Here is a 121,896-nt window from a genome sequence, read left to right on the forward strand (position 1 = left end):
TTAAAGTTCTTTATACAGCGTCATATGGGAAAAGACTATGCTCTATAAAATGGGAATTGAATTCAACAATTGTAAGATGGTAAGAAACTATCTACAGGGAAGGATGTGCTGACAACAAAACAATTGGTTGAGAGGGGAGGTTGTCTCAGAGTCCTTCAAGAAACTATAAATTTTCCTTTATGCCTTTGGTGTAAAAAGCAATGTCAGAATGACCCATTAATCAAGAGGACAGCTGGAGTGTCAAGGAGTGGGGTACCTAAAAAGTGTGTCATGTGCACTGTCTGCAATATGTGTATGTCATAAATAATGTGTGGCTTGATATGAAGCTAGAAGTTGCCAGTGATTGTAATGGTGGATCCTCTCCAGTACTGGTGGATACTCACGAGTACTATTGAGACTGCTGGCAGGTTTTAGTGACAGGAGACAGGAGGCAATTCCCTGTTTTTCTGACTGGACATTGAGATGAACCAGATGACCGTGAGGCATGGAGCTCTGGAAATCAGTTAGCATTCAGCAGTGCCAAGCATAAGATTTTTTGCCATAGGCTGGGGTTTCCTTAGTTTGATGAGGAGCAGAAGAAAGAACGAGTCAATCATTAACAGGAGGACCAAGAACCACACCTATGATATCACTATGAAAGAAAAATGTGGCCCTAAATGTATATGGAGGCAAAATTATTTCCCTATCCAGCAGAAACACAGACTTCAGTATACAACACTTTTTATGAAACCACCTCTGTAATACCATATAGTCCCAGTCATGCATGAAAACACATATTGAAACAGGTGTGGATTGCTAGGATGGATGAGGCTAAGACAATTTGATTTGTATACCCTAGAGAAAGGAGGTTGAAAGCAGATGTAAATGCTATCAGTAAAACCTAACAGGGAACTTCAATGCCAATAATGATAGAAATTACTTAAACTGCAAGACAAGACCAGTATAAGATCAGCAAAAGCTGTAAAATAATCATATATTAAGCTAAAAATAAACTATTTTATAGGGGAACTAAAATATTTTTTCTCTAAAAAATAGAGAAGCTATATCCTGACTCTGGCCCCAAATCTGTAATAACTAATTGCAATATGCACTTCTTAGTGACTCAGAAAGTCCATTGTAGTCCAATACTTTTGTGTTCTTCCTAATAAATTGGCATCCTAGCCTCATATGTACTAAGAAAAAAAATATAACTGAACTCAGTATGTTATAAAGCTGGCAAATTAGATTAGGTATGCTGCCAAACTGAGGCCTTCCGCAGGCCAAATTAATATGGACAGAATTGATTTTTCTTATGTGGTACAGTATATGTAAGTGAAACATGTAATACATAAAGTTGGTTTTCTGCATTTCATGCCAAAAATTTTTCTGAAGTTAGGACATGCAGGTTCAATTATATAATCATTAATATTTCAGATTGACTAACTTCATTCAGAATTGCTTTAAGACGGCCACCTAAATTCATTTAAAAAAAAAAAATCCACCATACATTGATTCAACATGATCAGGACTCTGTGAAGCTACAGTGGTAGGCTGTGCTAGGATGAATTTTCAATTTTTTAATTTAAGTTTGAATAGTTTGAATAAATACATTTAAAATGTATTTCTATAGCATCCATATGGTAATAAATAATTTGCAAAAAGAAAAATCATGAAGCAAATGAAATCCACAGCACTTTAGATGAAACCACATGAGTTCATGCTGTATTCTGAACTAAAATTTGTGTTAAAGGACAATTATATCCAGAAGTTGAAATGTGGAAAAAGTTAAGTATTTTGTAATAAGGGATTATTCCCGGAAACAATTATGCTACTTTGGTGTCCTACTCATTTAAACAGCTTCACTCCTCTTTCAGCGGTCTCCTTTTGTTTATTTATAGCTCATTCATTTATTAATATTCTTTTCCACCAACCCCAAAGACATCTTCCCTATAGAGTCACAGGAGCGTACAATGCAAGAATAGGACAGACTGAAGATGGCAAAGTATATGTTTTCCAAGAATAAAAGTTCATTTGTTGCAAATGTTTCGCTATTCAACAAAAGCCAAAAGGAATTGCTAGCAAGCTCCTTAGGAGGCCTCACTCCTACAAATAAACACATGGGATGAAAACGAACCCATGAACAAGGGTTCATTCGAGAACTGAAGAGCATGCTGTCGTGTTTTGTGCACATGCAGGTGTCCAGCAAGAGATGACAGCTACTGGAGGGCACCGTACCTTACTGGTTTTGTAGTGTTTATGGAGCATATGGCAGCATACCTCATTGCTTGTATAGCATTTGTGACAGCAAAGTCTGCAGCTGGGAGAACAGCTACTACCACAGAGGCAAAGACCGTAGACACCTCTGCAAATTTCAGATGAGACTAGAGAGGAAGCAAATAAAACATTCTGGTTTCAAAACTAAGATGTTGCAAACACTTCCATGGATTATATCAGAAAATTGTATTTTTACTACAAAGGATGCAAAGGATGTTTAATGACTCTAAAATCTTAAGAGGATTAATCCATAAAGTGAATCTTACTGTAAGGCGGCTTTGATCTTTATATGCTTTTTAAAGGTAGAGATTTTTTTCTTACCTTTTACTAAATTTAATTGGAAGAAGTATGTCAGCAGAATCCTGCTGGCTTAACTGCTATTTAGTTCTGTCGGTCTTTCTTATTGAGCAGAGTTCTGTTTTTGCCATGTAAAAGGACACCAACATTATCCTAGTGAAACACCCCACCAGCAAATGTGAAGACACTGTACACTCCACAAAGGGTTAATGCAACCAATTAACCCTGTAAATTAGAGAGGCCGGTGAGAACAATCCTCTAGAAAGAATTCCCTTCTGAACTCTCTGCCAAGAAGCCCCAAGAAAAGACAAGCTAAAGTTTACATTTACTTTATTCCCATGGGTATTTTGGGTGTAAAGTAAAACCTAGCACCCGCAGAAGTGGCATGTTTGAACTGGATACTGAGAAGTCATCCCCATTCAGAGCAGGGAGAGGAGTCTTCTGGCTTAGATGCTCTTACAGAAATCTAATCAAAGCCACTCAGACCTGTGCTCAAATCTGTATTTCAGATTGCCCCCAGTTTGAAGGATCTCAGATTCATTTTGTTAAATGAGGCTTAGTCAAACAATTCCAGGATCTAAATGCCCATGGCTTTAATCCTCTTTGAACCTTCAACCTGTTCCATGATATTGGGCCTAACTTTTAACTTTCTTACACCTCACTCGGCTCAGCTGGAAAACTGGGTAAGAAGCACGGCTGCACTGAAAACCAGATGCTCCATCCAAGCCAAGCTCTGCTGAAAAATAAGGGAGCATACACTCTCCTTGAAGCAATCACTGCAGTCAATAAAATGTGTGGTGGGGGAATGCAAATATAATACCTCACAGAATATAAATAATAGATTATGATTTTCTGTTAAAAAAAAAAAAGGAAGAAACAACACAAACAGGACACATTTAGAAATACTAGCTAGGACAAAGTCAGCACGTAAGTCTGGATTCTGCAGATGTGCACACACGTATATATAGCTTTACTCACAGGAGGTATTTTGAATTCAGCAGGATGAGTTGTATGCAGGAATAAAAATATATATATAAATAAGGCTAGATACATATATTTCCATAAAGTGTGTTTTCCATGCACATTTGAGTGCATTGTGAATTTCATATCAGATTTATTCCATCTTTCCCAGCTGACAGATTCACCAAGCAGTGAAGGATCAATGGCAAGAGGTTAAATTGCATTGCATCTCTCTGTAGCATTCAAGGCACAAGCTAATGTTCCTATGCACATCACTCTTTCTCACTGAGTTTAAATCACTCAACTTTTTTTTTTCTGCTTATTTCATCTCCACATAGGTTTGTGCATCCTTGGCACAGAGATCATTTTCACACACATCAAGGAAGTCTCTGAGGTTTCAAATAAACAGACTCTTCTTAGTGTAGTCTATATTTTACCCAGGTCCACAGAAAAAGCAAAGCCAAATAAAGATTAGGTTTTAAGGGAGTCTGTAAATCCAGGGAAGCATTATTTGCTTTGGTTATACTTTTTTTTTTTCTTCTTTTTTTTTTTTTTTCCAAAAAGATGGCAAATCAAGACAGGATACTACTTTTTAATCATCACAGAGTATGGAAATACTGAAACAAGAAAGAGTAACAGTTTTTAATTTGTAAGATATTTTTTTCAGTTGCTTCAGGAAGTCTCTGCAGGAAAGAACTGAGCAAACATAAAAATTGCATGTTCGTTCTGCAAGAGTTAAATGTCCCCTCAAGTCTTGCATTTCGCAGCTAATATTTCAATGCTGGCCTCATTACCATTCTTTACTTCCATTAAAACTTAAAGATTACTTACAAGTTTCATTAAAAAGGAAAGGAAGAGGAGAGGAGAGGAGAGGAGAGGAGAGGAGAGGAGAGGAGAGGAGAGGAGAGGAGAGGAGAGGAGAGGAGAGGAGAGGAGAGGGGAGGGGAGGGGAGGGGAGGGGAGGGGAGGGGAGGGGAGGGGAAGGGAAGGGAAGGGAAGGGAAGGGAAGGGAAGGGAAGGGAAGGGAAGGGAAGGGAAGGGAAGGGAAGGGAAGGGAAGGGAAGGGAAGGGAAGGGAAGGGAAGGGAAGGGAAGGGAAGGGAAGGGAAGGGAAGGGAAGGGAAGGGAAGGGAAGGGAAGGGAAGGGAAGGGAAGGGAAGGGAAGGGAAGGGAAGGGAAGGGAAGGGAAGGGAAGGGAAGGGAAGGGAAGGGAAGGGAAGGGAAGGGAAGGGAAGGGAAGGGAAGGGAAGGGAAGGGAAGCTCAATGAGATGTATTCACAAGTTACACCAGATTCTAGACTTCAGTGTTTAGGTTCTTAACTCCAACAATGTTTTTGCAATTTTTTTTGCAACATTGTTTGCAAAATTATTGCCCTCTCATACCTTATCTAGTATCTATGGTGAATCGAGAATAAAAAATGGGAAAGCATGATTTGGTTTACACACATGGGTTGCTTTGCATAATAATATGATTTCCTCTATGTCATCTATAGAGCTTCCTGGTATCAGTGCTTGAAAGGAGCATAGACAAATTTTAATGCTGTAGGACATCCTGTACACAGATACACATACAAGTTGTTAAAAACTCTCCTATGATGTGCTGGGAAGGGTCCATGCAGCTTTTATAGAGGTAAGTCACATCATCATCCTGTTGTAACTCCTGGAAGGTCTCAACAAGTGTGTGGACCAGGGGAGATCTGGTCAGTCTGGATTTTCAAAAGGTCTCTCACTCAAGGCTCTTAAAGAAACTGAGTGTCTGTGTGGGGTAAGTATGATAAGAAAAAGATGTATTCCCATGGAGAACTGTTTCAGAGACAGGAAACATGGGAGGAATAAACCACCCAGCATATCCACCAGCACATCCACGCTCTGTAAAATGGAATGAGACTATTGTGGTTTCAAAGACGTTCAGAGCAAAGATGAGGCTGACAGTGAGGAGCTGCACAAGGATTTCATAAAACTGGCTGAGTGACAGGACAGCAAAGGAAATCCAGTGTAAACAAATGCTCATGGGCCATAAAAATCCTAACTTAACCTGGACTATTACCACGCAGGGACAAGATTTGGGGATTACAACAGATAATTCCATCCACCTGATAGCCATCAAAAAAGGGAATCAAAGGCCAGGAATTATTAGGTAAGGGGTAGACATCAGAGCAGAACATATCGTTATACATCTATATTGTTGTTATACCAATCCCCAGATTGCAGGAGTCTTTGTGCACCTACACGTTGAATACTGAATACATTTTTCATCCCACCATCACAAAATGGGCACAACAAAACTAGAAAAGATATGCAAAACAGCAACAAGGATGACAAAAGGCATGAAGCAACTTCTGTACAAAAGGTAATTTAGAACTCTAGAACTGTTAGTCTCAGAAAAGAGACAAATGATGAAATTACAAGTGGAAAGGAGAATATGATCAAAAAGTTCATTATTTCCAGTATCAGAAATAAAGGCAACAAAAGATTTATCAGGTGGTAGTATCTCAGTAGAGAAAGGGAGGTTATCTTTTAAAGCATCTTATGCTTATATGAGAGAAACATTGTCAGGCAGCATTGTGGATGTCAATTTACATTGTTACGAGACATAACTAGACTGATTCATGGAAGAAAAATCTTTCGTGAGCTGTCAGATGTTAAGACATGCATTGCTGGCTCAGGGAAACCCTGAAGTACAAATCACTGAAGCCTGAGGAGTGCACCAGGAAAGTGTCATCACAAGCTTTCCCACAGGTAGCAGCTAGCATGGAAATTAGACCCCTGAGGTCCTCGTACACCAGGCACAGCTACATGGCTCCTGCCCACGGTGTCCCATGGGTCAGCTTCAGCAGGCAATCCATAATCCTCTGACTGCAACAATCCTCAATACAGGTAAATAGGAAATCGGGGCATGGGAAGGACTGGGACCTGGATGTTGTCCTGTAACAAGACAGGTTGGAGATTGCAATGCCAGAATTTTATTCAGCAAGATCAGTAAGGGGTGTTTTGCTGTCTCTGGTAGAGCACAGCTCTCACACCTTTGGCGGTTTGCTTTATTGTTCTGTGCATCTCTCCACAGTCTTTTTTTCCACAGGATTGTGCTGACAGGAACAAAAATACATTCATTCTGCTGACTTCCCAGAGGAAAGCATGCCCTAAACAAAGTCATTTTCGGCAGCTCTCTGTGTGAACAGGAGATAAGATGGCTCCCCAGAGGACACGTGCGTGTGTCCCCTCAGTAGCTGTCCTTCCCCCCGCTGAGCACAACTTGCTGCAACTGCACACACAACCCCAAGGGCTGTTTTCACTCCACCCACAAGCTGCCAGGAGGTTTTTTAGATTTTCAGCATATTGTTTCCAGGGCAACCATTGATCTCAGATTTCAAACATTGCCAGAGCTGCACATCCCCATGCTATTCTCTCCTCCCCTTGGAAAAAAAAAAAAAAAAAAAAAAAAAAAAAAAAAAAAAAAAACACCTCTGCAAGGCCATTTTTGCCATAAGGAGACACCGTACTGCACACACCAGCGGAGCTCCCACAAGCTGGTTACCTCCTGCCTTGGGGTTCCTCTCGGTTTTGTGTCTTATACAATGCGTCTGCTCCAGGGAGCTATAAAATACTACCAGTCTGAAGTGCCTCGAGGTAATCGAGTCCTTGATTTAGAATTTCTTCTTGTCCTCAAAAAGCCTTACAAATAAGGGGCTAGGCCTCATTCAGGGTATCTAGGTTTTGTGGGGAGGATCCTTCCAGTGTAAGATGTGTACTGTTATTAAACTTCTCTCTGCTGCTTCCCACAACATTACCGGTCTGGAAAGCTAAAGGCTGCAGCGAACAGTCTGGAAGGCAAAGCCTAAATCTATTGCATATGCACTCGAAAGACAAGAGACAGGGACTAAGAACAGTTCCCAGGAGCTTCAGGGCATGGAGAAAAAGCAAGCAGGACAAACCACCGCAGTCATACCATGTGCAGAGGTGTCTGCAACTGCCTGTCTGGACAGGGAGCCCACAGCCCAGGCACAGATTTTTCAGGGAGAGAAAGCAGGGGGTGAGCTGGTGTTTTGACCTCCTGCCAGGCATCCCAGGGGCTCCATGGGCTCCCGCTCCCACTCCCCACCAAGACCAGGGCTGGGTCAACCACACGATTAATCTGCTCCCCGAAAACAGGAGCAGAATGCAGCCCCAAACGGGACTCTTTCAAGAGGTCAGGATGCATGAATTCCCACAGCTCCTCTAGCCCTAGAGAGTTCCCAAAAGATCCTCTTCTGCCACAGAGCTGAGGACTCAAACTCAAGAAGTTCTGCTAATGCAAAATACCTTTCTGAATCCTATCCCAAACACTCCGGAGAGGAGAGACAAAAAGCAGCTTTCTTTATGATTCCCTTTTGAACTAGATGCATTATTTCTGGGTTGTACATTAAAACAGATGTCTCATTGATTTCCCAGTCACAAAGAAATCATTCTTTTCATGCCTTGTGACGAATGTTTCTTCAGATGAACAGTGTTGACTTCAAACAGGATTTTCACCTCATGGAATAACTTTTCCCAAACTGATTTTAAAGTACCTACTAGCAAACCAAAACCAGCCTTGTTGTATTTTTTAGGCAAAGGGTGAGTAGAAAGGCTGTCTTTTCCAAACCGTGAAAAATGTCACTGTCATTTGGAATTTTCGTCCCATTCAGCACTGATCACGATGGAACATAACAGGTGCTTAATTAAGGAGCATTTATTTATCTTTTTTTTTTTTCTTTTTCATCTCATTATCAGCCCTGAAAGAGTGAGCCCCATACACATCTCTGTTTCATTTCAATCACCTCTCTTTTGTAACAGGGGGCAGATTAGTGTGCTTACAACTTTCTTAAACTATTTTTGTAGGGTTTGCTCATTTTGTAATCCCTTGAAACAAACTAAAGGAAAGGTTGGAAATCACAGAAGTATATAAATAATGCTTTGTAGTTCGAAAGGAAAGTGCCCTGAGATGAAGTAAAGGAAAACTGAGGGGGGAGAGGGGAGGAGAGAATGTGATTTTGTGATTTACAGAAGTACAAGAAGGGAAGTATTTGATGTACCATTTCGTTCTTCAGTTTAGAAAGAAGCACAATGGTAGAAAGACTGCCTTGGTCTTTTCTTCTTAATCCTTCACCACACAAGCCCATTGTCCCACTTGAGCTCACTATAAATGCCAAATAAACCTCTCCCATGAGCTACTTAGTTAAACAGAGTCTGGCGGGGGAAAAGCTTGATTACAACTTTAATGTGGCTCTTGATTTAGCTTGCAGTGCCATTCCCTCTGGCAGATCTTTTTTCTCAAGAGATTACATCAATGGTAGAGAAAAGAGCAGCTAATACATCTTACAATGGCATGAAAAGCTACGCACAGCAGTTAACTTTACAGGCTTCTTCAGTCTGACCAGAGCACACCTGATCATCTGTTTCTGAAGAATACGGCTACATTAGCTGCTGTCACCTGTCAGAAAGTATTTTAAGAGGTCTCATACAGTGGGTGAAAAATACACTCACAAAATCACTTTGTTAAATCATCATCAAGCTTGCAAACATCTGTCTCATCAGAAATTTAAGTTGGGAGAATACCCAGGTTTATGATTCAAGGCTAAGGGCAAATGTGAGAATATGAAAGATCGAAGCTTTGTCTCCATGAGGTTCTCTCGCACGGATTGCTCATATTCATCACAGATCTATCTCATGACATGCCTGCTTTAGTTTCTCAGATAATACAATATAATGCACAGCAGAAGCAGCCTTAGGGACTGTAATTTCATATTGTGAACTCTGAAGTTTCTGCTCATATGTGCCACTCTGAGTGCATACTGCTAACCACTGTGTTTACCTACCTGTATATACATAGCTGCAAAAGAAGGATGTTACCAAACAGAATAACAGCATAATAGAAAGGTCAGAACCAAAAGCACCACCACCCCATAAATCTCAAACACCACAGCTCATCCAAAACTTTTACAGGAAAAAATAAATAAAAAATAAAAATAAAAATATAAAAATAAAAATAAAAATAATAAAAGTAATCATCTCAAACATTTAAGCATTTAAAAAACTAGTTCTAGTCTGCAAAAATTCTGTTGGAGTGGAAGCAGTTTTTAAGAGAAAACATCAGTCATGGAAGACAAAGAGATGTTTTATTCCATGACTGATCCTTTAGCAACAAGGGCAGAACATACCTCCTCCTGCTTTGCTCTGTCTTACCAAAAGCCCTCATGGCTTCTAATGGAGTAGCATAGCCCTGTGCCTGCTTTTTATATGCACAAGTATGGTACTCTCGTTCACATGTGGATTAGCTGCAGAATACTTGCAGCCATACATCACGACAACAGGGCCTGTTCTTGCACATACACATGTGGCATATAACATGCACATATGGCATGGCTGCTTATATGCAAATGCATGCATGCAAATATCAGCAGACTCGGAGCTCCAAGAACACAGGCTGCGTTATCCCCCGATCCACCCAAGCAAACCAGCTATTTTAGTCACTGCAGGAGCATGGGTTACATACTCATACAAAAACAAACATGTGGGGTGACATCCTCTCCACATGAAAAGAGGACTCTGTCATCTCCGTGGGTGTCAATTTAGCATAATCCCCACAGAAAAATTTTGCTTGCTTTAAAATACACAGATGTCTTATTTAAGAAGGGCCCATTCATTTCAGGCCCAAAATACATAAACATGCCTTGAGTAATAAGGCAAAAAAGTACTTTTTGCTGATGTGTTGTGGTTTAGGATTTCTGAGGAGGTGAAGTATGGAGCTCAGTTGTTGTTTTCGTTTTCTGAGGGGCTTTTATTATTATTAAGCTTTAATTCAGTTTGGCTCAATCTTTATTTTGTAGGTATGTAAATACAGGCAATCCAGTGCCAATAGCTAGAGCAATAATTCTGGTCAAAATGAAACACAGAGCTCTAGGCTATAAAACTAAGACAAAAATCAAAGCATTTAAATGAAATCTGACATGGTGACTCATTAAATTCAAGACTATCCATGATATTTTATTAAACATCAGTTAAGTGCATCTTTAAACAAGATGAATGCAAGTTCAGGAAATGAAATAGTCATTGCCTAAATATTTAACATGCTAGAGACAAAGGCAACACACCACTGCTGAACCAAATCAGAGGAGCAGCCCCAGCTCGTCCACAGACTTATCTTTAAGAGTAGTCCCTGTCAGCATCTCCAGAGGTAGCAATCTCTTTTCTAGAATAAACTCTAAAACCAGTCTTCAGATAAGATGACTGAACTGAGCGGAGTATTTCCAATGAGGTGACATCACCATGAAGACATCAGAGCGTGCAATTGTTTGACTTCCCGTGTCTTAGCTATTTGACCAATAAGTTTGATTTTAAGTTCTTTTTTTTATATATATACTGAACATAAAGCCTTCACAATGACACCCAAAATACTGTTTATCAGGATACAAAAATCACCATACAATGTAAGAGTCAAAGTCTCAGTCTGCAGTCCTGTTTCCAACAATGTCCAAGTGTTTCAGTGGGCGACCTAAGAGGCCTACAGCAAATACTTGAGATGATCTTCCCTCCTCCTGTGTCAGACATCTTCCTTATCAATGCTGGTTGGCTTCAGTTTAAGGTCTTTTTATGTGATGACAGAGTTCATTCAGAGTTCCACGTGTTCCTTCCAAAGGTACATTACTTTGTAACTTCCCTTGAATTTTATCTGTCATCCACTCGACTCAGTTAAATCCATCTGCCATTCTCCCCAATCACATTAGCTGAAATAATTTTTTGTTATTACTTTGGATTTATTCATCCCTTTTTGCATATCATTAGCAAATATATATGGTAACTTCCATCTCAGGATATGAATTCAGCTCCCTTCTTGTAAATATTACGTTGAGGGTTGACACTCCTATTTTCTCAAGACACATTGTTTCTCACACCATGGCTGTTTAAACCTTTTGTGGATACGTTTTACCAAGATTAATGAGTAATTTAAAATTATCAAACAATTTTCCTTTGTCTTTTATTTTATTATGACCCAACCTAAGTTTACTAATAGATTGCAAAAGCTGTGCCAGTTATATTTGAATATATCATGATATTTTTAATGTTTTATTTCACTTTCAATGCTCTTTTTTAAGCAAGGACAAGAATCACTCAGTCAAGGTGTTGCTGCCCTGTAATTATTAACATCTCCTTTTTGCCCTTTTGAAACATACAGGTCCAACAGAATAACTAAATTAAAACAGTTACATTAAAGCAATAAGAATTTTTAAGCAATGAGGTGTTTAGATACCCAGTTACTGCCTTAAGCATATAGTGTTAAGAAACTGCTTTGTTCCTGTGTACATGTAAACAATTAGGTTTTAGATGAGGGTGTAGCAGAGCTTGTTCAAATATAAGTAGGTCCATTCCTGGCATTTTGAGGACTAACATAATGTATGCTTATCTGCACTACAAACAGCCCTGCTGTTCATCTCACTTCTTAGACATACATACATTGTATGGCAATTCAAAACACATTTTCCCAGCCCACCACATCAAGTCTTCAATCCCCACAGGATTAAAAGTGACTAAAAGAATAGGGAAACCTAAGTAGCTGACAAAATACGTTTGAGTGTGGCCATTTTTCTCAATCTCTCCTGCTTTAACAAGCTAAAAGGAACAGAGCTTATTTTACCATGTATTTCTGGCTATGGCCATACTGTCCTATTGCCAAAAGCTCTGCAAACTGTCTGCAATGGGTGTACAATCTGCTTCTCAGATTTCTCATTACCCAAGGAAAATCAGTAGTCACCATTCAACCAGAAAGGAGAAAACTGATCTTGTGTGGCTCCTTGGTATTAATCTACATTTTGTTGTGAAGCATAAGTGCTCCATCTCTGTAGAAAAGTCACAGGGCTCCCAGTTACTATTGCAAAGCTGATTTCCTTGTTGCCCATACCATGCTCACCTTGGACCATAATGAATATGTCGGAGCTGAGGCACTTGTGTGCCCCTCCATGAAGCCTGTTTTCTGCATCTTTGTGGCTTGAATCACCCAACACATAACCCAACATAACACATAACCCCATATGCTCTGGCCTTCAACAGGTAGCATTCTCCCATGTGTGGTAACATCACTCCATCATGCCTAATCTACTACACAAGAGCTGATTGTGTGGGGCACAGCAAGATCCAAAGAGAAGACCTGAGCCCTCCTTGCTTTATCCAAGAGTATGTACGGCACCAGCATTTTCATAAAGCCTCCCAAAAGTAGTACACCCAACACAGGGTTATGGGTTGGGTATATTAACTGTATAGCTCAACAGTGTTATGCACAGGAGAGCAGCCAGTTCTAGAAGACTAAAAGCAAAACCACAACCCCACTCTAGGGTGAAGAATTCCTTCTTCAAGTTTGAGGTGTTTCTGACAGTCCATCACTCATGCTGCAAAATAATATTCACCTGAGCACAACATGGGATCTCAGCACCATCCAGGATAATTAAAAATAATAATAATAATCTAGAGAGGATGATGTGAATGGCTACTGCACAAGTGATGTGAAACATAATTCAGGGGACATGAGAGAAAAATGGAGCAAAGGCAACTTTTGAGCCTAAGGATTTTTCAGAGGGCAGTGGCAAAATAATTACATTGCTTTGTGAGTTTCTCACAAAGGACACACTGTCTGTTCAAAAAAAGACCTCCACAGCCCCATTAGGATCAGCACAACAACAGGTCTCCATAAGCAGCTAGCTATCAGCCCTACAACCCAGCGGTCATGATCCAGCATTAGACCACCAGCAGTCATGGAAGACATCCCATCACCAGGCCAATAGCTAGGACTATTGGGTTTAGAACATTTCCATCACTTGGGAGTGTGTGTATAGCCCATCAGCTGAATTACACTCACCTATCCCCCAAGGAAGGAGAACACAAACTTGGTGGGCTCTCCTCCCCCTTATCTTCTTCATTCATTGGGCATGATAAATGCCTTCCTATAAGGTACCACATGATATGGCTCTGATATACTGGCCACACAGAAGACAAGGACACAACAAAATCCCAAGTGATCGTTAATTTCCAGTTTTAGCCAGTATTTTCATTCCCAACAGGCCTTCGGCTTAGGGACTTAAAGTGTCTATGTAGCATAGTCTCTAGTACTAGACTCATAGACACAAAATACACCACAGTCCCCAGCTACCCAGCCACACACCAAGCCAACTCTCCAGCTGTGGCAGAGTGGGCTTCTAACACTTCAACCAGGCAAGGGAGGAGTTCGTCCAGAAGGACAAGAGGGAAGAGCACCATCTCACACACAAGTAGAGAATCTGTAGTGACTACACAGAGATGGAGATCAGCTAGGGACATGGTTTAGTGCGTGACATTGGTAGTAGTGTGATGGTTGGACCAGATGATCTTGGAGGTCTTTTCCAGCCTTAATGATTCTGTGATTCTATGGAGGGAACAGGACTGGCAGCAGCAGGAGTACCTGGTAATCCTGGCAGAGGAGCCCAGCCTCAGCTCTCCTGTTCTGGCAGTACTACCTCATCAGCAGATGTTTCTACATGCCCTCCAAGCACTCAGGAAAGCAGCCAGCCAAAAGACCTATCACTATTTTACTTCAGTGACTCCCATATGAAATTCAAATCCCACATTTGCACCAGAAGCAGGCAGAATTAAAAGTGGCGCCTTTATCACCAATGAAATTGTGAAAAGTACAATGTCATCTTCATGCCCAAGGATTCAATATGCAACTTACATTTAAATGAAAACTTTGAAACAGATATTCTAGCTGAATCCGAATGATTTCAAATCTAAATACGTCAAAATTTTCTGAGAAATAACAACACTTAAGCTTTGCCAACTCTCTTCCATCTGAATGTTCCATCTCACCCAAACATATCAACGTTATTCCTCTTTTTTTTTCTTTTTTTTTTTTGGGGGGCGGGGAGAGGGAATGGGGGGGTGGGGGGGAGGGTGGAAACAGACTGAGTCAAATATCCCCAAGCTCTTTGATCTGAACTGTGAAAATAAATTATTTACTGGGTTAGATGATATCTTTGGGCCTTCTAGTAGCATTGTCTGTAAATTTCCTTTAGTTGCGCATAACAGATGGGCAACAGGTTAGTTTTATTTACAGACAGCCAGCATTCATAGAACAACAGAGATGGAGGGGGAACAGCCTGTTTGCTTTGACATGAAGGACATCTCTTGGAAAAAGTTCTGCCAAGAGGTTTAGGGGGACTTAAAGAGGACTTTTTTCTTTAATTGTTTTTCATTATCAGTTTGGACTTAAACATCCATCCCACAGTTCTATTGTTCTCCCCTGGAAATGTTTAATCAGAGTTTAAACATTAACCAAAAAGGAAATAAAACTAAAATTACCTCTAAACTACAGTGAATTATGTCTTGGCAACTCTACCATTTTGACCCTACTATCACTTTGATGAATCCATCTTATTGTGTTTTGTAGTACAGTGCTGGCTTGCACGAGCTGTAACACAGGCTGCCAACTTGTACATGGACAGATTAGTTTGTAAATGCCTATGTTAGCAAAGCCTCTGAGAGCGTATAAACAAAGTCATAGATTGGCTTAAACCAAACTCCCGAATAAAGCCAACATCCAGGCAACAACTCCCAGTCATCAGAGAGAAGTTTGGGAGTGGCTTGAGCCTTGCACCATGTCATAAAGACCAGATTCTCCAAAGCTAATGGGGGAAAAAAATTAGCAGAGAAAGTAATTTCCTTAAGAATGATTGGTTGGGGTATACTATCGGTAGATCTATCATAAGTTGGCCATACTCAATTAATACTAATAATCCACTGTTTATATTAACAATATACTCATCTCACTTGGGAAGACAAGCAGAATTTCAGAAGGTCTTCCTCTAGCCTGCACAAAGAATCAAGCATCCTTGTATGCAATAACCTTTCTGTCAGGTTGTTGCCCAGAAGTCAGTATTAACACTTTCAGCTGCACCCACAAGTAAGGAGCTTGCACTGGAGAAGAACTGGTATATTCTGTCCTGCTCTGGAGCAAAACTGGACCTGTGAGCTGTAACAACAGTTTCATGTACAAAGGAGATCTCAGGTGCTGAGCTATGACTTAGGAAACTCAAAACAAGCTCCCAGCTCTGCCATCGCTCTGCTGGGGGACCTTACCCGTGCCATGCTGACACTCTTCCACTCTCATCGTCTCTGCTTTAGTGTGATGTTTCGCAGTACACCCACATTGGGTCAGGTAGGCAGGAAGACTAATAAAATGATGTCAGGATCTTGATCTAGCAGTAAGCTGCAATTACCATTGGAAAAAGACGCTTTTCTACTGATATCACTTTAGTGTCATCGGAGCTGCCTGAAACACATACTTCATTGTCTTATTGCATAAACATCCTTCTAGGTCACGTCTGCCCTGCTGAACTCTTTCTGTGCCATCAGAGGATGACAGATGTAGCCAAACTGCGTCAGCTCTGCAAACCCACTGTTTCCCGGTTCAACAGCTAACCGAACTGTGTCCACACATCATTGCTAGGGAGCCGGCTCCTTCCCAGAAGGAAAATAGAAGATGTACTGTATCATTGTGGGGCAGCTCCAGCACGCTAAATAGAGTCATATACTATCACTTCATAAGCAAAACCTGCTGCTGAGGGGAAAGAAAGGTTATGTTTGGTTTTGAGGTTTCAAAAGCATTTTTTTTTCTTTCTTTTTTTTTTTTTTCTCTTAACCCAAAGGGATCATAGCCAGAAGTTCCTTCCTGTCTGAAAGAGTTAGGCCTGGGACATTTGTGGCCTGATTCTCTCAGCTATATTGAGTTAAGTCAAACATACCTCCAGTGGGCTGACAGAGCTACTTCGGTGTAAAACCAGGGTGAGGGAGACAAGGATCTGCCCCACACTAATGAAGTCAAAATGGCAGCAGTCATCCAGAGCAGTGTCAGCATTTTCAAACCAAAATGATGTTGATCTTTTAACTGGAACACACAAGATTTTGAAGCTCGTTCAAGTGCCAAAATATTAAATTCTCTTCAGGCATGATTTTATTGTGGTTGATAATATGGGTCTGTAGCCTGTTGAGGCTAAGAAAAATGGCACTGATTTTACCCTTTTTTCTCTGCTTGCCAGTTTTTAACCCAGATGTAAGAAAAGCATAGTTAGAATAAGCATCAACTTTGGGTAAGGAACCCTTGCAGATGCCACAAGGTATGACTTTCTCTAGTGCATTGTGGTACTTGGTGACAGAGGGACTGTTGTGATCATGGCATGAAGACTACAGAAGTCATCCAGCAATTCCTGCAGTGAGACCCGAACCCTTGCATGACTGGGAAGGGGTTTAGACACTGGAAATTCTCTATTTCCCTCAAGAAAGGACGGAACTACCATCTATGATTCTATTATCTGCATTGGGCTTATGTGGCAAGGGTTTGTTGGGGGTCAGAGGAGGGCGGGAGGAGGGCTGCACGAGTGGCCTCTCTGAGCAGAGCCCAGCAGCTGCCCCATGTCAGATCAGAGCCAGCTCCAGCCAGATCCAAAAGGGACCTGCTGCTGGCCAGAGCTGAGCCAGTGAGCAACACTGCTCTGGGTGAGCAGACTGAAGAAAGGGGCAGGGGGGAAACTTCTGGGCAACAGCAGCTGGGAAAGAGGAGTGAGAACCAGCCCTGCAGGCCCCCAGGTCACTGCAGAAGGAGGGCAGGAGGTGCTCCAGGCACACAGCTGCAGTTCCCCTGCGGCCTGTGGAGAGGCCCCTGGTGGAGCAGGCTGTCCCCCTGCAGCCCATGGGTCCCACATGGAGCAGATCTCCACGCTGCAGCCCATGGAGGAGCCCCCAGTGGAGCAGGTGGATGTGGCCTGGAGGAGGCTGCGGCCCATGGAGAGCCCCCGCAGGAGCAGGCCCCAGCCCGGAGCTGCAGCCCATGGAGAGGAGCCCACGCAGGAGTAGGGGGTGTGGGGGGAGCTGCCGCCCACCCGTGGGGGACCCGTGCTGGAGCAGTTTGCTCCTGGGGGATGGACCCCGTGGTACGGAGCCATGTGGGAGCAGTTCTTGAAGAGCTGCTGCCTGTGGGCAGCCCCCGCAGGCTCAGTTCGGGAAGGACGGCATCCCGTGGGAGGGACCCCACGTGGAGCACGGGCAGAGGGTGACCGTGAGGGAGCGGCGGAGACAAAGCATCAGGGACTGACCGCAGCCCCCATTCCACATTCCCCTGCGCTGCCTTGGGGGGAGGAGGTAGAAGAGGGTGGATGGGGGGGAAGTTGTTTTTAGTTTGGTTTTTAGTTCTCACTACTTGAGTCTGTCAGCAATAGTCAACAAATTATATCAATCTCCTTAAATTATATTAATCTCCTTGCCCATGAGGGTGATGTGTGAGCAATATCCCTGTCCTTATCTCAACCCTTGAGCCCTTTTTCATCATATTCTCTCCCTGTCTTCCTTTGAGAAGGGAGAGTAAGAGCACTGTGGTGGAGTTTAGCTAGCTGTAAGTGTGAAACCACCACAACATCATATACCTCAGACCTTTTTCTTTTTAAATCAAATCATCTTTGTAGACTCTACTAAAGAAGTGAGACTCACTGTCTATCATAAAGCAATCTTCTTTCTTTGAAGAAAAACAACTGCAGCCTCCAAGTTTGGTCCCTGAAAAAATTTGTGCCCTGGTACAAATTCAATTTCTAATCCTAGTTAATACAATACAGGTAGACTCTGCCATGGGGGACATGTAAGTTTTCAGCATACAGCGCTCCTTGTCTGCTCAGTCTTTTCTTTGACCTTCGAACTTCACTTGTAATTCTCGACTTAGCTCCTGACCCTTCTGCACAAACTTCTGATTTGACCTTTGATGATTTTCTTCCTTCTAATCCTGACCTGCCTGTATTACTTTGCCTAAACTTTATTTCTACTGCTATTCCAGAATCTGCTCTGAAATTTAGTCCCTGATCTTGTGGTTAAGCCTCCAAAGACCTTCTTGCCCTTCTGGCTGAGTGTACCCTATTTCCCAAATTGTAATTGACTGCAGAACCTACATCCCACCTCCAAGCCTGATGCCAATTTGATTCTTGTTGGGGGTGGGGGGGCTGATTACCCATATCCTACTGCATAACTTTTACCTTCCAGGGAAGATGAACATGGTAGATTAGCCCCTGAGTCATCTTTGAAGACTACCAATATCCAGCCTACATTCATTGCTGAGACACCCTATCCCTTCCACATCAAACATTCTCTCCCTTTTGGAGATACTATTCAGGCTGAAATAGTTTGCATTCCTTTTTACATTTCTGTACTTAAGCATTTGAATACAGGAGAGGCCTCAGACTAGCATGAGATATCCTGGACCCACCCTGCACACTCCAAGTAAAAGATGGCTTTTCCTGTATTTTGTTACAAAGCATGTTTCCCACTCTGGCAGTGGGCATCACCAGCCCAAGGCAGAGCTAGCCATTCAAATCTCCAAGTCTCATGTTACTGTTCCAGTCTCATCCTATTTTTGTGACACTCTATGCAGACAGACACCAAGCAGACACAAGGTCGCTGCCTTTCCCTTCATCTGCCACTCCTGAACCAAAAGTGTCTATTCTCCACCTGAACTACGCCTTCTTGAGCCCTACTGATGAACACAGCTCCCCTGTCCACACCCTGCCTGCATCTGCTAGCTTTTTCCCATTGCATCAGGTAGAAAAAGAGGGATGGTTCCTCAGACCATTTTCTGTCTGTGTGTCGAAGCTCCCTGGAATTCTGGGTGCTACAACATACCCAAACAAAGTAAATTAGACAGCACTGTAAACTGGGGTTGGGACTGGTAGAAAGGCTTTGTCATCTTCCACAACATCAAAGTCAGAATCAGCTCCTAGCCAGGTGAACAAAATCTGCTTTAGCTGCTGTTGGTAAAGCCCTGGCTATTCACAAAAAGTTTCACATACACTTGCTACTCATAAATAGACCTAAATTAATTCTGACTAATATTAGGAATCCAGTAAGTATAAGGCAGATACTGTGCACAGATTCTTCACCAGGTTGCACAACAGTACACCTTCTCAAAGTCACAGGCAACTTTTATTAAGTTTTAGAGCCTGTACTAGATACTTCCTTTAATCTTTTTCTTATACCTGTGAACCAATGCGATCCAGAAAGTTGTTGGCCACTCTAGTAAAGGTACTAGGGCTAAGTAGATGTTTGTGACTCTAACAGCAAGAAGTTATGTGTTTTTCCTCCTTCCTCGTAAAAGATATTCACAGACACTTTTTATTTCTTTTCTGAGGAAATAATCCAATCTGTATGCACTGGCACACTGATGATTCTTTGACTTTCTCCTTCACTTCTCTCCTGTTGGACTGCCCAAGAAACTAAATAGGTGGAGGTTTAGTATTTTATTACTTCTATAGCCTTATTCTGAGATGTTTATGAAGAAGGAAATCGACCTCTTCCTGGATTCCAATGAACTGTCAACTTCCTCTAGCCAGCTTCTTTGTAACACATGAAAGCCTTTCTCAGAGGCAGACTTATTAGCCTTGCTCCAGCTATAAAAGGGGAGTGAAAAGAAAGCAAAGGAGCTGGGTGGGGAGTGTGCCTCAAAATCCTTCCCTTGAACTCTTCCTCATGTTCACCAGAAACAGGTAGGAGCTCAGTGTGTAGCACACGTCTCAGGCTGTGCTCACACTTCTTGGATTTGGGAAGGATTTTAGCAAGGAGAAGGCAGGCAATGTGTCAGAGCTTCCACAAAAGCAAGGGGGCTTAGATATGACCATTCCAGCAGATCAAAGCACCCAGAATAAATTGTGCATTGTTCCCAAAGATATAAACAAGAGATTCTTTAACTTTCACACAAGCCTTTGCAATTCCAGTTCTTCCCTTCACATGTGTATCTGGAAATGCTCTTTGCCAAAATATAAATGCCCCTATTCTCGGTGGCCCAGCAGGAAACCTGGGACATCCATTAACAACTTCAGAGCTTGCCAATACCCTGAAACCTATAACGCTGGGTAAAGCACCTGATCTGACAGTTTCTAGGTTAATAATTTTTTATTTTTTTTTTCCCAATAAACTTGCAGGCAACTATGTACTTTTCTCAACAAGTCTCTGGAGGAGTGTTCTGTCCTCTCTACTGTAAGGAAGGGTTTGATTTCAGTCGTTTTCCAAGCTGGGCTGGGATCACAGCTCAGGCTTGAACTATTGACCCACCTCTCAAATTCTGGGAGGTAAGTTAGAGAAATTCATGCCCCATATCAGATGTCTGATCCAAGTAGTGTTCCTTAATGACTGGGCCAGCTCAGATGTGGGCTCAGGACACCAAGCCACTCACAGCTTGGACAATGGAATAGGTGCTGATCAAGAACACTAAATACACACCGCCTATATGTAATTTTGAGATCTCATCTATGAGAAAAGGACTAGGAAGAGCCTCTCCTGCACAGTCACTTGGCTCAGTGGCCAAGATAATGCATAACTAGGGGTAGATAAAAGAGCTGTTTGGAGCAGAAGTTAGGAGGTTAAAATGGATAACTTCCCTGGGAGGCAGAGAGATATTTGAGGACAAAAATAGCTGAAGATTTTTAAGAAAGAAAAGACAAATATCTGGAGAGACAACCCTGGAGCACAGTGCTACACTTTTGCTAGGACCCAGAGAAGGAGTCATTTATGTCCTTCCTTGGTGGGAAGACAGAATTTTAAATTTTATTATTGGGAAAAGAGAAAAGAGAGAGATTGCAGGAAGGAAGCTGGGTCACCCTACACTACAAGGAAGAAAAGACTTACACGGAAGATCATGAGGAAGGGGAGTGGTGAGCCTGAGGTTAGGACAGCCATCACCAGCAGCTCAAGAAAGCTGCAGAGCTGCAGAGGCAGTGGTGTCAAAGGACGGAATCAGACAAGACAAGTGTGTGCAGGGCAGTGGGCTGATGGTTAGTCCTTTGCCTGAGATAGATTTGATGTTAAGAAGCAGAAGAACTTCATAGCTGCTTAACTCTGAAAGAAGGAAAGATAAAAATACCGAGGAATCACATAACTGTCAGAAACAGCCTTTCCATAGCCAGCGGGAGACAACAACGAGCGAGAAACATTTTGCCTCAGCATTTGTGGAGACGGATCACATTAAAAAATGGACATTTTACATTTATTTTTTTTTTACTGTTTGCTTGCTTGCTTGTTGTTTCTTTTTTTGTTTGTTTGTTTTTGTTTGTTTGTTTGTTGTATGTTTGTTTGTTGTTTGGTTGTTTTTGAGTGATCTTTCTCTGATCACTTCACTGTCCTTTCCCAAGACTGAAGGAGATGCACAAGGGCTTTATGCTGGTCTTGGAACAATGCCAGCAAGGCTGAAGGAAGCTGAGAACAGCTGTGTTGGGTACCCAAATTTCAGTGCAGCCCCAGACCTGGTTTCCTATCCTAGAAAAGCAGGGAAAGAAAAAGGTGGAGGTGTCTACCCACATCAGTATACCTTCCCTGGCACACCAACACAGCAACAGCTAGAACCAAAAACTCTTATGGACATGGCCAGAGCCCATAATGCGATAAATGGTGTGGTAAAAAGGCCTTCTCAGACGCAGCTTTCTCCTTGTCTTCTTCAACTTCTGAATAAGAAATAGGGCATGGGCCTTCTTTATTTCTCTTCTATTTTCACTTCCTGTTTTCACATCTTCCCATCCTACTTTTCCCATATCTTCCTGCTTGTAGCTGTATCAAGCCATTTAATTTCAAGCAGTCAGTGTTGCTAGTTGTATTTTTTTGGTACCAGGCTGTTTACAACAGAAAAAATAAATTCAATACAGAAGGTAGAATTAATCACCTTGGGATTTTTCATATAATAATAGAATATCCTGAGCTGGAAGGGACCCACAAGGATCATTGAGTCCAGCTCCTGGCTCTACACAGGACCACCCAAAAATCAGACCCAATGTCTGAGAGCATTGTCCAAATGCTTCTTGAACTCTGCAGGCTCGTTGCCCTGACCCCTGCCCTGGGGAGCCTGTCCCAGTGCCCGACCACACTCTGGGTGCAGAACCTTTCCCTAACACCCAGCCTGACCCTCCCCTGTCCCAGCCCCATGCCGTTCCCTCGGGTCCTGTCGCTGTTCCCAGAGAGCAGAGCTCAGCGCCTGCCCCTCCGCTCCCCTCGTGAGGGAGCTGCAGGCCGCCATGAGGCCTCCCCTCAGCCTGCTCTGCTCGGGGCTGAACAAACCAAGGGACCTCAGCTGCTCCTCATACATCTTGCCCTCCAGACCGACCCTTCACCATCTTTGTAGCCCTTCTTTGGACACTCTCTAACACTTTTATGTCCTTCTGACATTGTGGTGCTCAACAGTGCACACAGCACTCGAGGTGAGGCTGCACCAGTGCAGAGCAGAGTGGGATAATCCCTTCCCTTGACTCACTAGCAGTGCCATGTCTGATGCATCCCAGGACATGGTCAGCCCTTTCCAGAATCCGGCACTTGCTCTTGTTGAACTTCATATTGTTGGTGATTGCCCAGCTCCTATTTTGTCAAGACCTCTCTGCAAGGCCTCTCTGTTCTTGAGGGATTCAACTGCTCCTTTCCATTCAGTATCATCCACAAACTTATTTAGTATACCTTCAAGTCCTACATTGAAGTCATTTATGAAAACTTTGAAGAAAACTGTCCCTAAAATAGAGCCCTGTGGAACCCTACTAGAGACTGGCAGCCAGCCTGATGTAACCTCATTTACTGTAACCCTTTGAGCTGGACCTGTCAGCCAGTTGTTTGCCCATCACGTTATGTTTAGCTTTATGCTGGACATTCTGTCCTGAAGGATACTGTGAGAAACAGCACTGAAAGCTTTGCCGAAATCCAGAAAGATTACATCAGCTGCCTTCTCTCTTTCAACTACGTGGGTGACCTTGTCATAAGAGGAAATTAAGTTCATTAAACAGTACTTTCCCCTCATGAACCCTTGTTGGCTGTGGCCAATGACCACATTGTCTTTCAGGTGTTTTTCAATAACTCCCAGAATAATCTTCTCCATAATTTTACCAGGCACTGTAGTGAGACTGACAGGCCTGTAATTACCAAGGTCTTCTTTCTTTCCCTTCTTGCAAATTGGAACAACGTTTGCCACCTTCCACTCAGCTGGGACCTCTCCAGATTCCCAAGACCATTGAAAAATAATTGAGAGATGTCTCGTGATTTTTGTTACAGCTGTGGCACTCTGAAGCTGTTACGTGGTTTTACTTCGAAACACACCATTCAGAAAGGCTTCTGTGCACTGCCTTCCCAAGCCTCTCATCCTCCAATCAAACGTAGTAAAACCTGCTGGGTTCAACAGTGTTCATTACATTACAGTTAAAAACTATCCTGCCAATCCACTGGCAATCATGCAGAATCCTACTGGAAAAGTAAAATAAAAGTAAAATAAAATAAAAGTAAAATAAAATAAAATTAAATTAAAGTAAAATAAAATAAAATAATAAAATAAAATAAAAGTAAAATAATAGCACCAGTGCACAGATCTTTCACTTGAAAAAAAAAAAAATCCTACAAATGCATCAGGTGTGGATAGCTGAGAAAGCATGAATCAGTCTCAAAGCAGCTTGAGAGCCTGCCCAGTTTCCACTGCCTGCCTCAGTGCAGCACTTTCCACAGTCTGCACTGAATTTGGGGCCTGATCCATCAGTGCACTGAGCACACGCTCAAAGAAAAGCACAGTTACTGGCCAGTGGCATCAATACACATCTAATCTCTTGTCACAGACAAGGTCTAAAGAGACAGGAGCTCTTCCCTTGCAGGCATGCTAACCACACCAAAGGGCTGGCATGGCTTTCTGGCATGAAGCCATGCCTACTGAAAAGCCCATTTCTCTCTTTGCCCTTGCTTTCCCGTTGCCAGGGTTATTTCAGTCTTGCACTTGTATTTCCTGCATGATCTTGTGCTGACCTTTGACAGGCTCCACACAGTTAATTAGTCTGGCTGTGATTTGTTTCACTTCTAGCAGGGTGTTCATTTGGTCTCATCCATTTCCCCCTCTGCTGCAGGATACAGTTCTTCAAGGGAGATGAATTCTATCTTCAGGCGAAGAGGTCCGGAGGTGGTTTTTTTGTTGTTGTTGGTGGTGGTGGTGGTGGTGGTGGTGGTGTTTGTTTTTTTTTCAGTGACCTAAATTAAACTCCATATTTGCATTGACATAAATGATAGCGGTATTCAGTCCCAGGACTGTTAAGTCCTGTCCAATTCATAGAAAATTATAGCAGCATCCTTTAAAATCTACCTCCATTCATTAAAGTATTTTAATTATATTTATAGTACAATTGCATCTACATAGGTGTAATTCGACTGAATATTAATTATTTAAATTATGCAATTAAATTAATCATGAAAATAAATTGCATGCCTGTACTCAGGGAGTCAGCATAAAAAACTGGAGATGGAGAGGATTTCTTCTCTTTCACCTGCCTGAAAAAAGAACTGAAAAGATACATGTTATTGCTAGAAGAAAGTTCTTGAATTAAAATATCATAGGTCCCTCAAAAGAGAGTAAAGGGCTAGGTAAGAATGATTAATGTGCTTTTACACAAACAATGATACTTTTTATATATCTTTGACCTTCTAAGGTCAAAGGGATTATAGGACTGTTTGAAGTTCAGGAGGAGCTGAGCAAGGAAACAAGAGAGCTTTTCATGGGGTGATGAGAAACTGTGGTTGACATTTCAAGAGCAAAACTCCTATTTTTATTAACTCCTTCTTTCTCAGGTGAAAGGGTTTTGACAGAAGAAAACAAAACAAATATACAGATGTGCAAAAAGTAATCCTATTTCCTCTGCTAACATGCAGAACCGAAGTTGAAGTTCAGCAGAACCAGCATGGTAGTCCATGAGGAAGCAGAAAAGAAAGACCATTGGAGGCAGGTCACTGAAAGCAGGATAGCATGACATTATCAGTGGTTAAATTGACATTGCTCACTGTACTTTTGGAAATTTAGTAGGACAGCTGCTCAGATCCTGCAGCAGTCACAGTATGTTTTTATCTTATATTTTTCTGTTTAAACTTTTGAAGAGTACTTCTTGTACATTTCTGTGCACAGCTCAAAGTGTAAGTGAATATCAGGGCACTTATTTAAGCGTGCAAATAACAACAAATACAATGTGCGTAAACTAGAGAAAGAAGTACAGCAAAAGGTGAACTCTAGGGTAGATTAGGTTAGTTATTCTCAGCGAGTATTTCATTTGCTGAAAAACACTTTACAACAGGCAGGGGAAAGATAGGTTAAATTTAATTAATGGTTTTGGCAGTGAGATCTTTGAAAGATGAAGGACAAGGCAAAGTTTCAATTAATATTTTCAGCATTCTTTTCCTTTCTCATCTCAAATTTTACTTTTTTACTTTAAAATTTTCCAATTACTTTAAAGAGTTTTTAAAAGAATTAAAAATCCCACAAAGGAAACTAAATATTTGACTTTGAGTCAAAAAAAAAGGTTTTGATCAATCTTAATTTATTTTTGTTTTTATAGTATAATTACATATGGGTATGTGGCTTTTAGCATGAATATTAATATTTTGTAAACATATGCAGTTATATCAATCATAAAGCAAATTACGTGTATCTATTCACTCAGCCACAGTGGTAAAGTGTGGAGATGGTCATTTTCTTCTTTGCTATTCTAAAATATACTGAATATCATGTTTTAATGCCACAGGAAAGTCTTAATACTAAGGTCTTGCAAAACAGAAAAAAAAAATCACTTAGGGTCAACATTGTATCAGTAGTTTATTCCAATGTCCTCAATTCAGCTACTAAACTGAAATTCAGTGGAGATCATGCATGGAACTCTGGAGGCAAGGCTTACTTCTCCCTTTTCAGTTTTCTCTAAGTTTTCTGAATTTTTACAGACAAAATGAAACTTTTTCACTTCTCCAAAATTACTTTTCATCTTCTTTCTTGTTCTAACCAAAAATTGGAATGCAAAATCTCATTTCTTTCTCTCTCTCTCTCCCTTTGTTTACCCTCAGGGCATAAATGTTAGTAAATGACTGTTATTAATGCACTTTGCTCGACTTACATTAGACTTTCTGAGCACGAGTTGAGGTTGCCAACAAAAGTTCTCTATCTGTATATAGAAAAATGCATGGGTACAATTTTCTACAAAAACTCAATGAGAGTACTTTCCAAGACTGAACTCTAAAACTGAATTGAAAATAGTCTGCAAGTCTGCACAGTTCAAAATATGAGTAAATTATTTTCATGCAGAGCAATCAACTTGATCTCAGCTTTTTTTCCTTGACTGTGTCAGGAAAACATGGGAAGTTTCCGTAACCATGAAGATGCCATCACAGAGAGGTACAATTCTGGTAAGTCTGTTCAGTCCTAAATGAGGTCTCTCTCAGCAATTCCTCATTGTTAGAGTAGTTTGAAGTGGCTTTTCCTTATATTCGTCTTTAATATTCTTTCTGTAGACACCGAAATGCTGAAAGCAACTTCAGCATAGCTTATTCAGTCAAGGGCTTTAGACAGAGTAGAAAACTGCACGTACAGGATACTATAAAATCTGCAATTTAAAGTCCTTCACTGCCCATAGAGCAGTCTGCTATAGCTCTGCTTGTGTGGAGAGAAATGCCATGCATGGTCTTGATTTCTAGAGCTTTCTGAAAGAAAAGGTTAATTTCATCTCAAAGGCTTCATTCAGATTGCTGTTTACTCTGGACTCACACAGTAAATTCACACATGGACATTTTTTACTTGGTGGAATATCTGCCATGTAATACATGTAGCAAAGGGCAGACTGGTCAAATTCACCAAATCATTTTGGTTTGAGGAAAAGTTTAAAAAGCTAGACACAGGAAAGCATTAGTTGTGGTGTTCTTTTAACTAGTCTTACAGCACTTGGAGATCTTAGGCGGATGTGAGAAAACACCATTTTCCTTCCTCTGCTAGAGGATATGTAACCAACAGCCCTCACCTCCCAGAAGTTCACCCACAATATCAACACTTTTTGTATTCAGGACAGTGAATCCTTTTCAGTCTGCCCTGTTAACTGTTCAAGTCTCATTAGTAATCACAGAATTTAAGAAATCACTAAACTGCAGGTTTTCCACCTTTCAGTTGCACATCCTACCCATTGGGGTAGGGAGTCATATTAATTTGCTGTAGTTGTCTCAGGATCGAAAAATTCTTTGCAGAGTGAAAGAGAACCATAGAATCATAGACCCAACCTTTCCTTAAACACCCCCAGGGACTGTGACCCACCACCTCCCTGGGCAACCTATTCCAATGCCTGACTGCTCTTTCTGAGAAGAAATGTCTCCTCATTTCCAACCTGAACCTCCCCCGGCACAACTTGAGGCCATTCCCCCTAGTCCTATCACTGGTTATCTGTGAGAAGAGGCCGACCCCCCAGCTCCCCATACCTTCCTTTCAGGTAGTTGTAGAGAGCAATGAGATCTCCCCTGAGCCTCCTCTTCCCCAGACTGAACAACCCCAGCTCCCTCAGCCATTCCTCACAGGACTTGTGCTCCAGGCCCTTCACCAGCTTTGTAGCCCTGCTCTGGACACGCTCAAGGGCCTCGATGTCCTTCTTGTACTGAGGGGCCCAAAACTGAACACAGCACTCGAGGTGCGGCCTCACCAGAGCTGAGTAGAGGGGAACGATCACCTCCCTGGTCCTGCTGGCTACACTATTCCTGATACAAGCCAGGATGTCGTTGGCCAAAAAGCTTCAGACAGAAGGGACTGATGGGGCCCCACTAAAGCTTGATAATTTAGTTGTTTACTACAGTGGTGGGAGTTAAATTCACTGCTTTTTGACTCAATAGTTTGATAGAAAGTGCAAAACTTTCAGAAAGAAAAAGAAAGAAACTGTACAGGTCAGAAGGGGTTAAAGGCTGTGCCATGCAAAGGAGGAGCATGTAAACTCTTCCTGCATCTTTACCACTGCTGTGCTTCAGAACAGAGATTTGAGTAAAGGTGGTGCTTTCTGGTCAAATTTTTGTTAAACACTTTTTAAAATGTTCAAGGGAAAGAGATTCAGGAGGAGGCATAGGTTGTCTGCAAGTTGGAATACTCCTCTGGGCTCATGTCTGTGTTCCAATAAATGTTTATACAAAGTTGAAAAGTGACAAAACAGAAGATTTCTCTGGCAATGGGATAAAAGTGTCTGACTCCTCCTTTTCATTTTCCAGTTTTGTGAATCTATCCCTTCATTTGCTTTGCTTTTCTTGCAAATGCTTGGAAAATGAAATGTTTCATTTTGGGTTGAACAGAATGTTTCATTCAACATATAACATAATTTTCTGAGTTTTCATTCTTCCTTGCGGAGAAAAAAAAATGGAAAAAAAGTCTAAATTCATTTTAATCCAAACCAAAATCTTGTTGTTTCGTTTTTTTTTTTAACTTGGTCAAGAGAGGAAAAAAAAAAAAAAAGAACACTGCTTTGCATAGCCTTAATAATTCATTCTATCAATTGCAATTGCTAGGTCTTACTTGCTCAGCAGCTGTAAGCACTCCAGGCTACAAAAACAAATTGCTGCAACAGCGGAAGGTGTGCAAAGCAAGTCTAAGTAAAAGACAGTATGATTTAGTTTCACGAAAAAGGAAAGAAGACAAAGAGAAGAGGAAGAGAAGAGAAGAGGAAGAGAAGAGAGGAGAGGAGAGGAGAGGAGAGGAGAGGAGAGGAGAGGAGAGGAGAGGAGAGGAGAGGAGAGGAGAGGAGAGGAGAGGAGAGGAGAGGAGAGGAGAGGAGAGGAGAGGAGAGAAAATTGTCTGATGCTGTCTGCAAGACAGACAGTCCTATTGACAGCCACAGTTCCTCTGACTTGGAGAAATGTGAAAAGCAAGCAAGCAACTGGTAATTTAGATCTGCTATTCTTTAATATTACTGAAAAGAATTAAAAAAAGAAAAAGAAAAAAGTCCAAACTCCTACATTTCAACACTTCACTACACACAAAACCAGGTAAACCTATGCCAATTCCTCCCAGCGTGTGTGTTGAGACTTGGCTGATGCTGCATTCCACAAATAATTCCTCTTCTTTGTGCCTGCAAGACATTTTGGTGTAGGAATGGGAACACAACCCAATGCTCTCAATTAAAATAATTATTCAAAACTGGCAAACTCTGAGATACTTCTATTGTTTCTTGCTTAAGAGGTGGCATTTAAGCTTTCAGAGATATGGAGAGGAACTTTGTTTATAGATCAAATGCAGTTCTAAGGAAATCCTGCATCTCTCTTGCCTCTTGTAAAGAACAGAAACCCTCTCTAAGGCCTCCTTATAAGGGGACATAATTAATATATACAGATAAGGATCTTATTGCACATTCAGGAAAATGTTCCTAATCAAATATAAACTAGAAGACCATAAATATTGTGCAGTAAAAGGATTAGCCATCACATAAAATTATTATATTGCTTGCACAGAACAATGCACCATCTCCCTTTCTAATGGTTCAGTATTAATTAAACATCTCACCATCATTTCACATGTTCTACGTTAGTTCCTCTATTAACACAGTTTCAAATGAAAATGAGAGAGATTTGACTTTCTCTTTATTTAGACTGAGAAAAACTAGCCTCTTTCTGGATTCATGAGAAGGGCACATATAAACAAATAGTCTTTCGTAATTACAAATAGCTATTAAGTCTCATTTCTAATGCATCACAGTCAACATTAATCAAAGGGCAATGATCATTCTCACAGACTTTGAGATTTCTAAGCTATGCAGTTTTGTGTGTGTGTGTATGCATTATAGCTTTGCTGAGGCAAGTTCTATTCTTTGACTCTAAATATCTCCCCTGTGGCTCAGCCCTTTCCTGTTGCTTTAATGAAAAAGAGAAATAATCCTTGATCACAAAGTTCCCAGGTTTTTCCTCACATTGACAAAGGAGATTGTTAACCTGCTGGCAAGTGTTTTGAACTGTACCAAAGAAATGGGATTCAAGTGAATACTCTCATGAATCAGGAAGGGTTTTTTTAGTCCTCTGTGGAAGTGTTAAGGACACAGCAATAAGAACATATAAGAGAGGCAAGGGCAAACATGCACTAAACGCATCTTTTAGGGCAGTTTCTCAATTTTTTTCCACTCACGAACTCACTTCCCATTGCACTTCCAGGCTCATGACCCCACTTCTGATTGCAAGCCCTACTCCTGCAATCAAGTCCCCATCAGGCCATCTCTTAAGTACTACAACCTCTTGTTTGTACACCAGTGCCCTAAGGATCTCGTAAGAGGTAACTCCATTGTGATTCCCTCAGCACAGTTGCTGCCAGCAAACCACAGAGACCTCAGACTGCTTGTTCATATACTGTATTTGCTCACATCAGAGATGAAGGTATTTCCACCTGATTTTGTCCTGGAATGGTCCTCATAGATGATCTCCAGAGGCCCCTTTCAACCTAAACCATCCTGTGATTCTGTAACTGAACCTCTGTCCTAAAGCTATAGAACTAAGATGTTTAAACCCTCCAAATACACATGGGCCAAGAAGCCCAAATAGTATTCCCTCAGCCAGCCTGTACCCCGGTCACAATTCCTCAGAATCAAGGGGACTTTTCACTGACCACCAGGATCACCATGTAGGATGCCACAGGGCTGAGTGCAGCCACAAACAGGGTGTGAAACCACACCTTGTCATGACTCCTTTGCCATCACATCACCCACAGTTCGCGATGGTTCTTGTGTCACTAGTAGTTGGTAGGGGAAACAAGCCACCTTGGTAAACCTCCCTTCATTTTTAATCCTTCCTCATAAATCAGTTCATCTGATCTTAACTCTCTGGCTGTTCATCTCTGGCTTCCCTCCATTTTACCGTTGAAGTTGGAGAGTTTTCAATCATATGATCTCTTTCAGAACTCTTTAAAAGATAATATACAGCTAATCACAGAAGAACTGTAGACTTTGGTCATGATTTAGTATTGAAACTGACACCTAATCAAACTCACGCATGTGTTCCCTCTCCGTGGTACCTCCTCTTCTGAACAGCCCCAAATCCCACCACATTTCATTTGTCAGTCTGCAGATGCCGCTGTGGATTGGTAGAACCCCAAAAGGATCCACTTCCAGTTCTGTGTGGAATATCCTGACAGGTCTGCTTCAGATACATGTGTGTCTACTAGAGCAACAGAGGGGAAAATGCAAACTAGTCTCTGCTTTAATAAAAAATAGTTCTTTACAGGATGTTGGAACATCTGCCCCGCATGCAACATGGCATCTCCAACTGCAATAATTATATAGGGAACCTTGGATTAAACTGGAACATTCAAATGCATGTTGGTCTTAATGCCACGACTCCCATTCTCTAAGCCTGTCTCTCTGAGTACAGGGTAGATCTTCACACCTATGCACAAAAGCATAGAAGCATGGATTGATTTCCCCCCCTTAACAAAGATGCTTGCAGGAACGCGGGCCAGGAAATACCAGCTTCCATAGGCACTGACGCTGTGGGTGGTTTGAGGCTGGTGCACCCATGCCTCTGGGGGGAACAGATGTTGCCACTGATTCACTTTGCAAGCATGTGAGTCAAAGTCTACATCTGTGACAACTTACAGTAAAGAATTGTGAGCAGCTGCAGAGCAAAAAGCACAGAGTGAAAAGTCAATCAAGATGTAAGGCAAGATACTGCATAAACCCCGAAAACTGACAAATGGAATCCATTTGATTCAAGCTGCAACAAATCTACCTGAATAGAAAAAAAAAAAAAAGAAAAAAAAAAAGAAGAGAGGCAGACAGCAGGTCACTCACTGCCCCATGCATGTTGCACACCAACTGCTCTCTGATGCCTTCTATGCTTCCGTCTGCTTTAAAAAACAGCTGGAAGAGGTCTGCACATTACTGCAGGACTTCAGACAAACACCAGAGCACTGCAGAACCTCTGCACCTTCTTCCCATCCCCACCCTGACCCAGTGAGCCAGCCAGAGGGTTTGGTTAAGTGCTGCCCGTTGCTACTTATACAGTCACAAAAACACACAGGGTGTTCTTCATTACAATGACAGTGTTGATTAAAGGGTGCTGGTCAAATTCCATTTCTACCATTTATTTTGCCCCTTTGAAACAATGCTGACACACTCTCAAAAATATGGAAGATTGCTTTGGATTGATGTGCAAGGTCTCTTTCACACCACAGGCAAGCAGACTTCAGATGACAGTAATGTAATATTGAATTGAAGTTTATATATCAGCTCGTTTGTAAAAGGTGTTGGAGCTCTCCAGGTGAAAAGTATTGTCTACATAAAGAAGTAAAGCTATCTCTGTGCCTACATAACAGAGTAAATACTGTGGGGGGGGGTGGGGAGGAAGGGAAAAAAAAGTCTGTAAATATTTGATCAACTTTCTAAACAAACGTTCCACGTTTTTTGCTCTTTTATGCTTGCTTTTTCTGGCTATTTGTGATAGCAGGTTTTATTAGCTCAACTGTTTGTAGAAGGTAGATACACACAAGGCTTCATATTGAAGGGGAAAAAAAAATGTGCTTTCTCCCCTAATTCTACAAGAAGCAGGGGTATATTACTACACCAGTCAATCACAAAATAGAAGCCACTTCATGAGTCTTAGGTAAACTAAGCTGGTGATGTAAGAACGTTCTCAAACTTACTGGAAATATCGGTACATCAAAAGATAGTTATCTTTATAATCTTCAAGCAACTTAGAATGATGATTAACCTAATTTAGTTAAAGTTGGGGTTTTGGCCAGTCACAACACTCTTCTGGCTGTTACCAAGATGATAATTTTGCAGAGGGAAGAAGTATCTTCAAAATTATGTTCTTTATGAATGTTTTGTCTTTTAAACCTGTGTGGTTCATGGACTTCTTAAATTAAAGAGGAATGATTTGACTACCTGAATAGTTTGTTTCTTGTGTGGGTAGAACTTTGCCTAGTGTATATGCTACATCCAGCAGCCTAGTAGCTACACTCTTGGCAGGGGTTTTACTTTTTTTTTTTTTTTTTTCTTGAATTCCTGTAGCATAAAACTCTTTCTACAGCGTACAGAACATTTCTGTAAATTTGCACTGCATTTAGCGATTGTTTTGATAACTATTACTGCATTTATAAACTGCATTTAGGAAAACCGAACTCTATTTGCTATGAGTGGTTCATTTGTCTGATTTGTTAATGTTCACCTAATTTCTCCCTGTCTCTGTCTTCCTACCTACTTTTTTCACCTTGGTTAACCTAAATTATGTGGGAGACATCTGCTGCTGAATTACTGCCTGTGGGCTCGCAATCATTTCCAAATTATTACTGTACACATCAAACATTGTCCCTAATATGGAAACCTGTCACACCCTCTTCTTAAGATTTTGCAATAATGAAAACTGATCACCGATGGAAATTGATCCCTTCCTGTTTTTTCTGTAAAAACAGCTCTTTGACTTTTCACTGGTGACTACTTAATTTCTTAACAGTTGCTGTCAAAGGTCTTTCCAAGTCTAAATAAATGTTATCAACACATTTTTCTTCATCCTCTGACCACTTTATTGACATACTCAAAGAATTCCAGCAAGCTTCCCCAGGTCAACTTTCCACTGCAAAGACCTATTACGATCTTCCAGATTCATTTTATTTCACTGGTTTAGTTTTTTGCAAGGTCTGAATGTAAGGTTTATGGCTTGAAAATTCCTAAATGATCTCTAAAACAATACAAGAATTCCTATAAAAATGAGAGAAAAATAAAGAACACATTCAAGCAAAACCTTTTCAAATAAAAGTTTGAAAGGAAAATTTGGGTGAATTGCCCTAAAAATGTTTATTTTGATTCTGAATTTTAAAACAATCATACTACCTTGTTTTTCTTAATACAAACTTTTTTTTGGTATTAATGCTGTTCATCCTCATCTAGTCTAGCTTTACAGAGACAGATATGAAATGATGGCTGATTACCCCTCTCAAGTAAGATCCTTAGAGTAGATATTTTAACTTAAATACAGGCTTGGTATCAAGAAGCCATCAGTCAGGAAAACTGAACAGTGAGAACTTTTAAGAAAAGACCAAAATTAGTTACTATTATGCCACTGCATGTGCTTCTCATGTGCCTGCACCTTGAATACTGTGTGCAGTTTTGTTTCTCTGACCTCGGAAAGGATATATTTGAACTGAGAAAGGTTCAGGAAAAGGTCACAAGGATGATCAAAGGTGTGGAACAGCTTCCCAACTAGGAATCACTAAACAGAATAGGCTGGAAATGAAATGACTGAGTGGGGATATGACAGAGGTCCATAAATCACAGGTGTCACGGAGGGAACAAGTTGGGAACAATGAGAACAGTGTCCCTTCCTGGGCAGGAACCGGGGGCATAACGTGAAATGAGAAGGTGGCAGGTTCAAAACAAGGAAAAGGCAGTGGTTCTGCACACAACATGTTATTAAGCTCTGGAGTACTTTGCCCTGGGATGTTGTGGATAACAGCAGTTTCAGAAAGCAGACGGATAAATTCACGAAATAAACATTTGCCACGGACTTCTGCATTTTACAGATGCAACTCCCAGCTCAGGAGATTTTTAAGCCCTGAATTGTTGGCTGGCAGGAGAGCACACCAGGCAAGTACTATGCATTAAGCAATAAGCTCTGTTCTACTCTTGCCTAGGCAGCCACGGCTCCCTAACATTAGAGACAGGACCCTAGGTTAGATGGGTGCCTGGTCTGACCAGCACTGCCATTCTCATGTTCCTATTTTCTATTTTTAATGCTGAAAACTACTTTTACTGTCAGCTTTTTGCTAGTATCTCAACTATTTCATATTCAAGTTACTGGCAAACCCTCTTCTTTTGTCGACAGCAGCTTGTTTTAGTCTCTTTTATTCCAACATTTCTGTCCTTCATCTTCAACTTCCAACCACCATCATCTTTCAACTTCATCTTCACTTCCAACCACCAATAAGGAACCACAATCGTATGGAAGTCAAGGGGAGCTACGCATGCATGATGAGAAACAGTTTCTTCTGTTTGTACTGCAGTGTACAGAAGGTGTTTAAAAAGTGGATAAACTAATCCATAGAATACCTGATTCCCCATGCCTTGGGCACTTAATCAGGCATGTTGGAACAGAACAGACAAAAGATAGGTTGGGCCAGATTAGACCTGTAAGTTTGAAGCAAAAAAGAAATGTGTCAATTAAAAAAAATAATAATTATCCTGTTCTACCGATGTTCTGTATAAATACCCATATGCTATTTCAAGATCTATATTGGATTATCTTGTCCTCCAGGGTACATAAAAGTAATTTAATAAAAAAAAAAATAAAAAAAAAAAAAACACCTTCCTGAAGACAAAATTTCAGAGGTTATGGAGGAAATGGGTAAATATATTTGATTATCAAGATGAACTACAGTATTTTCAAGCTCATCTGACTGTAACTGCAAATTCAGGGCCTCCGCCTTGAACATTTTGTCTTGGTTACTTACATGCAAACATTCCCCTTTTTATAGTTTTTTATTTATTTATTTATATACACTGAAAGCATAAACACTAATGCAGCAACATCCTTTAGGTTTGCTTATTAATATTCAGTCTAAAAAAGGGTCAGTAACACTTATCCTGGATTCATCCCAAATTTCAGATGTTCACCTTCAAAATACTCACAAAATGGGTCTTTTATGCTTTCATGAGATCTTTCATGAAGAATTGGCTCTGCTTGGAAATGAATGGGGCAATGTGGCCTGCTTGACATGAAGAAGTAAATTTTCTGGGTTTCATTCCTGGAACTGTCACCAAGCCATTGTATAATTCAGTCAGTGGGATGGTAAGCATTTTTTCAATTAACGAAGGTTTTCTTCTATCAAAAAATGTGAATTTTGTAAACATAGAGTTTTGATGTTTGTGGGTTTTGAACAATCCCAACTGATTTTTTTGTGTGTTTATTAAAAGTTTTGACATTTGATACTTTAAAAGCAGGAGAAAACCCACAATCCTCTCTCTGTTATCTTTAAGTTTGTGCTGAAAAGAAAGATGTCATAAAAAAAAAGGAAAAACACAATATTTTTGTATTTCTATAAACTCAACAGAGCAAAACTGATGAGAGAACAGAGGTCAAACTTAAATGATGTGGTTTTTTTCCACTTAAATAGGCAAAGGACTGAACGTAAATCTATCTCACTTCACCCACCACGCAGCACCCTACCGCAGAAACTCAGATGAGAGCCCTTCCCCTGGCTCAATGCCCATTTCACCGGGACCTGCCCATGGTCCACCACGCATGGTGCTCTCCATCCCTGGTACCTGCAGGATCCTATGGGGCACCACATCACCCCGAGCATTCTTTACTAATGCTCTTGCTGGTGTAGGCATGCTCTGATCATGCTAAAAAAGTGACCAGATTAAATAGCAGTTGTTTTTCAGGCAAATGAGTTCCCTGCTCAGGGTCACCAGGTGACCAAGCAGCAGTTTGTGCTGGCCAGAAGCTGTGGTGGACCAGCAGCCCCCAGCAGGGCTCTCCATGTGAGTGCCTTGCTTTTTTGGGAGACGGCCCTGCAGGTCAGAGGGACTTCCCACATTCACATCGCTTGCTAGCTTGACTGCAGGCAAAAAAGGCAGTGAGTAAAAGCAAATCCATCCTTCCATGAGAGCACAGCTAATGCTGGCGTCTGTAAACGCTTTGTCTGCATGTGCTAGATGTGCTAGCATGCCGTATGTCAGGAACGGTTATGCTAGAAACTGATGAAATTATGCACAGTGTTATGAGCATCCAGAAAGGAAATAGCAATGTTTACAAATAGAAGAGATGAGATTTCCTCAGAAATAAAATATGTGGGTCTGAGGTCTTACTTCATTCAACATACAAGGTGTATATATTACACTGCTTGGATCCAATACGCTTAATGGAGAAAGGAAAAAAAGCTCAGTCAAAACTGAATTTAGTTGCCTGACATGCAGGGTACATGCATGAAAACGCATGGTGTGCCTCATCTTTGCCTGTACGTGATAATGCTTTCCTACTCCACAAGGTTGTTACAGGAATGTTTTTATCTAAATTAATTTAATACAATGCATTAATACAATGACACTTTCCTACAGCTGCAACAGTGAAATGGATGCATAAGTGGTGCTTGGGGACATGGTTTAGTGGGTAACATTGGTAGTAGGGTGATGGTTGGACCAGATGATCTTGGAGGTCTTTTCCAACCTTAGTGATTCTAGGATTCTAATGGCTATGGTTGTCTTTCCAGCAAGTTCGTTCCACGCACCAGGGCTGTTCACACAGAGCCACGTCCTCCAGACATGGGTATGGATGGCTTCCTATATATAGGGGATTATTCAAGAACATAAGCACATGGAAGAACGGCACCTAAACTTTGTATGTGGAATCTAGCCAGTGCATTAGTACTGCTGGCCACTGATACTCATTATTTATTGGTTCTCCTTTCTTGTTCTTATTCTCTAATAGCCTTATTTATTTCTCACAGGGGTCCACCATTTCATAGAACAGTGTGTCTTTTCTGAAAGAAATCACGTGTTAATTTTTTTTGTTTGTTTGTTTCTTTTCAGTATTGTACCGTTATCTTTAAAATTTTCAAATAAAAGCATGACTGGGAAAAAAAAAAAGACAGTTAAATTACATCCACATGGATACTAATAAGTAGTCTCTAAGGTCTTAGCCAGTTGCCTAACCAAAACACAAAGCATATGGGAAAAAAAGGGGGCCTGAAATTGAAAAGCAGTTATTCTGTAGTTTGATTGTTTAGTCTGCGTGGTTGAAGAGACATGAGGGTAGGGGTAAGAGAGCAGGAGTTGGAAGTCTAGTGCAATTACTTGGATGTGTAATGATGTTAAAGGGCCCCCATCTGCATGTGTAAGCAAATACTCTATACATTTAGGTCTTTGCTCTTCTAAAAATCTTCAATTCATTTTTGATTTTTCTATATCCATACATCTAGAAGGTACAGGACCCGGTCCTCTGGTGTTGCACCCAGCACCATGTGTACCGGACTGAACAGCCTTACTCCTAAAAGCTTCACCAAGAGCTCGGAGCTGCTCAGAGCTTATCATCTCCCCAGGTCCCAAACGTACGGAGCAGTACTTGGTCTGCAAAATGACCTACATGGGGTGGAAATAACTGCGAGAGTCCCTCAGCCTGATTGAGACAGTTTGCAATTCCCTTCCAAGCACCACCATATTTTGCAGATTTTGGTATATTGATGAAAAGACCATTTTTCTCTGTCCTTGTCCCACTCTCAGAACAAGCTTACAAATCTGAGCTACCTTACCTAGGGGGAATCCAGGAAGCACTGAAAAATTATGGCATAGCATGAAATGATCTGATTCCCAGAGGAGAGACAGACCCCCACACACTGCACTGCTTCATCTGTATATTGGACAGCCAGTCCCTATCAACAGCACCAAGAAATTGTGGCAATGACTGTGGTTTGCCATGGTAGATCATCGAGTGATCGTCATGGATGGGTAATATATCTTCCACTCAGTGAGAAACATAACTGAACAAAGTTGTTTCTGTCCAAGAAGCAGCAATGTCTTGTAGACCAAACAGTGCTGTGCATCTCAGAGGGTATCAAGACTTGATTCTAAGACCCAGAATAAGTCGTTTTGATTATTTTTTTAATGTCCGCTAATTTTGGATGCCTTGGATGGAGTCATATTTTTCCCACGTAAGTAATGAAAGGTTTTGTTGTTTTTTTTTTTTGTTTTTTTTTTTCTGATTCCCTGATTCCCTTCTTTAGCCCCAGGCCTCTTCACTAGGTTCATAGAAGGGCATCTTCTGGTAGGTAAGGCAAACCTTTTCTCTTGCCTTTCACAGAAACAGTGAAGAACAAACAACTTCTTGATAAGTCTTTGGAAAACCAAATTTCACCCTAAAGTAGAGACCTAGCTAAGACAGCTCAGAAAATCACAACCTAGTAGGGGGGGAGAAAAAAAAAATACCACAGAGAACACTGTGCAAGCTTAGCAACTGCAATTCAAGAGAAGCATTTGCTTAAGTACAACACATCTTTCAGCTTCAGTTTCTCAATGTATGTGATGAGATTACTTGAGTTGAAATAATTATAAAAACTTATGTGGGCTAACGTTCACTGAACGCAGACACAGGCTGCAAAAATTTCTTACAATGCCAGGGCCTTTCCAAACAGATGTTTTATTTTAGTTTTACAAAACCATGCTGCTTAATCTTGTGACACAATCTACAGTTTAGACATAAAAGGATTTGGCATATATATATATATGTGTGTGTGTATGTGTATGTATATTATATATACAAACACATATATGAACAGACACGTACTTAAGACAATTTAAGCGTTTTAACACTAGCATTCATATGCAGGAGAGAAATAGTAACAGGAGAATATAATATAGTTGTTATGATAAACTGCACCCCACTCTATTTAGAGTTTCTTCAGCTGCAACTGTTTACCAAGTGTCCTTCATCAGCAGATAAATATTTCTTCGTAAAAAGCTTATAAAACTTTTCTTGTTAGCACATCTCTAAGTGTTAACTGTCACCATATCTCTGAGGGTGTTACTTCCCTATATCATTATAATAAAATGGGGTTTGCCTATGAGTGTTTTGGATTGTCTCTGCTCTGCCCAAGTGTCTGAGACTGTTTAGCTGAATTGTAGTTTCTTCGACTTCAGCAGCGAGTGACGGTGCCGTTAATCAAAAGCTTCTGTGATGCAAGGGGTCAGGGCAGAGCAGGGGCTCCTCGGTGCCATGGTCACAGCCCCTCTCTTCACAAGAGAAGAAGGGCCCTGAGCTCCTAAAACCTAATGGTGAGGTATGACAAAAGACTGGAGGTATGAAAGCAGAGGACCAGAACTCCTAAAGTCTGTGTGTTTTAAAACGTAGTCTTTGTCCTTTGACTGAGAAAAAAAAAAAAAAAAAAAAAAAAAAAAAGCCTTTCGTCATTGTTGTAATAGTGGCAATTTGCCCTGAAAGTTAGACTGTGGAAACGTGCCTACATCCCCACTAATATTATTCAAACTTTCTTGAAGGCAAGACGCATTAAATACATTAAATCTTAATACATTAAATCTTAATACATTAAATCTTAGGCCTTTGAAAATGAACACTTAAAGCCAGTTCTGACCCAAAACAGCTCCTACCCAACATCAAGGTGGCATAAAAGTGAGTTAGAGAATCCCAACTGTTCACTTAACATAAAGGATTAAAATGCTCACATCTTTTCTTAAACAATCGTTTTTACAGAAGTTTTTCATTCTGTGTCAAATGTGACCCATTTTAAATGCAGCCCATCACAACTCATGCTTAAGCTTGAACCATTGCCATTTCTATAGCTAAGTGACCACTCTTGGACATGCAAACACCAATGCACTGACAGAGAAAGCTGAGGAGAAGGCTTCCTTTCTGTTGCAAACAAAACCCCCAAGAATATTTCTTTGCTATTCCATCATACAAGGCATGATCAAAAATTTCTGCAACAGCCTCAGGGAACACCTCCTCCTTTACTTTCCTTTTAGTGGGAATAAATCTCCTGCTTTACTTGCAAATTATTTTAGAAGCATTTAATTTGTGGTAGTATAAATTTTTCATGAGCACACCTTTCAAAGTGAGATTCTGAAAAGTTTTGCAAGAAATTTAAGCATGCCTTAAGCCAAGGCCCACAGAAATTAAATGAGATAACCAGCATAATGCTAGTTTATGGCTGAGCTAGTACTGGAACTTGAGAGTCCTGCTTCTTGAATTCTCTGATGTTAGATTGTATTGATTTGGAAAGATACACATCTTGGACTCCCAGAGGAAAGTGCTCCAGACAAAATAAATCACTGCCAGAAGTGGGTGAGATTCCACTGAAGCTATGCCAGGGGTGAGTTGAGCAATTCGTCTTCAAAGAAGTTTGTTGCATCTTATCTCCAGGAAGATATTAATGATATTAATGGCACATTTACGCAATGTAAGTTTCAACATGCAAATTATCTTTATTAAGACATTTCTTTCAGTTGTTTGCACTTGCTTTCAAACAGAACTATAAAGGACTTGTAACTAGCCCTACAACCTATCCCACTTCTGTTGAAACCAAAGGTGAAATTCCCACTGACTGCAATAGGAAGCTACTGAACTATAAACCTGGACAAAACCTGGAACCATGGACTTGGTGTGCTTGGAAATCAAATGAGCAAATAAAAGGATAAATATTTTCATCATGATAATCAGGGCTGGTAAAAAGCAGGCTAATTGCTGTCCTTAATTGAAAGACTTCTGTTCAACTTTGTTCCTGGGATACAAGTTATCCTGCCTATCATCCCGTAAAGCATTCACAGTGATTGCATCTAGGACATTTCACTAGTGAATAAGGAATATATAGCTCCTCAGAGCAAACTTTTGTACTGTCAAGGTGCCCAAAATCAAGTAGAAGCAAGTAGAAGCAAGTAGAAGAAAATCTGGGGATCTCATAAGTAGCTACAGACTCATGTCAGGCAGGAATGAGATGAGTAATAAGTTTGGTAATGGTTGACCGTGAAAACATGTGAACAATCAAATTACACTTCACCGTAGTTTTTGGTTTCCCAATCTTGATGTTGAAGAGAAGAGAGAGACAGTGAGCGGTGGAGCATGTTGCAGGGGGCCCTTTACACCCAGCCACCCCTCCTTCTCTTCCCTCTACTTCTCGGAGGTCTTAGCTCCTAGGCTACCATGGCTGGTGGATCCTGTTGTGGTTGCACCCTCAGAAGATTTAGTAGGCATGCTACTGACTATATTCATAATATACAGGAACAAAAATACAAATACACAATAGCTCCAAAGAGGCACTCTTCTTTTGCACTCAGAGCGAGAAGTTAGTGCCTATCCACTGCTTGGGTCTCTCTGTACTCCCCAAGGGAAAATGAAAATCCACGGGGCATATCTGGCACATAGACCTTAGTTTGACCCAAGGAATTAAGGAATCTATATGAATTTCACCCACTCCTCTTCCTGCCAAACAGCTCCCTTCATTGCAGCCAGTTTGCTCCCGCTTCATACAACTGAGGCTCAGAAGAAAATTCTGCTACCCACTCACATATCAATGCAGAGCCATTGATATGGCCAACGCCCTGATCACATTAGCTTCCTCCAGCTCTGGAAGAGTAAAAGCAAGAGTGAAAAAGCTGCCTGACCCTTGATTCATAATGGAGACAATCTCCACGAAACACTCATTTGAAAATATCTCACAGAGTTTACGACATTTGCATTAGGAGCAGAGAGCTTTGTGTGTAGACTTCTTCACTTAAGAAAATTACTACCAAATGTACTTTTTCTTTCTCTAACATGATGGGGAACAGTTCAGTAATTAAAGAGCACGCTGAAGGGGATATTTTTAGTAACTCGATAGCTTTAAGATCACTGGAGTGAGCCAGGAGTGAAGCCGCACACAAGTGCAGTTACAATTGGAGGATCTGTGATTATTCCCATGGGAAAAACAGTTCCCCAGGCCGCCTGTGCAGGGGGTGTTTATTCGTGTGCGTGTGTTTGACAGAGGAAGAGCAGTGCAGGGGGCAGCATTCCTCACCTTGTCTGTGGGCCACATCTTTGCTCTGTTTTCCTCCTCAAGCATCACACGCATGCACGGCCCCTTATCGCACAAAGCAATGGAGGTGTGAATATGTCTGTTTTGCCAGGTATTTTCTATAATCCCTCACAGCTGCGTGTTCCTTGCTGTTGGGAGGCAAGTGCAAGGGGGCCAGGGCTGGGAGGAGGGCTGGAGAAGATGCTACTGGAGCCCCCAGGGAATGCAGTATCCACGCTCCAGGACACAGGTGGCATGGTTGGGTAGGGGGTAGCTTGCCTGTAGGTGTCCACATTTCAAGCTTTGCTGCAGTGTTGGGGAACCAGTGTTGGGGTCCAGACCAAAAAAAGGGCAGGAACAGAGGTAGAAGGCATTCTCCAGACACAGAGACCATGCAGCTCTTTCTGCACAGTTGCCTATAATATAGACAAAGACAAAAAGTGGGCGCAGCAGCTCTCTGTTACTCCAGAGGGTTACTCACTAGCTATTTTCTGGAGCCTAAATAGCATCAGCCCCAGAAAACAGAGGGATGTCTTACACCACTCCGGCTGTTGTCATCGGCTCTTATACTCCCACCTCTTGTACCAAGTACAGAAACGGAAGACCAAAGAAATCAGCCAGAATTCAGCCAGTCAGTGTCTCTCTTTTCCTTCTTCTCTTCTCTTTTTATTACCTACAACTGTAATTTAGCCCACTGCTTTCCAAGAAGCTGCTGGTAATATTTTCTCAGCAGATAAGCACTTTTCCTGCAAAATCTGGCAGCTCTTAAGTAGCCCAGAGAACACCTTGCAGCTGCAGACAGGCTTGTGAAAGGAGACTGCCATTTAATTCAGGCAGTCAGCAAGCTGGCTGGCTGCTTATGGACTTGAAGAGCATGCACTTGGATAATGCACTATCCAGATGTTTCAAAGATTTTATATATATATATAAAATAGACATTTTAGACATATGTAAGTATTAAATATATTCATATGCCACCCATGCAAGTATGTATATAACATAGGTTTTTACATGAGTAAATAGATGGAAATGATGGAAGGAATTCAAAACTTACTGCAGGTGATTGGGAATACCCTGAGAAAATGTATACACCTCACTTAAAGCCATATTAATGCCTTTATATCTGTGCGTGAACTCCCACTCAAAGTAATACTTCATGCTATATATGCATTGCTTTCAGTCTATGAAGCTATCCTCAGACTTGTACACTTTTTCCACAGCTGGGGAAACGGAGGCCCTGGGAAACCAAGCAGCTCACAAGAGCGTTGCACAACCAGCCAGGGCAGAGGCTTGCCCCTGGCACACCGGCTGCCTAGGCTAGAAATGGTAACTCCCCAAGACTTCTAGTTGCTTACTTTTTTTCCTCCTCCTTATTTTCAAATGACTTGGGAAAACTTGGTTCTGTTTTTTTTTTTCAGAGCCAACCGAGCCCTCAGTGGCTGTGACAACACCTTGACCAAGTCGCAGTCTGACAGTGCATTGAGGTGGTATTCTTTTGCTGAAAGACGCTGCTTAGCCCCACCTTGGGGGAAGAATTTGCAAAACGCACTTGTGCTTCAACATATAAGTGGTTTTCAGAGCCAGGATCCCGAGGATAAAATTCAGCCTAAAACCTGAACAAACTCAGCTTTGTAATGAGCAAAGAAAAAGCACCTGCACATCTTTGAGATAGCTGCAGAATGTGATACCCGTGATGTGAAAACAAGTTTGAAACTGGCTGCAATAATACCACACTGAGAAATAAACAGCCTCAGCGTGAGAATAAGACTGGATGCCTCCTGGTCAAAGGGCCACAAGAAAAACCCAGCGGCTTTGTGAAACGGAGTCGTACTTGAGACTCATCTTTGGCCGTTTGTGTATCTGAGACACATTACAAGAGACTTATCACTAAACACAAACGCTGAACCAAACTGTGAAAGAAAATTTCCCACTTGCTCCCTCAAGGCACCACTCAGGGCCCATGGGAAAAGGAGAAGTAGCTGTGGTGGAAAAGAGCATCATGAACTAGCCATCTGACGGCACTCACATGGAGCCAGCACAGCCACGGAGGAGAGCACGTGACAGGGAAGCAAAGACAGAGTTTCCCACCTTCCTTCTCCTCCTGGGACAAACCTTAGTGCCCAGCTGCTAACAGCCTCCTCCTCTCTGAAGAATGGCTCCCTTTGTAACGGGGCTGCTTGGAGCAGGTTCGATTTCCCACTCCTTCTCTCTCCCATTTGCATTTTCTCTGCTGCTCAAGTGGAAGGAAGGCCATGGGCAGTGCTCTGCATGGGACAAAAATCACATTTCCCAAAGGATCTTTTAATTAACCTGGAGAATCAATGGTCCCAAAGGGACTACAGGAAGAATATAAACTAAGAAAGTAACTCCCAGGTGCTTTATAGGAGCAAGTTGTTATTTGAGAGTCTCATGTAAGCTTGGCAGGCCACATTAATCCATTTTTCAGTTTGGAAATGAACTCTGCTTCTTTACGTAGTTTATAAAAAATTGCCAGAACTTCCATTTTCTCTAAGAAATTAATCAAAATCAAAGTTTAATTTTATTCTGAGAAAATATAAGCTGTACTGAACAACACTCTACTTGTGTTTAAATTTTTCCAGAAGCCTTCTTTTGTTTTCAGAAATGGAAACAGTCACTGCTCCGATCAATTGCACAACTCCTCAGAGCAAGAAGATATATGGAGAGTGTTTTTGCCCACACTGTAACAAATTTTCAATTGGTTGGTTTGGCTGTTGCTTTTTTTTTTTTTTTTCCCTTTAAGAAACAACATCAGAAAGCCGCTGTGAAAACAATGGAGCACATAAACAATGTGTATGAAGGCATTTTTGCCAAGCTGGTTTTCATGGTATTTGAGTGCCATGAATGAGTGAAATCAGCAGTACTGGGAAGGGTGAGGATGGCTGCTAGCGTGTACACGGGATTAAGAAATATCTTCGCTCCCCCTTTTTCTTGCTTCCAGCTTAACACCGCCAGCATACAAGCACTAGCTGTTCCTGCTGGCACTTCCAGCAGCCTTCTCTAGGGCCTGATCCAGCTCTCATTACAGTCAACGGAAAGACCCTACTGGGTTCACTGGGAGCTGGAGCTGGCCCCAAAGCTCTGGTTGCAGGAAGAGCCCTGCAAAATTGCCCGTGCTCGTAGCGAAGTAATTCTAAACGGAGAAGTTGCGCTTTGGCTCTGAGCAATCCAATCACAAGCACGTTTCAAAAGCCAGAAACAAGTGAAGATGTGAAGAGAGGAGCATGTTTTATGGAAAGCCGTTCGCTTTGTTCAAGTGCTTTGCTTCTTTCTTTGTTTCTTTTGTCTGGGATTGCCTGAGCACTGCAGGGTCTGCTCTTCCTGTTCTTTTATACCCTTGTTCCCAACTACTTCTCAAACTACTCTAGGAAAACTGAAAAAAATGCTTCAGATAACCACATTTTTGTGCAAACAGTGATCTCTCAAGCAAGCCTCTTGTAGCAGATGGGGTCTGTGTGGTGTGCATATGCATGTGTGCATGTCTCTGCATGTATCTGAAAAAAAAAAAAAAAAAAAGAGGAAAAAAGCCTGCCTATCTTGACAATGGCCACAAGACCTTTTTTTTCACTGTTTGGTCTATATTTTCCATGCCTGTTCCTAGGTAGCAGACCTTCAGCGTGTGCATTGTGTCTTACAAGACTAAAACAAAAGCATTTCCAAAATACACTTCTCAGAGCAGTTACCTGCCTAAACAGAGAAGAACAATAGAGGACAGACCTCTGAGGCAACCTGCACCGCCTCACAGACCAGTCTCACTCTCAGAGCCACGCTTCGCAGGTGAGCATCACCACAGTTACAGGTCTAAGCAACTAAACCAGACTCAGCATCCCTTAAAATAAGCATGAAATTCCACTGTCCTCAGTGGCTACACTGAAGATCAAGCCTCCAGTGGGGGAAGATGAAACACTCTGCACAACTCTGTGAGCGAAACATCTTGAAAATACTGGCAAAGTCTCTGTCAATTCCTTCTGTTAACAAAGAATGAGAAAATTAAAATAATAATAATTAAAAAAAAAATCAGGTTACAGATCTTATTCTAAAAATATAAAAATGATAGAGGCGGGAACTGAGAAGCTGAAATACCCCACAAACTATAGATTTTTCAGTCCAGTGTGAATGGAGAAACCAAACTGATTGACATTTGTTTTACACTGTAAAACAATTTAACTTCTCCCTCAAATGGCCAAACCCCAAACAATAAGTCATACAGTACGTGTTTCTGTGCATCAGACAGGCTCTAAGCTGGTCTCATGGATTCTAACTTCAGCTGGTCATGTAGCAAAACCACTTTCCAAATCTTCACTTGATTTGACAAATTTGACATGGACAATTCACAAATAGAAATCTGTCAGACTTTTGATTCCTCGTGAATTAGTCACTCCACTCCTTTCCAATGAATCTTTACATCCCACTCCTTTGCCTTATTCAAAAGAACATATTGTCTTTTTAAAAAACATTATTTATCCATTAGCAAATCACAGTTGTGGCACTGCCAAAGCATTACTGAGGCAAAGGGAGCTACCCCATCCCATTCTTCTCCACAGCATAAAGTGTCCCATATGCTCACAGCCTCCATTCTTTCCCATCGTGTCTCTGTTTTAAATGTCTTTCACCACAAGACTGGCATTGGCTGCCAGCCAACAAGCCTGCACCCTAGCTAGACGAGTGCCGTGCTGATACGCCTAGGTCTTTGAAGTGTCACGCAACAAGCCCAACAAGTTAGTTTTCTTCCTATTTTAATACTTTTGCAGAGGGCCCCAGCCCCAAAGTACATTTCCCATCAGGTTATGTTTCAGAACGGCTACTTTCTGTGCAAGACTCTGCTGACTTCCTTTTTAAAACGCTTTCCCTCCCCATGATATTTTTGAGAACATGGCCGAGATGCCTTTGTAAATGATTTTACTTTATATCGACATTAAGCACATACCCTGCCCCAGGAGCCCAAGTTCAGAAAGTCATGGTTGGATTGGTTAATATAATTTTTAATGGGCGTGGATGTGACATGCTGCTTAGATCAAAGTGCGGAGAGCTGTTATTTGTCACCGCTTCCCGTTACAACAACAGTAAATTCAGAACAGGGGCACAGTAATGAAACAAGTAAGACTAAACTGGGCGTATTTTCAAAAAATATCGTGCATCAGTCTGAAAAATCCCACGTCCTTAAAATAATGCGAAATAAAAAAGGCAAGTAAAAGACAAAGTATAGTCTCTGTTGTTTTTGGAAAGTTCTACCGTGTCTGGGTCCACTGGGTATTGATTTCATTTTACTTCATTACCACATCTGAAGCTGCGCTGATAGTAAATCACAAGCGGAGCCTAATTTACAAAGTTGGCCAGTGGAGCAATAAAGTCATTCCCCTTTCTGCTTATGAAAAGCTGTTAGCGATGCTGCTGATGGGGGGGCTCTCACTTCCTAGGGTACGAGCTGTGCACTTTTGGGATAACCGACTTTTTGCAGACAGTTCTCAGTCTCATCTTTTTGCAGATAATTTTGTTGTTTGATTCAAAGATGGCAGAATAGATGGTGTCTACAGCAAAGAAAAAAAAAAAAAAACCTCCCTTGGGATGTTGCTACTTTTATACAATTACACTTCAAAACTTCTAGCCCTTCATTAGTGTTCCCAGTGATGCTGGCTACCCCTTAAACCCTGGGTCTGCATTTCTGTTATCCCCTTCTGACTTGCTGCTTCCTCAGGAGAGGTTGTAGGTTGGACATGTGGAGGGGGCAACAGCAGGAATACGTACCGGGCTCTGAAGGGACACGCACTCACTAACCAGCAGTAGCAGGCTTACATTACTAGAGCCTTCCTACACACTGTGTCTGTACTCTGGCCAAACAAGTGAGACTCTTCCAGCTGGCTGCGTCCCACCAGGCAGGACCCCCTCGCAGCAGTGTGCTGCTCAGGACCAGCCTCGGGGCAGCTCACTTTTTCACCTGCATTGCTTTTCACGCATCTTTGTATCCCACAGGGGAGGCAACGTACCTGAAGTAGGTCAAGGGTCCCCAGGACTCATAAACACAGATGCTTGTACCATATATAAGTGAAGTTTTTTAACTTGCTCATTGGGCCTTACAGAGCCTGCAGGTAACGAAAACCTACTTTGGTGTCTTTGCTCCTGTCAGATTGTTACAAATGGTGAAATTAAGACTTTTGGCCTGGATTAATCTTGATCCCCTCCTAAAAACAGCCAAGTGGAGTACACAAGTCTTCCCAAACAGCTTTTCCAACTACACTGGGTATACAGCATGAATCACTGAATCACAGAATATCCTGAGCTGGAAGGGACCCACAAGGACCATTGAGTCCAGCTCCTGGCTCCACACAGGACCACCCAAAAATCAGGCCACATCTGAGCGGCTTGTCCAAATGCTTCTTGAACTCCAGCAGCTCAATGCTGTGACCACTGCCCTGGGGAGCCTGTCCCAGTGCCCGACCACCCTCTGGGTGCAGACCCTTTCCCTAACACCCAGCCTGACCCTCCCCTGTCCCAGCTCCATGCCGTTCCCTCGGGTCCTGTCGCTGTCCCCAGAGAGCAGAGCTCAGCGCCTGCCCCTCCGCTCCCCTCGTGAGGGAGCTGCAGGCCGCCATGAGGCCTTCCCTCAGCCTGCTCTGCTCTGGGCTGAGCAAACCAAGGGACCTCAGCTGCTCCTTATACATCTTGTCCTCCAGACCCTTCACCATCTTTGTAGCCCTCCTTTGGACACTCTCTAGTAGTTTTATGTCCTTCTGACATTGTGTCACCCAAAACTGCACACAGCACTTGAGGTGAGGCCACACCAGCACAGAGCAGAGTGGGACAATCCCTTCCCTCGACCGGCTAGCAGTGCTGTGCTTGATGCATCCCAGGACATGGTTGGCCCTCCTGGCTGCCAGGGCACACTGCTGGCTCGTGTTCAGCTTGCTGTCAGCCAGAACCCCCAGATCCCTTTCTGTGCGGCTGCTCTCCAGCCCCTCGTCCCCCATTCTGTACATTTGTCCAGGGTTGCCCCATCCCAGGTACAGAATCCGGCACTTGCTCTTGTTGAACTTCATATTGTTGGTGACTGCCCAGCCTCTAATTTGTCAAGATCTCTCTGCAAGGCCTCTCTGCCCCTGAGGGAGTCAACAGCTCCTCCTCATTTAATATCATCTGCAAACTTACTTAGTATACCTTCAAGTCCTACATTGAAGTCATTTATGAAAACATTGAAGAGAACTAAAATGGAGCCCTGTGGAACCCCACTAGAGACTGTCTGCCAGCCTGATGGAACCCCATTTACTATTATCCTTTGATTCACCTCCCTTCACACGCACAGCTGACAAACATCTCTGTGGCAACTAGAAAAATGGGTTGAATCTGAGCAAATAACATTGGGTAAAGGCATTTTTATGGCCGTACCCCGTGTTACTTGTTCATGTTCATGTGCACCTGCTTCTTGAAGGAGGTTGCTCTTTGTGCATCTGTCTCCAGGTCACTGACCGGATATCCAAACACGACTGGTTTGTAGAGACCGCCACCAAGTGCTCTGGAAACCATTCTTTCTGCCCTGAAAAACAGTTGTTTGAAGGAAAAAGTTTAACCCTGAGAATCCAAAGCACCGGAGCTCTAATTCTGACTCACCACTTACTTGTTTCTGTTTCCTCCCTATACAAATAAGGAAGATTAAATTTATTCTTTCTTCTCAAGGGAGTTGGAAGGAGCCATTATTGTTTGTATTTCTTTGTAAGCATGCAGTGTGTAAACACTTTAGCTTAAACTGTTCAAAACTCAGATGTGTTGATTTTCTCCAATTTGTTACACATTCTTTGCCATGGGACCCTATGGCTGAGCCCACGAGTCCAAAGAAAAGCCAGCATACATGATGTCCCTGAGCAGAGGACATTATAAAAGAAAGCCCCGTGCTCAAACCCAGCCCCATGAGTCATTTGCGTGTACAACACTAAGCACACGCATCGAGCGCTTGCACGACCAGGGCCTAAGCCCAGCCTAAAAATCAAAACTACAGACGGGGGCAAAAGGCGTGCAGAGGAGCGCATCCCTAAAGAAGGCAACCTAGGCTCCCACCCTTTGCTTTTAACGCGGAGCCACGCTGCCACACGAAGGTGCGTCCTCACGGCGGGGGTGCAAGGGGCACTGGGGTTGCTGTACCTGCCCACAGCCTCCCCGGGGGCACCTTGCACCCCCCGGCACCGACCCACCCACCCTCCCGGCGGGGGATTTTGGGGTTTAAGGGGGAGAAGGGTGTCCGTCCTCCCCCTCCCTCCGCGGGAAGACCCCTCTGCGGGGTGCCGGGCGGAGCGGGGCCGCCCCCTGCAGCCCTCCCTGGCCGCGCAGTCCCCACCTCCCGCCCCCTCCTCCTCCTCCTCCTCCTCCTCCTCCTTCTCCTCCTCCTCCCGCTGGAAGGGGAAATATGAAGCGGGGCCGCCGCGGCGCTCCGCGGAGAGTTGCCGGCGGCGCGGAGCGGAGCGGGTCGGAGCGGATCGGAGCGGGAGCCCCCGAGCAGCGGGCAGCGGGGGCCGGCAGCCCCGAGGAGAGGGTCCCGCCGGCCGCCTGCCCCCTAGCGCCGGCCATGGGCTGCCCTTCGCGGCGCTGAGCCGCGGGTCCTGGAGCGCAGGGGCGCGGAGCGGAGCGGAGATGTACGGCAGGCTCATGCGGTGCCTGCTCCCAGCCCTGCTGCTGCACGGTGAGTGCGGGGCACCCCGCCGGGGGAAGCCGTCGGGGTGGTGCGGGTGGGAGCCGGCAGAAAGCTGCGGGGACGGGGCTGCTGCCGGGCACCTCCCGTGGGGATGCTGCGGGCTGGAAGCAGCAGCTTTGTCACCGCCGGGGCTTGTGCCCGAGTGGAAGAGAGCCCGGGTGTCTCTGCGGGCAGTTCTGCTCCGACACGCTCTCAGCTTAGCCCTGGGATGAAATTTCTCTGAAGCTGCACAGTAGGCAAAATGTTAGCCCTTGGCATATGGGACTGGAGTGTGCTGCGTTCAGCTTGTACGCTCATACCAAGACAACTTTAGGTGACAACGCATTTGCCCAGAATCCCGGAGTTCATCAAGAGCAACTTCTGCAAAGGAGGCTGTTTAATTCGCTGCTGAGGTATGTCCAACATTTGGCAGCCAGATTTGAAAAGTCCGGGTGAGATCTTGTTGTCAAAGAGTGACTCAACCTACTCAGCTACAGCATCGTTCTGAAGCATGTTCCTAATTCGGGAGTGCTTTGCAGCATCCAGCCGCCTCCTGCTAAATTTCTTAGGACCCTGAACTTACTCGTAAAAAGAGGAATTTAGCTGTTACGATGCAAGCAACCTACATGGATTCAATGTGAGGTCTGTGAGGCGGGGTAAGGGTTTCAAAGCTGTTTCTGGGATTGATTTTATGGAGCAGGGATTGTCTCTCTCTGTGTTTGTACAAGTGCTAAGCACACAGATGGTATTCAATAAATAATAAAGAGCATGGACTTCTGATTGTGTATTTTGTTTTGAGAGACAAAGAGCAAGAGACCTCGTTCCCCAGGAGGGGGTTTTATACCCTTCTCACAGCTCAGCTATGAAATCCAGAGAGTGCATAAACGTGTTTAGTTAAGCCAGACCTGCTGGGACGCCAAAGGTGTTCCTTAAAACTCTGTGAACTGAGACGTAAAAGTGGAAATGGGAGGTTTGAAGTTAGAGGGTAAGGAGAGGAGGTGTAATTACAGGGTTGGACTCCCTGGCTCATCTGCTTGGAATTACAGAGCAGTGCTGAACCCTGGCTGGAGCGGGAAACAAATCAGGGATGATGATCAGATCAAAACAGCAGCTGCCAAAAGAGGATGAAGTAGGAAAATTGTCCATTTTTTCCATATGTAGTTATATTTCACTTAATAACGTACACCTACATTGTCATAGAAAGAAACAGGTCAGTGTGTAAACAGATCACTAATGTAGCAGTGCACAGCTTGGATCTGAGCTTCAAGCATGGGGAAACTACTGCCCTCTTAAAAGCCTGAAAACTCACATTATGAAAACTCACATTATGCATTTGAAGTGCAGCCAGTTGAAATGTGTTTACCCTGTTAGCTTTAACTTGGCCTAGAGCTTTTCTCCGCGTGCCACAGAGTCAACAGGAGCATCCTTCGGTCAGCGGCTAGCCCAAACTGGTAATACATAAGAATAACCAGCAATCCCAGGGGATCGCAGTGCTAAGCCTCTTCACATCACGTGATGTTGTCTTAAACTCTTCTATTGTGCATGGAAAATTAAGGGTTAAAAGTGAGTGAGAGGGTGTGTGTGTATTTAGGGTTTAAAGCTTTATAATGCAAGTCAAAATGTCCAGTAAGACTAAAGCTTACGCCTTCATTATGTTAAGAAATGCCTAATTTAATGTCGCTGAATTACAATTTGGAAAAACTTGTATTCCTTAGTCAAAATAAAACCTGTACAGTGTCAAAAGAGGTTTGCAGCTGGAAGTTGTCCATTATCACTGTTTTCTTTGCTTAGACAAAAAGCCACAGAAGTTTCAGATGTCAGATGCTGAGATCGTTCAGCTCCAAAAAAACTGATTAATAAGAGCCACGTAGTGGGTTCAAAACAAATTTGGCTAATTTCTTTTGTAAATGTAAACTTTTTTTTTTTTTACAAATACAAATGCTAAGAAGAAACTTTAGTGTATATCTGATTATGTTACCGCTGAATTAGAAACCATAACTAAAACAATTTGTTGATAACGTCATAGAAATAGTCCTAATAAAGATGATGAAGGCAGGACTGCTGTGTGTTTCAGAGCAAAACTGTTTATGCTTTCAAAAGTTCTCTGGCAATATTGCTTAAATTAGTTGCAAAGTGTTTAATTTCAAAACCTGTTCAGGAAAACAATAAGTAAATATATAAGGATGTAAATACCCATGTCTGTAAAATGGACAAGAACTGCGCTCCGTGCTAGAGGCATATGAGATCCGTTCCCTCAGTAACATACTTCAGTTGGAAATCTGGAAGACAACGAAGAGGAAAAGAGAGAAAGACACGCCGCTTGCAGTAAGCCTTCTAGAGTTAGCAGGGAGAGCTAGAAAACAGGCTGAGTTTTATTCACGGTTTCATCCGTGTAAATTCGATTTCAACCATCTCCGTGGCTTGGCTGTGGGCTCATGATGTTATGGCGTGGTGGTCATGAGCAGAAGGGGTGATTTTGGCACTCTGTAGCCAGTCTGTAGGAGCCAGGCTGGTAGGTGGTGGAGCCCCAGACTCGCATACAGCACGCTGAAGGCAAATAGGCTCAGCTCTTCGAATCAAGAGTAGGGTTTTATTATCTATGCAGTGCTTTAGGTAGGGCTGGTGGAGGGTGGGATTACCTATAATAAGCTTGTTTAGTGCTGTCTGTACTTGGACAAAAGTCCCATCAGCGTTGAAGGGAGTCCCACCTGAACAAACACCCGTGCTTTGTATGGAGGATGGAGCCGGGCTGTGCAGCCCGCGCGGCAGAGCACTGCAGATGTCTGTGATGGAGACCAGATGTCAGCTTCAAAGGGGGCAAGACCAAACTACTGTCGATATTGAATTGCACTTACGGCCTAGAGCTGCACCCACCGCGCTCCAGCTGCCCCGCGTGGAGGTGGGCTTTAACCCTTTGTGGCTGCAGAAGGAAGCAGTGATCCAACTTAATGGCCAAACCTAACAGAGCTCCTCAGCTCTGCAATTTCTTGGCACTTGGTCCTCTGGTCTCTCCCAAACGGGGCCATGGAGCAAGGGCAGAGCTATAAGATGATGGAGGGTCTAAGCCTGGGCCAGCCAGCCTTGGAGGAGTTTCCTTTTCGCTCTCCCGTTTAAAGCTACTTTATCTGTCTCTAGGATCTTCCACACTGTGCAATGCCTATTTCCCTCTGCGAGGCTACAGGTCTCTTTTGAAGCCGTGCCCGAAAACGCTGCATGCACAAGAAAAGCAGCAGATACCTGAGAAAGGAAATCATTGTCCCATCTGCTTTTATGACTATGAAATTCAGGTTTCCTTTCCCGGCCCCTTTGTTCATGGTAGCTAATTTAGGTCCTGATCCTGTGAGGACTGTTTGAAGTTTTGAGCGCAGGGAAAACACTGGTAAACACAGACAGCAGCTTGGTAACGGGACATTGTATTCTCCGCTGCAATTACACAAGTTTGCACTGCATCTGAAGGCCTGTCATGGGCGTTATCTAGCACGCTCCCACATCAAGAAAGAGCGTAATCCAAATGTGTATTTATTTAATTGTGCAGGGCAACTGCCCAGATAAGGAGAGCTATAAACTTAATCCGGTCAATTATTCTTTATCTGTGGTAAAGTTTTTAAAGTTTCAGACAAGTTCGAACTTGAACAGGGCTTGCTGCAGAAATGCGGCACGAATGTTCAGATGTTTCCGTCGGAGGTGAAGCCATCACGTATTGCGAACTTGGACTGCCGCTCGAGATTGTTTTAGTTTATAACAAAATGGTATTCTGGATTTAAGTTGCTGTAAATGAAAGAAAAGCGGTTCCTACTAAGCAATCCCAAGCTAAATCCAGTTTTGAGTCCTCCTTTCTGGTAACTTTTATTCTCCCGTTCAGCCAAGGGTGAACCTGCCAAAAGCCTAGGAGCTTCGAGCCCACGTTTTGCAGCACTACATTTGGCCACATTTGAAGCCACGGTTTGGATTCCGGTAGAGGTGTTTGTTAATTAAACTGATTAAATCTAAACAGTTTAACATTTAAGATTATTCGAGTTGTACTTTTGCAACCAGGAATAGCTGAGAAGAGAATTTGGCCCAGGTGTATAAGTATGAATTAAAAGATGAGATTTTGTGTTCAAGCACAACAGTACTTACCATTATCTGTGGTGCAATTGTTCGTTATTTGCATACTATTTTTCAGAAAACCGAGCCATTTAGTGTAGCAGCTCACAGTTTTTTTGCAGAAATGTTGGCAGGGAGCTTTTACAGAAAGCTACTCTTGAAACACATTTGGGTAATGGGCTGCCAGCAGTTTGCCCTTTTAAGATTTGTATTTTACTCGCAGCTATGCGCAGAAATCTTTGAAGAACTTGAAAGTAACCTATCTTCCCTTGCAATTATTTTTATCTAGAGTGGTTGTTCCCACATCAGATAGAGGTTTATGGGTGAACCCCGGAGCCTGAACCCTCTTCCTTATCAGCACCTGGTACAGTGCGTGCTGCCAGCTGTGCCTTACTGGCCTGGCAGCTGCGCACAGCTCCGCTTTCCCATTCAGATAGATGTTGGGTCTGCCCCTCTAACGTGTGATTTGTGAGGCCCTGGGAGGGGATTCCAGCTAGAATATGGAGCTGTAGCACCTCCTGTGCTGTCTTCCATGAAAACTTCGATGCCAAAGCTGTATTGTGATCTACACTACTTGGGCTTGATTATGAAAGTGAAGATGGATATCGATGCATCAAAAATGTGTTTTTCTTCATTTTGTTTTTCTAGCTGGTATTTTTGACAAGTTCTGGAATTTTACTTTTCCTTTTGGGCTTGCTCCTTTGAGTAAACAGCCATCACGGGGAGGGAGATAAAATCTTATGGCCTGTGGTCATAGTATAGCTAACGTTAGTGTTAACCAGAGGCTTCACAGAAATATTGCTATTAGCCTTTTGCAAAGAATGGTTTTTATTTGAAGGTTGTCAAGCTTTTGAGTGATAATATGATGGATTTTTTTTTCAATCAAATGCACAAGATTCCTTCATATCACACACACAAAAATAAATAAATAAATAAAAGTAAGTCAGACCTTGAGTCTGAAATACATGACTTGTCATGGAGGTGCTGGTGTCTACCATCTGTCTGTGCTGTAGAGAATAGCAGAGCTGGATCCCTTTGAATGAAAGCAGTGGCTCCAAGTATGTTGCAACTGTGTCTAGGCTCCGAAGTGGGCTTTCAAGAGCCATGAAATTCTTTTGCCAGTTTTGTGAAAGCACTTTTTAACCTTGAGCCTTCCAGCAGCATCCCACTTAACATCGTCAAACGGACCTTTTAAAATGAGTGCTATCAGCCCCTTGAGACTCCGGTTTTGCAGAACACTTCACTGTGCACAGGCAAAAGGAGAGTAGGGGACACTGTGCTGCTTCAGATTACCCTCAGTGTGGAAAAGCACAGGGAGGTGGTGTTCAGCTTAATGCCCCATGCAGGAAGCACATCGCCAGTCTTTGTAGGGGATCTTTAGATGATAGAAGAGAAGTTATGGCACCTTTGTATGGCAGTCATGTATGCAGGCATATGTAGGTGCATACAAAAATGTTGAAATGATTACTCAGTGAGGGCGGAGACTGTGCTAAATTAAGTATTTCCTTGCCCTTGCAACACAAACATTGCAAAGTGTAGTGAGCAAGGTAAGGGTCCCATCACTGCCTTTTAATCTTACACCATAATTCCTATCCTGATAGTCATGTCCAATCTATGTGATGCAAACATCTTCTACATCTTTTCCTCAATCTCTGCAGTGTTCCTTGTGTCCTCATGCCTGTTTTGATCACCTAAATTTGTTCCTATCCTCATTTGTCACAGTTGGAGTTCTGAGCAAATACTCTCTCTTCAGGTATGAATCTCGGTGGCTAATGGTGCAAATCTTCCTTCCATCTGCTGGGTTTGTTGCTTGCAAGTTGCAAGACAGAACTACATCCAGTTGTACATCCAGGGAGAGTTGGGGCACAACTGGCTTTTAAGCAATATCAAAAAGGTGCTGTATAATATCACATAAAGTTCGTCTCCTTTTCAAAAACCCCTTCTTTTCATTATTTCCTCCAGGGAATAATTGGCAATGTATAACATAGTTACTGCATTTTCTCCTTTGATATGCACACCTAAAAGATGGTATCCTCCTGTAAGAGGATTTTTGCTTGGAGAAATTAAATGTTCAATTATGTTAAAAGGGATAAATCATTCATTTTCAAGTGCATCTGTATTCATGAGTCATATGACATGAATTAGGAAAAACATAACTGACCAAAAGCAAATTGCATAACAAATATGCCTTGGAAATAATTACTTGAACCATTTCAAAACCTCCTCTTGATGGCAGATTTCAAGTGCTTAACAAATCAAGTCAGAAATGTAAATTTTCAAAGGCTTTTTGAGTGTGAGATAATTTCTTTGCAGGAGACATCCTGACAGCTGTGTTTCTGTTGAAAGAGTTAGTACCGAAGGCTCCAGCATCGAGCAGGTACCTTGCAGAAGGTGTCTCTGCTGACACAATAGAGGCTCTGCACCCATGAAGAGGAGCTTTCACTCAATTTCAGAATTATGTGCTGAAGTAACGTGGGCTTTTTGAGTGTGTGGAGATGTAGAGGTGGAGAAGGGTATTGGAAGAGCAGGTCTCTGTCACTAGCTGTGATTCATAACAACAAAAATAAGTCTACTCGTAAGTTCACACGGACCTGGCTGAACTTGCTCTTTTGGCAGCGTAAGGGCCTGTAACATCAGCCCCATAGCCACGAGGTTTCAGATAAACCCAATAAGCTCGAGCTTTTGAGGGAGCCGAGTGCTGTTCCAGGTGAGCTGGGCTGCAGACCAGGCACAGCAGAGAACTGTGCAGAGATGCTGGCTTAAGGCCAGGAGACGATATGCATGAAGGACCAAACCGGTCTAGTAAATCCTGCCTCTCAAAAGATCATTTGCTCCAGCAGAGCATCGCCTTGGCGTGGCCATACCACCTCTGAAATGGCACTGCTGTTTCTGGCTGGAGAACAACAGTTGTTTGGTGCTCACGTAAGTGAGACTGATCGGCAATGCAGAAACACCTGAGAAGACTAACTTTCAGAAAGGGAGAGGTATTGACCCTCTGAAAGTCAGGCTCCTTTAAGGGCATCTCCGACGGCATGCTCAAATATCAAAGCATCTCTCATGTTTATTACCCTTTAGAAAGTAAGGCCATAAATTCTCATTCAGATGGAAGAACTGTTTGTAACCTGCAACAAAGCTACCAGTTTTTCTAGTAGACTTTGCGAGGTTGTATTCATTAATCTCATTAAATCTTGAGATCATTCAGTGATGAGTACTGTTTACATTCAAGTATTTATAGTATTGTTTCTGGTCATTCTTTATCTACTGTATAACTTCTTGCCTTTGTTTAGCTTAGGAATTACTCTCTGAAAACAGTTGACATGTATGTATATTTTTGGCAATGACATTTTCCCCGGTATTAGCCCAAGTTTCTTCCAGAAGATGTAGGACCTAGTGAACATAATGAGTCATTGACACTGTTTTCTTTTAGCAATAGGAGATGGCAAAAATTTGAAATGGTGTCTATCTAAATATGAATAATGCTGATTTTCTTGCAAGTTCTTTAGCAATACCATGCACTGTTGGACTGAGCCACAGCCACAAGATTACCCTGAATGACAGACCTCACATTTAGAGGCTGCTCTTCATGCCTAGTCTTTAGATGTCTGGCCTGGGGAACACAGAGTAGGGTCTGCGTTAGGTGGCTCTGTGCTTCATAGGGTGTGCGAGCAGAGGTTGTGCCACACACAACCGGAAGAGCCCCGTTCCTGAGCCAAACCAGGGAAGAGAGCACCAGAAAAGAGGGGGCAAATCCTAGCCCCTGTCCCTGTGAGCATGTGTTACCACGTTTTCCCTCTCCCGAGACAACAATCCAGGCTTCCAGGGCGCAAAAGCAGTCCCTCTAACCCACCCTGTACTCTTTTTTCTAGCGCAGCAGTTCTTAAATTCCTTTTGGCAAAGCAATACGGTTTCCAACCCATTATGTAAGGTTCATGTTTTTCACCTCTTAACCTCTAGATGTGTGTTTTTCTTTTGATCTGTGTTTTCCAACATATCTAAGAGCACTCGATGCCTAAAAGAGTAAAGGCGCATTCCTTCTGAAGCTACGTATTCATTTTGTCCAATTAATATTGTGTAGAAAGATCGTTGGTGGGTTTTGTATGTATACATTACTAGAAACCAAAATTACTGTGTGCTGGAGATAAAATTAGCTTTTGAAATTCCTTTTCCCTTTTCAAATAAAAATAGCAGAATCTGCCTTTAATTGACCACCTCAGTCATCACAGAGGCTTCCTGTGTGCAGAGGCTTTGCTTTTAGTATCTGTTTTCCCTTGGCTTTAAAGAGTAGTCTTTATTTGCAAGTTTATTATAGAAGCATTCAAATTAGAGGTGGGCTGAAACCGCAAAGTTTACATCCGGATCTGGATGCAACCTTCTGAAAGCTCCAAGGTCCAGGTTTTTGATTGTCCTGACCAGAGGCTAGAGAGGTGTCTGTAAAAGTCAGGTTCAGTCACATCTCTGGGTCTAAAAATGCAATACTTTGGCTCAAGCCCCTTTCCCCAGTATGTTTCATAAAGCTAGACTACTTAGTGGATTGTTCATGGACTGATATGAAGGAAGAGCATCCCGTATTTATTTATTTTTCAGATGAGACAAGAAATGTAAGTAGTGCTTTCCTAGGCACATAACAGTGTGAAAAAGTGTCTTTCAATGCAAGATGTTCACAACCTCCTTTATCATGTTGGAGGTGATCTCACCAGGGTCTCTTGATGATTTTTGCTTTTCTATTGCAGGGCTGGGAGAGGGTTCTGCTCTTCTTCATCCGGACAGCAGGTCTCACCCTCGGTCCTTAGAGAAGAGCGCATGGAGGGCTTTCAAGGAGTCGCAGTGTCACCACATGCTGAAACACCTTCACAATGGAGCCCGGATCACTGTGCAAATGCCTCCCAATATTGAGGGACACTGGGTATCCACTGGGTAAGGAAAGATCAAGCAAGATGCCTGAGTAATATGTGTGGAAGAGAAAAGGGGAAGGAAGCAGAGAGGAAGTATGAACATTCCCACTTCTACCAGCAGGGGAAATACTTCCTTTAATATGGTGATGCTCCAAATTCCAGATGCTTTATATATGTTTATGCATAAAAGGAGAAGGAGCTGCGTTATGTACATAGGAATAGCATGCTATAAAGCTGTCTTGATGAATCAATTTGTGGTCTGGATTTTAAACAGCATGCTGTGAAGTATCTTTAAATCTCTTTTCAAATGAGAAAGAGACCATTGAGTTGCCAAAATGAATGCTTATTCAAACATAACATTATACTATCTTTGACTACACACATTAGATCCATCAAATGGATCCTTGTTTTCAGAGCATTTGTCTAGCACAAGTTTTATTAGCAAAAGAATTTAAGAAACTGTATTTCCCCAGTTCTGTTCTTCTCTATACATGATGACTTTTAATTCAGAGAGCTATTTTTCTTTCCATGTCTCAGCAGGCAATATTCACCCACTTATTTGAAGTGACTTGTAGTAGGAAAGTCTGGGGATTTTTAACAGGAAGGAGTGTATTTATGTTAGGCAGTGTGGATAACAAAGAAAGGGGACAAGTTTAAAGGTATAAAAGGATTTTCTAGAAGAAATGGAATTTAACTTCTATTTACACCTTCAGGAAAAAAATAAAGTAACAACACTCTTCCATTAAGCAACCTCAATACTACATGGTCCATATTGAAGCCAAGTAGAAGTTTTGCATTAACTGCCAGAAGTTTGCATTAACTGCCACCCCTGTTGAAACTTTGACTGCAAAAGCTGAGGACAAGATCCTGCAGGTTCTCTGCAGACCAGAGCTGGCGGTGCACCACTGAGAAGCTTGTACAACAGCTGTAGAAACCTGTTCTTTGCACTGTTCTGTGGATATTTGGCATTTTACTTTCTGATGCTATCAGCTGTTTTTCTAAATCTAGCATGCAAAAGAGAAGAATAGATGTTTAATATGCTGCTACTTTTTTCAGAGAATTGAGTCATGCAGCAGTCCTTAGACAAAAAAAGAAAAGCAAAATATGACTCAAAGTATTTAAGCCTACAGAGAGTAAGCCCTTGGGTAGATACAATCACCATGAAGAAATATATTGGTAATAGTGTAATAGCAGAGGTAATTGTTGGCAAATTGGCAGGTATATATACCTAGTTCCTATTTACTCCCATTCATGCCAGAGGGACATGAGCATCCAGGCATCTCTGTAGACCCATGCAGTGTTGCTCACTCTTGTTACCTGTAGTGTACATGACATGCAGCCTTGTTAAAATTTTGTTTCCATCACTCTCTATCTTCCCACAGCTGCGAAGTTAGAGCAGGCCCCGAGTTCGTCACAAGATCGTACAGATTCTACCACAATAACACATTTAAAGCCTATCAGTTCTATTATGGTGGCAATCGCTGCACAAACCCTATCTACACATTAGTTATACGTGGCAAAATTCGACTTCGCCAAGCATCCTGGATCATCCGGGGGGGTACCGAGGCTGATTATCAGCTACGCAACGTACAGATCATATGCCACAATGAAGCAATAGCCAAAAAATTAAGTGAGTTGGTGAACCACACGTGTCCTGGATTTATACCAGAAGATAGTCCCTGGGAGCAAGATGTGAGCTATGATTTGCTGAGAGAAGAGAACGGTTGTGAATGCACCAAAGCTCTGAATTTTGCCATGCATGAACTCCAGCTGATCCGCGTGGAGAAGCAGTATCTGCATCACAACTTAGATCATCTTGTGGAGGAGCTATTTCTCGGAGACATTCATACCGATGCTACCCAGAGGAGGTACTACCGACCCTCTAGTTACCAACCTCCTCTTCAAAATGCCAAGGTACGTGTGTGTATATATGCCATCTTTTTAAATACTTATGACAAAGCCTGCATTATTCAGCTCTTCTGAATCAGCGTACTAGTGTAATCTAAAATGCGGATGTGGTTCTAAAATAAGAGATGGATGGTGGCCTTACAGGTGATGTAGTCAATTATAAAAAGATCACAGAACATACTTCATGTGCATAGAAAAAAACACTCTTCTGTGGTTTATGAGACTGCATCTAATGTGTGAAAAGTAGTCTGATGAGCTAAGTTCAACAAAGGCCACTCTGAGTCTGGAGAAGGAATCAAAGACATGTATGCAGAGGTGAGAGTTGTTGGCTGGGACTATTGTTGTAGGCTAGCGGCAGAGAAGAAAGAAAGTTTGATACAGCACTGAAAAAAAGGCAAGATAAAGAGGCATCAGTGGATGCTTGTTCAGTTGCAGGAGTGTTAGGGAGAGAGGAAATCAAATTGTATCAACATATGGAAGTTAGGTGATCCATAACCTGAAGAGAAAGAGGAAATTGGAAGGTGGAGACATGAAAGGGACAGCATGAAGGGAAAAAAACTGACAGATTTTGCAGGTCATGAATCCAGAAGCACGCACACACATTAATGAAATGAAAAACAGGTGAATTTTGAATGGGTCTCTAATTTCATTGATAGTTCAGTTTTCGAAGGGGCCTCAGAGTGCCCTTAGCTTCAGTGAGAACTGATCAACCCATAGTAAGTTAAATAAAAATCAAACAGGAAGAGTAGACATTGAAGGCTAGTAGCAGGAGGTCTGTCTGTACATCTTTCCAGGTGATGTTTCAAAGGAATGCAGCAATTGGAACCACATTGCAGGCTGCAGTTACTATCAATATGTTCCAGCTAGATACTGCTGCAGGATCACTTCCAGCTAATGGGTTATCACAATTTTTAATCATCTCACTGCAACTGATTCAAACATCAGCTACAGCTTATCAGCAGTAGCAGGAAACACAACAGGGGAAGTGAGAGTTTAGATGAGAAAACCTTGGCTTTCCCTTTCATTCAAAACCGCTCTGTCCGCCCCGTGTTGTGTCTGCCTCCTCTGAACTTCAATAGTTCAGGACTTCACGTGATCTGCCTGTAATCATTTTAATAACCTGGCCTGGTGATAATTTTAATCCGCAGTCAGGTATGTCTCTATACAAACACTGCCGTCATTTCTGTTATTCTTATGCTCTCTTCAAGTGACCAGGGACAAATTTGCTTCTTCTTTATAAACATACATCTTCCCAAAACAAAGGGTTTCAGCAGCAGTAGATGAACCGCAGCACGTTCCTCATCAAAAATGTTGGATTTGGCAGTTTAAATTTTCTCTAATTAATTCAAACAAGTACATCTGCTTTCTCTGTGCTCATTCGGGAGTGAAGGTTCTTTCCTAAATCTCTTCCTTTAAAGAAATTTGTAGGGTCAAATTATTTGACACCAGCTGTGTGAACTAATATGTTATATTAGTTCAGCGAATATGGTAGATCTTTTTCTGACCACCTGTACAGAGACCACATGTACAGAGACAAAACTACCAATTTAATACATCCCAACTGATTATATTTTCAGGTCTATTTGGTCAAGTCTAGTTATCTTATTATGGGCTGATAGATGACATAGTAAATGCCTGATGCATTTAATGGCAAATGCATTTCCACCTGTAAGTAATTTCATTACAGACAGAATGATCAGGTGTGCTGTCAATCAGCTTTATGAAAATAAGACTTTTGTCCAAGTCTGATGTAATTTTAGGACACACTGGTCACAATTTTCCTGCCTGTCTCTTGAACTACTATAGCATCACTTTTTTGCCTCTAAAATATAATGCCTCTGAAATGTAATGCTCAAATTAAAAGGATTAAATCTTGCATAGAGGTTTCTTTCTCAAGCCAGGTTAAAAACAAAAAACGAATCTTAAAGACCTTACAGTTATCTGAGAGCAGTGAAACTCTCACTTACAATTACAAAGCCCATTATCTTAGGCATAATATGATGTATCTTGTATTCTGGTGTATCAAAAAGCTGTGACACTGTGGAGGGCGCCTGTCTGAGCCACCCTGTATGCATTTAGCCCACAGTCCCACGTGTCGTGGTGGGCAGGTCCTGTCCTGAGCTATTCACGCTCTGAAATCATTGAAAACCTACAATGTAGATCCTATACTGTATGTTTACAAGAGCTGGGGGTGTAGGAAGGCAGACAAACCAATAAGTTATCCATTGGTATTCATGAAGTACAGTGCTTCCAAATAATATTTTTGGTAGCCAGATCTTGGCAGAGGCTGAATCTTGAGGCTGAATTTCTGACACTGGAATGCCATTCACAGGAGTACTATTGGCTACAGAAAGTGCTGTTACTATAGAAAGCACAAGTTAACTCTGAGTACACCAAAATACATACAAATTCCAGCTCTCCGTGATGAAACCCCTGTAGCCTCACAAATGGAGCTGCCAGGTCATAACTTTCAGACCAGTGCTCGACACCCATTTTGTCCAGTTACGAGTTCTGGCAAGTTACTTCAGCTCTGTTTCTCCTCAAATGTTTGCCTGCACAGCCTAGTTGGCTCCTACAACATGTGCATGTATACATTCAGTGTCTGGTTTACTGGGACACCATTCTCAGATGAGAAGGTAGAACTCAAGTTTTACGTGTGCAGCAGCCTAGGTTCTCTTCGTATTTTTGGTGGATTAATCTTGTTCAGATTTGATGTGAGATTTCTTTTATCTTGAGAGAAGTTGGGCTTGCTGATAGTAGTTTTTCAGCATGGCACAAATAATAGTACCCCTGAGAAATGAACGTTAACGTTAGCTCCACTGAAAGACTTCTGGGTTTTGATTTGTTCTTAGCCATGAAGTTCTGTCTGCTAACAGGTTCTCAACCTGGCTATGTGACTTGGTGTTTGCTGAACGGAAAAAGAATAGTAACAGAGATGCATTTTTTAAAGCTCAGGCAAACATACCACTGAAAGGTTATAACCCTTCTTCTTTGAACTCCTTTCCTTTTCTAATTGTTGCTCCACTGGGACCCAGCTGAAAATGAGTTTAAATGCTAAATTGAGTTTAAAACTACAAGTCACAGACTCCTCTGGAAACTGGACACCATGAATAAATAGAAACGTTAAATCAACTTGTTTTTTTAAGGTTTCTACAGTCATACCAAGAGGTTGGGGAGGCCAGGAAATTGCTTCTGAAGTGAATCAGGTGTATTGTGTGGAATCTTTCATTTAAGGCTTTTTTCATTTCCTTTTTATTTATTTTTATTTTATACTTATAAAGGCCTGCCTAAAATAAGTTAAGAGGATTCACATTTTGAGTTAAATTTATAGTTAAGCCTGGATATAGAAGAAAGTTCCACCCAGCTCAAGAGTTTACACAGCCTGTAAGTTGGATGTGGTAGCCACGTTCATTACTTATGTGGTTGAAATGAATGGTAATTAAAAGCAAATGATTGCTGGATATGCTAGGAATGCCAAAGCCACATGATCAGGACTTTAAACAAATAGAATTGGACCTTCTCCAAACTCCTGCAGTGATTTCACCACAGGATGGTAAATCAAAAGGGCTGTCCAAAAACCAGACAGCTTTATACTGAGCTACAAATCTGAATAATTTCACAGATTACCATATCTCAAGTGTTCATATAAAACCAGGGAGCTTTTAAAAATATCTAATATGTCATCTCTTAAAGCTTTACAAATGTTCGTAGATAAGAGCATACCTTAAACAAATTCCTCTTGTAAAATACGTGGAAGTTCTTAAGTGCAGCTGTTTAATAGGTCACTGTATAGATTTATCTTAGCAGTCCTCTAGCTTTGCTCAAGGTATGAATTAGGACTTGCTGATGATGTGGGTTGGATGTCTTTGATGTGCCTTGATGTAGAGAGTTTAGAAAGGGATTCAAGCTAGTGCACGTTCAGCTTCTTTACCCAGCAGGAAAGAGCATGCTGGTGGAAAGGGCAGGATGGTGGAATTGCTTGGTCATCATCTGTATTGTACAAAAAATACTGATTAGGACAATACCAAGGAGCCTGGCTGACCAGTCATAAAATCACACCTGATTTGCAAATCTATATGGGAACTTGTAGCATGAAGGCTTGAATGCAGTATTCGTTTGCTGTGCATAAGGACAGAAGATGTTTTCAGAGATATCTGCTATGTCTAAAAACACAGGAAATGTTTACAACAGCAATACTGGGACACTGGTTTCACATCTAATTGCCTCAGAAATACCATTTTGTAAACAAAGAACTCCTCGTGCTATTTTATCATCTGATTGAGTAACAGGAAAGATCAGTCCACAGCTGTGATGACAGATCATTCTAGTTAGATCATTTTTTTAGGAACAAAGCTGGAGTGGTCTGGAACATCACAAGAATCCTAAAACATGCTAGAATAAATTTCCTTCTGCCTTTGCCATGCTCAAACATTTGCTGGCCACACATTTTCATTAAAATTTTCCCAAGGAAAAGCAATCCCAAATTGTCAATCCTCTCTGACAAGTTTATTCACCTTTGGAAGCTGACTTTCAGCACCACTCGGTGTTTGCAGCTGGAGCTGATTCCACGTATGGAGGCTGGTGCTTGGGTTTTGGTTTAGCCAGGAGGTAAAAGAACAAAGTGCACAAGGTCTTCTAAACTTTTGAAAATTTGGGTGTTCATCTCTTTGAAACTCGGTTACTTCATCTGTAGGGGGAATGCTGAGTAGTGGAGGTGCTCACAAGGAAATGCAAGCATAAGTTAATAAATAGATCTTAAACATGTGAAGCGCCTCAGAGAAATACGCAAAATATTATCTCAATCAAAAAGCATAATTTTGGAGGACAAAACTCCTTTGTTTGCCAGAGCAGTGCTACTAGACTTCCAGATTAAGCCAACACTTGAAGGGTTTCTTTTGTTCATTATTACTGGCAAAGGACTCTTGATTAGGGAAATTATGAGGGCAGCGAAGAAAGAACATTGAGAAGACTGTTCAAACAGGTTAATTCCAGGTTTATGAACAACAATGTGTATGATGCACTTCAGAGATAAGAGAAGCAAAAAGCTTCTAGCTGAACCTTCAAAAGCTGTGTTGGTTTTTAAACCATATTCATCTTCACTGATCACCGTCTGTTTTGCAATTACAGTAGAAGTCTGCTCCAACACAAATACAGTACCCCAGATCAGAGTTAACTGTTTAGTTTAGCAAAATAAAAGAAGGGTCTTCAGATCAACGCAGCAAATATATCTAAACTACTGACACCTTCCTTCTTGTTGGCATCTAACCACAATTACTTCATGTTTTTTAAGCGGGAATGGAGGACTCATTGTCAATATTGCTATGCAGTAGCATAGTAGGAGTATAAGTAGGCTTACATAGGTTGCTTTTTAAAGGTACAATAGACGCATAAGGCAGCTTTATTTTGGAATATTCTGTTCCTGAAGATGGACATTAAAACTGTTGTTTCATAATTTCCAGGATTTTTTTTGATATTTCTTCTCAAAATATTCATGTCACTATAAATTAGTATCATTTTAGTTGGATAGAGGACATGTGAGTAAATTCATCTGAGAAAAAGGCCAGTATTTATCTGTGTTCCCATCTTTGGTGCGGACTAAAGGAGTTTATATCATAAGGGAACAAGCAGAAGACTCTTGTATTTCATTGCGGTCATGTTTATTTCAGTTTTATGCAGGGTTGTGCAATGGAATCGACGTGATAGATCAGACAGTTGTGTAATGGTAGTGCCTTCAGATTCCTTCACTATCTTTCTCTTCCTGGGAGTAGTTAATAAAAACCGTTCCCCAATATCTTAAAATATATGGTACATATTTGTAGATAAATCTGAACATACCTCCACCCTCCTTACTGCATACAGCTCCTCCATTCTCCACCAAAAGAAATCCCAAACTGACAACCCTGCAAAGGAGTTACCGCTCTCCCCAGCATTTCATTTGCTTCAAGATTTTTTAATTAAAGTTTTAAATCTTTGTTATTCTTCATTCCCTTTGGCAAGCTGAATTATAACTCTGTCAACCATGCTTTTCAACTCCCCAGAGCCAGCCTAATGCACGTTAGCCAACTTAGCTTCATATGAGGTCATGGAAAGCCTGCAAGTTATCACTTTTGTGGTAGAGGGAGATTGTAGCCGTTTATTAAAGTGTTGTCTTGGTCTGCAGTTATCTGGAGCAGTGGAAGAGTAGAGCTTGATACTACACTGAGCAATTCATAAAAGTGTCCTTTGGGTGGACTTGGTTCCTTGGCAGCATGAGGCAAAGCATCTAACTTTTTCTGTTTACTTGGATGCATTTCCTTGAGCTGACACCTTCTCCCAGCTGATGTTCTCCAGAGGTTTCCCTTTGTACTTGTCCTGGGAGCATGCAGTTATTGATAACAAAACCTGGCACCTGGCTTCTCGGGCGGTGAGGCTGAAGGCACCCTGGCCAGATAGGCCTCGTCCCAGGCCTACCTAGCCCAGCCCATGACACACGGCATTTGGGTGGGTGTGGGAGGTCACTGCTAAGCATGTCTTTTCTTTCTCCTCTTCTTCAATGCTTTCTCTCATGGTCAGAATCTACCCTAAAAGGGGAGTCCCCAATGCAAGAGCAAGACGAACTTGTGAGTAACCAGAACCTGGGCTGCCTCGTGTTGTTTAGAAGCATCTTCCCCTGGAGGTGGGTCTTTTGCTAGCCCTTGCCACGCACAATACAGTATAGATGCAACCTGTCCTCCTCTTCCAGCCATGAACAATACCTGCTTCTTGCCATGCAACCAATGCAAATCAGTGATAGCCAAAGGTGGGTTTATACCAGCTGAGAAACTGGCTCTTCCAACCAAGCTTTCCATGTTACACCTGCACAGACATAGGTAAAACAGACGTAGCAGCAGAAGAATGTTGTAGAAATATTTTTAATGTCAGTACACAACTTGATAAGGCAGGATATTACTACAAAAATGTGAAATATGTGACTTCACTGAGTATTGTAACTGAGCAGTGGTGACAGCAGCCCAGGAGGAGGGAACAGACCCAGCTGGCAATGGTATTGGGAAAGGGAGGGATGGGTGTACTTAGAGTAGCCACATGGAATATTTGAGTTTGAATAAAAACTGAAAGTTGAAAGGCCTGAGCCCCTAGAGAGAGATTGCAGAAAGAAGCAACTGCTCTGCCAGGAGTTTAAGGGTTGGGTTTTCGTTTGATACTGGCATTACTGGGAGGGAAGAGGAGAGCGAGGAGGGAGTCCAAAGGCAGCAGAACTGACTGCAAAGAACAGCACTTTTCTGTGTTTCTGAGGCAGAGCTGATGCTTGAATCTCCTAACCAGCTTATGGGATAGGAAGGATGTGTCGACTGTTCAGCAGCTCCAGATAAAAAGAGAAGGTGAGATGATTTCCCAAATTACTTTGGGAAAATAATGTGTAATTTCATGTCAGTTTCAAGACCTTGCAGATGCAAAACAAACTGCTGCTGAGAAAACTGGCTAGGTTCACCACTTCTCAAATTGTCAGCTGCTGTTCCTCAGCCTGAGTCAGCTCTAAACAGCACCAGTCCCTTGTCTGCCCTAATACCAGACCTAAAACAAGAGTTGCCATACTGTCGGATGGTTTAGAAGTTTACTACCTTCTATGCTTTTGTCTTCTTAATGTGTCTAGTCTGGTACAATACCAAGTATTTGCAACTATAAAAGATGACAGAGAGAACTTGTCAGAAAATGGTCAAAATTCTCCATTAAAAATGCCCAGAAAGCCCCTGAAATGCTTTTCTGCTAAGAATGCACTGCATCTCTCAGACTCTTAAGTAGTCACCATCCCTGGGGGTGTTTAAGGAAAGGTTGGAGGTGGTGCTTAGGGACATGGTTTAGTGGGTGGTATTGGTGGTAGGGGGATGGTTGGACCAGATGATCTTGGAGGTCTTCTCCAACCTTTATGATTCTATGATTGCCAAATATCAGAAATAGTCATCTACAGGGGAAAAGTTGGGTTACAACTGGAGCTGCTTCAGACAAATACCATTTAATTTATTTTTTTTATTGAGATACAGACACATTTTCAGCATATAAAAATAGAAAGATAGCAGAGTAAATATATTTGAGCAAGATGTTCTGTTGAAAATAACTGTATTTTCAACCTCCTCTTTACTACTTGTGCTTGTTTGTTTTGTCCCTAAATACACCTGCAGTACATCCTGCAGGTCCTCTCTTTGATATTAAGCAATGATTTCAGCTTCTGCTTTAACCATAAGGAAAGGGTAGATTTCCTGTACATTTTGGAAAGGGTTTGGCCCATGGATTTCTTGGGCAACGACAGCATCAAAATACAAAGTCGCTCAAAGAAAACTAGAACACCTTCCAAAAAGATCTTTCTACGTGTTATTCAAAGCCCGTTTTAGCATTGCTGAGAGAACATCCCAGTTGCGCGACAGTTTTTTTGTCCTGGGCCATAACAAACACTATGAATTGATTAGAGGAGAATTAGCTCTAGGCAGCCACAAAATCCAATAGAACTTAAGCACAAAAATAAAATGTGCTGAGACGATTTGTGTTTCCGACTATCCACAGCAATTGGGAAAAAGATCAAGGAACCTCATCCTCGTTTGCTTTTTTATTAGAAACCTCTCTGCTTGGCTTCCAGAGCAGTCTGGCCCTGTTACCACTTCAGCTGAGGCAGCAGGAGGGAGGGATAAGGAAAAATGTTCATGGAAATTTTCAGATCACAAACTATTTTCTCCCCAAGTATACAAGAACTGTTTCCAGCCAGAGATTCAGGCTTATTTCAACCCTCATGGCCTCATGGATTAATTCACAAGTTGGCTTCAGAGAAGCACCCAGGCGGGTGAGGAGTTGGGCCAGCACGGATTCAGCATTGCAGAGCTGCAACAAGGCTCCCTTCCCCTCATCTCCATGGGAAGGGATCTTGCAGACACCGAGCAGTGGCCATCCCTGGGGCTGTTCCTTTCTGCAAGACCCCTGTATTAAAAATACTGCACTGTGCACCTGAGATATTTGAAACATGAAACAGATGTGCATCCTGTCCGCTGATCATTTTATTGCTTTTTAGTTTATGTCATGCCCAAATTAGCTTTTTATTAGAGAGTACTTAATTGTGTTTGGACTCAAATGTCCTCAGCCTCTGTTCTGTATTTTCTTTGAATGTCTGTTTTTAGAAAATAATCTTTCCTAAGACAAATGGAAAGGGAGTGATTTGCAAGGCTTTAGCCAGTGCAATTAAGAGCCAAAAGCAGCTGACCTGAAAAAGCAACAGTGAAAAATACATTCAGTTGTTAAACATAAATTACTCCACAATTAAGTCCAATTGACTCGTAATAAAACTAGATCTTTCTCATATACATTACTTGGACAAAAATTGTACTGAGGGGTTTTACATGTGGCATATTCTTCCACTAAGTAGTTCATAACTCTGTGAAAGATAATATCAGAGTGAAAAATGTAGGCTTAGATTCAAGCACTAATCTCAGAGAAGCAATTCATTCAGGGTATGGCCTTACGAGATGCCTGAGCCACTTTGGTATCTCACTGCTTCGAAAGGGATACTCCTGCTTCCCTCATCACTTCCCCAGCTTCTCCCTGTCCTACTCCCTTTTTATTGCAGCAAGTGCCCATTCACCACAGCCACTTCATCCAGATGTTAGGCAGCTGTAACACTTGTCTGCCTCATGGCAGGACAGCAATGCTGGAGAAAGAAATATTTATTTGGTGGACACCTGGCCTGGTTCACTGAAGGTGTCCATGCAAGGACAACAGCAGATTTTGTGGTTCTGTGAAACCAAACCCTTTCCAAAGAAAAAGACTGACATCCTCTAAAGAGAGCTAGAGGTTCAACAGACCCCTTTCATTAGTCCCAAACAAGCTTGCAGATGATGAGTGTTTACTGTAGACAAGAGGAAGGAAGACACTGGACTTCTATCAGATTGTGCATGAAAGTTTGTTCCAGGAATAGAGCTACATACAAATTTATTTATTTATCAATCTATCATATACAAGCCCCTTACGTTTCTGTCTGCCTTCTGATAGCTCACTCTCTTTATTTAACCTCCTACCAGTCCTGTGTCAAACAGAAAAGCTGTAATTGTCTGTTTCTGTGAACTGAGATTAAGTCCATGGGAAGGTCACACAAGAAGCCTGTAGCAAAATAGAAAGACAGGCTGGATCTTGATTTCTCTCTTGAGAGAAATAAGAAAGCCCAAATTGAAGCTTGCAGTCTCAGAAATCACCCCAGTTTTACAGTCCTTGTGTGTTATACGTGCTTTTGGTGTTCAGAACCACGCATTTTGCACCAGTCTCTGCTGTTAGATACAATGGCACAAATCTGCTAACTTCATCAGTTCCAGTTTATTTACTTAATTAAATATACTTTGTATTTTCACTAACATACTGATGGCCCCTGTTCTTGCTTGCAGAAGCTGGAAAATGAATGTTTAAATTAGTTAACAAGCTCCACAATGGGAAAGAATGACATCTTCTGTAGCATGCTGACACATGGTCTGCAGAAGACCACATGGTTTTGGGTGGAAAGCCCCTCTGGAGGTCAGCAGGTCCAGCCTCCTCTTCAGAGCAGGTCTGTTGGCCAACGCTGGTTCAGGTCAACCTGGGCTACATCGTTTATAGTTATTTTGCAGACAGACCATTATTCTACAGCCTGGTGAAGCTGGCAGCAGGCTCATTGATTTCACTGACTTTTGATGTCTGTGATCTGGAGGGGAGACAAATATAAACCCTGTTCAATATGTGTGAAAGGGATGCATTGCCTGAGTTGTGCGTTGGTTCTCGGAAGCTACCTATGGTTGTATCATCAGACAAACTGAGGGCACAGATGAAGAATGTGTAAATGCGGTTCCTAAAGTGTGCCCTGAGCTGAAGATAGCAAATAGAGAAACGTTGACTCCATAACGTCACACGTGGGCTTTAAAATATTAGTGATGAATTTGAGCATTTATGTAATGGGAGGAGCTCAGAGAGATCACAGAGAAGAGGACTGGAAAGGGGCATGAAGGAAAAGTGGTCATGCTGTACAAATCCCTCTCCCCAGCGGTTGTGTGGGAGCTTCAGCTCTTAGCTCAGTGCACTCTGAAAACTCCTCACAGCTTGAACGAACTAGGTGATGGAAAGAACCCACCCTGTTCATCCCCCTGTCTCCAGGAGGGATCAGGTATCCTCAGCAGATGATGGCAACAGCTGGCTGTGGGGTCTTTGCCTCTCGCAGAAGTGATTAGCACTAGGAGCACCATGCAAGCACGTGGTGGGCAGCGCCTCCGAGAAGCCCCATCCACGCATCACAAAATGACCTCGCCCCTCAGGGACGTGGCTGGAAGCTGGGGCATGTGGATCAGGTTGGTGCTCAACAAAGCGGTTCTGCTGTGGGCCTTCATCGCGCCTGACCGACACCACAAACCTCATTCCTGGTGGAAAGAGCCACAAAGCTTTCATCATGTTCAGTGACAGTAGGCCATATATGCTCTGTGCAAGCTCACTTACATCCCTATATCCACGTTGCTGTCAGCAGAGCTGTGTGCCTGACACGGAGAAAAAAATTGGCAGAGGCCACAGTTAAGACTCCTCTAGATACACAAAGGGTACACTTCACAAGCTTGTGTTAGAGCTCAGGAAAGCTGAAAAGGTGTAAAATAGCAGGTTACTGTTCTCCCAGGCTGCTGCCCAAATGGAAAACATGGAAAACCTGTGTCCATCCGCAGCACCCAAAGTTAGCAATCAGTGCAAAATAAGAACTGAACGAATGTATTCATTTCTAACATGAGACTTTCCCAGTCCCTACCACAGCAAATTATTGCCTGGCAACATCTTGTGTGATTTGAAGGACAAATCAGCCTTTCAGGTGCTTTGAAAACCATTAAAAACATAAGAAGTAACAACGTATTCCGTAAAACCTGAAGCTGGTGTCACTTCAGCACGAAACAAATGCCCCGATTCACTGCCCTTTTTGGCAGGTAACACCTAACGAGGGTTTCTCTCTGCTTCCTTACAGAACCACGACCGCACGTGCATTGCGTGCAGGATCATCTACCGCTCGGATGAGCACCACCCTCCCATCCTGCCCCCCAAGGCGGACCTGACCATCGGGCTGCACGGTGAGTGGGTGAGCCAGCGCTGCGAGGTGCGGCCGGAGGTGCTCTTCCTCACACGGCACTTCATCTTCCACGACAACAACAACACCTGGGAAGGCCACTACTACCACTACTCCGACCCCATCTGCAAACACCCCACCTTCACCATCTACGCCAAGGGACGCTACAGCCGAGGAGTGCATTCGTCCAAAGTGATGGGGGGAACGGAGTTTGTGTTCAAAGGTAGGGTGGCTCACGGTGGTTTGATTGCTAACGAGTTCATGCTGTTGTTGGAGGGATTTACTCCTTTTTTGGGCAGTTTTAGGCCTTCTGTGATTGCCCAGGCAATGAGTGGTATTTTACACCACTGAAGCAATACTCATTTGAGGCAAAATAGAGAGATCTTAAGTACAACACAAGAAAGTAAGTCTTCACATCACTAAGTCTTGGAGCCTGGTGGCCAGACTTCAAGCATCTAAGCAAAGTACCCAAGATTAGATCCATGCTCCTAAGGCTCCTTCAGCATAGAGAAAAAAAAAAAAAGTGACTTCAGAAGGCATTTCAGGTCATAAGTGGTATAAATCATTTTTTGACAAAGACAGATATAGTAGCATGTGTCTTTTCATCAGCTTCCAAGGGGGACTAGAGCAAGTAGTGGTGTCCCTGAAGACAGCTCTGATTAATCCCACCGCAGCGAATACTGGATGTACCTAACAGCCCCCTCAAGTACTCCAGGAAGCAGCACTCAGTGGTGACGTTACCCAGGTCCCCGTGGCTGAAAAGCCTTTTCATACAACAGCCCCACAGCAGCCTGCTTAGAAAGAGCTCGGTGGTTTTAACCACTCGCACAAACAAACATCTCCAAAACACGACGTCCCTCCATGGCACCAGCCCCAGTGGAGCCTGTGGAAACCCCGAGCATACTGTAGGCTCTTACCCTCCTTATTTCAGTTGCCATATGAAAAGTATATAGCTTCTTGTATGTCTCCACTTTAGAAAAATATCTAACTCTGAGAAATGTTTTACTAATCTAGGATTTTCATAGGAGGCAGGAGATATCCCTGCCTGTCAGAGCTCTTGTTCTTTCTAGCTGTATGCAGCATGTTCCAGCTTAGCTCCAAGAGTAAAATCCAGTTTTTGCTCAAATTTCTGTTTGATAACATGCCAATTTACCTCACAGAGCAAGCTCACTAATTTTGTTCTTTTAAAACTTCTAGGTTCACGCTCTATAGATTACCTTTTATGCCAACTATAGCAAATAACATGAACTGTTGAGCCTTTGAGTCAAATATCTGCTTGTAAAACTTCAGAATAAAAATCTGAGTATAAAGTATAAAAATTTCAGTATAAAAAAATATGTACATTATTAATGACCTGTATGAGAATTTGGGAGTTTGGGGTGTTGGGTGGCATGAGGGTTTGTAATTTACTTGTGTTTTGGTCAGCACCAATCTATTCTGAAACCCTTTTCTTGATATACAGTACCAAAAGCACACCAAGAATAATCTCTTTTCAGCTTCCACAGGCTCTTTCAATTTGGCTTTTCTCAACTTTTTAAACTCATCTGAAAAATAAAAGTCTACATGCTCTAAACTCCTGTGAAAGGTAGCATACCTATGAAAGGTATGCAGGTAACTTCGAAGTGAAGAAGCTGCAACATTTTCTGTGTTTGATACTGCAAGCTGCAGTCACTGTTTAGACAATAAGAAGTCTCTCTAATTCAGAATTACTTCATGCAAAAAACTACAGGCAATATATAAAGATTGTAGTATCTTACAAATTTTACAATTGGAAATTATTATTTCACTAGCTTTACGAGGTAGCATATGTTTTAAAATGATAAAAATAGATTCTAAACAGTCCTACTTATGGATAAATATGGGTGTTAATAAAATATGAGCAGAGTTTTATTGTTTCCTCTTTTATGTATCTCAACCAGGCTTTATCTGGAAAGGATTGCCTGGAATTTATATAAAGCTCTGCTCAATCTCTGACTGAGATGTGCAGCCATCAGGTTTTCTTCAACTGAATTTGTGTGTGTGTGTGTTCAGTACACAAAGCAATTACATCAAAAACGTAAAATGATGCAAATAGATTTCCTGGCCACACCTACAGTACAAGAAAATTGATTTAAGAAAGAACAGAGATTCAGAGCTGCTGCAATTCCCACAGGTTAGATTAAAAGACATCCTTAAGCAAATTCAGGAAGCACCAGCACGTACACAAGGGACGTATTTAAAATAACTTTATCCCCATAGCTGCTAAACCCATTTGGCAACACGTCTGACTTAAACCTTTGTGACATAGCTAGCATCAGACGCAATGAACAGAAGCAAAAGGGTCAGTTTCAAAAGCATTTTGCAATTTTCTTCCTTCACCTATTTTAGCATGCATTTCATCAAATGCTAATGGTCCTGCCTGCAAAGGACACGGTGCTGTCCGGTACGGGCAGACAGAAGGGTGAGCCCCCATTTCAGTGCTTATTTCATGGGTACACCCCAACCAGCATGTTGCCTTTGCCCCTCTGCTAATATCTCCTCTCTTCCTCACTCGCAGTAAACCACATGAAGGTGACACCCATGGATGTATCCACAGCCTCTCTGCTCAACGTCTTCAACGGGAACGAGTGCGGGGCGCAGGGCTCCTGGCAAGTCGGGGTCCAACAAGACGTCACCCACACCAACGGCTGCATCGCGCTCGGCATCCGCCTGCCTCACACCGAGTACGAAATCTTCAAGATGGAACAGGACGCCAGGGGCAGATACTTGCTGTACAACGGCCAGAGGCCCAGTGACGGGTCCAGCCCCGACCGACCGGAAAAGAGAGCCACGTCCTACCAGATGCCTTTAATTCAGTGCGCTTCGTCCGCGCCCAGATCTGAGGAGTCACCAGAGGAAAATAAAATACGTCTGTATAGCAGCGGGGCACCGGCAAAACATCCCAGTGCCCCAGCTCTTGCTTTGGCGTTGTTTATTTGTACTGTGACATATTGGGACATTCTCAGCTAGAAGTGAAAAAAAACTCTTTTTCATGACTACAAAGCCAGGATTCCATAAGACTGAGGGTTGTTTTTCTTCAGAAAGAAAGGGACGTTTATTTTCTTGATGCACTTGAATGCCTGAGAACTGTTGTTCTTTTCCTTATTTCCCCCCCCCCCCTTGAATCACAAACAGCACTCGTTTGATGTTTCTCGTGCTTTGAACTTCGTCCAGTCTGATCCCTGGCCTGACATGACTGCACAAAAGTAATTGCACTTTAGGACTGCAGACTTCTGGGGGGAGGGACGGGGTCTCCTTTTATTATTATTTTTTTTTAACTGCTGGGGTGAACATTAAGATCCTGCTTCAGTTGTCTCCGCCATTTTACCACTGTGGTACTTTCTCAGCCCAACACTCGGTTTCTCATCAGAATTTAACTGGGGAACGACTCAGTGTAGTGTTAATACTGTGACAGCAGCTTCCCCCTCTGACTTCAGGACTCTGGTGTAGATATGTATATAGGAAGAAAACCTACAAGGATTTATCTAGCCATTATCTCACGGCTCAACAGAAACAGCAAATCAACAGCCCTCCATTGAGACAGTGGTAAATGGTTGATATCTTCAAGTTGAAAAATATTCCAAATAATTTAAACTATTTTTACAACTATTAAGTTGTAAAAATAACCAGTGGCTTAACATTTTCTCATTGATTTCAATAGCTATGTAATTGCTTCAGGACCTCCCTATGAATCAAGTAAATAGTTACAGCCAAGCCCCCCTAAAGCCAGACAGAAAAAGCATTTTTTTCCTGTCAGATATACAAAGCACAGGTAAGTTGCTGATAGAAATCTGAAGTGGCTTGTTCTGTTCCCGTATTGGTGAGGCCTCGTGTACTCCACGTGCAGTATTTGTAGCTTGGATGTTGTATCAGCCAGGTGGATGAACAAAGAAGCACCTGGGACTCCAACACGTTCTGCAGCCCTCCTCCATGGCCTGTTTTTAATGATTTAAGTTCCTTAGCAGGAACAGGTACAGGGTTTCTGCAGCAAGCCCACCATGGGCCCCAGTGTTGCCTTTAGCTTAGAGAGCAGGAGAGCAGCAGGAAGCAGACCCACATCCATCTGATGGATGGAGACTGGCATGGTCTTACCCAAGCAAGGAGCAAGAGCTGCACAAACGCTGCCGCCTCCTCCCTTTTCTCCTTGCTAGACAGTCCCAAAACACATGGATTCACCGAGCTTGGTATGCCATATCGGTATGGGGAGACACTACTAGGAAAGTTAGAGAGGCAGAGCCCTCAGCTTCCCTCAACAACACCTGCTCTGAAAACCCTCGGATTTTCTCCCAGCGGCAAATACATTCTTGTGTACACACTGACATGGATGAAAGCAGACAGGGTGGGGGAGATATTTAAGGCCAGCAAGGAGGTACAGCTCATGGATGAACCATGCTCCCCAGTTTTTACAGGGAGGAAGCCGAGGGCATGGCTCAGCCTGGAGGCCTTTACTGATATACACGCGAGTCCTGGCTCTCAGGAGGAACCTGTGACAGAAACACAAGGAGTAAGGTCACTGCATCTCATCAGCAGTAGCTTCTAGCTGCCCCGTCCTGTACTACGGGAGAAAGAACCCTCCAATGTGTCATTTCTAGCATCATAGGAAAAGCCCATCTTGAATAAAGCTCTTTCAGCTTCGCACAGGTGAGCGTTCATACCACGTGCTACACAGCAAAAGCATGCTTTGAAATAACAGCGATAGCATGGACCTTCCTAGCAAAGCAAGCAGGAAAAAGCCATCCAAGTAGCAAATGGCTATACTCAGGCTCCCTACCTCCTCAACGTTTGTGCCTTCTTGACAGTTTGCTCCAAGCTGGTTTCAGCCTTTGACGGGAATTCCCTGAGTGGTAAAGAAATGGGTTCACCTGTTTTCGAGACAGCAAGAGGAAGAGGGGGAAGGAACAACCACAGGCTCTCATTGCCACATCACACCTTTCACATTTTTCCCCCAGACATGAAATGTCACAGAAAACCCATAAATAGCTCAAGAGGCAGGAACAGAGCTCAGGGTGACTCAGTAGCCACCAGAGAAAGCATTCATCCACTCACCTGGTACCAGATCCTCCTTCGGCTTGCTGGGAGGAGCTGAAAGCCAGCTCACCATGATAAATCAAGCCCTAAGAACACCAGCTGCTCTGCTTAGCATTTCTTAATGGTTTACTGCTCCACTCCATCAAACCTTGAAGAGTTCTGGATAGTTGCTAGCATAGAGGCATCAGGAGCACAGCTTTCACCAGAGGGTCAAGATAGGGACATGATGTCTCTGAAAGAGAACCTAAAGACCAGATAGGAGTTTGGTTTTCTCTAGCTAGACCTCAAGTTTTCTATTCAGCAAAATTACACCAGCACATCTCCAAATGAGTTGCTGAGCTATTACAGGATCTCAGACAAGTTCCTCCAAATAGTAGCTTAGTCTCCGACCTCTGTTTAAGACATAGGTGCATGAGTGAGTTCATGTTAGTTTCTATTTATAAGGATGTGTATGGTGTGATGTTCCTTAGACCACAGAAGACAAGCTTCTTTCACCACATTAGGTGGTCTCATCTCTGGAAAAATATAAATGGCTAGGAGCTGTTAGACCTTGACCCTTCCCTACACAAGGCCCACACAAACACAAGTCCCAGCTGAAATCTGCCCATCCTTGAAACGCGGGATGGAACCCAACAGCAAGAGCCACTCCACAGCACGATGTTCCACATTCACCAGGACAAGGAGCCACAATTTATGACTGTGTTGTCGCTCCTCCGTAAACTGCTTAACATCAGAAGTATTACAACAGTTTCAAGAGAAAGACCTGTCTAGTTCTTACCTCTAAAAAGCACATCCAAACCTAAACTACAAGTTAAATCCTTATTTTGAGTCTCAGACTTGCACCAACCTAGCTTTGTCCAGACATAGGGCTACACTAAATGCAAACGTGACACAATGTACAAACCAAACAAGAAATCCCTTTTTTTCCCCTATCACCCAGAGATGGTTAAAAAGGAAGTGCTAGAAAGAGACCTTTGTAACGCATTACAAAAAAAGAATCTGCTCCTGGTTTATTTTGGCTCTGGTATATTATGGTTCTTTTGGTTTATTTGTATTGTTGACTTGAAACATAATTTTATGATCTGAGTTTTTAGCATATGCTGCTGCACCAGCTTCCCTCCTTGTGCCTATGTATTTTTCCTCTATTTTCCCATTAGCCAATAGAAGCCAGGTTGGACACAGATAAGTCAGCCTTCAGAGTGCGCGTGTTATTTGTCAACCCACGCGCTCTGCAAGGGGTCTCCTAGGTTACAGGCCCAGGACTAGGAGCTGAGCTCCCTTGATCTCCTCATTTCATCAGGCGCTAAATTTACTGTTGCAGAGCCCCATACACATTTGTGACAATATACTCCATTCATTTTGTTTCTCCAACCTGACCTCGTGTGCTGGCAGCCCTGGCTGCCAAAGGAGTTAAGCCACAAGTGGCTTAGCAGTGGAAGACCTACAAGCTGAGCCGTTTGTCCCATACCGAAGCTCAGAAGCATTAAAGACAGAAACAATTAATGTTGGTATCTTCAGTAACTGCCAGGGTTGCCAGAACAGGTGAAAGGTTTCCGCTTGTCACCACTGTAATGTCCTCCTGGAGGAGCCACCTGGCAGAAGAAACGGTAACCTGAGGAATCTCTTGGGCAACTTGTTTTAATACATGCTATTAAAAAAGAAAGAAGGGATGAGAAAGCTGTAACAGTTGTACCTGCTCTGTTTCTATACCGTTTACATATTGTGCCTGCTGCCCTGGGGTAGAATGTCATTTTTAAGACCAGAGGTCCATATTTTAAGATGCAGTGTCTGTCTTGCTTGAGTTGGAGTGTGCTTGCTTAAAGTGCAGGATTTAAAGAGAAAAAAGAAAACTTTTTATTTTTGTAAAGCTATTGAAGATATTTTTCTTCTCTACTATATGTTCCAGATTAAACTGCCGGGGAAGTTTAAGCACTTGTTGAACTATTGATTGAAATAAAAAAAGCCTAACAAAAAAAAAAAAAAAAGGATTTCTTTGCACCCTACATGTTAGTTTTCTGTTGACTCACCACCAGTATAGAGTGATACACGTCTCAAAGCGATATCCAAAATCCCTGTTGAGTGACTTGTGCACAGCTCATTTCTTACCACTTAGAAGAAAACATCATTTTCTTGAGAACACAACACTAGAAAAAGCTCTGATGAATGCCGCAGGGGTGATTTGGGTTTTGCAGCACATCTTTAGGTTCTCTGAATAAAATGAGCCGCAATGCAGGCTGGAAGCACACCACAAGCAATGATGGTGTTGGCTTGCAAGGTTAGCACGGTCGGAGCAGCTGCGTGTCAGTACAAAGGGTGTGGTTTCCACAGAAAGAAAATATTTTTTCATAAATGAACTGCAATCAGACGAAACGGCATTACTATTCTGCTATAGCATCTCACTTGCTCTAAGGGTACAGCCTGGGGGAGGGAGCAGGGAGTAGAAAGGATGCTTTTCTTAAAGAGAAATCCAAAATGAACTGAGAATGCAAAGCAAGCCACAGCGTAACAAAAGCATCTTTCTTCAGTGCTGTGCAGTTTCATTACTGTCTCGCTCGCACAAAGAGAAGGGGTGAAATGAAGTCAATGAGACTCCCACCACCAGCTTCAAAAGCTTTGCATTAGATCGATTTCTGAGTTTTCAGAAGTGACTCAGGATTTTTGGAAACGTGACAGCAGATCTCTGAAAGATGAGCTTGATTTTCAGGAAGCATGCCCTAAATTATAAGGCACTCCAAATGCAGTAGCCACAGTCTGAAAGAAGTGGCCTCCCTTTCCACACAAAGCTGTGGGCATGGATGAATTCAGGCATAAATATATTCCACGTGGCATAATTTACCCCTCCCTGACACAAACAGGAAGGCTAGGTAATGAAGACCAACACCACTAACTCTGAATTTTATTGTTTAATTTTCCTTTTTATTCCTCTTTGAAGTATTTTCCAAGATGTTTTTCATGCTAATCTTCTCTCTAGCGCTATCAGTGTTGATTTTTCTAATTATTATTTGCTGCCACCAATAAATAATAGTAAAGAAAAGAAGAAAAAAAATCTCTACTCAGAAATAAATATGGTTGTGAGGAACCAAACACAAGTGCCTTCAACAGCTACAGAAGCAGTGCTGTTGGCCTGAGCAATTATCCAAACTCCTTCTCCCCAGCCTTTGGCCTTCACAAGTCTGCTCCAGACCAGTCCCTCAGATGGACTCCAGCTATGGAAGTACCAAGCCAAGCCAATAATGAATTAATTTGCCACTACCAGTGACGGGAACTGCCTGTGCTCACCGCCTCAGAGCAGGCAGACACTGCTCCTAACAGCCCTTTCCCAAGGGAAACACATCAGTCCTTTCCAAGACAGTCCATTGGAAAATGAGAAATAGAACTGCCCGAGATAGCGCTGCCTTCACATAAAGAGAAAGGTTGCATTTGGAGTTGTTAGGATTGAGATCTCCTGGTCTAACTCTGCTGCATTCTGCAACTCCATCCACAGAAAAAGCACGGGCTTGGACCATGTTCTGGCCAGGGGACAGAAGCTGCCTAGACAGACAGACGCATTGTGGATTTAATTAAATGTCCAACTACCAGATCACATTTCTCTTAGCACCAAAGAGAAGACTGAAGATGATCAAAACGATAATATAGACATCACCTGTACTAACTGCCCTGTAAGGTATTGCTGGACACAACCATACCACACGATACTGGTGTGCCAGGGGCTTTTGAACCGATCACGAAGGAGGCAGCCTCCACTTTTTTCAGAAGTAGTTAGGGATAAGAAAACATTGCCATCTGGTGGCAGCAACTTGCTGAGAATTCATTCTCCTGCCAATTTTCCCGAAAATACGACCCACCCACCTCAGAGACCTTACCAGCGGCACGCCGTGATTGATGGGCAAGGAGGCAGAGAAGCAGTTAAACGAAAATAATTATAAGGTGTCAAAATACCCGAGTGCAGTCACTTTTAAAGCACAATCACGTAAGACTGGCACTGGAGCGACACCAGCCTTCATGGGATCTCAGAAGTTACACTTTCAAGAGTTCAGAAATGCCAAAATGAAGCTTTGCCCCTGCAGCCTTCTGCGTGCCTGGTGCTATATGATCAGGGCAAAAAACTCATTGAACCTACACAACATAAAATAAGGGAATCCCTTCTCTGTAGTCCATATGGGATAGTGGGGAAATGATTGCATGATTTAAGCTGTACCAACCACTTCTGCACGTTTTGATTTAAATAAATACTAAGAGGAAAATACTATTACTAAATTGCAAATACTGCCTCAACGTATCCCCATCTATCCAAAAATGTATATGACAACTGTAAAATGAATGTGTATATACACGCATATACATACACAACTCATATGTACATTACTCTTGGAATTACCAGAATTTTTAATGACTAGTATCACACATTCACTAGAACTACTTAAAGAGCTACATAAACTCACAAATACACTATATATGCTAAAAAATGATACTGAATTTTAACAGATACTCCATTTTAAATCTTAAACTATTATTGGCCTACCCAATTTATTATAAAAGCAAGTGCTTTAATTTCCATGATTCTAAACAGGGCAAGGAGATAACCATGAATGTAACAAATGCATAGCTACATGAAGGGGAGCATGCAGGAGACTAAGACTGGGAGAATTTCCCAAATAATAAAAAATATAATAAAGAAAGCTTTTGCATTGACAACTGAGATCTTAGCCTTTCACAAAACCATTAGCAAACGCTTCTGGATGCTGGAAATCCACCTTGCTTCAGCATCATCTCCTTCAAGCCTCCTGTTTTTGTCTTTGTAGGTCTCAAAGTGCATTTCGGGGAGGACAAGGTGGCTCCCATTTGGCAAGAATGAAGTGTTTCCCCACCCAGGTGCCCTCAAAACTAGTAATTTTAAACTAGCTCTAAAATTAGAAACTGTTGGAGAGGAAAACGCATCCATAGCAATAACTGAGGCAGCTACAAACATGGTACAATTACGGAGTCCCACAGTAACCCAGACCGCTGTAACCACCAGTTTCCACAGTAGCATGCAGGCACCCTGAAAGATGTGTGTACACAGGCGTAAATACGTACACAAACACACACCAGGGTTTTGCATAACCCACAATACCCGTGCCCCAGGGGACTTAACGTGCGTGTGACTCACCCAGTGCACCGCGCTGCAGGCACACAGCACCTGGCGAGCTCAGTTCGCCACCACGCTCATCACAGGAGCCAAGGAGATCGAGAGGTCCCTGTACGTATGCTGTGGGCTATGTTGTGAAAAATTGTTACCTGTGATTAGCTGCTTCATTTCTATCATCTCTAGTTCCACAAATGCAACTTCTGCATAGCTCTAGAAGTGGACTCACAACCACAATCCACTTTTTCTTAAAATCACAGGACTGGGGGAAGCTTTGAGATCAGTTACAGCTGCTCTGAATATGAGATTCCTCCTTGCATCCACTTGCAATCATTAAATCAGTAGCATATGCAAGCACATTGGAGAAGTGAGGGTAGGGTGCATGCATACCAGATTATACTTTCCTCCAACTTTCAGCATTTCTCATCTAATTATTTCAGTTTTCTTGCATCACCTCCTTCTACCCCCAGGTAAGCCAAGCCCCCCTCCCACCCAACAAACCCTCTGTCACCTTATCCCCGTAACAGCTCAATTTTTTCTCCCCCATTCCCACTACCCTGCCCTCTTGCAATACACTCATCTCCCACCCACACTGCTCCCAAGTGCTGGGCTGCAGCCGCCGAGGATCCGTGCCTATGCTGACAGCCTGGCAAGCACACCAGCACCAACTGGTCAAACAGCAGCGAGCAGCAAAGGTAGCTTTTCAGCTCGCCGTGCAGGCTTGCCCCTGATGGGAGCACCAATTTCAATGTCTTTTATCTCAGCTCTAATTGCCCTGTAATCGGAGGTAGTTGGTATCTGTGCAACATCAAGCTATCCGACGTGGCTTGAATTAGATTTCAGGTTCGCACAGGAGGAAGAAGCCCAAAGATGCTTCAATCACATAAACTTTGTCTCTTTAAGAAATAAGTTTTTCTGCAAATGCTCTGACCTTCCTTTGCCATTGTAATCTGGTTCCTGTGGAGGCAGGATGAAGAGATAATTTTCCCTAATCAGAAAAGCAATCTGTTCTGATTTTCTCGAAGCTGGGACATGAAATAAAGAGGCCATAGGGCTGAAGTATTTCAAGGTATTATAGAAGAAACTGAAGTCTGAAAGCAGTGCCATCAAGTTGAAGGAATCCCAGGCATGAATACAAGGAAAATCTCTCCCCTGGAGTTCTCCTGTTTACAAGACTCATCACTGCTTTAGGCTTAACACCCTCAGGATGGCGAGAAGTCCCTGCTCCTGGAGAACACCACACGAATTTCTAGCATATGTTTGTGGGGAACATTAGCTGCTGCATGAGCTTTCATCTTCTACAAACCACTCACTTTATCAAAGCTGCACTCTAGCAGCTCAGATTAGAGCTCCAGAGAACTTATTTGACCCAGGGTTCAAGATTTTTCTATTGACTTCCCTCCTGAGCCTTTCCAAAGCACATTTCTATAACCAAACTGTCCCATATGATGATTTAAAGCAACACCTCTCAAACATGAAGAAACAGAGCATCACATTTATAAATCAAGGCAATCGCTAGATTATCATCATCACTACTCTTTAAACCAGCCTTCTGAGGAAGTGCCTCCAAAAACCATGATTGCACAGTTTGGACGATCAACGTAGCAATGGAAAAATAATTTGCCACTCCCATGGGTAGGTAGAGCAATGCATACCACTGCCGCCGTGGTTGTTGTATAGATTCAGGAGTGTTTGTTTTCTTTGACTTGGAAAGTACAAACAGACCTGGCTCCACAAGAACTTCTGCTACACAAACACTTCCATGTTCTAATACTGTGAACACAACATGCCCAAACTATTTGGATTTTTTGGTTGGTGATGGTGGGTTTTTTCTTGGTTTTGGGTTTGTTTTGGTGTTTTTTGTGTGTGTGTGTGTGGTTTTTGTTGTTGTTGTTGTTTTCTCCTGGCTACTGTCTTTATTAGTAGAGTTTGGGCTATAATTCAGGCGAGCACAACCCACTGTTTAACACTTAACAACCACATTCTCTGCCTGTTTAACACTCAGATTCAGGAAGAGAAAGGCAACAACTAAGCCTCTGAGAAGGTGCTTTAAAAGCCTGAGAAATGTTTCTAAGCAACGTAAAACAGCATTTTGGAAACCCAGGGAAAAAAAATAGTACAAGAACCAAAACGGAGAGTATGCTAGAGAACAGTGGTTGTGCCCAAATCGTCTCTTCCCAGTCGTTTGTCCCACCACTTGTGTCTCAGTTTCCCAATCTCTAAAACCAGGATAAGCCATCCTTACAAGGCAGACTGAGAGACTCATGAAGACTGCCGTTACCAACCACTCTGAGAACTGGATAGACACTGATCACCAATGACAATCTCTGAATTCACCTAAGCACTTAAACCTGCACGAACATCAGTAGAAAGATACATTTTCAAGAACATCCTGAAAGTTATTTCAAGACTACAGCTTTTTTTTTTTTTTTTTTTTTTTTCTCTTTTTCGGAGAACTTGGATGATATTCAGGCTGACTTTAACAGTGTGACGTTCATTATACACAAGTTTAGAAGGTAAGAATTAACTATTTCTGTCACCTTTCAATTAATTTTTCATTTATTTCAAGTGTCTGAGCTCAGACTCCTTAGCTATAATCATAGCTGTCTGTCTCATGCCACTGTGCCTGGATACCGTAACACCCTTTAAAACTTTTCTAAAGGGAAGGGAGGGGATGAACAGCATTCCACTGCTGCCAGCAACAGAAGCAGCTACTGTATAAGCAGGGATTCAATACCCCAGTGGCAGTGTCATCAACGTCACAAACTGGTATGAAGCTTTAGATAAAGTGGCACTCTAACATCGTGGGAGATGCTTATACAACTGAAATTAAACACAATTTGCCCAAGATGAAAAATTTGGTTTCATTCAAATCACTTCCCAAATCTGGTTCACTGCACAAACACAAACCCTCATTCCAGCAAAAGAGGAAGTACTTATATCTAGTAGCACTGAGAAAGTAGATAAAAGACAAAAACCGTGTTGTTTGTGTACAAGACCTCATTTCTACATAGCCACTTGTCATTTAAAGGACAAAATTTTAAAAAGACAACACTATCGCTGTCAATGCTTATGCAAACCTGTTAGCAAATTTTCTTAAATACGCGCACCCTGCGTTCAAGACCAAAAGCACAGCAGACCAACTTCTATGATACGCTCGGTTACACTACTTGAGTGCCCTGGAAAAGAAGTTCAGATAGGAAACAAAGAGATCAGTCTCTTTTCTCATTAGTTTCAACCCTTCCAGACAGGAGCCCAATCCCTTGAAAAGACAAACTCCTGTGCTGAACACCCCATCTCGGCCAACATTTAAGCGTGCCACCACACTAACGCTGCCAGCCTCTGTGGCAGCAGCAGTCTGTGCTACCCAAGGGATGTAGCTTCCAGCACATGGTCCATAAAGTCACTCGCCAGGAACCAGTGTAGAAAGCAAAGCAGTGAAGTACAACGTTCACAGAAACATGGCTAAAAAGGCAAGGTGCAGAATTTTATCCCACCTGTAAACACGAAGAGCAGGGCATTTTAATGTTAGTGTTTATTAGGGCTGCTCGGTAACCACATAGATCTCATTCCATCTTTTGCAAGAGTTTGCCCTGGCAAGTCTGTTCAAGAATAAAAGTTTGGGACTCCAGACTGGAAAAGAAAAACTCTTTGACATGATTATTGTAAATCTGACAAGTCATCAGCATCCCCAGTGCTGGGTGGATTCAAGCACCTGCTCTTCTCTCCAGCACCGAATCTTCATCCAAGCCAGCTTCCTGCTACTTACTTGCAGTACCAAGAAGCAGGGCAGCTACACCGCCTGTAAAGTGACCTAGATACACCTATTCAGCATCCTAAAGTCTACTGAACATAAATATTCAGGGAGAAGTTTCAAAATAAAAAAAAAAAGGACACTACTACGTTTTCAATGGTTTATTAACACTTCAGCTTTTAATATCTTTGAGGAAGGCCTGAAAAATAAGCTTTACTTATTGACTTTGTCTTTTCCCCTTTGGCAAGATGTCATCTTCCACCTCCTCCCTCCACCCCTTCTCCTCCCAAGAGGATAATGAACTTTCAAGCTAGTGTTTGGTTGCTTCTCATATATAAATTGGTTTCAATCATAGCAGCAAGAGACATGCAAGCCTGGACAATAGTTTGTCAACAGCTTTTCAAGAATGAGTAGAACTGCACAAATAAATTGTGCGTTGATGCAAATAACTTTTTTAAATGAACTTCATATACATATATGGATTTTAAAATGTGGCTTAAATTTGGAGCCCAGAATTACTACAGAAGCTATATTTTCTATTTAACAAGGCTTGTTTTTTCCACCTGAACCATCACACTACCCTTTTGTAAAGTGATATATTCAGAAAATCTTTAAAATAATACTTTGATACTGTATACTTGTTCCATCTTGTCCTTTTGAGAAATCAGAATGGGACTTGTGATGCATATTTAACTGAAGTTACACACGTGGCCTCACATGACTTCATGGGCATTGTCATCTGATCTTACCACTAGGAGCAGTGGAGGCTGTATTTCCCCATGCTTACATACACAAGTAAGCAGGCAGACAAAGCAAGAAGTTCTAACCATTTCAGGAACAAAGACAAACAATTTAATCCATATTACATAATTCACTGAATACAGTTGATCTCATCCAAAGTGACTCCTGAGAGCAAAAAAGTTGTAGCATTACATTTTATATACAGCTATGAAGGGATTACTGAAAACCAAGACAGTCTCCTTATACCATTAGTAAGCACACTGGTTACGAGACTGCTGCACACTTTCACTTTGAAGACATCACTCAAACCATGACCAAAGTTTTACAACCACCTGTTCAGTATTTATGGAGAGAATTTCAGTCCAATTTTATCTTATTTTTTTCCTTTTCACTGCGGCCAGACATCAAAACCTGAGTCGGCTGCATTGAGCAATGACTCCTTTTTCTATCTTCAAGTCCTGAAAGTGCTAGCTACCCTTGAAAACCTCTATACACTATGCTGTAAACATTTTAAGATCTTCCAGGGGATTTTTTTTTCCTTCAGTGCAGGATTAACTGCTCTGTCTCAAGCAAACTACATCCTGCACACTTATTGCCTTCATTATTTTCCACATAATCAGTTTGGAACAGGCTATGAAAGTTTGATGCGTTAATGTTCTGTTCGAGAAAAAACTGGGAGAATTACACCACTCTGAACCAGCGGAACCAAAATAATCAAGACCTTAACATAATGTTTCCAGTCACTAGGATGGAAGGCAACTTGAATGCAGACACTGGAACAAGTAATTGGAAACACCTGTGCTCGCATGCTTAAGTGAAAATAAGCAGTTTTTTGTATTTTCTTCATCTTCCTTGCACATATGCAAAATTTTATAAAAAGTTTATCACAGAGAACAATAACAGAACATGATGTAATTATAGTTTTCTTTAAAAAAATCACTAGAAATCAAAGGCAACCAAGATAATGTACATCTTCTCTAGAACATTTTTCTCATCTACACAACGTGTGCATATACCAAGGTCTAACACACTTAGCTGCACCACATCAAGTCAAGCTGTCCAAAAGCATACATAATTTCGCTTACAGGAGTATATCCCTTCCATATTTTTTTTCAGTTTACAAGTAATTCCCTGTATTGGATTAAGCTTAGTCAAAGGTACAGATAATATTTTGTTCCATTACTACTGTTTGTTTTTATGATATTCAGAGATGAGGCAAGACATGAGATTAAGTGCAGGGAAGCATTTTAGACCCCCAAAAATGCATTCGTTAAAACTTAGCTATATATGGTTAACACAGGTAGGTCTGCCAAGAGTTGCATAAAAATGACTTTCATTTTCAAAACGTGAGCAACTAAGACTCACTCGGCAAATATCAACTCTTCTGCATCATGGAATTCATTATGGGTGTCTGAATCATTCAAATCGCATTTTTGAATATCGGCTAAAATGGAGTTATAAACCATAACTTGGTATACGTGAATTAAGTACCCTTATGAAATCAAAGGAGAAAAATGTTGACTCTTGGAAGACACCCAAAAGATCCAAAGATGGAACAAAAGGTTGATTATTACACTTCCGCACAATGCAAGCAATTTCTTAATATATTGAAAACATTCAGGTCTGGTATTTGTACCTGCTGGATATCCAAATTATTCTGTCCCAAAACAAGTTTGACAATTATCCCCTCTACAGCTGAAAGCAGCCAGAAAACAGTTGCTTTTTTTTAAACAAACAGAATGGAACCCCCTTTTTTTTTTTCTCCAAGCTTCAATAACAACAGTCTAAGCCAGAGACTTATGCAAATAAACCTCAAAATAGCCATTTGTTACAAGCAGCAAATTGCCATGAACAATGAACTTGTTAGGAATCCCTTCTAAAAGTACGACACACACAAACAGGCTACCCAGCAGAAAATCTGTTAACAATTTTATTTCTTTTGTAATGTTAAATATTATGGGACAGGATTGTAAGGATGAAGAACTCTCAACAATGCCTCATGAGGGATAAGAAAGAAATTCTGCCATGATATTAGCAAAGTAATGTAAGGAGAAAATTTACACAGTAAGAGGCACCATTTCCCCCAGAATACCTCTTGTCATATTCCTGAATGAGTGGGATTAGCAATCTAATAAATCATTTTTCAAGAGGTAACAGCAACAGATAAAATTTTTAAGGATTATTAAAATAACATTTACAAGACTCTGAACAATTTTTGAACTCTTATTAAAACCACAGAAAGAAAGAACAATTCTTTATTTATGAATTTTCATAAAGGACTGACTGTGCAACTGACACTTGCTATTGATGACTTAATGTACAATTTTGTCCAGTAGCCGAACAGTTTGTCTTTTTAGATTGTGTTTTCTAACCGTGCGAGATCATTAAAGGCAAAGCCTGTTATGATGCTGTACACAAAAATGGTCACTTGGGCCATACTACCAATGAAGTGGTAGGTAAACAAATCTTTTTTCTGGCCAAGAAAAAAAAAAAAAAAAAGAAGCTGCATTTTGCATGCATGCTTCTCTCACTCATTCTTTCTACAAGATGAATTTCCCTAGAAAGAATCCAATGAAAATGGCTGCAATTACAACAAGAAGTGATGGAAGAGAATTAGAGCCATTATCTCTGAGAGCCAAAGCTGTGGGTGATCCAGATTTATCCGAGTGTGCTACCTTTCTGAGCCTCAAGCCTTCATCCTGAAGGGGGGAGAAAAACAAAAACACAGATGGAAGAAAATTATGAAGACATCTTCTTTACAATTGTATAAAACCTAACTCAAAAGCCAAATTTACTGGTGAACATTTCAATAAAGAAAATAATTTGAAAAATAATATTACGTCATACCAAAACCCAAGATCTGAACACAGCAGGCCAGAACATTTAAAATAAGGATAGGCAATCCACTGCTTTGCTTAAGATTCTGAAATTCTTGCTAGGCACAATGAAGACTCCAGCTTTTACTTACTATGTAAGAATTAAACAGCAGTAATTCCTTATTGTTAAGGAGAACCATCTTCTCTGTGTTCTATTTTTCCAAATATTCCAATGTCAGCAGAATTACAGGTGTAGAAACATCATTATTTATGAGTTCTTTAAAAGGCTACCGCGGCCAATTAATTTTTTAGATACCCAAAAGCAAGTAGACAGAATAGTCACGTAGAATCACTTATCAATTAGTTACAGATTACTGAAAGGGCACCTTTACATAAAGGTACTGGAAAGTATTGTTTGCTTACCTCCGCTGGTCAGCCAATTGTCCTTGTTCACTAACAATGTGCAACAGTGTTACCACTTTGGATCTCATTTACTCATTCTTAAGAATGAATAATAATATGCTTTTATTAAAAGTTAATTATTAAATCTAAATTAGAGATACACCAAGTAACTAAAACCACCTTAAACGGGCCTATATTTACTGCATTTCTTTTAAGAAAATGGTGTAGCTTCAGTATTTCATCCATGACAATCCCAAAGACCCAATGACTGAGGAATATAAAATACACTGTGAACAAGACAGTAAAATTACATTGCAAATCAATCTTGACATTCCAACAATTGCACCTACTTTCTGAAATACGCGTTTCTAAGCCTAATCACAAGCCAGACTTTTCACTCAAGAAGAGTGAAGCCACTTCAATGCATACATGGAAGCAGAACTTACTCTCAGGTGCCGATTTTCTTCCGACAGCTTCATAACCTCTGCCTGAAGTCTTTTGCACTCTTCCACTAGCTTCCTTGTTTCAGTATCATTAAGTGAAACACTATGTGGTTTTGGCATCGGTCCATCCTGCTTAGATGCATTCTGTACTGGAGCGGGTTTGCTTGCATCTATATCATTCTACAAATATTAAGAATGACTTGAGAATTTTACTTATCTAGAGAAAAATTACCCACAGCTTAAAATTGAAACAATCCAGCTATTAATATATATATATATATATATATATATATATATGTAGTTCTATTAAGTTTATACTTTAAACTGTCTGAATAAAAGACTTTTTATTGGTTCAATTCCAGTTAGCACAAGTATTAAAAAGCAAGAGACGGCTGACCTTTTTACATCTGGTACTAAATGCCACCGGGACAAAAAGAAATACTTAACTGCTTAACACCAACCCAGCAGGAATCCAGAAGATGGCATAAAATACACCACGTAGCATTTGAACTTGACAGAAAAAAATAAGCAGAAAAGGACACACAGGAACAGCACAAAGCTGTGCTGAGGTTCAGACTACACATTAAGAAAAATTTCTTTACTGTTAATGTGGTCAAACACTGGAACAGGCTTCCTATCAAGGTGGTTGATGCCCCATTCCTGCCAGTGTTCAAGAGGCATTTCGACAATGCCCTCAATAACAGGCTTTAACTTTCAGTTAGCCCTGAAGTAGTCAAACTACATTATGTTTGAAGGTCCCTTCCAACTGGACTATTTTATTCTAAAAGGAAGCAAATAATCCTGCAATAGTAAGAAGCAGAACAAAGTAGAAAGAAAACAGGGTGTATTACAACTAACATAATGTATGGCTAAAATATTTTACACTTTGAGAACCTCTTACTAGAGAAAAACAAGTTTTGCACAAACATGGGATCTAAGTTTTACAGCATCTCTCCAATATGCATTACTAATTTTGAACCCAACTAAGGAGCCACACAAAAAGCTGCCAGAAAGCCATAAATAAAATTAAAAATACAGTTCCTGCAACTCTGTTCAAGATATACAATGATCTTCAGTATACAATAATAATAGAATGGATTCTACTGTATAGACCAGGTTACCATTCATAAAAAAACACCATTCCTATGGCCGTACATTCAAGCTTCTCTATTTTTACTTGACTGGCTACACGGCTATGTCACTTAGACCACCACTATGCTGCATGTGAAGCAGCCCAATCTGAATATAACAGAAAACCTATTAGAAAGTAACATATCTGTGTATTAACAAAGCAATTAAAAAAATAATCCCATTTCCAAGATTTTCTTTAGTTCCTATGCAAACAGCAATTATTTGGGCTACAGCATCTACTTGCATTTTTACACCTTCTGCAATGCAAAATGCCAAATCCTGCTATTCTACACAGGTACTCCTAACTAGATTTAGAAAGACCAGCATACTTGTATCATGAGTAAACAGAGAAAGATGTACCGCTTTTTTCACTGGCTCACTAGCTAAGCTGAACTCCTTCAGTAGTACAGAAACTTCAATAGAGACCTAAGCCTTATCTCCCTGGAGCAAACCTCCTTTGCTGCCTGACCCCGCTGACTGGTTCCTTCATGTCTATCTTCTGGCTATGACTGGTAGGCATCTGAAGAAAGAGGTTGCTGACTGAAGTACTTGCATCCTGAGGTGGTATGTGAGCCTCACCCTCAGATCTTGGCACGTTTCTCATTGCGAGGCTTAAGTGAGTGACTAAATCAACTCCTAAAGCATTAGGTTTTGCAACCCCATGCTGCTACTCAGAAAAATACAAAGATCATGTACAGTCAATACTATGAAGGTATTACGTTAAAGAAAGTATAAAAAGAGTTAGTTCTGTAAAAAAGCATTACATTTCTCTCACATTTTACTGTAAAACTAAAAGCAAGTACTATTTTCTTGTATCTAGAATGCAATTTAGCAAGAGGGTAAGAAACACAGAAGGTAGCTATAGCTAAGTACCTCGATAATTAATGCTTAAAATTTAGTTTTAGCATTTCACATACACAAGCACCTTATAGGTGAATAAAAGCCTGCATCTCAAGTTAATCTTTACCAAAAAAATAAAAAAGACCATTATACTGACCATATTACCCTCACATTACACTCAAAAAACTGTATTAAAAGAACATCTGCAAAGACAACTATTAGCCAGCCAGCAGACTGCATGAAGACCCTTTATGCATGTAAATTATAAGATTTTAGATGCACGGATTCATGCTACTTCTCCCCAACATACCTTACAGACTAATGTACAAACTGTAAAATGTTAAAAAAAAAGAAAAGCCAAAGCCACAAAGCAAATAAGGTTGTTTATAGCATTAGCATCCCGCATTAGCGCTCTGATTCGCAATGCTAAAAGCAGCACCAAAAAAATAAAAAGGTAAAAGAAGAATGTACAGTATTCAGATTCAATAATCAAAGAACGAGAGTAAAACGTGTTAATGCATAAGAATTTCAGTCATATTCCACAAAGCTTCAAGATAACAGACAGTTAACTATTATTGCAAATACCAGGCAACATAAAACAGACATCTTCAGTCCATATACAATGAAATTGTCATCTCCTACACAAATGGAATTGATTTTGTTTGAAGTCAGAAGCATGAAAGAGCTAATGGAATTTTTTAATTTTTTGGTCTGATTACCTGTCTGTACCACTACCTTAAAAGATGCATTTAGGATTCCCAGCGCATGTATTAATTTCTAATCAGTACTTCCTTTTCTCATTCATCTGAATTAGAAAGAGAATTTTTAAAACTGGAAAGCACTTAATACTTTAAAAAGCAAATGATCCAATTTGCTTTTCCCTGTATGTGGTACTGAAGACTCCGCTTTTATCTGACAGCATTATAACGCTAAAGCAAATCAGTAATATGAATAATAGAAGGACAATAATTTTTGGCAATAGTTCAAACTATTTGAAATGAAGCTACCATGGCAATTATAAGGTAAAGGACAACACTAACTTGTTTGCACTGCAACACAGAAACCATGCATATTGAATATCAGTATTCATACTGAAATTAAATATAATTCACTCCATACATCATTATGCATATTGACAACAGTGTAATTTGGAATTCTGCTTCTCTCCATGATCGCCAAACTAGTATTAGAAGCAGTAAATAAAAGCCCCGTCTTAAAAATAATTTTGTCAAGTGTTTAAATCTGCCTCCTACTTGAAGATTCATCTCAGTTAACTGATTAGGACATGGTTTCTCAGACATCAGAATTCAGACTTACCTCAATTAACTTCAGCTTTCTAGACAACCTGTTCCTAAAACTAGTTTCCATAAAAGACAGAAAGACAGGGAAGGCAAACCCAGAGGTACAAATTCTAAGCATGTACCTTTGCCACGTGCTATAAGTGGGGAGCTCAGCTGGCTGCTGAAATAGTTGCCTAAATTCTAGTACTTCATAATAACATAAAAAATTACATAGCCCTGATATTGAGAAGTTACGAAGTTATTCTAGATTGTAAGAGCTCATTGTCAACCCTGCATGAATCCATAGCACAGCATGTATGAATGGCTACGAGACGCAGCCATCAAACAATGTTTTCATGTGAATATCAGGGCCCAGTGAAAACACGTGCCTGAAAAGTTATATACCAAACACCCCTCCCATCCATTTAATCTAGTATAAATACTCTAACAATCCACTTAACCATCAAATCAAACAGCTTTAAAGAAAGTTCAAAACAAATTTCTGTAAGATCCTAACAGTCAATGTATGACAGTTCCTCTTTTCTTACTTACCAGTTTATCATTTTCGTTGGGCATTTCAAACACACATCTCAATTTGGAGTCCATTAGCTCATCGGGCTTTGCTTCTTTCCACTAAAACAATTAATATAGTTATTTAATGAGCCGGTCGTGCAAAGATACGAATAGTTCATAACCTTGCTCTTAGAACTTCCCTATAGCTCCTACGAAGCTGAATGCCGTTCTTGCCCTAGCTGCAATTTTCAGACTTGGTTTTGAACAACAGTTCTGTCCACTTTAGATTACTACATAAGTAAGAAAAGGTAGAAATGGTTAAAGTTAAGTCTGGAAATGGAATCAAGTGAACTGAATGCCAGGATGGATCCACAGATTTGTAGGGCACAACAGGTGGGACAGCAGAGTGGTTTCCTTAACACAATCAGGAACAAAAGTACCATCTGAGTTGGCCTAAGAACAAGGCCCTACCACTGCTTGGTAAATGTTCTCCTATGTCCTATTTCAGAAGCACCAATTTTAAACAAAAGAATGAAAGACACCTTTTATTGATTCTATACTTAGCTCCAGAGTAAATTCCTTTTGTTTTTTTCTCCAGTGGCTATAATTGTGCAGTAACTTGTAACTACAATTACTGATTTTCTGCAAGATTTGTTTCTCAGTATTCTATACTTTAACAACCAAGAAAGCAGTTATTTTAAGTGTATTTCTAAAGTGGATTTTTATATCCTCCCCAAATAGTTACGCTTCACTTACCACACATAACCAAGAGCTATCAGAGCATATCAAGAAAAAGTAAACCAAACCAACAAGGAAGAAAGATGTTATCTTTGTAGCTACACATCTCAAAAGCTTAACAACATTTTTTCCACTGTTTCCAGTGGAAAGAGATGCCATAATAATCTTTGCCTTCACATATAAGGGGAGAGAGCCTAAGCCTTCAGAGGTCTAGTGAATTTCAGTGATTTATGAAACCTTTTATCCATATTTTGCTTCCCCTCCTCTGCCTTGAGTGAACACTGAACCATGTGAACTCGGGGGTCCTTAGAACAGTTTCCAGAGACAGAAGACTGCGCATCATTCCCCTGGACCCTAATAAAAATGATTGTGGGAACCCATGTATACCCTGAAGGGCATGTTCTGACTGAAGACTTCTCTTCCAATTGCTTATAACGTCAGAGAAAGGTGTCCTTACTTCTGAACTAACATGCACAAATCTAAACCTCTTCTTCCTGGATCTTTCGTCAGACCAGTCCATCCCGAGAACTGATTCTACAACGTGTTCTATTAAAAAAATAAAACAAATCTATCATTTGTGCTGTGTTTAGCCACTTGGTATCTCCTAGAGAGACACAGTGTAGTCTTGCAAATGTTTCAACTCCTTAGAATACCATTCAACTTTTTGCATAAACACTTTTTAGACCAAATGGATCTATTTCGTTCAGCTTCAGGCTTGCTGCTTCCATATACTCTTGATTCCCTCATATACAACCTGTTTACTCAATTCCAATGAACTGCTTATCGCATACAACATGACCATGCTTTAACACTGAACTGACTTTAGCTTTGATACAGTACTACTTCTATGCAGTCAGTCCACTAGACAAGTTCCAAGAACTGAGCTTGTATTTAATATTAAAAACCCTGAACCACTTACAGAAGACATTTGTTCAGAGAAAATCCAGAACTTCTCGAAAAAAAAAATAATTTTAAAAACGTGATTCGCTTAAGACTGAATTTTTAAATAAATAAGCAAATAAAAACTACAACAGTTATTCTACCCCAGTTTTACTTACCACTGCCTCCATATCTGAAATATTTGGTGGTGCATAGATCGTTTGTACCATAAACTTGTGTTTACTCTTCTCGTTTGGGTCATAGTCAAAAGGTTGCAGCATTACTGTTCAAAAGAATTAAAAAAAAAATCTGTGATCCTCCAGCTAATCACTGTAATAAACATGCCATATGCTTTCGGTTCGCTTCTCAGTGAACAGACACTGAAAGTTAAAACCTGAAGGTGGTGTTGAAAATAGTGCAGATGTACACTGTAGCAAGTAGTGAAAGGAAACATCTTACAACTGTTAAAAACCTTAAGTTTTTCAGAGTCTAGCGTAGCTTAGAAGATTACTTCTGTAATTACTATAGCTAGAAGACATTTAATACACAAGTAAGAACAAACATATCTTGACTTTTCTTTGGAATAGATACATTTTGTGATTAAGTGAATACAAACATAAAAGAACGATGGTATACATTATGACATTTACTCAGGGGAAAAAAAAAAAACTTACATTAGACAGACCACCAGTAGGGCAAGCTCAACTGACTTCTAAAGGCGTATTAATCTAAGCTGGGAGCAAAACTACTAAAATACTTCACTCAAACCACAATTACTATAGGAGGTAAAGCTGCCTGAGGCTTTAATAATGCATTATTAGTAATAATGCATCGTTAGAACACTTTCAAATTCAGCTCCTGTAAGATTTATAGTGATTACTTACAGAGTAACTACATAACACATTTTATTCAGGTTTTGACATTCTTAAACTTAAGTCCAGCCTAACAGCTAATGTTTGCTCAAAAGTACTCCAAAATTCAGGTATGGATTTGAATTCAATAGAAAGTTTTGGTCCTCCATTACATTTTACGAGTGGAAAAAGAGGGATGGGATTCAAAATCATGTTTTCTGTAAAGACAGTTTTAAGTGACACATTAAAATTAAATACCAAATGAAACCAGATTAAATTAAATACCACATTAAAATTAAATACCAGATGAAACCAGATGTTTTTGACACAACGTAGTTCGTGCTACAAGTACCAGAACTAGAATATGCAAGCAGTAGAGGGTATTTTTGTGATGAGACAGTTTCTGAATGACAAGTCTTTTTACTGTACTCTTAGCTTTCCAAATTTGATCATTCAGCTGGTCAAGAAGCGTAACTCATGTTTTCAAAGTTATTATTTTGAAGTGTACATAAATTGGAAAAATAAATTACATCGGTAACGGTATTCATTATCTCCATTATTACTACAACACTACAATATTTTTAAAAGAACACTTCAATTACAGAAGCACAGTACCTTCATCCATCCAAACTGTATAAAGCCATCAGGAGGTTGAGGTGGGTTTTTTTGTTGTTGCTGTTGTTTAAAAAACAGCCCAGAGTGGTTGTCAGGTCACTCTGGTATCATTATTTTGTGTGTGGTTTCTTTAGTTCAAAGTGACTGAAAAGAATATCTATAATACAGACCAGGAGAGTAAAGCACGATAGGATATACTGGCACATCCGAGGGCATAGTACAAGGATTTGCAGAAATATCTGAATAGGCAAGGTTTGATAATAGCAGTGTTGGAGGACTAACTGAAATAGACAGAAGGATATATAACCAGCAGAGTCTACCTCCATTCTACATCCATGGAATAGACTGTGAAACAAACCGGCACTTTAGCCTCCTTGCTCACATTTCATCCTGGAGACAATTAGTTGACTCACTCCTGATGGGAGTCCCGGATAACAAAAGTTACATACACACGTGTACATGTGTACACACGTGCAACACTACCAGAGAACGAGGAGTCAGAGTAAACTGTAGAGATAAATTATTTGACTTGTCTCCCACAGAAAGTGGATTCCACTTTAGTGCATCTTTATATAAAATTAAAAGAGAAACTTAAGTGATTTCAGGTAATGAATAAAAACATGAATTACATTTATGGAGTCCTATCAACAGTAATCTGTACAGTCACCTATTTTACAGCAATGAAGAAACTAAAGTAGAAATATTTACTTAACTAGGAAAACACACTGTACACTCTGAATGTGCTTCCCATATAATTCTAAAAAAGTTCAGTCTGTAGACTTCAATACTTTTACAATGTCCAACAATTCAGATTTATTTTTCTCAATTCTGAATCTTCATTGGATGTATAGTTCAACATCCTTGCTTTCACACAGTGCAAGTTCTTCACAATAGAACTGAACTGCATTAGTTTATAAAATAGTAAGTACAGTATCAAAATGATTAACTTGGCCTCTCCAAATTCACCGGTGCTTACGAAAAAGTTACTACTAAATTTAATTATACTGCAACCTAATTTTAGGCCTTATATACTAGTCACATATTGCAGATGTTTGCTGCAGAATAGTTATCTAATGTTTTTCCTCCTTTAATGCTGCATACAGTATAATCAAATGATAACTAAATAATCTAGCATTCTATCTAGCAATTTGAATCAGATACATTTCACAAATAAAGCGCATATAGGAACTGCAATATTTGACATGCTTTCAAACGATCCTACTTGCAACGGCTTTGGAGTCAGGTTTCTTTAATCATTGGCCTCACTTAGGTCCAGAATATAAATGGTCTAACTAAAGGCTTCTTCCAAACATGGATGCTACAGCAATTTCTCTCTAAGAATTGTTCTATCAACAGACCACAGGAAGAATGAAGTACTTTAGTTTCCCTACGCCAAGGGAACAGATGGAATAGCTTGAAAGACAGCAAAACCAGCTTTCCATCATCTGAGCACTTGGGTAACTAGTTAAATAACTTGATGTTCTTTGACTACTACGTAACAGCTGAAAATTTGGTTGAATTGAAAAGCAGCAGAGAAAAAGATCAATGAATTTAAGGAGATACTCAAGCTTTAAGTAAACATGGAAAACTCCATGAATATATGAAGCCGCTGTTTTCAGCGTATTCTCGGAATCCACGAGCTGTCCACATTATCAATTCTAGGAGCATTGCAAACAGTTATGAAAGCAAGACTCTTGTTAGTAAGCCTAAATTTTCTACACAGGAGGGCCTTATCTCCACAACATAAATCTTAAGAAGGTCCTGAAACCCAGAATGAAGAACAGTAACAAGTAACAGTAACAGTTGCAAAGAAAGAAAAATAACATTCTATATTCTGGAAAGAAAAATCACCAGCAAGCAATTAGTATAGATGATACGAAAATAAGTAATTAATTTAGGTCATCAAGGTGAAGGGAAAGCCATCCAAGTGAACAGTAAAGAAAAAGAGGTCCTACCAAATCAGTATTTTTGGAAAAAATATATAAACATGGTTGAAAAATGTTACATTCTGATTCACAATTGGACGATACACAAAATGCCCATGGACTTCCTTAAAACGTCTGTTAAATCACATCTCTAATAATGAGTTTTAAAACTCCCCTGACCCTGAATTATCTGATGCATTATATGGACTAAAGGCAGTTAATACTGCCAACATTTAGTTCTGAACAGAGTTTCAGCCATGGTATCCTACACTGATTTCCCTCTGCACAACAATGTGAGAGAAATCTATTTTTAATGATATGAACAATGAGTCAGCACTGAAAACATTCAGTAGAGAGATACATGAGATAACAAAGTGGGTCAACAGAAAAAGTAACTGCGTACTTGGCTTACCAAGTAACTCAAAAGAAATTATATGCCCAACAACAACAATTTGGGGAAGAAAATTTAATTCTGAAAAGCATCTGTAACGACACATCTACATCTTGGAGTCACTGCAGCTGAAAAACTGCAAGAGATTCCATTAACACAGAAAAAGCAGTAACGAAGAGCCACTGTGGATGCAAAGTGGAAAATCACCCAGCTTTGATACTCTGATACATAGTTAAGACAAATGTCTGTGAGTCAATGTTGAAGAGGAAAATAAAGTAAGCTTCTGACCACAGGAATCTCTAAACAATTATCTCAATAAAATGATCTTTCATCCACAAGATGCTGAACTGTCCCCGGCAAGCAATACTGTAGTTTTAAAAGGTCACATTCTACAGGTCATATCAGATTAGAAAACTGGCGTCTCTCCTAAAAGGAAAGTTACTCTAAGTTTTTAATCCATCAAATTTGAAGTTTTCCTGAGTTATTTCTTGCAGCTTTTGAACGTACCACCTAAAGCTAGTTCCCCAAACTCTTTTAAACTTCCCAAAAGGTGTGAGGGTATGAATATGAAAAGCTCTGAGGATTGCTCCTTGTTTCCCTTTGCTTTGCTATAGCTTTTCAGGGGTACTACAAGAATCAGCTTTTTAGACTTAGGAGATCTAGGAGCTTATGACTGTATTACCTTTGATCTCTACAACCTATGAGACCACATCCACGCTGGGAAACATGATGGTTCCACAGAGAAGTAAGCGTTTCTCCTCTTACAGTCATAGGTTTGAGAATTCCCTTATTCGGAAGATTCTTAACTCAAAATGATTGTGAGAACGACCTACCAAAATCATTCATTTACCATGTCAGAAGACCAATACCTATTCTTTTCCCGTTTTCCTGAGAATGTCTACTCCCATCATTCCTAACACCTGCTCTTTTTGACACAGTACTGTCCAGTATAGGATTAGACTATTATATATCCAGCTATCAAAATTCTGTTGATTGTCAGCATGAAGTACGTAAGCCAAACCTAGACGGAGTTTCATGAGGGTGGAAATACTGTGTGGCTTCAAGGCTCACACTGCTGAGCATTAAGGATCCTTTTTAATCCACATTCCAAAAACAGATTAAGAAGTGTCTCTAGAGTGAAACATGATAGATTTTTCAAACCTAAGGGCTACAAACAGCTCCACCTAAAGTAACAGAAAATATCCTTAAAAGCAATTGAAGGATTACCACTTAGCACGTGCTACTTAACATACTCATAGCTCTTCTATTATGACAAATTATGAAACAACAGAGTTCAGACAACAGGGACCAGTACTATTCCAAACAACTATTCCATGCTTGTGAATTGATTTGTTTTTTTAAACGCAATGAACTGTCAAATGTTGAACTTAAAACACATCAGAGCAGCAAAGCTATGCCCCACTTCAAGATACGAACATGAATACAGTGGTCTGAAGGTACTGTTAACGTCACTGCCCATTTCCAACTTTCCTTCCTCCTTAACGCAGCAATAGCTGCAGGTAAATATGACGAACGACAGGTAAGTATTTCTGTATAGAGGTTTTTCATGCCTTAAAATATATAACTTACAACCATGTATATCTGCTTTTACCTGAAACAATTACAGATGATCCTGGGTCAATAATTCCACTGTTTGGCCTCACACAGTATCGACGAGGCGCTGTGGTCTTCACTTTGAAGCATACTTTCCTATCTGATGGATTTCGTAGCTTAAGATTTGTAGTTACTACGTCTGTAAAGGGACCTGAAAAAAAAAAGAAAGAAGTTGTTTTCATTGTAAATACCCTCATATCTGTGGAAGACAAGGCTGTTTATACAGTACAAATTACTCTTAAAATATAATTTAATGGCAACAAGCAGTTTAAATCATACATCTGTTAAGCACATATACCATTACGTGCAAAGCATATTCTATCATCTTAGCTATAACAATATACATTAACGCAATGAACAAATAAGTCTTAAGTAGTATGACATATTCAAGCTGCTGGTGCAAGTTCATATATACATATATAGATACAGACATTTTTACATCTTAAACACAGACGTCATTACGCTAATTTTACTAAAGCTTTTGTAACACCGCACGTAACCAGTGGGTAATGATCATATGTGAAAGTAAGTTTTGCTGGATTTTTGTCTAGGAATAGAAGCAATATGTACTTTGGAACTCTTACCAGTGTTTATTAAAGAAAGGAAACACTGTGATAATGAAATATACTAACTGCTCTTGAGATTTCAACTTATGGTGGGCTTTGAGGTCCTACAGCCTTGACAGAAACATTAACCTCATCTTTCAAATTCAAAACAGGCAGGGAAGATGATACTCTGTTTATGCATATATTCCAACTCATCCACCAAAAAGAAACTTCAGTTGCCGTATTCACCTATCTAATGCAGTATATTCTCTAAACTGTGCCTATGTTAAACCATCAAGATAGGAATTGACTCTAAGGCTGGACTGGACAACAGAGGCATAATTTCAATGTCAAGCTGTAAAAGCTCTTCTTCCAGAAGAGATCACCTCCAAGTGATGTCACACGTAACAGCAAGAACGGTTCACAGCGTGTTAATCTCCTTTATGTCATTTGAAAGCAAGAATGCACAGGCACGAAAAGAATGCACTTAGAAAATGGAACTGCATATGAACATGAAGTTTATTCAATAATATTTCATGTGTACATGAATTTTAAAGAAGCCTATTTTTCTCTAGACATAACAAATCAAATTACTACAAAATGCTTTTCACCATTATTGAAATCATGACAACTGCTTTTCCATTTAAAAAAGAAAGAGAGCAAACTTTAGATTATACAGGGTTAAAAATATACACGACCTGAGCAGTAAGGTACAACAAACCCACCACTTGCATAAGCTAAAGGAAGTCAGAAAGTCAGTTCTCTTCCCAGACCTCTGTGGAATAATGTCTCCAGGACTCCTCGGAAGCAAACGGCACTATCACTAGCAAGCATGTTATTACACCAGAGGGCTCACTATCTGACCGATGTCTTGATTTCTGTAACCCTCTTTCAGCCCAAATCCTTGATGTTGAGAGAGTGCTGAACACAGCCTTGACTTGAAACAATGAAATACAAATCAACCGAGAATGAACTGGGATTACTGAGAACAAGAACAGTCAGATGGAGGTGAAAACGCGTGTGAGCCGGTTTAAATTCAACAGGACTTCTTTGGTGAGAAAATAGGAACTGGTACTACTCGTCTGAAAATGTCATTTCTAATCTGGCTTTATAAGGTAGAGCAAGGTAATCATCCTCTTAATCCACTGAAACTTGGCATGGGTCCCATGCGGAAGATTTACAAAACTACTTCAAAGTTTCCTGCCACTTGTCCCTTGTCGGCTCTTGCAGGATCCAGTTGCATTTACTTAGAGAGTTCAACCTAAAAATAGCTCCCATAACCCACACCACAAGCCGAACTAAAATCGGGTATCTGAATAACCCTTTAAATCTGAGGCTGCTGATATGCTCAGAAAAGACTGAACGTTTATTTTTTGAACCACACAAGCATCTTTAAGAACTTAATTCTGTGTTTTACTTATAGCCGCCTAGGCAGTGCCTTTGCAGTGCCCAGCAGCACAGGAAACCTTGAATTTGGCTTTCAGTCTTTTTTTCCCCTTTTGTTTTTGTTTGTCTATAATTGCAACTTTAGACAACCTGAGGTGCTCTGCTGTGCAATCTTCTCAACCACTGTTAGAAGAAAATTCGTATCTAAGAAAAAAAGGCTCAGCTCAGAGGCTCATTTTGAAAGGCACAGTCACCAAGTGAAGAAGCTCAAATAGCTTATCTCGAGACACAGAAACAGTGAATTTAGGAACTCGAGATGAACTTTTTTAAACTTATAAAAAATAAAAGATGTTCCAAGACATGAAAGGCCCCCTTCTCAAAGCCTGCATAATAATGGCAAGATAGGAGTCAAAGCATTGCTAGAATTATTCTAATACTTCCTGGCAGTTCCAACACCGCAGATGAAAAAAAGTCTGCTTTTGTTCTCCAGGTACATAAACGTAGTGACCTCCTCTGCATTTCCCCAGTACTTCCCAAAAAACAGCCTTGATCTCAGGAACATTTTTCAGCACCAGACATTTCTTCCAGAGTGGACTGAAATCTTTTCTCAAAGCCTTGAGCACCCTTTGGGCAGCCTTACCTTTCACCTGCTTTCCAAAAGCTTGAAAGGTAAAAAGCTGTACAAAACCTCTCGAGACTCACGACCGTCAGAATTAATAAATAGCTCCCAGCAAACTGGTGTGCAAAGGGAAAACAAAAGGAAAATAACACTAAATGTCACTGGTCCTGCAGTGCCCAGCTATTTTGGTAGTTCAGTGACAGCACTGATCGTGAGCATGGGTATGCAGGCGGAGACTTTTCTGACACAAGGACAGTAATTCAGAGAAAAAAAAACTATTAGCATTGTGAGGAGGAGCATGTTCTAAATTAGAATAACATGTCCTTAAAAGAAAAAAAAAGTGAAGCAGCAGAAGGGGATTCTGGAGTTTCCATTCACACAAACATACATACCCCTACCCTTGAAAGGGTGGGGAAATAAAAGACTAGCTGGCACTAACAGCCTGAGCACAAAATCTTAAATCATAAAGTTTCCTTGAGAAAAACTAGAGGAGTAGGGGGAGAAGAACCAGGAGTGGGAAACACTCTGGGCCATACCACACAGACTACATCTGAAGGAGCCATGGAAAAGAACACAAAGGCTAAGGTGGGTACAGACATTTTGGACACCCACCGAGATGGACAAGAGCACGCCAGCTTCATCTCAGAAAACACAGATTCATTATGACAGTATTACACACTCAAAAAAGGATCTCACTAGCCACTCATGACACCCAGTCTAAAGCTGGGTTGGTTTTATTTAAGGACTTAAACCTCCAATGAGCTCATGTAACTGCCCCCAGCACACAAAAATACCTCATGAGTAGTCACCTACTGTCTTTTGCCCAATTCCCATTGGAAACTGGCTATCTTTTATCTTAGATTTGTACAACTTAAGGCCATGGACTTTTGGATCTGCAACTAGGGTTTCCAGAAGCTGTGGTAATTTAACTAATAAAATCCCCAAGGTACACTGAATTACCTGTGATGTATATATTCCGATGTAACTGTGATGTACATTGACAAGAGAACATTGCTTTTTAAACCTGTGATTTCAATCTAACAACTCCTGGGAGGCAGAGCTCTTTTGAAGGGGACTGGGAGCTCAGAAATCTGTTTAGCAGCATGGAGTCAAGACACCAACTACAGCACCTTTCTAGAAGAAAAACTGTGAAAGTGCCAGATAATTGACTGTTTTGAAAAGCGCAGTGATGATCCACGCCAAGATTTTCCCTGTCTTTTTGACTTACAGCAGCCCTAGAAAGGAATGACAGCCACCTGCCTAATCACACTTGGAGAAACTCGAGATCTCCAAAACCACGATGCGCTGCATTTCTCCTCCAGCAATCCTCCTGTGCAGCCACCACGAGATTAATGCCGGGGTTGCCTCTGGCAACCACGTACCTTGGACTACAGCAACTAGCAAGCAGGAGGAAACGACACAGATTCTGCAGAGCCAGCTCCCACTGCTGAAATGCCATCCCAAGTTTCCTGGTTTGCCACAACCCAGCCTCTTACACTGCAGTAAAGCCAAATGACGATGTTACTGGACAGGCAGGGTCTGTACAAAGATCTTTCGGGATCAATGTTGTCGTATTTTCTCTTCAAATTCACGTCTCCATGTTCTGAGCACCAAGTCACCCTACTCCTGCCTGGGAAGGTCAAACACCAAGGAAAAATGGTGACATGAATATGCCTTTCTAGAGTGGGAAGGAAGAGCTGAGAGGAGCCTCCTCAGTCCACAGTACCCACGGGGAAGATCTGAGATTACAGCCAGTATCTACTCATTAATAGTACAGCACAAATGAACTGAAAGAATTTTTGGAAGGGGGCAGGTTTGGTTGTTAGATGAGCCATTCAAAATTAGAACAGCTAGCATTAACGTATACAGAGACCCTGTTACAGAGCATCACCTCTGCCTAAAGTTAGGTAACAATTTGTCATTGTATAAAATTACAGCAGCTTGTACAAAAATAAGCACGTTTATTTAAAAAAACCTGAACAACAGTTTACACGAAACAGCTTAAATATAAGTATGTTCATCTCTTTAAGACACCGAACTGTAACTGTTATAAAAAGCTAAATACCTAAGCTGACTGCCAAAGGCACTCCACTTCATGCTGAGAACTGAAGTTTATTTAAGCTGTAAACTGGCACATTAAAGTAACGTATTCAACCATATCAAAAAAAAATACAAGTATACATAAGGAAGCACACAAGCAAAAAGATTACAAACTTCTAAAAAAGTGTGAGTTGCAGCGTTAACTTCAAAAATTATTTGGATGACAGCCTCAAAGTGGGATGCTGTTTCTTCCTCGCTTTCCAAATTCTGGAAGCACTCAATCTATACAAAAGACTTCAAGGTACCTTCACCCAAATGTACTGAGGCAGGACAGTTTTTGTCCAGCACACGATAAAGTCAAGTTGGGCAGGCAAAGAAAAATCATTTACTGCACTTGACAATTTGAGTACTAATGCCTGAAAAAGAAGTTAAAGTCATCAGGATAAAAACTAGAAGTAATGTTATAAAGCCAGCATGACAAATCTGGTGAAGAAAAGGTTAACTGACTTATGGTAGACGTGACAGAAACAGAGTAAGATCTCCATCAACTCATTCTGCTAGAATTAGAAGAAAAAAAAAGTTAATGGAATGTAATCAACATTCTTACAATATAATATTTTTCCTTCTTAATTGGGACAAGATTTAACTGCTTTTCATGTCCATCATCAGGAATCAGAAAACTACAGAATGGCTGAGGCTGGAAGGTCACTGGAGGTGACCTGGTCCAGGCCCCCTGCTCAAGCAGGGCCAGAGAGCCAGACGCCCGGCATCATGCCCAGACAGCTTGTGATAAGACCCCCGAGCCTTCCTTTCTCCAGGCTAAATGGCCCCAGCTCTCAGACTTTCCTCACAGGAGAGGTGCTCCAGTCCCTTCATCATCTTCACGGCTCTTCACTGGACTCTATCCAGTGCGGCCATGTCTGTATTGTACTGGGGAGGGGCAGAGCTGGACCCAGCACCCAGGCATGGCCTCACCAGTCTGAGGAGACAGGAAGAATCACCTCCCTCCACCTGCTGGCAATGCTTTGCCCAAAGCAGCCCAGGACACCTCTAGCCTTCCCTGTGGCACGGGCGCACTGCAGGCTCACATTCAACTTGGGTGTCCACCAGGACCCCCAGCTCCACTCCTGTGAAGCTGTATAACGTTGCACTTCCCCTTTCTGAACTTCACAAAGTTCCTGCCAGCCCACAGTCACACATCTCCAACCACACTTTGTGCGACTGACCACTACGTTCTGGACCCAGCCACTTTTTTTTTTTTTTTTTTTAACCCACCTCACCGTCAGCTCATCCAGTCCCATACACAAACAGCTTCTCTGTGAGGATCTTAAGGGAGGCAGTGTCAAAAGCCTTAATGAAGTCCAGGCAGACAATATCCACTGCTCTCCCCTCCTCTACCAGACCAGCCACTTCATCATCGGAGCTTACCAAGTTGGTCAAGCATGACTTCCCCTTGGTGAACCCACGCTGACTACTCCTGATGACTTACTTTCTTGCCCTTCACATGCCTGGAAATGCTTTCCAGGGTGAGCTGTTCCATCACCTTCCCAGGAATCCAGGCGTAGCTGACCAGCCTGTAGTTCCCTGGGAACTCCTTCTTGCCCTTCTTAAAGATGGCAGTGAAACTTGCTTTCCTCCAGTCTCCAGGCACTTCTCCCAGTCAGCAGGTTGATTAATGATTACAAAGAGCGGCCTCACAGTGACATCTGCCAGCTCCCTGGCACCCCTGGGTGCATCCCATTAGTTTGCCTAAGCATTGCCTGACCTGATCCTTTGCTCCAGATCTTCTCCCTGGTCTCTGGGACCTGGGATTCCTGAAGGCTGACTCTTGGTAACGAACACTGAGGCAAAGAAGGTGTTAAGTACACAGCCTCTTACATGTCCTGTGTAACCAGGTCCCGCATCTCCTTCAGCGGTAGGCACACATTTCCTTTTGTCAGCGATGTATTTACAGAAGCCCTTCTTGTCATCCTTGACATTCCTGGCCAGACTCAATTCCATTTGGGCTTAAGCCTTCCTAACCTAATCCCTGCATGCTTCGACAACAACTCTGTATTCCTCCCAGATCACCCATCCTTTGCTTCTACCCTCTGTAAGCTTTCTTTTTGCATGTGAGTTTGGCCAGGAGCACCTTGTTCATCCACACGGGCCTCTGTGCATTTTTACCTGATTTCCTATCTGCTGGGATGGATTCCTCTTGAGCTAGGAGGTGATCCAGGAATATTAAGGAATTTACAAAATGATCAGTAAACATTTCTCCTGCATCTGGGATAACTACAGAAAACAGAAGTATTTCCAGAGATTTGCTGTCATTTTAAAAAGGAGTTGCACCAGAACAACAAAAAAAGCTCTGTTACAAGAACGGGCTGGACAGATGCTCAGTGATGTCCAACCCACAATGCACTGATATCATGTGCAATGCACCAGTAGACATCAAGGGCATTACATATTAAGGTGTTTCTGTTTTCTTTTTAAACCAGTTGAAATTGCCATCGTGATACATGTCAACTGTCTTCAAAAATATGAATAGTGATTGTAGTAAGTTAAAAATAAGAGTTATTTCACAAAGGACTTGGAGATGACAGCTCATTCTAGTTTTCATACAGTCCAGCTTTCAGCTTTGTTTCACTGCACCAAGAATACTGCTGCCTTGATCACCTCCAGATTTATCCTCGTAAGTTTATCCAATTATTTTTAAAACCCCCAGAAACATTTCTATTTCAGGTTCTACTACAGAAGCATGTTTATTTTTAAAGATATAAGGAGAAGTAAAAGCAAAAAAAAAAAAGTGAATTGCCAACCTTAAGCTGAAACGTGCATTTTACTGGCAAACAAAAGTCAATATCGAAAAAAATGAAGACGAAATGTCTAAAAATGAAAGACCAGTGTCCAGTAGTGATTCAAGCTACCTTGATTGTCAGACAAGCACACTTAAAATATAAACAAGGCACTTGATTGCTTCAAATGGGATTTCATGGTTCTGAAAAAAGCATAGGTGAAAGAGCTGGCATAAAAAAATAAAAGCAAGAAAAAAATGTTTCTTTCCATAAACTACTTCTAAGCAATTAATATTCAAATCTTTGTGAAAACAACCTAAAAAGAATCCGTAACAGTCATTTTCAAGGAACATCATTCCTTTTCCCCTTGAAATACCGAAAATACGATCATTCAAACATCCTATAAACTCAGCTGGAAGAAAAATTCTAACTCTAATAAATCACCTGTGTTAAATTTATTCATGCTCTACAAAGCATAACAGCTTAGGTTTCATGAATTAATACTTCAACATTATAACTCTGAACGATCAGGAATAATCAGTGGATGAAGTTGCAAGATTACTAATATCTACAAATAGTCAGTGCTCTCAGGTATATATCCATATATCAGAGCAAAAATACAGAATCTCTCTCTTCTTATGCTGGCACTTGATAAATAAGTCTTAATTTTATCATCAATCTGCACATAAATACCACAATGCAAAAAAAAAATCTTCATAAGAAAGCTGACAAGCCTCAAAATCCATAGCCCCAGCAGGCTGATTCCGGGCTAGCACTGTTCATCATGGGGTAACATCAGATTTTATCTGTGCTCCTCACACCGACACACTGATGGTTTATCTGTCAAGATTTTTTCTTCTTCAGAAAAAAAAATGCTGAGACAATGCTCATTTTTAATCCTAAAAGGGCTTGTATTCCTCTGTCAAAGTGGCAAGTAGAGCATATATAAGGCTATAGAGCTTACTAGAGGTGCTTGTACCGATGCTGACATTCATGCTTTCACTGGGGGCTGGTGGAAGGGAAATGGGAATTGAAATCTGTTGCCGGCCATTCTGACAGAGAAAAGACAAGAACACAATACAGCAGCATTTCGAACTAGGCAAAACAAACATTCTTTCTCCTTGTATTTTCCTCCTGGATCACAATTTCACGTTCACCCCAGATTGTTCCTGATGTGCTGTCAGTGGCCAAAAAACACAGTAAAAACACAATGAGCATCTATCTCAAGGGTAAAGTGCAGCCACAGATGACTATCATGAATTCTGGTAAACAGAACATTATCTACTTCATATAATGGAAAAAATACAGGCTAAAAGGAGATTGTCCTGCACTTAGAGGTAAACATGGACAAAGGTTTCTTTAGACTCAACAACACTACTAATAACATGACGTAACACGGAGTAACTTCATCCAAAGATATTAACGCTCGTGTTTAGTTTAAGCTTTAAAACCTAGCAGTCATATGTCTGCACTTGATATTTTTCCTATTGAAAAAGTACCATTATCAAATAAATGTCATGTTACTAGTGTCGAAGGCAAGCTTCCTACTTCAACTTAACCTCCAGGTTATTGTGAATTCCCCACTTGCAATTTAGCTCTATTTGCTTGTACCGTTGTTCTTGCCAAAGACACACTAAGCATACTAAAACTGGTAGCTCGTAATTCTACTAGGAAAAGTCTTAAGAATCTAGCAATAAAGCATTATTCATCCCAAAGCGTTCTCTGTTGAAACAACAAAAGCAGTAGAAATATTTTACTACTGATAAATACGAACACTTAAAACAGCAAATGATGCTTAAAGTCCTGAAACAACTAGTAATATGTACAAGCAATCCGGCTCAGTAAGGGCTGTCTCATCAACCCTTCCTGCTGGAGCAACTGTTCTCTTTACTTGGATGAGGCAAGATAACTAATGAATTTGATAATTACAGAGCCTCTTCGATTTCAAAGAATACTAGCGCATTTGAACAGAGCTAGATAAACAAGTAACTGTCCCCTTTCTTCTTTTGAACTTTCTTTGTATTTTAACCTGCTATAGCTTACAAAAGCTTTTGGGGATGCTGAAACACCCAGATCTGCTGCTTAAAATATTCAAGCATACAGCAGCTCAACTATCCGACCTCCAATCGGATACACCTGTCTGATCTGAATCACAACATTCAAGACACACTTCAAACCATACAGCAGCAATCAGAACGTGTAATTATCTCAGCTGACAGCTGCAATGGCACGCAGTATGCTGTGGCAAGGCTGATTTCCTTGAAGGCTTGACCAAAAGCAGTGTGCTCAAAGAACTGGACATCAGAAGCCGGCCTGAAACATACAACAGAACACTAAAACCCTCCTGGCTTTCCTCAGCTTCCTTGCAGGTAATAACCAAACAGCACAACTGAGTAATTTTAATAAATAAATTCAGCACAAACAGCATCCAGCCTCACAAAACAGGCACACGACAGAGAGACCCGCCTACATGGGCTTACACACAAGGCATTAAAACGTTCAGCATACAGATGCAGCTAGTGCTGGGCCACCTCCCAAAGATGTGAACAGCTCACTCCAATTTCAGGGCGACCTTTCATTCCCCAGAAGCACAGAGTCCAGGCCTCCAACGTCTCATCTCTCTGGAAGCCAAGTTCACCATACCCTACAGTTACTCAGGAAACAAACATCTGCTTTCAGTTGGACGTGGTGACAACCCCCTCGCCTGACAAGATCGCACACCCCATTCCCTCACTATCTTCCCGTCACAGCATCACGCTGAGCTGACACAACCCCGCTGCAGGACCGGGCAGCTCACTTCCACACGAGCAGCGAGAGCTCTCACCCGAGCCCCAACGTGGAAGGGAAACGATGTCTCGCACGTGTCCAAAATAAAACCCTAAAAATTTTTATTTTTGCTCTATTACACTTAGCGGCCATACTAAATTAACATCACACTCCTATGAATTCTAACTACTAAGTTTCCTTCACATATGGAGCACTAACTCCTATGCACACAACTTAATTTTATGAACATCCCTTCTGACAAATAAAAAAACCTTTGAACACTATCCAACCCTGCACATCTCTGTCGAGCTTTTCTAATGCTTTGGAACGTAAGACGGCATAGCGGCCTCTAGGTGAAGTGTGCCACGAAGTACCACCACAGTCCTACCAAGCTTTTAGGAACGCTGTAACCTCATGACCTCGTAGAAGCTTTCTAAAGCCCAGGAGAAACAAATCATTCTGTGAGACGGTATCCGATGAATTGAAAACGAGTTGGAGGTATTTTTGCCCGCAATTCCTTTTAGAAAGTTGGTTCGGATTGCCATGATTCAGATTTGAAATTCAAGTGGTTTCTACTGATCTAAACACACTCATAGCCACTCAACGCCAATTCGGTTTTGTACCAATCCTACCCTTCCACCTGCATAGCTTCTCTTTTCCCCAGTGCCTACCTCTTCCGATATATTTATAGACAGCGATCAGACCCCCTTGCAGTCTTCATCTTGCTAATACAAACAAACCATGCTACTCTGCTTCATCTGTTAGTAACTTTTCCTTTGCACCATTCCCACTTGGGTTTACTCTCTCTGACGGGCTGCTGCCAGGGATGTATTCAGAAAAAGCTTTATCAACGCCATGCACCACGATATTAATGCTTCCCTCACAACTCAACTACAGTCTCTTATCTGCCCTTTTTTGTGACTTGTCACACTCATGACAAGCCTATGACTAAGTACCAGTCTCTAGTCTTACTCGTTCATCACTCCCAAGAGAAACAATCAAACAGCAGTTCTGTCACTAGCACACACCAAACGCACACTTTTTTTTTTCTTCCATTCATCACATCTCCTACCTTTGCATCACCAGGGAGCTCCGCCAGCACAGCCCCACACATACCAAGGCCTTTAAAGAAGACACTGAGCCAAGTTCAAACACGACACTGGGCCACCCTTTGGAAGTGTCTTTATTAAGCCTCCAGCAGGCCGATGGCTGTGCTGCAGTTCATTTTACAGCTTGCTCCTTCCCCATCTTAAGCTTTACCACTATGCCTCTTTACCTGCAACTCAATTATTAGCTCCACAGACACCTCTGTATCAAATAACCTAATGCCATCCAGTAAGCCCCAGGGTAAGAGCAGATTTTGTTTGGGGAGCAGGGGCACACAGAAGAGCTCAAAGGAGAGGCACAGGGTGGGAAGCAGCTCTCAGACCAGACTGGCACACGCTACCCAGGACGCCCATGCTGCATTTTATTCCATGTTCCATTTACCCTCATGTCTTTAATTATTCTTTCCTCCAAGGCTTTGCATAGAATTTAGGTCAGATCTAGTCAAGCACTGAAGTGTCAAATTGAACGTTACTCCAAGTGAGAGCACACTCTGAGAAACAGGAGGGAAAATCCTGATGTGACTGTATTTTAAAATTCAGGCAATTATTTCTCTTTTCTTCCTTCTTCATATTACTTAAAAAGCAAACACCTGAAGTCCTACACCAGGGTAACCTTTAGCAAAGTACCTGAGCTATCAGGTCTACACCTACGCTACCCGATAATTTACAATGCAATGCAATAACTATACTATTCAACTGCACACCAAAAGGAACAAGCCGAAGGGGCCAAGATGATTATGCATCAGATAAAGTCTCACTGCAGTAAGGAAAATAAAGTTACTGAAATTCTAACCTGCGTTTCTGCATTTCTATTTTCAACAATACCGCATCAGAAATGACCCTATTACAGTAATTTTGCTGATTTTTTTGTTTGATTTTAAAGCAATTAGCTTATATATATTTACTTGGCTCATCTGACAGTAAAAGCCTTGCAATTTGACAACTTTCACACTGGGAAATGTAACACTTATCTAATTATTCAGTGATTTATTTCTTTTTTCCACTCCACACATAGTGAATTCTCTCCAGCAGTCTTTTTCCAACTCAAATTTATGGCTTGTAAGCCAAGAGCATAATAACCCTTTAATGACCGATGTTCGCAAAGGTCTGGTTAACAAACCTCTCCCAAAGACACACTTGGTCAGAAAGGACAACACACTCACAAACCACAGCCAAGACAAAGCAGGAACAATTTACACCACCACGGCAGAAAGCCAGTGCACTAAATATTTGGCCCTATTAACTGATGCACAAATCTGCTCCTCCTGTTCACAGTGAGGTTCTGCTCCTTGATTTGCCCTTAAGCAATGGTACAACTTTGCACAAGATACACTTTTTTTATATAATATTATGATATAGTGTAGGGATCTAGAACACTTTGCTTAGGCTGTCAACAAGCAGGAGGAGTAGGCACTTCATCCTAATTACAATATAAAGGGGAAGCTTTTATACTGATGAGCGCACTAGAAGTACAAGGTGGTCAGCTTTGGGCAGTGTTTCTCAGTTTACTGAAGATGCAATGCTAAGTCCTGTGAACTGAAGGGAAAGGGACAAAACATCCAAATCCATACTGCTGTCATCTTCTTTCATCACAGGAAAAAAAATCCACTACTGAATTTTATCTAATACCTACAACGCACGTGACTTCACAGCCCAACACAGACCCTGTTCATTAGTCAGTTTTAAACGTGGTCCGACACTGTGGTAGAAACCTAAGTATTAACACATTGCCTGCTCATAAGCAATAAATTGTGCAATAAAGAAAAAAGTTTTCTTCGTTTCTCTCAACGCATTCCCACTAATCATTTTGCGTCACAAGTTTCATTAATACTTATCATAAAATAATAATAATAAAATACTAACAAATATTGCATGTGAGCCAGGAAACAATGGATAGAAACACAAGACTGAACAATTTCAGGGTCTCTTTTTGGATTTAAAAGAAAAAGAGGCAAAGACCACTTGTTGAATACTATATCGTTTTATGGGATGTTCCATCTTTGTCACTATACAATACTCATCCAGAAAAAAATACTACATTAAACGGAATCATTTCAAAGCATCAGAAAGTCACAACTGTGCTAGTGATCAGTTACAGCCACTTTATCCTCTCTGCTTTCTCCCTGTTCAGTTCCAAAAATGTTCTAGAATGAAGGAAGATACCACAAAAGTGACATCCCAATCACCTTTGGGTTTTGTTTTTTAACCGATCTTAGAAAGCTGGGACTTAACAAATTTACTGGTACTTCGAATAAAGTGAATTTGTGCATTCTTGGTCTGGTCAAGACCCACACAAATAAGGCAGTGAGATCACATTTGAGGAGTTCAAACCGGGCCTACACCAAAGGCATCCTGGGCCAATTCTGGCAACAGATCTTGAGGGCCGGGGATAGATTTAACATTGGGCTATTTTTACCTTTAAATTCCACCTTCTCGATTTGCAGCAACACACACCCCATGGCTTTCACCGTTACCAAAAGCAGTGTAATGATTATAAAATAATCCACAGCAGTATTTTTGTATGATTTAAAAGGTCACGGAAATCCGCATTTCAGAATGAGCTGTCTAAGTAAGGTGCCGTCTGCCCTACCTGGAAAGAGTTGTTTGAACGTATACCAGCTGATAGATGATTTTAATAAACTAACAATCCTAGAGTATCAATCAGATTAATAATCAAGAAGTGAAATATCATGTTCTACCTCTTCCAGTAACTCAAACCACAAAAGTGAACATTTATTGCACACTAACATTCACAAAATTTGATCTTGGGCTGCTTACTTGCTGACTTATTCCTAACCTCAATAAAATAAAAAAGAAATGGAAAAGCGTGCCTCTATTTTGAGACCTTTACAAAGGTAGCAAAACTGGATTTCCCACACTTGTAAGCAGGAACTTCAATAAAGGATATCAAGTCAGAATACCCACACATTTTTGTAACATCTGATACGACTGCTAGTCGGGCACCTCTGAAGCACGTGAAATACAAATTCTGAATGCTGTCTACTGATCTTCCAAGGCTCATCAAATCAACTAGTGTTGATTTTCAATTAGATGTTACAAAAGCGTATCTTATGACTGACGTAAAGATTTGGAAAATGTTTTTCGAAAAAGGACCACCATCCAAGACCAACTTAAATACAAGTTACTCGCAAATGCAAAATTGACTTCTTTGGTTTAAGGAAGACCAACTGAGTTTCCATAACAATGCTAGAAAGATTTGAATTGAAAATTTCAAGTGCTGCTACTTCACTACACAACTATAAAGTACCTTTTTAAAAAATGGATTTACTCACAAGGAAACAATTCCAAATTACCATAATCTTCACTAAACTAAGGCTGCAGATGATTATGTCTGCACAAGTCATGTGAACAGACCCTAGTAAGAGACAGAAGATGTGCCACCTTCCAAACTAGCTGCTTTTAATTGTCTCATGTTTCAATTCTTGCTCTCTGGTCCCAGACAGATCCAAATAGCTTCAGGTTTGAAAAGCTAAACAAAATACATCAGATTAAAATACAGACGAAAAAAAGCCTACAGGATTAATATGGCTAAAGACCACTAGACAAGAACCACGAGTCAAATTCTCGGTGCTCTCAGAGACTCTGAAAGCATTATCGTGTAGCTTATCTACTGCCTTAGTCTCATACCTTTTAAGAACAATTTCTCCCTTGCTACATTTGTACAACACTCTGAAACTCATTTGTTTTGTGATTCTCCAACGGTATTCCTGATGGTTCCACAACCCAAAGAAACCCAACTATCATAGACGCAGAAGGCATCACACCCATGACTCCAAAACGCTATCGATGGCTGACACATCTAGGAATGCAAGGTACTAGAAAAACAGGATTCTAATCTTTCAGTCACCAAGGGAAATACATAATGTGTTAACCACCACGGGATACGTTTTTTCAGACTCCCTCCCGATTGTGCGGAATAAAATTCAGCAGAGAGGCATTATAGCCCTTATTTTTGCTGGTTGAGTCAAGTGGTTTAAAAAATAATAATAAGCAACCAAGAAGAGTTTCATCAGACAGTGACGAATTTTAAACCTGGACGAGAGCTCCTTACGGTAAGTCCTACCTACTTTTTAATTTAAGTCACTGTTTGCATAAAAGCATACTAACACGTTTTACTGCTAGCCTAAAGGTCAGCAAATTCATTACAAGCCACACTCTGAGGCAAGAAAACCCGCAGAACTGTTTGTTCTGTTCAGATGTTTAGACTTAAACTGGATCTCTGCTACACATACATCAACAGTAGTAGGACAATAATAATAATAATGGATAATAATAATTTTCCCAGTAAGATAACTTTGAATAACCAGCTACATTGAAAAAAACTTTTTTTTTTAAACCAAGGTCATATGATTTTCCTACACTTACGATTAAGTTACAGTTATTGAGTCATACACTCTCTTAGTAACCAATTATTTTTAAAAGATAATACTCGGAATTCCCTTCTGCCAATATTGCACTCCTCGATGCAACACCACTTCAGGACTGAATTACTGTTTGTGGCATACAAGCCTTTTTGCACACCTCAGAACAATAAGCAGTTAGCAAATATTGACTGAGAAAGCACTCAATGCTCTTTTAATAGGCATCTCTTTCTATAGAGCATTGAGGCAATAATACACTAAGAGAGTGTTTTCCATGGTATATTAAGACTGCAGTCTCATTATGCTTCAGATTTTGGTTTTGCTTAGTCTGCTCTACAGAAATTTTCCTAATTATATGCACTAGCCTGAAACCAAAGTTTATGCCTAAAGAATACACATTTTGCACTCTAAATACCTGAACACACAGCACAATAAAGATTACTGATCAACAACGGCTTCCTATTGACAATTTCTAAATCTAGTATTTATTCTGTGTTCCTTGTAACCAGCAGTTCCATATCACATAAACACAGCTTGCTTCCAGCTTGAAGACAACTCAATGTTTGCAAGCTTCAAATCAGATGCAGTAGCCAAAAAAAAAAAAAAAAAAAAGCATTTTCCTCCAACCTGTTCTTGCAAGAAGAATGCAGTGTATTGAAATTTGAGTGCAGACCTGGCAGCATTTTAACAACACGAGTGAAAAAAATAAGTTTCCGCTACGCTGTTGGCTGTATCCGTGAATGCGCAATTTAAAAATTGAAGCTATCAAGAAATTAAGGTGTGTGATCCAACAGAATTTGGGTTTTAATTGATTTGATGGACCGATAAAACAAGTACAGCTTGTTAAAAATCCCTTTGATACACCAGACTTGAGTTTTATTTCTAAAAAGCCAGGCCAGCCAAAGGTATTTTGGGGAAATACAGTGCTCGTCTCTAACATAGACATAACCTTGTTCTTGCCCATTTAAAGATTTTTGCATCATAAATTCTGCTCGGTCCCCCTGCAACAATGAAAAACGAGCCTACTAAAAACAGAACATAAAACAGAAACACGGGATTATGCAAGTACGTGTGCTGACACTAACCACAAAATTTGAGGCGCAAGTTCTGGTAACACTGACAGGTTTGAGAAAAACCTTAGATCACTGATTCTAAAACCGAAGCCTTCCCTGAGATTTTCCTCGAGTATAAAAAATAAACGGAGAACAGTGTTTATAACAGTGGAAAGTACTTATTCTGGTACATTGGCCTTGCTCATACATACACGTCTCGAGGATCGCTCAGCCTGCCTTTTCACAGCTACGTGGTTTATTAGGAGGGGGGATAAACCACCCCCCCGGGGTAACAGCACTAACCGGCACCTATCCCGACAGCAGCATGTCGTGCCGGGGGGCTGGCAGGTCGTACCTGACACCACAAACTTGCGGCAGGCACGCCTCCCCCCTTCCCTTCCCTTCCCGCAGCGCCCAGCCTCGGCAGGGGGGAGGCCGGGGACCTCACCCCGCGGCGCCACGCCGCAAAATGGCCCCTGAGCGGCACCGGGCTGCACCCCGACGGGTCCGCAGCCCGCCCGGGCACCGACAGCGGGAGCCCGGGGCGCGGTGACAGCGGGGCCGGTCCCCTCCTCACCGGGCCGGGCCGAGCCCCGGCCCCGGCCCCGACCCCCTCCCGGTGACACGGGCGCGGTGCCCGCCCGGGCCGTGCCGCGGCGCTGCCGGGGCCGAGGACGCGCTGGAGCCGCGGCGGGATCGCAAGATGGCGGCGGCCGGGCCCGTTCGCCGGCTCGGCGGCGGCGGCGCCCCCCGGCCCGGCCCTCCCCCCCCCCCCTCCAGCGCCGCTCCCTTCCCTTCCCCCTCCCCTCCCCTCCCCTCCCCTCCCCTCCCCGCGGGACCCGGCCGAGCCCGGCACCGCGTCCCGGTGGCTCGCAGCGGCGGCGAGACGGAGCGGAGCGGGACGCCCCCGCCGGCTGGGCTGGGCTGGGCTCGCTCCCCCCGGTGCCGTGCCGCTCCGTGCCGCCCGGCCGCCCCTCACCTTTGAATTTGAGGTCGGTGGGCGGATCGAGCACCAGGATCTGCTCGTGCTTCGCCACAGCCCCGGCGGCCGCCATCTCGCTCGCTCGCTACGGCGGGAGGAGGGGGGGGCGGGGGGAGGAGGAGGGCGAGGAGGAGGAGGAGGAGGAGGAGCGGCGGCGGCAGCAGCAGCAGCGGCGACGGGGCACGGGGAGGCCGGGCGGCGGCGCCGCTCCCTGGCGGGGGCTCCGGACGCTGCGCAGCCCCAGCAGCCGCTCGCCGCCCTCCCGGCGCAACGGCACGAGGGCGACGGCGGCGGAGGCGGCGGGGCCGCTGCGCGCATGCGCCCGGCCGCTCCTTCCCTCCCCGCCCGCCCACTGACAGCTTCGGGTTCGTTGCAGAGCGGCCGGAGGGACTGCAAGTCCCAGCATGCCGTGCGGAGGGAGGGGGGCCGCGGTGCATGCTGGGGGTTGTAGTCTTTGGGGGGGGCCCGTTCTCCAAATGGAGATGGTGGGAAAATCGTTTTGGGCATGGATGGTTCCATTTGGAAATGAGGGATGGGCAAATTGGGCAGAAAGTCTGGAAATCCCCGGGGTTGGTGGTGGCTTTGACTTGATTCTGGGCTCTTCACGGGTGGGCTTAAAAGCTAACTCCTGATCCCCACCGCAGGATCACTGCTGGCCGGCACCAGGGTGGCT

The 121,896-nt window shown here is 41.7% G+C and overlaps 2 protein-coding genes across 2 annotated transcripts; one reads left to right on the plus strand and one right to left on the minus strand.

Annotated features, from left to right (window-relative positions):
- Positions 1 to 51,259: 51,259 nt before the first annotated feature.
- APCDD1 (APC down-regulated 1) lies at positions 51,260 to 81,455 on the plus strand. Its single transcript, XM_035564140.2, has 5 exons — positions 51,260 to 51,511; positions 60,319 to 60,502; positions 61,863 to 62,394; positions 74,366 to 74,687; positions 77,001 to 81,455. The coding sequence occupies exons 1-5, from the start codon at positions 51,463 to 51,465 to the stop codon at positions 77,450 to 77,452; spliced, it is 1,539 nt and encodes a 512-aa protein (XP_035420033.1). The 5' UTR covers positions 51,260 to 51,462; the 3' UTR covers positions 77,453 to 81,455.
- A 9,578-nt stretch (positions 81,456 to 91,033) lies between these two features.
- Positions 91,034 to 121,555, minus strand: VAPA (VAMP associated protein A). The gene is made up of 6 exons (XM_035564141.2): positions 121,221 to 121,555; positions 103,567 to 103,719; positions 98,352 to 98,455; positions 96,595 to 96,675; positions 92,795 to 92,971; positions 91,034 to 91,829 (listed from the first exon to the last, which is right to left on the minus strand). The coding sequence occupies exons 1-6, from the start codon at positions 121,294 to 121,296 to the stop codon at positions 91,671 to 91,673; spliced, it is 750 nt and encodes a 249-aa protein (XP_035420034.1). The 5' UTR covers positions 121,297 to 121,555; the 3' UTR covers positions 91,034 to 91,670.
- Between the last annotated feature and the right edge of the window lie 341 nt (positions 121,556 to 121,896).

The sequence above is a fragment of the Cygnus atratus genome, chromosome 2 (assembly GCF_013377495.2).
Source record: "Cygnus atratus isolate AKBS03 ecotype Queensland, Australia chromosome 2, CAtr_DNAZoo_HiC_assembly, whole genome shotgun sequence".
Lineage (NCBI taxonomy): Eukaryota > Metazoa > Chordata > Aves > Anseriformes > Anatidae > Cygnus > Cygnus atratus.

Coding starts and splice junctions, on each gene's coding strand:
- APCDD1 (XM_035564140.2), top strand. CDS start 51,463: ATGTACGGCAGGCTCATGCGGTGCCTGCTCCCAGCCCTGCTGCTGCAC. Junction 51,512..60,318: donor CCCAGCCCTGCTGCTGCACG/GTGAGTGCGGGG, acceptor TTTCTATTGCAG/GGCTGGGAGAGGGTTCTGCT. Junction 62,395..74,365: donor CTCCTCTTCAAAATGCCAAG/GTACGTGTGTGT, acceptor GCTTCCTTACAG/AACCACGACCGCACGTGCAT.
- VAPA (XM_035564141.2), bottom strand. CDS start 121,296: ATGGCGGCCGCCGGGGCTGTGGCGAAGCACGAGCAGATCCTGGTGCTC. Junction 98,456..103,566: donor ATCATCTGTAATTGTTTCAG/GTAAAAGCAGAT, acceptor TCTTTTGAACAG/TAATGCTGCAACCTTTTGAC. Junction 91,830..92,794: donor AAGAAAATCGGCACCTGAGA/GTAAGTTCTGCT, acceptor TCCCCCCTTCAG/GATGAAGGCTTGAGGCTCAG.